Source organism: Cupressus sempervirens, chromosome 5, assembly GCF_028749045.1.
Source record: "Cupressus sempervirens isolate cs-2001-9-10 chromosome 5, ASM2874904v1, whole genome shotgun sequence".
Classification (NCBI taxonomy): Eukaryota; Viridiplantae; Streptophyta; class Pinopsida; order Cupressales; family Cupressaceae; genus Cupressus; species Cupressus sempervirens.
The window spans coordinates 392,607,562-392,751,740 of NC_143122.1; the positions used below are offsets into that span (position 1 = coordinate 392,607,562).

The 144,179-nt window shown below is 35.3% G+C and overlaps 1 protein-coding gene across 1 annotated transcript; it reads right to left on the reverse strand.

The window, feature by feature from the left end:
- Positions 1-22,363: 22,363 nt before the first annotated feature.
- LOC149556453 (coiled-coil protein) lies at positions 22,364-113,086 on the reverse strand. The gene is made up of 5 exons (XM_089830765.1): positions 112,724-113,086; positions 102,690-102,754; positions 47,341-47,585; positions 34,266-34,404; positions 22,364-23,006 (listed from the first exon to the last, which is right to left on the reverse strand). The coding sequence occupies exons 1-5, from the start codon at positions 112,872-112,874 to the stop codon at positions 22,863-22,865; spliced, it is 744 nt and encodes a 247-aa protein (XP_089686891.1). The 5' UTR covers positions 112,875-113,086; the 3' UTR covers positions 22,364-22,862.
- Positions 113,087-144,179: the final 31,093 nt, after the last annotated feature.

The following is a 144,179-nucleotide window of genomic DNA, read 5'->3' on the forward strand; positions in this document are numbered from 1 at the left end:
CTATTAAAATATCAAATTAAAAAAATCATACCAATAAAAATGATTCAAGACTCTTGATCTACCTCATTTAAACTTCCATTTCCTCTCTATAATTTTCACAATTTTTGTTATATTTAGTCTACTTCTATTTTATTTTTCTAACATGTAAATGAACATCAATTTTTTGTTAAAATGGAAAATGTTTACATTGAAGATTGTTGCCACTGTAGAAAGCCTCTCAGCTTAATAAAATGTTTCCTTTTTGCCTTGTAGCTATAGAATGTTTTCGCTAAAGATATTCAACCACATGAGACTTTGCCAATATAATGCATCTTCTATCATTTTATTATTTACTTTTAATTAAATATATTTAATCTTTTTTCATTTTTAATTACTCAATAATCCATATAGATGTGTTTATCACACTTTTATGTTAAAGGAAGACTAATTTTAGTTAGTTATTTTTTATTACATTTAGACATTCATGTGATGCACTAGCTCATCCACATCAACTTCATACATTTTACTAATAGGTTAATTTTTTCTTACTTTTATAGTCCTAGTTAGATTGATTGTGTTTGTAACTTGTAATAAACCTATGTTTTCTCAAGGGTAAAAAAATAAGATTAGTTATGAATTTTCTCATCTATTAAATTAAAGTGGATTAGTTTCTCACCTAAAAGAATGAGTTAATTCTAGTGCAATCTGTGGTGAGATTATTTAACAAAGAATATTAATATTCTCTTTGTTAAATAGAATTTGATACCCTGTACATGTATATATTTTTTCTTTGTCAAATAGAGTTTCTATACACTATACATGTATATGGATAATAGATAATAATTTTTAACATGTATTATAGATTTTATATAACTTGAAGTTATTTTTAGTATCAATTGAAGCTACTTTGTACTTTTAAGTGAAGGCCATTTATTTGAAAGTAGCTAAGAAAAGCACTAATATATTATTTTCAATTTTTAAAAGTTAATGTATAATATATAGATAATTCAATATATTATACAAAAATCATATAATCTCCAATAAAAATATATTCCTTTTCAATGAATCGAAACAATTCCTATTACTAAAATATTTTCTTTTATGCATTTTTATGTTCAAGGTACTAGTATACTATAAATTAATGTACTGCAAATCTATATTTAAAATATCCAACTAAGAGTCCTATTTTATTTTAAAAAAATGTTAATGAAATGGATAATATTTCTACATAAAAATGTACTATTTATAAAGACTAATACAACATTTGAAGTTTACAAAGAAATCAATAAATGTTAATATCGTGTGCCACATTTGTTGAATGACTTCGATGTTTTTCATTTCATTATATTTTTAAAGAAATGATAAGTTCCCTTGTTAATGGTTGCTTCAACTGACTAAAGCAAAGGAGAAACTACAGGGGGGCAACAAACTAATTACATCATCAAGTAAACATGGACCATAATGGTACTATATTACACACTTATTTCAAAATATAATTTTAGTGCTTCTAATGTATATATGATAGCTTTTATCTAGTTCTTATGATCAATTAGTTATATCATGTTTGAAAAAAGAATGGTGAAACACTAGGTGTATGATACAATGAAGATCTAGAGAGGGCATATAGTCCTACTTAAGGTTCTAGTTTGGTACACATAAAAAACCACTTCTCAAAAAAATCTCCTTGGCCATTAAATTGATGTTATTTTTCCACCCCCAACATAAGATATGTAATCATTATTCCCATTGACCTTTTTTGTGACCTATAAAATTAAAGTACTAGCCAAATGACTATTGAAATGCTTAAAATCCTCTAGATGATGCTAGTAAATAATCAATTTTATTAAAGGAAATATATCCAAACCATATGAATCTAAATCTTGTCCTTCAAATAAATCTTATATTCTCTTTGATTTGGAAGGAAACAATATAGGTGTTCTCTTTGATTGTATTCTCATGTAGACTTGTCCTTGCTAAGGTTGCATTTGTGCCAAAACATTCTTGAAAAAACACAATATGTATGGAAAATTAAGAGGAACATAACATCAAGGAGAATATTTTTATATGCAAAAGCAACAAGACTAAGATGAAAGCTTAAGAAGTCACTATTCTATAGATTGAGGTGACACAACCAGACTATGGACATCACTTTCTTGCTCCTATCTTCTTCTTTTTTAAATATCATTTATCTCGCATTTTAGAATTTTCGGAGTGTAAAAGATAAGATAAGATAAGATAAGATAAATTTATTTGATGCAAGAGCATCTAGTAGTGTAAGGGCAATCCTGTATCACCTAAAAATATGCTTAGAGATAGTTTTTGTTTGATGTGTTCTTGTTTCTGGATACCCATTTGGGTCAAATAAAGGTTCCAACTCTCACAGTTCCACTATTAGTTTTCTGGGTTAGAGTTTTTAAGCACCTTGGGATATGTGTAAATGCAAAAAATGAGTTATTTTTTAATTGAGCCAAAATTATGATGATTTAGAGGGTGTAAGTTTGAGGGATGATTATACTTGTAATTTAAAACGCTCTAAAAAATGAATCAAGTCAAAAGGCTTTACAATTAGAAAGTTATTGCAGTTTTAATTTTCTTGGAGACCTCCTAAGAGCATTTCAAAGTCAGATTCAGGGCACTAAACGTCCTTGTACGGGGCTGAAAAATGGGGTACAAGAAAAGCTCTCCATAGGGTTGTAGAGCACTTCAAGAGCTTTCTAGAAATGTAAACAGCTCTTCAATCAGAGTCATGGTTCAAAAGTTATGCCTCCTAGAAGTTGGACTACCGTTTTTGGATTCTTCTAATTTTACACCAACTTCTAATGCGACTTCTAGAACCTTTAGTTTTGTCGGTGGATGCCAACTGGCATATTCTAGAATGTATTCCTAACCCTAAACCATTCGGGGCTTATTTAAGAACACTTCTAGCATTATAAAGGCAGTTCTCAATGGAGTTAGAGAGAAGGTACTATGTAAAAGATTTCTTTATCCAGAATCATACTATTGTAAGCCCATAGGGCATTTTTCATTGATAATAAGATTTTCCCTTTTCTTGTGTGTTCATTCTGGTCTTTGGTTGTGTCTCCATCATTATTAATGCCCAACAGGAGACCAACAAGGGTCTAAGGGACTGGAAACAATACAAAGGGTAAACACTAGTAGGGGGAGCACCAAACGATGTTTGCAAAAAGAATGTGAAAGAAAAACAACAAAAGAACCAAGAAAAGGAATAATACCAACTAAGAACTCCTCATAGGCAAGAAGTAGTCCAAAATGGAAAGGTGGGCATTAGAGAAATCAGGTACTCTAGAAGGTCGCTGCCGAGTGTGATCTCTATGGAATCTCACAGATCTGGTGTGACCTGAGATAGTATAGAGAGGCTACTTCAATCCTCGGGTAGGGGCTATAGGACTGAAGAAAGAGGTGATGAGTTTTGTAGGTGTTGATGTTGAGAAAATTTGGAGCTATATAGTGTGCTCACTAAGATGCATGGTCTCCTAAAGGTAGAGTGCAAGACAGTGTTGGTCAATATATATAAAGAATGAGGGAAGAGATTGACACTCTCTGAACAATCAATAAAATATCCCTCAGATCTCATAGTAAGTGGGAAAATAGAAAAAATAAATTGAGACTTGGTCTCAACCTCCCCGAGGTGACAAAGTTGGCAGATCCTATCCTCCCTGTCATCTAGTGATCAGTCTGAATACATATTCGGTGAGATCCCACTCTAAAAGATCCCAAGGAGATGTGAAGAGCATAAGTCCAATGATGAGTGAGGTACTAGGGGTGTAGGATGATCCTATCCTAGATATCAAGAAAGTCCTTAGCATAGAAGGCCATACATAGGCGAAGCCCACAAGGGGGGTTCCTCCAGGTCATGATAACATATTGCCTATAGATGTAAAGTCTAACATGCTCGTTCAACTCTCGTTGAGGTGAAAGAAGATGGGCTAGCTCATCCAAAGAAAATTGAAAGGGGGGGAGACAATCCAAACTAATACCAATCAAACCCAAGAGTACAAAGACCTAGGTGTACCAGCAATGAGACCTATATCCAGAGTCTAAACTTGCAACCTCCATAGAGAAATAGTAAGCCAAGGAGGAATATCTATGAAAACCATTGGAGGATTCAGCAAAGCTCCAAAGTCAATGAAGAGCCAAACTAAATCAAAGATGGTCCCCAATCTAAAAGGGTGAGCATCAAACTCTGCTAGAATGATGTTGTGTGGTGTGGACTAGTGACACCTAATAATGTGTCGAAGGAACAGAGTTTGGATTCTCTCAACAGAGGCCCAGTAAAACTCCAAGTGGGAGAGGCCCTAAATAGTAGAGCCATAGAGGACAGTCAGCTTGACTAGGGAGTCAAGAAGGGACATCTTAGTTGTGGTGTCCTTGAAGTGGTGTCAAAAACACCATCACTCAAGAATAGCAAGGGAGCTGAGCCCCTTCTTGACTCTGGGCTACATGGCTGGTCTTAGGTAGAACTAAGGTCTAGAAAACTTAACCCCCAAGTAAGTATATGAAGATGCAATCTCAATCTTGGTACCCTGGAAGTAAAAATAGAGGTGTAATGTCCTCAAACAATTGAAGACCATAACCCAAGTCTGCCCAGATTTACAACGAGCTCATGTGAGTCTCAAAAAGAGGTCAAGCCATCAAGGAGCTACTAAAGACCATTGGAGGAAGATGTTAGGAGAATCACATCATCAGCAAATAGGAGAATAGAGATCAACACCTGATGCAAGTAAAAACCATTGCTAGGGAGCGAGAAATCACGAAGAAATGCCTCAAAGAAGAGTCTTTGTATTGTTCTTATTTTAACTCCCATATCTATCTACCTATATTTCATTTAAAACATTACTTTAGTATCAAGATGATTCAACATTGGTTAGAAATTAATTTTATCCATTCTCCTCCCTTATAAAGTGTACAAAAGATAGAAAATGAGGAATAAAATCTCAAACTAGTTATTTAGCATTCTCAAGATCCAATTAGGTTACAATGTTATTTTGATATTTCAAATAAATACAAATGGACCCCCTTCTTCTATGAATGATGGAAGTTCCAACATAGTGTAGAGAAAATGATCCTACTGCTCATCCACTATAATCTCTTGAAACATTTTTTTATCAAAAAATAAATTTGATATTTATAATAGAAACTAATTTAATACTATCTTTTATGTATCATAATTACTTATATGAGAGAGGATGCATAATTGAGCACATTAACTTAGCATTCTCAAAATCCTATGTAGAAATTTCAAATCGCTCACTTTTTTTCAATAGCTTACTTGAAAAGTCCCCTACTTGTAACTAAGGTTTCAAGTCTAGGTCATAAAATATGATATTGTGTTGGCATGTTGTTTTCCAAGGTGCTCAAAAAATACCAACAAAATTGAGAGTGATACTTGTGTTTTAAGTCAATCTTATTGGTGTGTTGATGTAGCACCACATTTTTTTCTTTTAGATTGAATGAAAATATTTCATTCAATTATGAATATAGTCATTATAAACAACATCTTAAAAGTTCAACTATTTATAAAATATCGTCAACATTATTGAATATTAAATCAATAAATGTCATCGCAACTATGAACATGCTCATTACTAGAACATTTCCTCTAACTTAAAAATACAATAATCTTTTCAATGAGGTAAATATAGGGAAATTCTTCATTTAGATTAGACCAAGCTAATAAAGCGTAAACATGCCCGGTGTATAGCTTTTTGTCTACAAGGCTTTGGAAAGGTTCTTATTGTATTGAAGTTGCTTAAGAGCACTTTTTATCAACCAAGTTATCAAAAAAATATTTTTATGCTAGAAGCTGTAGGATTCTTGTATGTTGTGATACAAGTTTTAGTTGAAATAAATCTTTGGTAGGTAGATTCAAGTTCTTAATTATTTAAAACATCCACTAAAAATAATTCTGAGTCTGGAATATTGCTTTATCTTAGAAACAAATACATAATCAATTAAATATGTATATTGTAAGACTATAATTTATTTGATAGTTTATATTGATTACTAATGTTGATATATAATATGTTGAAATATTTATATTATGTTTATCTTCATTAATAAGAAGTTGTATATTACTTCATTTTAAAAATTGTATGCAATTTTGTAATTTTTTTAATTTAAAAAAAAATTAGGAATAGGAATGGGTAGATTGTCAAAAGAAACGTATTAGTAGGCTAAATTTAAACAAAAAAACTATAATGCTACCAATATAAAATTGGGTTGAAAGTGAGTAAGAGGATAACAACCATTTTTTACTAATAGTGAAAATATTTTTAAAAAAAATAGAGAAATGAATATTTCATATTATGACTTTTTAATAATAAATATTGATAATTATAATATTGAAATTTGATAGTTAAATTTGATAATCATTGTTGTATGAGCAAAATAATTCTTTGAGTGCTCTATATATATATATATATATGTAATAATTAGAATAAATTATTATAAAAAAAAAATTAATCAAATCATAATTTGTCTAAACCTAAAGCTCTTGTAAATGTAACATCACATATAGATCAACATTGCTAAGAGTTAATGTACAAATCATGGAGTCAATATTGTGAAGAGTAAATGCACAACTTCATATAGAAGTGTATTTAGGAAAATATTGGTCTTACAATCTTATGAAATTATTTATTTAAATCTATCAAATTCATTTCATTCCATATTTTCCCTTTTTGTACCTCTTATTCATATTTTTTTGTTAATAATTTTGTACAATTATTATTATTTAATACAAGATTTAACACTAATATACTTTATATACTATAAATATAAATAAATAAAATTAATTATCCTCTTTGACATATTATGTATATGATAAGTTTCACCTATTGTTCACTTCATACATATGTGCTAGGGCATTGGCTTGTATGATAAAAAGTTTACTAGAAAAAAAAAATCATTTGCTCCTCTTGCAATTGGGCCCACTCACCAAGTATCAAAAAAAGCCAAAGTAAGCATCCTCAAATTTATTATTTTTACATCAAATGATGGTGTCATGCAACCTATTATGGATGGGATAGGGTAGCTAGAATGCATCCATCCTAGATTGTTGGATCACTATCACCATAACCAACTGCCCCAAACAAAGAGTATACCCATCTTCCAAATGTTACTCCATCTTAGTTTCATTTTCTTAATAACTATTATCAAAATTTTAATACATGAATGCATGTGTACAAATAAAATTAACTTGACACATAAAAATCATGGTATCCCTAATCTAGAACAACTATATATTGGTATAACATAAAAGGTATGGAAATATGTCCTTGCATAAGAAACAAGGTGAGAAAAATTTGCTCATTGTGTTCTTAACACTAATACTTTATATACTATAAATAAAAATAAATAAAATTAATTATCCTCTTTGACATATTATGTATATGACAAGTTCCACCTATTGTTCACTTCATACATATGTGCTAGGGCATTGGCTTGTATGATAAAAAGTTAACTAGAAAAAAAAAATCATTTGCTCCTCTTGCAATTGGGCCCACTCACTAAGTATCAAAAAAAGCCAAAGTAAGCATCCTCAAATTTATTATTTTTACATCAAATGATGGTGACATGCAACCTATTATGGATGGGATAGGGTAGCTAGAATGCATCCATCCTAGATTGTTGGATCGCTATCACCATAACCAACTGTCCCAAACAAAGAGTATACCCATCCTCCAAATGTTACTCCATCTTAGTTTCATTTTCTTAATAACTATTATCAAAATTTTAATACATGAATGGATGTGTACAAATAAAATTAACTTGACACATAAAAATCATGGTATCCCTAATCTAAAACAACTATATATTGGTATAACATAAAAGGTATGGAAATAGGTCCTTGCATAAGAAACAAGGTGAGAAAAAATTGCTCATTGTGTTCTTAACACTAATATACTTTATATACTATAAATATAAATAAATAAAATTAATTATCCTCTTTGACATATTATGTATATGACAAGTTCCACCTATTGTTCACTTCATACATATGTGCTAGGGCATTGGCTTGTATGATAAAAAGTTTACTAGAAAAAAAAAAATCATTTGCTCCTCTTGCAATTGGGCCCACTCACCAAGTATCAAAAAAAGCCAAAGTAAGCATCCTCAAATTTATTATTTTTACATCAAATGATGGTGACATGCAACCTATTATGGAAGGGATAGGGTAGCTAGAATGCATCCATCCTAGATTGTTGGATCGCTATCACCATAACCAACTGTCCCAAACAAAGAGTATACCCATCCTCCAAATGTTACTCCATCTTAGTTTCATTTTCTTAATAACTATTATCAAAATTTTAATACATGAATTCATGTGTACAAATAAAATTAACTTGACACATAAAAATCATGGTATCCCTAATCTAAAACAACTATATATTGGTATAACATAAAAGGTATGGAAATATGTCCTTGCATAAGAAACAAGGTGAGAAAAAATTGCTCATTGTGTTCTTAACACTAATATACTTTATATACTATAAATAAAAATAAATAAAATTAATTATCCTCTTTGACATATTATGTATATGACAAGTTCCACCTATTGTTCACTTCATACATATGTGCTAGGGCATTGGCTTGTATGAAAAAAAGTTTACTAGAAAAAAAAATCATTTGCTCCTCTTGCAATTGGGCCCACTCACCAAGTATCAAAAAAAGCCAAAGTAAGCATCCTCAAATTTATTATTCTTACATCAAATGATGGTGTCATGCAACCTATTATGGATGGGATAGGGTAGCTATAATGCATCCATCCTAGATTGTTGGATCGCTATCACCATAACCAACTGTCCCAAACAAAGAGTATACCCATCTTCCAAATGTTACTCCATCTTAGTTTCATTTTCTTAATAACTATTATCAAAATTTTAATACATGAATTCATGTGTACAAATAAAATTAACTTGACACATAAAAATCATGGTATCCCTAATCTAAAAAAACTATATATTGGTATAACATAAAAGGTATGGAAATATGTCCTTTCATAAGAAACAAGGTGAGAAAAAATTGTTCATTGTGTTCTCTAATGTCTCTTTTTATTGAAGGGGAAAATTATCCCATGTTTTAGGTGTGAAAGAGACTAGGAGTGCTAAATGATAGCTTATATAATAAAAATAATTATTTTTTCATAATAAATGTATTATCATTGATATCTAAATTGATGGATGGGCAGAGGCATAGGAAAATGCAAAACACCAAACACAATGTGTTGCGGCACAATAAAAATATATTATATTTCATTCACCTTGATTTCAAATGAATACATAGTGCCTTTTTATAGGTAAGTGTACAATATTCCAGAGAGATCTAGCATTAGCCAACAACACAAAATATCTACATATTTCTAGAAAATACTACAGCCGACTCAAACTTCTGGAAAATATTTCAGCGGACACACCCTAAACCTAAACCTAACAATCTAGAAACATCTAATGACGGACGATTAATTCTTAGTAGAAATTAATATTTCTAACAATCCCCCCTAATTTCTACTATCAAATTTTGTCACATACAAATTCCAATGTGCCATGTAATCTTCATCTCTGTTAATGCATGAGTAGTGTCTTCCAATGATGCGGCCTTTAATTTCTAGAAACAATTGTCTACCAACAATTTCCTCTTTTCATAGGATCGACTAATAATCTTTCCTTATTTGTCACAAATGTCAATAACCTTTTGCCTCTTTGATACCTTGCTCTAATATGTTTCCCAATGCTGTTGCATTCCTTCTTACACTTGAACATTTGTACCTAAATAAACCTTTGATCATTCCTGCAATTCTTTGCCAATTTGATCCATAGTTCCATCCACAATCCATTTTGATGTAACTTGCTATAAAATCTTTATTGCACTCTCTATTCCAACATGTCTTATCACAATGATTTTTCAAACCACAAATATTACAAGGATGTATATCCCAACATCTATCCTTTGTGTGCCCTTTCCTGTTACAATGTGAACATTACACAATCTTTATGCTTTCAATTGATTCTCTTAAACCTTTATTCATCTTTCCACTGCCTGCATCATATCCAAGACTTGCATATTTTGGACTGACTATGGTCTCAATCGGATTCCTTAATCCTTGCTCATGCTTTCCTAAACCTTTACCTTTGAAACACATTCTTTTTGTAATCTTCAAACCAATACTATTATTATCATAACAAACAAATTCTGCAAACTTCTTGTCATTTACTTTCTTACACTTTTCATCACAAACACTTTTAGCTTTAGAAAAAATCACATTTCTCAATCCCATAATCACTCAAATCATTCATGTCACAAGATACATCACATACAAATGGTTTCACATTCAAACATTGTTTCTCTTATTTCAAAGTAGACAATTCCTTCTTTAACATATTATTTTCTTCTTCCAATTTCTTCACATTTTCTTCTAAAACTTTGTTCTTTTTCTCAGCATCATCAAACAAATTTAACTTTTCTTCTAATTCTTTATTTTTCTCTCTAAGCTTACATGTTTCCTTCACCTGCCAATTATGTACTTCTTCCACAAATTTTAGCCTATCCTCTAGCTCTTCAATTGCCTCTATATGGACACTAATTTCATTTAACAATTTAGATTTTTCTTCTCCCATTTTATTTCTTACCTTTTCCAATTCCTTTTACAAAATATCTTTTTCACACAATAATCTTGCATTTTCTTTCTTCACCATCACTAATTCTTCTTCTAACTTATTTGTCTTCTCTTTTTGAACTCTACCAACTTTCCCATTGAAATCTACAATTTAACACACTTTACTTTGTCTTTTGGAAAATTCTAAATACCTTTTTACTTCCAGAATTAAATCTTCAAATAGCTTGAAACAAACTTTTAGACAGCTAGAGGCCTTACAATATTCTTTTGTTGTTATAATTTCTCAAATGTGATTAAATAATTATAAGAATTCACACCATACCTTTTTGTCGTCTTGCCCTATTTCCTACTCAATTCTTCCTATGCGATCTTCTTCAAAATAATTATCTTTCTCATAACACAAACAATCCTCCACCATTTAAAAGCACCAACACACCACTTGCTCTTTTATCACAATCTAAAATTTTGTCCAACCTTCTATCCAACTAGGCTCTGATACCAATCTAATGGATGGGCAAAGGCATAGGAAAATACAAAATACCAAACACAATGTGTTACGGCATAATAAAAATATATTATATTTCATTCACAATGTGCTACAACACAATAAAAATATATTATATTCCATTCACCTTGATTTCAAATGAATACATAGTGCCTTTTTTATAGGTAAGTGTACAATATTCTAGAGAGATCTAGCATTAGCCAACAAGATAAAATATCTACATATTTCTAGAAAATACTACAACTGACTCAAACTTTTGGAAAATAATTCAGCCGACACACTCTAAATCTAAACCTAATAATCTAGAAACATCTAATGATGGATGATTAATTCTTAGTAGAAATTAATATTTCTAACGTAAATAATAGTAATAAATAGATTCTTTGGTAATTATTGAAATGATAGCTTTGAGAATTTTAAGTATCCTTTCAAAAATAATGGGTAGTTCTTACATTTGAGGTAGACATAAACTATTATAAAAATGCATGTTACAAACAATTGTAACAATAGACAAGTAAACGAAGAAAACTTCCGCTCCTGCGATGAAGAAAACTCCTGCTCCCATTCTTGCAATTTCTCCCACTCCTGCGATGAAGAAAACTCCCTCTCCCGTTCCTACGATTTCTCCCACTCGTCCAATGACTTCTTCCACACTGGTTACTGGGGATTCTGTGATGGCTTCTGCGTCAGCTCTGCCTGCCCATGGAGCTACTAAGACCCTTGTTTTTGCAATAACTCTACTTGCTACTACAGCTAAGGTTCCTCCTTTGACTCTTATTTCTACATTGGCTCTGCCTGTTGCTACATCTAGGGTTCCTCCTATGGTGACTGTTGCGGCTGGGGGTGGTCTTGGTCCCGATGTTCATGTTACTCCTGCTGTGAAGGGTTCTCCTATTCGATCTTCCCTTTCTTAGGCGGATGTGGCCACATATGAGGCAACTATTTCTAACCCTGTAAGGAAGGGGCTCTATTCGTTTGCTCCTTCAATCAGTCGTTCAACTATGCCTATCCCAGTTAGTAATCCCCTTGTGCTTCATTTTGATCAAGATGTAGTTGAGGAGATCAACTCATATGTAGAGGATTACTCCAATATGGCTACTTTTTTTGTTTTAGGGGTTTTTGGCCCTCTCTTTCAAATTTGCATGCTTGGATTTCCAAATTGTGGGAACCAATCATTTCAGACGAAATGCAGATTTACCTTGTGGCAAGGGGTTTTTTTTATTGTGAAATTTGCTAATTCTGATGACAGAAATGCCATCTTGGGTCGTGGTTTCTCTTGGGAGGAAAGGTTCCCCCTAATGGCCAAACCTTGGTTTCTGGCATTTAATCTGACTACTGAAACTTTTAATAAGATTCCTCTTTGGGTGAGGTTAACAAATCTTCCCCTTTATTTCTGGCAGGATTCAATCCTAGAGGCTATAGGGGATGCTCTTGGGGATTTCATATTGGTTGATTCAGTTGCTTCCAATGTATATAGGACAACATATGCTCGCATCTTGGTGGAGATGGATACCTCCAAGGGGCTTCCAGAAATGTTGAAGTTAGCTTCTCCAACTAGTTCTTGAATTCAGTTGCTTGATTATGAGGGTATTCCTTTCAGATGCAAGAAATGCCATAAGACCAGCCATCTTGCTGCGAGTTGCTCCTCTGAGAAGGCTAGATGGAAGAAATCACCTTCTTGGTGGTCGGGGGTTTTGGATGATCACTATATGATTCATAAGGTTTCTACGAAGGTGGATGGTTTGGATAGCTCTTCACATATTGATTTCTCTTTGGCTAAAGATTCTGTTGTTGTTTCTGGGGATTCGAAGGTTGTCTCTATGATGGTTTTGAATCAGAATGTTGTTGCTAAGTCGTCACCTACTGTTGTCTCTATGATGGTTTTGAATCAGAATTTTGTTTCTCACTCGTCGCCTGTTGTTGTCTCTATTGATTCGATTGTTGTCCCTTTGAGGGCTTTGGATCATAATGTTGTTGCAATCCTTTTTCTATCGCTGACTTTGTAGATGAGGGGTTGTTGGGGGTCAGTTGGGACTAGCAGAAGGCTGCTAGGAAGGTAGAGGATGGTTGGACATAAGTCAAAGGAAGAAAAAAAAAAGGAAAATTCTCTATTCCTTCTTTTGATATGTCTTTACGTTCTCAAAAGACTAGACCAAAATGTAAATCTTGATGGTCTATTACTTCTTGGGTCGTTTGCCCTCTTGTTGGGAACTTTGGTGTGTCCCTTTGTTTTGCCAGGTGGTTTCCCATAGTTGTATTTTGATCCTCATTGTTATATCTTTCTTGCCTTTTGTTAAAAGGTTTCGGGTCCTTTCAAAACTTGTTTTTACTTAATCAAAATAATAGACAAGTAAACGTCTATTATTATTATTTTAATGAAATAGATATTGCGAAGCACCAATATATATATATATATCATTACTGTAATCAATTTTTAAGATCATATGGCAATGGATTCAACACCCAATAGGTTAGACAAGGACTTGAAGCAATAGATACAGATGGATAAGGTGGGAAACACATTAGAAGAGGATTGTAGAATAGAGAGATATGAATAGAATTAGGATGGGCTATGGTTGTGTGAAAAGTTATGATTGGGAAGATAGATAGTAAAAAATATGAGGAATAGAATTAGTTGCTAGAATTGTTTGATAGATTACATATTTGACTATATAAAGTTCATAAGGTATGTGATGTAAGTAATGGAACATGGAAGAGAGACATAAGAATATAAAAATGGAGAAATATAAGAATATAGAATATAAAGATATAAGAATAGGAGTAGAAAAATAGACATCGAGAGTTTATGAATAAATATTTAAGAACACTATCAAAAAATACAAGAATATAGCTTAACTCTTACACCATTCAAAATACATGTGAAGTGCAAGTAGTAGTTGTATTTCTTTTTCCACTTAGAATTTCATCTTCCATATCATATAACTTTCCAAATAAATTATAGTGAATATGAACACACATGAATGAAATTTAAGCCACGCTTCCTATCCTTCTAGTCTTCTAGAATGTCATCACGTGTCAAATGAAAAATTAGTTTGGCTTAAGTAAGGTGGCTTATACCGGGGAAATTATCAACTTTAATATATACTAATTAATATTTCATATATTTGTTGCACTTAAGCCTTGATATTTGATGGGACATTTAAAGGTCACATTTTCTACGGTTAGAGGAGCTTTTTTGACTTGTAAGAAAAGTACATCACTCTCTCGTTGTCCTTATCCGGAATATTTTGATTATTTGTAGGCTCTCGAGGAAAACATTATCACTTTTGTGATTTCAAGATTCCTTTTTTGAAATGGGATGTTCCCATGTTTTGGAAGGCTAAATTCAAAGGGGAATAGTTGTTTTGGGTAACGAGAATAGTACAAATTAGACATTTATTTCAATGTTTAAGGGTTGGGTTTTCATTTTGAAGAAAATGTATGTATATGTATATGCTTTTCATGGATGAGAATTTGTAATTAATAATACTATATTAGTCTTTATTCAGGTTTATTTATAGTATTTTAGTTTTATCAAGTGTGATTTAGACACTGTTTAATAAAATATGCATGTAGTAATAAATATAGTTTGAATTAAAGAGCTTGTCATTGGACATATTAATATAATTGTTAAAGATTGTGAGTAGAAAAGAGATGACTTTTGTGAATATTGTGAAGAGTTTTTCATTATGTATGTATTTCAATTATATATAATAAATGTTTATCAATTCATTTTAAGAGGCATTCAAGATAATTAGTAAGAAATCAATGAAGAAGTAGAAAGTGAGAAAGAAAATTGTAGTAGTTAGAAAATAAGGCAAAAAGGAGAACCTATATTGACTCGAATGGATAAATAACTATAACATAACCATGTAGGAGAAGAGGAGACTATCGCTCTAAAAGAAGTTATGATTAAGGAGCATGTTTTTGGTGTGGATGGTTTGATATCATGCTTGACTATTGTCCATGTATCGGGGAAGATTAATTAAGCATCGTTGAGCTTAAACAAAGGGTGTTATTTAAGATAGATTTACAAGGTAGAAAAAACTCTTTCGTTGTGTCTTTCAAATCCTCAGCGTTTGTGGTATATTATTGTACTAGTTATATGTATAAAGGTCATACCTTCACTCATTAAATAAATTTATTTTTACAAATACATTTTTTGGGTCATGAAATGTTACACACAAAAGCTACATCAAGAAGATACATCTTGTTCACTAGTGCTTCTACATCATGCTCCTTTAGACTAATAAAAAAAAGTTGTGACATCCACAAACTGTATGGTGGACATGTCATCATTTTTGGGAAGGGTGGTTCTTTTCATTAGTGGAGATAGCCCTTAGCAGATAGAATAAGGCATCAATAGCTAGAACAAATAGAGCAGGTGCAAGGGGGACAACCTTTCTTGATAGACCTAGACAGATTAAAGGTCCCAAATCTAACCCTATTTACCTCCCCCACACTATTAGCATCTTGCATGAGATTTTCTAACATGTGGAAATATTTCTTTGGAAAAAGAAATCCCTCAACCATCATTTAGATAAAATAGCATTGCATGCTATAATAAGCCTTTTCAAAGTCAATTGATACATTGATTTGAGTAAAACCTCTTTCTTTCTAGTCTCATTTATGATTGTATTAGTTCAATGTTCAATATTACTTGATTGAAATTTATTTATTTTTCTTCTTTTTTTCTAGTACTAATTCTTTTCGTAGCTAATTGTTGAGTATTTTTCCTTTAAATCACTTCTCTAAAATTATTTTGTTCAGATATATTCTTTTGGGTAACCACTCCTTTTTCTTTTATGACAGCAAAGTCTCCTTCAAATAGTGGTTCATTTTAAAATGAAGCCAATAGATTGATCTCCATTATAAAAGACCTATTATCAAGGATATTTATGTTTTCTAGATCCATCTCCATATTATTATCATCTTAGTTCTCAAAATATTTATTTTTGACCATTTTTATCTTTTTTGAAGGCTTTATCATTTAGAAAACAAATTAAGGTAATTTTTCTTCAATGAACCTTTTTTAACATGAGAAACAAACATTTTAACTACCCAAAATCTTAATTTCACATTTAATTATATTATTTATTTGCAAATTAAACAATCAAAAAACTACAAACATTAATATCAAGAATTAAAGAAAATAAACCAAAGCATTTAAGTGAGGTAATACAACTCTACTTTCTTCAGTTTGAGGGACATTACCTATGGGCTTATAACTTTATGGAATAAATTTATATCATTGTGGGGCAACATTCACTTCCAACCACGTTGATGTGGAGTTGGTTACCATCTCATACACTTTGGAAATTGCATACCAAGGATGGCCCTTAAGCCAAGCTATCCAAAATTTTAAATTTATTTTCTAACAACTCCTTGCATGCTATGTGTTTTAATAAAAATTATATACAAACCTTTATAATATTATACGAAAATGGACATAAATCCCAATTTTTTCCTCATTATCAAGCAAGTCATAAAATAGATTCTATAAGGGAAAAAAATATTTATGTTATTAAACAAAAAAAATAGAGCAGCATTCTTATGCATAATAATTTCATTCCTTATTGTTTGAATAATCATATGCTATGAGAAATAGAGAGGCTTCTAGGGAATGAAAGATCCTTACCACTTTCTTGTCCTCCAAAATATTCATCTATAAGGTCACCATCTACTCCTAATCTACCTCCCTTGAATTACAAACTCTCCATATTTTATAATTGGGATTTGTAAGTTCCACATCCTTTGGGACCTCCCTTGTGTATTCCCCAAAATATCCCCATAGGAAGGTTTATCTTCATGTTTTTTTTCACAAACTTACCTTTTTATTCTTTTTGTTCTATAGGTAGACTAAATCCTCTGCTTCAACACTTCTTTTGAGGCCTTCTTAACTCTCATAAAATACTTTTGTTAGTGATACAAGGAAATAAATGCACTAAATTTTTAACATAAAAAATCCCCCCATCATTGGTCTCTTGTCTCCTACAAAAGCAGGCTTGAGATCCTATGGACTTGCAAAACTATACAAAATCCTAATAGGATTCCCAACACTTTGGAATGGGATTAAAAATAAACAAAGCAACCAAAAAATAATGCAAGCATCAAATGCAAGGGTAACCTAAGCCACCCAAACCAACACATACACATACGAACCCCAAAGGAATCTAGAAAAAGAGCACAACAGAGCACCAAATGGACGAAGGTTAATGGACAGATCTAATCAGAGACCCATATGAGAACACCTTCAAAGAGTAGTGATGGAAAATGACCAATTGTCATCCTCCCTACTCAAAGCTCATAGATCACCCCTTTTCACCATTTAGGTCTAATGTGGTGAAACCTTACCAAACTAGACAGGGTAATTCGTTGAATTGGAAGTTCATATCCTCTTTGAAACTTTTGAAATGGGGAGGGATGGGAGATTGCAAGAGAGGAAGGAAGATCTAGTTATGACATCAAATAGGAAAGAATTTATATTAGTCCACAAAAATCTTGCAAAACCACAAGGATAGTACAGAAAGACCAAAATACTCCTAGATTTGTGAACCATCTTAGATTTTTTAAACTCCTACCATTTGATAAGGACACCAAGAATGAAAATTAACCACAGAAAAACATGACAAGGTTTGAGACATTAAAATAGATCTCCAATTAGATATAAGGAGACAATGATTCGTAATACAAAATGAGGCTAATATTCAAGAAAAATAGTATACTTATAGCATTGAGTTCCAACATGGTTGATCCAACATAAAGAGAAGTTAAGCAAATCCATCTTGAAGATCAAGTATGTCAATTTGATGTGAACTACTTATTATTGTTAAACCCATTAAAGTAAACAAAAATAATTATCTAACGAAACATGATATAAAACGGTACAATAATTAATTACAACAACCCCACCTTGAGTACAAATGGGGAAAAAGAAGTGGGTCTAGATAAGGAATGTTGCAAAATAAAGAGAAGTAAACTCGTCTTAAGATCGAGAAATCTCAATTTGATGTGAATTACTCATTATTGCTAAACCCGCTAATGTAAATAAAATGGATTATCTGAGTGCACATAATAGAAAAAGGTGCAATAATTAATTATACCAACTAGCCCTCACTTTAGTATAAATGGGTTAAAAGAGATGAGCACTGATAAGACAAGAAATATTACATAACCATGTACAATCTACAAAAACACCAAGATCAACAAGTGTCAATGTTTTGTGCACCCTAAAGAGCTCAAAGATGGGGATATGTTTTCTCTACTTATAGTTTGGTAAATATATGGATAACATGCTCCAAGGTGGGATAGTAAGATAAGATAAGATAAATCTATTAATGCCCAACCACCAAGGGTCTAAGGGACTAAAAGCATACAAGCAAGGAAGCAGCAGACTACAAGACACCAAACGGTGTTTGGGAAAGAGCAAGCGAGATCAAAATGAACAAAACAACAAATGGGCCAACAAGGAGGCAAGAACTAGGGACCCTTCTTCTGCTGAAAGAACTCCAACACCGAACAAAATGAATCTGGGCATGAAGGACCTTTGGTTTGTCATTGTGACTTGTCAGAGTGGTGTCAGTAAGGAGTGAGAGTAGTAGTACTAAATCTGGTCTGGGGTCTCACAGAACAAGAGTGGCCAATCATAGGGGTATTGCTGGTGTTGGAGGTATGTTTCACCTCCCTCATCAGAGACAAGGAGGAGAAGAAGAAGGTGGTGATGAGGAGTGATAGTACTAAAGATATATACTCTTCTCTTGGATACGATATCAGATGTAGTGCATATCAATCTTTAGGCACCTATCTCACTAGTGGAAAAAAAATGGTTGGAAATCATAATAGCATTGTAACTATAATAGTAGATTATTCATGCTAGGGCAATAGGTGATGCCAAACTTGCTAAGATGTGGTGAAGCCAAATGGCCTCTATAACGGTATTCATGGCTCTCCTAAATTACAACCCCATAGATAAAAGGCTAATAGCATTTTTCTTGTTCCTCGATTAACAAACAAAACTAGATATTGTATTCTTCCTTCATTGTTGAATTTCTTAAAATGCTTATAAATCACAAGCTTGGTTTGTGTATTCTATACACATTGCTTCTAAAATGGTTATATATCATACACTTGGATTGTATATACATGAGGTCTACCCTAATATTGTGACCATGTTTTTTCAACATTTGGTGGATCTTTAATAGATGTACCAACTTCACATAAATTCTAATGGTTGAAAAGTGGAAGAGTGTATATTGATAATATGTTTGTGTTGGACACACTAGACTAGAGGGTGCAAACAAAGGACGTGGTCCCTTTATCTTAGAATCAAAATCACAACACACTAGACTAGAGGGTGCAAACAAAGGACGTGGTCCCTTTATCTTAGAATCAAAATCATTAACTTCCTCAAACCTAGCACATTGAGCAATACCACATAATGAGCATTAGGATCTAGAAGTGAATACTCTGTGACCCCATTAGGATAGTTCACATATGTATGAGGTTTTCTATAGTTTGTCATGGGATTGTCTCTCTTCTGGAAACTGGGCCCAAGTATGAGAATAAAGATCTTCTAGGTACTTAATCGATAATTTGTAATCACTTAAACCTCAAGTGATTCTTTTAAATGTTTTGTGAAGTGCAATTATCTATGTAGTTAGTACGGTCTATTGTCTTGGACGAATATTGAGGCGCTAATGATCATGATTATTAGAATTCATAATAGATATGGATAGGACATTGGACAAGCAAGAATTTTTAGCAATCCACAAAAATAAAGAATTTAGACTTCAAAGAATTTCTAGTAGTCCACAAAAGTCTTCCAAAGCTATTATGATCATGACTATAGCATATAATTTATCACTTAAATCACTTTGATATTACAACGGTCCTCAAACTAACTATTGGCATACAACATTTCATTGTTACAATGAAGTAATTTGATGTCCTTGCCCATCTATTTCTTAACAAAGGCCTTGAAGCATTGAGTTGCACAAACACTTAATTCTTCTTACAAAGAAACAAGTCATTCTGTTTAGTTATATAGAGAAAATTGGTATAATTTTTCATTAAAATAAATAATAATTATATTTTTATTAAAATAATATATGTAACTTTTTTACAATTGTGAATTTATTTATTTTTGTTTGTGTCATTGTATTGTGAAGTATAGATTAACAATTATTGAAGGTTTAAAAAATTTAACATGTTGATAAAAAAAAAAATTTAAAGTTTTTAAAAGCAATTAATTAATTAAGCTATTTTATCACCTCTTTCCAACATATTTTTCAAGTTGATTTTTTATTCAATCTTGTTCCCGTGTCCAATATTTCTCAAGTAACTCTTTATCAATATGTTGTAACTTTAATGGACATCGTTTATTTTTGTTTAAATTAGCATTTGTGACAAATTTTCTTCATTATACAAAACAAATCTTTCCTATCGGCTCATTGTTGCACATACAAAAATGTGCAACTGCTGGTATAAACTTGTATGGGTATTCAAGTATATGGAGAGCATAATTGAGGACAATGTATTAATGAAGACAACTGCAATCACCATCAAGCTAGACAAGATACAAATATCTTTATATTATTGAAGGACATTTCAATGGGATGTGAGGAAAGTGAAGCAACAAACCAAGTAGCTTTGGATAGAGTAAACCTTTGAATTATGATGTTTGTCTATCTTCATGAATCTAGTCATTTAAAAGGGTTAAGGTAAACAAAAGCTTAATTGGTGCAGTATGGGCCATACAAGATTTGCACAAATGTAGTTGAAGTTGTCTACGCAATTCACAACCTAAATTAAGGGTTTGGGCTAGGCAGGGTTGTCCACAAATAACAATTCTTCTCATGGACGATGAAGATGATGAAGGTGAGCTTACATTGGAACTGGAGCTATAATTCAAGAGGGAATAATGCTTTAAAATCTTGTTTTTTTAATATAAAAGATAGATAGGAGAGATCTCCTTGCACCAAATAGAACAAGGCTTTCCTACAAGCAACAAGGATCGTCATTTCTTAGGAAATAAGCTAAAAACCATTTAGTGGTTAAGTAGTAAAAGTGCCCTTGCTCTTTTATGTCATTTTGATGGTTTTATTATTGATAAAAATTATGTTTTTCACTCTCTAAATATTGGCTCAACTCTTGAGAAATATTTATAAAACATGTAAGACCTTTGACTATAACTTTTGAAAGGACAATTCATTTCTTACAATTCAACCGGCCCAATAGGGCTGTTCAAAAATGCTTCAAGCATCTGGGTGATGACATGATGTCCCTTGTGAACTATTAAAAATAAATTATTTAACATCAAAAATTTAAAGAAAAAACGGCATATGGTCCATTGTGTCTTACAACAAAACAATATTCTCAAAATGCAACAGAGGCAGATTACGTTAATAAATGCCCCAAGTACCTATCAGATTGATGCATGAAGTACCACAAACTACCTTTGAATTCATACATCTCGATGTGCTGATGTTCCAAAAGATCAATGTGTGCTTTCCTTTTCTAGACAAATAATTAAGGAGTTTATGTTCTTCAATTATTTAAAGAGGCATTTCTGTTGAGATTCATTTGGAACTGATGATTTCTGAGGGTAGATCAAGCGAATTGAAGGGCCATTTTGTATTTGCTCTGATAGTTTCTGGATTAGATTATGTAGAAATTTTTTCATCAACGTTTCGGATCACACTTTGTGCTCCATTGTCAGTATATGCAAGAGAACATAAGGAGAAAAAATCAGAGTTATTAACATTACAGATCACACTCCATGGGCCATTTTGTAGTTTTAAGATTAAGGCAACTTATGGATGTAAAGAAAGAATCTAAAGTTTTGTTGGGTTGGACAGAAAATCCATTAGAAAATGCATTTGGGGGATATCAACATGGATCTTCAATTTTACATGTGACGACTAAAGGTAAATAATGCAAATGAATACTTAATGCTTGAGCCTAACTTGGTAATGTTTGTCATCTGTCCTGCATCCGTTTACTTCTAGATATTGATGTTTGGTTGTTTGAATGAAGGAAACACCATATGTACAAATTATTAGCATGTGTTGTGTCATCAGATGACTATCAATATGGGACAACATATCTGTCGATATGGCATACAGGAACGAATCATTGACTATAAGAAGAGCAATCAGTTATGCAACTATTAACCTTCTGATGAATATCAGTAAATTACTTTAAGACTGAAACATAAAATAAGCAAACAAATGTAACAACTGGACTTCAAAATCTCAAATGGAACTACACCATTAGTATGTCTGGACTCTGTACAGAGAAATAATTGAATACAACCGTTAACTAGACTGTTGAGAACACAATTTACTATAAGGATTCCTTCTCTCAAGAAACAAGACAGAAGATTTCATGACTGTTATTCTGCGGGAATAGTGGAGCACCTTCTCAGTAATATGAAACAGATTTTTTCTGTCCATAAATATGCTAACAATAAAATATCTGTAAAAGAGAATTCTTAAGAACTTTGGCCTGTTTATAAAGAAGTGATTAAAATACACAGAACACATTAAAAGGAACACATTGCTGGAGAAAAGTATACTAGTCTCAAGTTTTTGTTTTATGCTCGACTACCGAATAATGCACACTTTTCTCATAAAAGCAGCCAGAGCAATCAACAACTCAAAATAAACAGACAAGATTTTATATCTCTAGAAATGGGGTGTTCCCAAATACAATTCTACAAGTAGCACATATATTTGTCTTTCTTTATGCTTCTGATGATAACCCAGTTAACTGTAGAGGTGGAGCATGACTTCCAGGTCTGGAAGTCCATCCTTTGCGCTGCCTATAGTTGTCAATAGCCTGTAACCGAAGCCTCTCTTGTGAGACATCTTGGCGTATTTTGATTTCCTGTTTGAATTGACACACCACCACAAAGGAAACAAGCAAGTAATCAATTTGGTTGAAAACAATGGAAGAAAACAAGATGTAGCTAAGTTATTAACAGAATGTCAGGTTCAACAACCAGGCAAACAGGTAAAACAAATAGAAGAAGACCGAAAACTGGTCAAATTGTATAAAATTTGATAGGTTTTGATGTAACAGTACTGTACAAATACGAAGTAACAAAACTGATTCTTATGCATGGTACAAACTGTTTTCTCAAACATTCTATCTTGAAAAAGATCAGACAATATGCATTCTCTGGCTTTGCATGAATGTAATGTCCCCCATCTTTTAGGCCCTCGTGGAGTTCTTAGCCTTTCATTCTCCAAAGGCTAAGTGGAGAAATAAGGAGAAATAAATTAAATTAAAGTCAGTAAATAAATAAATCTAAAGGTGACTTCATATTGAATTAATTTAATTTTCTAGAAGCACAACTAATTATTGTATTGGAAAGGGGGAAGCTTCTAGAGAGTGCAATTAAATAATATTTTATTTCCTTCTAGAAGGGTGAAGGAAAAGAATAAATAGAGACAAGAGCTTCATTGCTAGGCATCCGTTATTTTCTTATTTGATTTCTTTGAGCTCTAAGCAAGGGTTTCAGCATTTGCCGCTAGAGAACGAAGTTCTTTTGTGTGCCTCCATTTGAGCTGGTGAAATATCCAGTGAATTTGGTATTGGGAGGACATCATACAAGTGTTCTATTCGAGCATATTGGTGAAAGATCTTCTAAAAAGTTGCAGCTATTGGAGAAGACAAACCAGTCTTTCCATTGTGCCAAATTTGTGGCCTAGGGCCAGAATGTGGAGTACAATTGAAGGAATAAGTTGGGTATTGCTATAATCCCGCCACTGCTATAGTGAGTCGCTACAATAAAATCCAAATTTCTTGAGCAATTTCCAAGTTCCTATCCATTTCATTTTGCACTGCATGGAGGATAGATTTGAATATCTTAGGGCATGTTTAAGAATTTTGAAATCATTTGTTACTTGATTTATATCAGAGTTTTATATCAGAATTTGTTGCCCTAATGTCTTATGGTTGTAGATGCATATTTTCTCATTTGTAATCAGTGTTATATCTTTCAAAAAATACAAAAACATTTGCATCTTCATTGTTAGATGTTTTGGAGTTCTTTGCAAGCATATTTATTTAAAGTATGGCATTTAGAAAGAAATCAGAATTTAGATTTGCAATATATCTCTTATGTGCAAAGTGTTTGACAAAATTCTCAGTTTAAGAAATCAGAAAATAAAAATCAGAACTGCAAGGGATATTAAAATGAATAATAATGATTCAGAGATAAAAATGGATTTCATACATAACATATTAATCAAAAAGAATGGATATTTTCATATACGCTTTTAATGTTAAAAGGAAGACAAAAATTAAATTAATGACCACAAGAAATTAATGTATGTCAATGAGACTTATAAATACATCCATTTACATGAGAATTTGAAATAACTAATGATTACGCAAACTCAAAATCATAGTTAATGCACATCTGAGACACCTTGGAGCACATCCTTCCCCATCCTCTCAGTAAAATGCAATGGACTATACTCCAAAAATGATGCAGAGAAAGGACCATTTGGGTTAAAAACACGAATGGCAAAGAGGCTTCTTCAAATTGAACATAGTTTGACTTATGGGTTTTCCTTTAAACCCTTGTCATTAGACAATACTTTGAATATTTGGATATTGCTGTACTTGACTTTTCCCATGTCTTGGATAGACCTCATGATGTTGCAAAAGGATCATAAATAACTTCTTCATAGAGGGTTTCAACAATACACAATACTTCGGGTTAAAGCCACCTTGTTTTAGAGAAACTAAGAGAGAACCTTTGGAAACTAGACCAAACAACAAAGTGAACCCAATTTTCTACCACGACCTTGGAGACTGTTAATCCTCATAAAGAAAGTGATTTCATGGGGCATTTAATGACTGCACAAAACAAAGACTTCAAACATGACTGGTTACCGACCAAGGTATTCATTGCCGTGCACATTCCTTTAGGAAAGTCCTGGTATATGGACAAGTGGTTGCCACTTGCCACTAATGATCACCAACACCTTGAACAGGTCTGTAAGACCTTCACACATAACACCTCCAATCACAAGACCAAACCATGCCTTAATACGTTCAAACTTGTTTTTTAATAAGTTGACAGTTTGATTCTTCAGGAAAATCAGGCCACCAGTCAATTATTTGCATTTGCAAATCACAACATGGTTCCCTGCAACCTTGGGGCATTGAAGAACATGTCAAAACAGAACTCTCCACGAAAATTTAGCAATTTTCACCATACCAAATGGAAGATATGAGATTTTGTGTGTTTTTAAAAACCCTACGCATGGTTTTGGACTGTTTTCGCCAAAAATGCAATCTTCCACTTTAAACTCGACAAAAATTTATGATACCAAGTGCATTTGAAACTAGATCACACGTCTTTCAATCCCAATTGGTCTGTTGATCAAGATATGGAATATACAATCTGTACCACATCCTACAACAGGACTGTTACAGAAAAATTTGGAAGTGGCAATCACTAATTTGATCATGACTTTCATAAAACTCAATGAAAGGCAACCAAACCAGTTGCAAATTGTTAATGTATAGATTAGTTGAAGAGTTACTCATAACTCTTATAATCATATTTAAGTTATTATATATATATATATATATATATATATATACTGTTATTTTAAATATACAAATAAGATATGATTATTAATCTATTCACATTGATAGAGCATTCCATCAAGATTAATAATCTGAAGTCGTTATATGATCGGGTGTCTATATTATAATTAGTATCAGCATGTTAAATCAACGATAGTTGACTTTAACTTCATTCCTGCCGTTAACAATAAGTCACGCCTAATAGATGTGACTCTTGCATGAGTCACGGCTATCAGTCGTGACTCCTAAATAAAAGAACGCCCGCATATAATTATCCCGTGCATCTCTCTTTTGTAGATCAACGAACACAGAATTTAAAATAGTCTTCAAGTATTTACAGAGCAGGGAATATCCTTTATCGACTTGCAGTATATTATTGCAGAAAATTATTCATTCCAGTTTCTGTCCAATATTATATTCTTATCTAGAACAGTTATTCTGTATAATCAAAGCATTAGTCTGATACTTTAACATGGTATCAGAGCAGGTTTAAAAGGAGTATCCTGATATCAGACTAAAAAATTATCTAAGTTATAGAAGCATCAAATATTATTAAAATGGTGAATGGTATGAGGCTCGAAGACAAGCTAGAAGGTGCTTTAGATTTTGCAGGCTAGAAGCTACGTCTGAAACTTATACTTAAAGAACATGGTTTAAATAAGTTTATTGCGAAATCTAACCTATCACCTAAAGGAAATGATGAACTAGAAAAATGGGAGAGTGACAACAATAAAGCTATGAAAATTATTGTGGATGGTGTTAAAACTCATCTACTTCCTGTAATCTCAGAACTAGACACTGCACATGAGATGTACAGTGCTCTTGAGAATATGTTTGAGATAAACAATACTGTTCGGATCATTACATTAAAGGACAGAATGTCAAACATTAAAATGAATAAAGGAGAAAATTTCCTCCTATTTTATGAGAATAACCGATCTTTGAAATCAACTTTCTTCCATAGGACACATCTGTGATGGAAAGGAGTTAACAATAATGGCTCTAAAAGGTCTTCAATTATCATGGGATACCTTCAGACAAGGGGTATGCTCTAAATCAAAATTACCTAAATTTGAAAGACTTAAAGCTGACTGTATACAAGAAGAGTGTATGCAAGTAGCTCGAGGTCAAAATGTTTCCTCCTCAAAGGAAGAGTTGCAAGTTCTCTCCACTCAAGTAAATAAAAAGAAAAGAAAAATCAAAGGAAGGAAAAAGTAGACTGATTTCTCCAAAATGCAATGTTATAGGTGTGATAAATTTGGGCATCCAACATCTAGATGTCCTGATAGAATTAAGTCACAAGTTTCATTTGCAACCACTCAAAACTCTAATGAAAATTCTGAACACAATGCCTTCTATTCAGCACTCTCCAGTGAAGCATCAAACAGATCAAGTACTTGGGTAATTGATAGTGGAGCCTCCCGACATATCACAGGTTTTAAAGGATAGTTAGACTCTCTACAAGAAGACTATGTTGATGAAGTAACCATTGGAGATGATACAAGCTACCTTGTAATGAAAATAGGAACATGTACTATTCATCTAAAATCAGGGAATACAATTGAACTTGCCAAGGTACTATATGTACCTGGCATAAAAAGAAACTTGCTCTCTATCTCTGCTCTTGAAGATGAAGGACTCAGAATTATATTTATGGAAGGAAAGGTCTTAGCTTGGCCTAAGAATTCTAACATAAAAAATGCATACAAAATTGGCTCTAGACATGGATGCCTTTATCAAATTAACTCTCTCTCTCATTCAGCCCTAATTCATGATTCTTTCAAAGAAAATGAAATCTGGGACAGGACACTTGGTCATCTTCATTTTCGAGGATTACCTTCCATAGGAAAAATGGTGACAGGTATACCTAAACTTAATCCTTACCATGAAGGAACATTTAAAGGTTGTACTCTAGGGAAGAATATTAAAACTACATTCCAAAATAGTCAAACCAAATCCAAAAAAATTCTAGATCTTATTCGTTCAGACTTATGTGGTCATATGTTAGTTCCCTCTCTAGGAGGTTCCCTATATCATATTTGTGGATGATTTCTCAAGGAAGACCTGGATCTATTTTCTTAAAAGTAAAGAATCTGAAGAAATTCTGTCCAAATTTCAAGAGTTTAAAGCCCTTGTAGAAAACCTTTCTGGAAAGAAAATAAAAGTACTAAGAATAGACAATGCTAAAGAGTACATTTCTAATATCTTTATAAATTATTGTAAAACTATTGGTATCAAGAGGGAGTGTTTTGTTCCTTATAATCCACAACAAACTGGTGTAGCTGAAAGAAAGAATAGATCCATAGTTCATTCTGCTAAAGTAATGCTTCATGATCAGAATCTTGAAACTTTTCTTTGGGGTGAAGCTGCAAATACTGCTGTTTTTCTTCAAAATAAGTGTCCTCACTCTTATCTTGAATTCAAGACCCCTGAAGAAGTATTTACCGGGAAGAAACCTGATCTTAAATTTCAGAAAAAATTTTGTTGCCCTGTTTATGTACATATTCCCAAAGAGAAGAGAACCAAACTTGAGCCCTCAGGAAAGAAAGGAATCTTTGTAGGTTATAGTGAAACTTCCAAAGCTTATCGTATCTATATCCCTGGACAAAGAGATATTGAACTAAGTCGAGATGTAATATTTGATGAAGATTTAGCCTACAAAAGATCTAAAGAAGAATTTGGATCAAATTCAGAAGAAACCCTAGAAGAACAAAAATCTGATAATGAGAGGGAGTCTCTAATAGAGGAAGATGAATCAATTAAATCCATGGACATTACTCACACCTTCGCGGAAAAGAAAAGACCACTATGGGCCAGAAAGTTAATTGAAGAAAACAATTTCATTCCCCCATACTTCATTAGGGAAAGAAAACATCCTCACATATACTCAAGTTACATTGCATTAATGAGTGAAATCTCCAAATCTGAACCATCTGATGTAAAAGAAGCTATAAAACATCAACATTGGAAAGATGCCATGACAGAGGAATATAACTCCATACTTAAGAATGATGTTTGGGATATTGTTCCTAGACCCAAAAATAAATCAGTTGTCTCCTCAAAATGGTTATTTAAAATTAAACATGTTGCAGATGGAAGTATTGACAAATACAAAGCAAGGTTTGTTGCTAGAGGATTTTCCCAAAAGGAAAGAATAGACTATGAGGAAACTTTTGCTCCAGAGCCACATATACCTCAGTCAGAATTGTTTTAGCCATTGTTGCTTCCAAGGGATGGAAAATTCATCAAATGGATGTAAAGACTGCATTTTTGAATGGTGTTATAGAAGAGGAAGTTTATCTTGAACAACCAGAAGGATTTGAAGTACACAATAAACAAACTCATGTATGCAAATTGAAAAAGGCTTTATATGGATTGAAACAAGCTCCTCGAGCTTGGTATGAAGAGATAGATCAGCATCTAACTAAACTTGACTTCTCTAAAAACATTGCAGATCCAAATTTATATTACAAAGTAATACAGGGGGATATGTTAATCATGGTTTTATATGTTGATGATCTTTTAATTATAGGAGAAGATCATCTAATCGAAAAATGTAAACAAGCTCTCATATCTAAATTTGAAATGAAAGATCTAAGAATACTACACTATTTCTTGGAACTATAAGTATGGCAGCATTCAAAAGGGATCTTCCTAAATCAAGGCAAGTACACTCTGGATATACTAAACAAATTTGGCATGTTGGATAGCAAGGCAATGAAAACTCCTATGGAAACAAACCTCCTAAAACTAAAAGAAGCAACTAAAGATTCTAAAAGTGTTGATCCTACTCTATATTGACAGATAATTGGTTCTTTAATCTATCTAGTGAACACAAGACCTGACATTTGTTATGCAGTAAATGTTCTCAGTCAGTTCATATGCAAACCTAAACAAACTCATTTAGTGGCAGCAAAACACATTCTTAGATATCTCAATAGTACTATTGGATATGGTCTCAAATACACTAAAACTGAATTAAATTTAAAGGGATATACAGATTCTAATTGGGCAGGAAATTCAGAGAATCGTAAGAGCACTTCAAGATGTTGTTTTACATTGGGCTCAGCAATGATATCTTGGTTTAGTCGGAAGCAGTCTTCAGTAGCACAAAGTTCTACAGAAGCCGAGTACATAGCTGCATCTATGGGAGCAAGAGAAGCTGTATGGTTGAGGAAAATTCTATTTGGATTATTTGGGAAGCCACTTCCACCTACTACTATTTATTGTGATAACCAAAGCTGCATCAAGCTATCTCTTAATCCTGTGTTTCATAACAGATCGAAACACATTGAGATACCTTACCACTATGTTCGAGACATGGTTGAGAAGGATGTAATCAAGCTGGAATATATTAGTACAGAGGATCAAATTACAGACATTCTTACCAAACCACTTGCTAAGACAAAAATGGAGCATTTTCGCAAAGAACTTGGTATGATTGTAAAATCTAAGGACATGTCTCAAAAAAATTGATCATTGTACATATTTTTTATTATTATAAATAAAACCTGTGTTAATCATTAAGAAGTAACGACTTCAAGATGATTGCACTTGTATTAGGAGAAGTTCTTGTAAAGTGACATCCTTACAATAACTTGTAACATGATTCATTTTTGTGAAAGTGTTTCATGTAAAAGCTTTATCTTATAAATCAAACAACTAGGCGGTTGATATCATTAATTTGATTATCTACAAGTTGTTTGTATAGATATATTTTTTGGTATTTGGTGTATATCTTGCCTTGATATTCTGATAGGCCATTACCACATTGAGTATTTGGTGATCATCATTAAGTTGATGTTTCTGATAGGCCATTGCTCTAGAGAACTTGGTGAATATCATGTGATTGATATTCTGATAGACCAGCTCTCATATTGATGTCATATATAAGTTGATTATATTAATCAACACTTTATTTGACATTGTATAAAAGAAGTCTTCTGATCAAAGACTTCTTAATACGTGTTTATCTTACTAATCTAAGAGGGAGTGTTAATGTATAGATTAGTTGAAGAGTTATATCTCTTATAATTATATTTATGTTATTTTATATGAGATATTTGATAAACATATATATATATATATATACTGTTATTTTAAATATACAAATAAGATATAAGTTATGATTATAAATCTATTCACATCGATAGAGCATTCCATCAAGATTAATAATCTGAAGTCGTTATATGATTGGGCATCTATATTATAATTAGTATTGGCATGTTAAATCAACGATAGTTGACTTTAACTTCATTCCTGCCATTAACAATAAGTCACACCTGATAGACGTGACTATTGTATGAGTCACGCCTATCAGTCGTGACTCCTAAATAAAAGAACGCCCACGTATAATTATCCCGTGCATCTCTGTTTTGTAGATCAATGAACACAGAATTTAAAATAGTCTTCAAGTATTTACAGAGCAGGGAATATCCTTTATCGACTTGCAGTATAGTATTGCAGAAAATTATTCATTCCAGTTTCTGTCCAATATTATATTCTTATCTAGAACAGTTATTCTGTATAATCAAAGCATTAGTCTGATACTTTAACACAAATTAAAACTAAGATAAGCCTCTACCTTTGACAATTAATTATTGTGTTATACAAACACATACAGATTTAAATCAAAATAACAGTCTGCAATATGGAGAATAACACAGATTTTAATGCACAAAACAACAATTTCTCCTCCTCCATTTCATCTTCCCACCCTAAATTCAAGCTTTGGTGACATTTAAATACATTTTCAACCATCTTCATTTGTCCAACTGACCAACCACTCAGTTTGCTAACAAAATACAACAATTTTGACAACGTTTTGCTTGACAATTATTTTTTGCACTATGACAACTTGGCCAACTCTTTCAATTTTGAGTCAACAGATCTATGACTTGCCAAAATGGATAAACATGATCCCAAATAGTCTCGAAGGACATTATTAGACTCAAAAACCCATTAAGAAACCTAAAACCAAGAAATGACAAAATATGACAACTTTTGATTGCTAGGAGGCTTCCAATGCCCATGTCAAAAAAGGCAAAGGACTTAGTATATGTGCATTTAAACTTGTGGCACCCTGCACAAAGTGGCTACAAAAAAGGGGACATAACAAAGTGGAAAATTGAGCAAGAGAATATTGACTTGGATGCTTCCATTGCCCACTTTTTTGCACTTGATAGTGACAATGACTATGAGCCAACTAGTGAACATGAGGTGCTAGTGCTAGTGCAATGGCATTATTTGCTGTTCTAATTTAACACTACCTACAGCATCTAATATGGATGGTGATGATGATATTTTCGAGGACGCATTATTTTGTATCAATGATGGGTTGACATTATTATTTAAATATATCATGACATTCAAGTTTGGATAATATAATAACATTTGACTATGAAAATGGTGATTTTGTTTATTATATAATATAAGATGCATTGTGGTGTATCTTGAACTTATATATTTATGTTTTTGTATCGACGAACTCAAAATGAGCCCAGCCCTCTAAACATTTTTTACCAAACCCACCACTGAACACTCAAAATCCAAACGAGGACTGGTAACTTAGAAAAAGTACAGAGCAAAGACAAACTGAGATTTTCCAGTTTTATGGTCAGTGTTTATGTATTCTAAATATTCTTTTACTTTGAATAGATTTCTTGTAGAAGTTTTATTTTATTAACTTTTACCAAAATGCAGGTTAAAGTAAAAAGCATACTTCCCTAAAATGGTAGGGCGTGCTTCATTATAGCACAACCTACTATTTTAAGGACAGGTTATTGGTTTGTAAACAAACCTTTTGACATGAACATAAAATAGATTTTTGGAGGTCATTTGAATTCATTTTATATTAACATTTGTTTAATGTATTGCATCTATTTAAATATTTGTTACCAGATGCTCTTGCTGACTTCCTGGGTGCAGATGTGGATGCAGAGTCTGATGTGTGGGGAAGCTCACGGGGACCATTACAGCTCCCTGTGAGATAACTTAGTCTATAAGTATCATTTAATATAAACCAGACCCAGATTACCCTCTGTTATGTCCAAACTGCAGGGCTTTCAAGAGATGTAGGAAAAGATTTTCAGAAAGATTATCTTGACCCTTGAATGAACAAACATAACTAGTATGGTTTATTCAAGCACATCAGCTGTTTGGCAGTGTGGTGGCTACAAAGATAAAACAAATTAGGGTGATGTAGGAATGATAGCCTGGTATTTGATAAAAATCCTGAACAAAAATTGATTTCATGGAACATATGGTTGTAGAGATACGCAACAAATAAGATTTAAAAGTCACAGAATATATTGACCTAGGTCATGACATACAACTTATTCTAATTTTACATATAATTTTTCATAGAAATGAGCAAGTTTTGTAGGAAAGTGTTCAACACTCCACAGATCACAGACTTGACTAGAAATGTCATTAGAAATTTTAACTTCATTGTATATACATATCTATATCAATAATCGCATACGCCATTTTGACCTCGGTCCAATCTAAGGTTTGGAAATTAAAGAAGGTAATAGATGTTAATTCTTAGTGTATTAAAAGCCTCTGAACAAAGTTAAGCTAGCAATTCCTCAAAAATTGCAGTAACTTAAGAAACGGAGGTTTGAAGGTGCAATTTCTTCAACATTTAACATAAGATTTCTTACACCCACATGCAACATGTGGAATTATTGACATTTAATATTTATCTTGATCAAAGACAAAGTATCATACTATCAAATGATTTAATATGTATATTTCTTGCATTTTTTCATACACACACAACCAAAACCAAAAGTATTTATGCATCTACGTACCGGATTCTCATGCCTGTATCTGCATCTGCACCTGAATCAGTAACTTAGATTTAAATCCATATGCTCTCTATTTAACATGAAATAATAAAATTAGTTTATTTCTTTCTTTTTATTAATTGTATACCGTTTTTTAGTTCTCAGTTTTTCTGCAATGTCTCCCATTTATTTCTTTGTTTTTTTTTAATTGTATATTGTTTTAAAAAATTTCAGCAATGTTTCCCATTTATTTCTTTGTTTTTTTTTAATTGTCTATTGTTTTTTAGTTCACAGCTTTTCTGCAATTTTTCCCATTTTTAACCCAAATAATTGAAGCCCACTTGTAAAATGATATGTCAACACCACATAAACAAATGCTACTCTGTGAACAGTAAATATGTATATGTACATGCGTACACAGATACACACATGTATGTCTAACCTATGTCTTGGTACAGATATATAGGTATGGTTTAGCATTTGTAACATATGTATGATAATATGAACACCATGAATATGCCAGCACATCAAATGAATGAATTGTTGTAAATAAGAACAGAAATAACCAATAAGTATAAGATAACTGGGGTCCATAGTTGCCATGAAAGAATGAACAGCCGAAAAGCTAGCATTTCCAAAGAACAACATAAAGAATACAACCAGTATTGAGCAACGCATAGACCTGGTAAGGTCTGGTCATCAAGTTTGCAGAAAATCAGAACATGATATAGAAATGGTTAAGACATACTGCAGTGGCCTTCTTTGGGAACTCCAGTTTTGGTGGAGCACTTACAACCTCTCCAAACTTTATCTTCTCGTGCTGGGGAAAGTCTGTATCATCATCACTCTTTTCTTTCTTATGCTTTTTCTTTTTGGCATCCAAATACCTGCAATCTCAACAGAAAATCAACTGATTACAGCTAAAAATGGAATTATCTATTGTGAAATATAATCTCATAACCTACATTCAGAACAATGATCAACTATCATGTAAAAAGTAAATCACATGTTTTGGGCTTCCTCTGATTCATAGAGTAAACCTTAATTTCAAAGAAACTGACAAACAGTTGCAGGTACTTCACACAAGCCCCCACCATCATACCCAAACTATGCATAAGCAACATTCAAACTATAAACTATTTATTAAAGATAAACGGGATTTGCATCTAATTGTTGAAATTCAAGTATGTGCCTAATATGAAGCCTTCTTAGTTCTTTGAGTGCCACATTAATGAGACTGGTAATCTTGAAGGCGATCTACGACTGCAAAGGAATTTTGAATCAGAATTGTCATTCCTGGTCCATGTTGGTTGGGCCAAGCGAATTTATTTTAAGCAGGACTTTGCAAAAGTTTTGAACCATGTGAACAGAGAAATCAGAAATGTTAATGGAAAGGGATTCGCATTGAACAACACAAAATGTCTAGTGGAATACAACTGTTACAGGAATGAATTGCATGGTGGTATAAATCAATATATGAACTAGATTGCCCTAATAACTAGCCATTATATTAGTCTTTGCAAAGAATGCTTATATATATATATATATATATATATATATATATATATATATATATATATATATATATATATATATATATATATATATATATCAAGTCAAGCCAATATGGCATTATAGGGTTTTGAGTGTGTAAAAGAAAAATACACAAAACAGAACGCAGAAAACAGGTCAACTTTCCATCTTGCTAGATGATAGTTCTCATCCTGGTGAAGAGTGTGACAAGGAAAAAGAAACGCCATTTACGATTTCACACGTCTCCTCCCACTTCATCAGCTTTGAGATGATTGCTGAAATTTGAGCCTTTAAATATTAGATCATTTTCTATTATTTCTAAATCTTCAAATAGCTAATTAAATAAACTTCCTTATTGATATTCTAAGTGTTTGGTTAAAGAATTTGGGTGCTGATATCCCTGATCGTCAGAGGTTGGCTATTCATATCCCAAGCACTGAACTACAGTAATTACAGTTGTAAGAGTATCCTCAAACATATACATTCCAAGAAATATGATCAAATACACATGGAAAAAAACAGTCTTGTCTTAAGGTTCCAAGCTCCATGCTTCCCGATAGCACATTTGAAGCTGTCACATTCTGCATCTTCCCAGATATGTCTAATTTACCATGGAGTCCTTTCCTATTAAGTTAGTCAAGAGGGTAGTCCAGTCCAAGAAATAAGGGATCCTGCATTCTTCATGATAAGTATCCCAACTTGACCGGCAAGGGAGGACGTTACAACCTATGGCTCCATATTAAACAATTAGAGGGTTCAAGTTTAATAATCCCACATAAGTTTGAATTATTTTTGTTGACAAGTAATTTAATTAAAGAATTTAATTATCATCAGCTAATCATGTTCAATATTTTCATAAAATGGTCTCATAGCAATCAATCCCAATTTATATTGGATATGTAAGATGGTGAAGCCAACATGGATGCGACATTTAGTTGATTGGAAGGCAATTGAGAATGTATGGAGTCTGTAGGCACTTTCAGTTCATAATCCAATTTAAATCAATGATGATCATTAGGCTCTATTAATAGCATGGATTGTATCATAATGTGGAGACCATAAATATGAAAATTTGAAATTGAAGGATATACAATAAAACAATGTACCAGTTGCAATTTAATATATAACAGGAGAGGTCAACACTCCAACCTGCTCTGCAAACCTATATGTGGGTTGGTTGAGGAGGCCTTCCCATTGGTGGAAGGCCATCCTCCAACGCTCTTTTAAGTTTCATTAATGACGCCTAACACTCCCGGTGATGGGCAAGTTAATAAATCCTCCCACTTCCCAAAGCAAGCAACCTTTCAGTCTTTGATAGGAAATCAAAACCCTACCAAGGAGATCACAACCAAGAATGGAGAAGCACAACAAAGCCAGTGGAAATCCACTAGGCCTAACATTGTGCAAAACAACCCAATGGCGATGATAATGGAGGTAAGACTCCGGACACTGTTTGTATTATCAAGCCTAATACAAATATTCATCGCAATAGAATCTGAAAAGAATAGACTAAAAGATTCGGCCACTTTTCTAGCCACTCAAGCAATTAACAAACTTCCTTCTAGGGCTTTTTAAAATCAACACTTGCATGATACTTGGGGTGTTAAGTTAGGTTTACCTATCTTCAAATGATCCAAAAAGGGTTTATTCTTATCTACATGGCTAACCCTAAAGCCCAGAAAGAGGCGCGATCAGCAAACAGTTTTGGCAGATTTGGAACTGTAACTTCCAAGCTATTGCATGATCTCTCGAACCCTCGCATAAAGAAAACTTAGCTCTATCGTTGCCAAGATGGATTACCATCAGCAATCTCCCTCCCTTCTTGTCGAATCTCATCCCACAAGCCCTTCAATCGATTGGCAAAGTTAATAAGGTGGACCCCATAGATAGTTTGCTCTACCACACGGATGCTTGGGTTCTCATTTCCATCTATCCTAGAAAAGACTTGCCTAATGTTATCTAGTTCAACCTCCAAGACCAAACTATTTCATGCCCTATCACCTTTCTTAGTGGCATTAATGCATGATTTTTGTGTCAAAGGGAAGGCCATATGAGGTAGCAATGACCACTCTTGCAGAAGAAGTCCACTAATTTCCTTATGGTAATGCTAGAACCAAACCCTCTTCCACCCTTAACTCAATTCTTGTTGCTAATGCTCAAATGAAGACAACCTTAACCCCTACTCTTACCCTAAATATTGAGCCTCCCACAACCTCTAAGGAATTGTTGGCTGAGCTCAAATCCTCCAAGCAACCTTCAACTGTAGTAAGCCACCACCCATGGTGGACTCCTCAACAAGTTGGATTCCCTTCAATTCTTTGTCCATCCTCTCTGGATTTTGGGTTGGAACCCCCTCCCAAAACCCTTACATAGAATCAAGAATGTGCTACAACTTGCCCTTGATAGATTAGGATTTTTTTTGGCTACCTCCTCTCCTATTGTTGACCAATCACCTACTCCCTCCTCTATACAGCCTTTGCATCAAGAGATGGTTGTCACTCCACCTCCTCATGTATGTGATGCAAAGGTCATGAGTGTAGTTGAGGCTAAAGTTGGGGAGCCTATGGAGATGATTGTTCTGCAAATCAACCAGGATGTAGAGAAATCCGATCAAGATGACTCTGAAGATGGGCTCAATACGCTGAGACAAAACTATAGCAAAGAGGATGAACTTAGTAATTATACAGTAGTTTTTATACTTGTTCCTCCTCCTAGGATCCACCATGCATTCCCTCCCATTAGGACCTCACCCTCACCCAACCAAGCCCCCTCACCAAGGAGTAGATCAAGTCACAAAGCTAGTGTTTCCATTTGTGACAACAAATTATAGAAAGGAGAAATTAGAGAGGCTACTAAAGGGGAATCCCAATAATAAGTTGATAACTCTAAGACTATAGCTTTTAAGCTAAGTTACCAGTTAGAGTTTGGATTCAAAGAACCAATTTGCCGATACAACAAAATTTTGAAATGCGGTTTGGGTTCGTTGGTATAGAAACATGTAAAATTATATATACATGCATACATACATATGTATGCAGCCAAAAAAAATGAATTAAGATTAGAATGCCACATAGTATCATAAAAACAAAAGAAAACCTATAAACTTGTATTTATATCATATCTATTATCAACACCGAAATATTAAAATCATATCGAGTCCAAGAATCATTGTTTTGAATTTCAACAATTAGAACTTCATACTAAGTTTTAATCATCTAATGGATTATCTAAATCTTTCTCTTCTTATTCTCATCATCAAAGGCATTACTTTATTCACAAATAGTGCCAATGTCAATGGGACCAGCTGCACTAATGACTTTTTGCTTTCTAAGTTGTCCAATCCTCATTACTTTTTCATTGTTCAAAGAACTTACCAGTTTGTAATTAACATTCTGCTTGAAAAATATTATATAAGTAGCTTGTAACTCCCTTCACCTATTGAAGATGTTGTTGAATATTTAAAATATCATTTATCATGATACAAAGCTTCTAATTAATCGAACAGGGATCATTATTAGCAATTGGATATAAAAATTTCACTAAAAGATATATTAAGTGCTAGTTTAATTTGATGTAATAAATATTTAAACTTAATCAAATTTTGTTTTGTAATGTTAGAGATCTTTATTCAAATTCTGTAATAATCACTTTCTGCACTAAATTATAGAATGTATCTCAGTGAAACTATACCTAGTTCGCACTCGGTTTGCCTGGGTCTTCCCTGGTTCTACCTAGGTTCAACCTGGAGTAACTAGCTTGCCTAGGTTCAAACCCAAGTGGAACCCAAAAGGGAACCAAGACCAAAACCAAGGACCGGTTTAAAATTCACCTGGTTCAAAAGGCTAGGGGGAGAACTAGGTAACGCTTGAAAGAGAACAAAAAACATAAGATCGTGTAAAGAAGGCAAGAATGTAAATTATGAAGCAAGAAAGAAGAGAGAAAGACCCCCATGCCCCTCTTTTAAGGGAAGAGCTAATAAGAAAAGGAAGCAGGATTCCCAATTGTTTCAAGAACTTTAAAGCTCCCATGGATACTGAATGTTGATATTGTTTACGGATTTGAAAATCTCCTCTTGGAATGTCAAGTGACTAGAATCCCCTGACAAGAAATATATCACTAAAAAACTTCTCCTATTTTAGAAAGACGTTGACTTCCTCTTGTAAGAGGTCAAGGCAGTAGTATTCTCCTTGGCCATTAAATCTTAAATGCACATGGAACGATGCAAAAGCATATTATACTAAGCACCCCAAAGGCAGGGGAAGGGATGCCATTATGGTAGGTCCTAAGATGAAAAAGCATATCATTGAATGGGGTTTCTCTCCATGCAATAGAATGACGTGGATCATCACAGTTGACCTCCAGGCCCCTCTTTTAACGGAAGAGCTAATAAAAAAACGAAGTAGGATTCCCAATTATTTCAAGAACTTTAAAGCTTCCACGGATACTAAATGTTGATATTGTTTACGGATTTGAAGGTCTCCTCTTGAAATGTCAGGTGACTAGAATCCCCTAACAAGAAATATATCACTAAAAAAATTATCCTATTTCAGAAAGACGTTGACTTTCTCCTCTTGCAAGAGGTCAAGGCAGTAGGATTCACCTTGGACATTAATCTTAAAATGCACATGGAATGATGCCAAAGCAAATTATACTAAGCACCCCAAAGGCAAGGGAAGGGCTGTCATTATGGTAGGTCCCAAGATGAAAAAGCATATCATTGAATGGGGCTTCTATCCATGCAACAGAATGGCGTGGATCATCACAGTTTACAATGGCGTTGAAATTGGACTAGCTAATTTGTATAAATCCAATGACCATAAAGAGAGAACAGAATTGTGGAAATGGATGAGCAATCTAAAAGAAATACCTTGGATCATTGGTGGTGCCTTCAATATGATTAAAAGAGCGCAAGAGAAAATCAAGGGAGTCCAAATTTGAATGGAGAGGCAATGAAAAGTTTTCTTGGTATTTAATGGTCAATAAACCTAAACTTTTTGATCCAATGGCAAGAGATAAGGCTAATCACAATGGTATTTGGTTCACTTAGTCACATTTCCAACAGGGTACCGAGAGAATTTACTCTAGAATAGACGGGTGTTATGTGTTACGGTAAATCAATGTTATTGTAGTACTATTAAACAAAGGAGATGAAAGTTCCTTGTATAGATTTACATAGACAATGTTTTGCAGAAAAATCGGCAAACCCTACAAATTTTGCAGATCAGCATGATGCCCCAAAACAAACTGTAAAAAGCCACAATGTTTAGGAGAAAAATCAAAAAAACTAGACACAATTTTTGAGGTGAAAATTTGATCAAAACCAAACAATAGAATCTGACACACAAATCAAAGAATACAAAGCTTCATTTTTTTGATAAAACAGTAAAACAACATATTTTTTTAAGAAAAGATTTATAAACTTGCCAAATAATTTTTGAGGAAAAAATTATAAACCCACAAAGGAAACCCATGCAACTTTGTGAATAACAAATCATAAATTTTTTTGAGGGAAGAAATTATAAAAACCCATTAGATAATTTTTTAAGGGAAAACATTTTGAAAACCCATCAAAAAAATCTCCATGCAGCAAAATACAAGACTTCGTGTGGAAAAACATCACATGCAATTAAATGCAACCCTAAAAAAACATTTTGAAAACCCATCAAAAAAATCTTCATGCAGCAAAATACAAGACTTCGCGTGGAAAAACATCACATGTAATTAAATGCAACCCTAAAAAATCAAAGATCTTTGCCCAAACCAAGAAATCACACAATCAAAACCCTCAATCAGACTGGTAATTTCAGCAACAATCTTCAAATAAAAACCACAAATTTCATAAAGTACCTCTAATTGTCTTTTTTCCAAAAAAATAAGAAAACAAAGTTTTGGAAAAAAATCCAGACTAGAAGGCCCAAATTTTTCTTAATAAATTCGCCAAATTTTATGAAATCCCACCAACTGGCTCTGATAGCATGTTATGGTAAATCAATGTTGTTGTAGTTGTAACTTGTATTAAACAAAGGAGATAATAGCTCTTTATACAAATTTGCAAAGATGATGTTTCTAAAAAAAACAAACATGAGCTAAAGATAGAAATAGAAATTTCCTAATAAACTAAAGACTAACTAAGATGACCACTAAAGAAACATTATAATATTCTAATACTATGTAAATTGAGAGTTTTTTGGATTAAAGGTCCATGAGGAAATACCCATTCAAGAGGGTTCCATACACACTTAAAGACCATTATCCTATAATCACCACTTTATTTACACGCAACTGTGCAAAACCCATAGAAAGGGGGAAGAACCACTTTGCTCTTGACAAACAACTTCTGGTTAATGAAGATACCAGATCAGCAACCAAAATCATTAGATGGTATAATTTAACTATTGCTCCTCACAAAAATTCAATCGAAAGATAGAATCAAAATGTATGCATTTGGAAAACTATGTTTCAAGTGGTGGGGAAGAAAGTTGCTAAGGACAATAGGAGGAAAGAAGTGGAACTACGTGATCAACTATGCCAGGCTAAGGACATTATTCAGAGGGATCCCTCTAACTTGGTTGCATTGACCACCCTTCACAATCCACAGACAACCTAAGGAGGCTTCAAAATTATATAATGCAGCGAGCCAAAATTAGGGCTAGAGTTAATTGGCTCTCACAGGGGGGTAGAGGCTCCAGATAGTTCTTTCAACTCCTTAAAAGCAAAGAGAATAGAGTCAAAATCGATTGCATTAATGAAAGGGGCAGTATTCTTGACAAACAAGAAGATATTTCGAAAGCATTTGTTACCTACTATTCCAACCTATTGTCTTCTGAGGAGGTAGGGCATAATATGGAGGCTGTCAAGAACAAAATCAAAAATATTATCCCAAACAAAGTGTCTATAGAAGATGCTGAGATTCTAAATAAAGTTATAACTAGGAACAAAATTGAAAATACCATTATGCATATGCAACATGACAAGGATACCGAACTTGTTCGCCTTCCAATAGAATTCTACAAGAGCAATATAGATTGGATAGCAGAGGATTTGCACCAAGAATATACAAAGGCCATTGATTAGAATTCACTTGGATGTACTATCAATTTGCGCCTCCTTAAGCTCATAACAAAAGAAGGGGATAAAACATTGAAAAAAGTTTGGAGGCCTATAACACTCCTTACTGTGTCATACAAAATCCTTGCCAAGTAGTCCACACTGAGGTTAGAAACAGTCCTTCCTAAGGTTATTGGTCCAACACAAACAAATTTTGTCAAAAGAAGGTTTATCCTAAAGAAACTGATCACCTACTCGAAGGCTCTAGATTTGGCCAAAGATTCTAACCAAAATGCTTGAATGATGCTCCTAGATTATGAGAAGCATATGAGAGAATAGGATAGAAATTTATAATGATGATGTTAGAAAGCTTTCAACACCGTCCATAGGGATATGTTATGGAATAGGATGGAAGAATTAGAGGTCCCAACAGAGTATAGAGTTGTTGTTTCTAAATTTTACGAACAGGTTAAAGCAAAAATCAGAACCAAAGTGGGCATGTCAGAATGCTTTGGCAGTGACATAGGGGTCAAACAGGGATGCCCATTATCACCTACCTTGTTTGGCCTCTATATTGACAAGTTAGAGGAATGGCTAAACAAAGCCAATGAAGAGGGAATTCAGTTGGCTGAAAATGTGATCAGATTGCTTTTATATGCCGATGACCTCATTCTGATTGCTAAAACAGCACAGGGGCTGAGAGAACATTTGAAGAACTTAGAAATCTTTTGCACGAAGGTAGGGATGTAGATCAACACTTCTAAGACCAAGATCATGGTCTTTTCCTTGAGGAAGAGAAAACAACAATGCACTTTCATATTTAATGACAAAGCACTAGAAACTGTAGAAGAATACAAGTATTTGGGGACAAATTTCCATTACCGGCTCAGTTGGGAAACATGCAGATCAAAAAGGATATAGGGGGGTTGGAAGGCATCTTATCTTCTTCGAAACAGGTGCAGGACAGCAGAGTTATGAGATCAGAAGACTAAGAAAACCCTCTTTGGGTTGTTGGTGATACCAGTTATTTTATATGGCAGCGAGGTATGGAGGAGCAGCATATCAAACCATAAATGGCGGCAAATTGAAAGAATTTAGAAACACTTCATCACAACTAATCTCAAAATCAAATCCACAGTCCCATACGAGATTATTTTAGGGGAGGCGAGCATGTTCCTGATGGAGGCTTCAGCAATTGTTAGATTGCTGAGCTACCTAAAGGTGAGTAAAATGGATGCACATCGCTGGCCTCGTAGGATAGTTGATGGAGAACTAGCTCGTTGGAAGAAGACATGGAAGAAACAAAACGATAAATGGTTCAATAAGTGGAACACTGACTACCAAGAATGCCCGGAAAACAATTCTGAAATTAAAAAATGGGTGGCAGGAAAAGTCAGATCTGTCATGTGGGCAAACCAGCTAGGTAGAAAAAAAGCCTATTATGTCAAAGAATTTAATTCCACATGCGAACATGACAACAAAGAATATTTAGGAGTTGAGATCAAAGGAAAAGCAAAAATCTTAATTGCTCAATTGAGATCTGGTTCCCACCGTTTGAGACGTGAAACTAGTAGATGGAAGGCCCCTAAGGAAGAGTGGGAGGACAGAATTTGTAGATTTTGCAACGAGGGTGTGGTGGAAACAAAGTGGCACTATCTGAAGGACTGTACAGCATATGAAGACATTCACAACCAACACAAAGAAACGTTAAAAAGTGAACAACATAAAAGACCTTTTCAAAGTACCAAGACTCCTCAAGGGGGTCATTTTACTTATGCAAATTCACAACAAAAGAGACAAGCTGGAGAAATCACATCAAACTGACTAGGAGTTCTATGTGGGTCCCTTAGGCTTATGGCCTCGTGGACATCATTAAAATTCTTTCATTCATTCATTCAAATCTCTTCTATCAGATGGTTTCTACCCTGATGATGGAGTTACAAAAGGTGTAGAGGTGAATGGCTTCAGATCTGATCAGTTTCTCCTTAACAGATCCGTCGGACAAGGCTGCCCATTGGCCCCTGCCCTCTTTGTTATTGCAGTAGATGCACTCTTCTACATACTTAGGGACCCAGACAATACCATCCCACCCAAGGTTAAAGGTTTCAAATTTGTCATAAAGTCTTATCCTCCTACACCATTTACTATACCTCTGCTTGGTTATTCAACCAAAGCCGGTTTAATTATGTACAGAAAAGAATTAGAGACTTTTTTATGGTCGGAAGAGGAAACAACAAATTCCATGCTATCAAGTGGGAGTGGTGGATGAAGAAGGGTTGGGCCTCAAGGATCTAAGAATCCACGGCATCTCTCTAGAAGTGAAATGGATTGCCAAAACTACACATGGGGATGAACCTTGGAAGGTACTTATCAGAAACAACATTACTAGAGCTACCTCTCATAAGGCTAAGTACTGGAAGGGCTTACATTTAAATGATCTTTTATCAGGAAGGATGGACCTAAAAGTAGCAAGCTCCAATTTCTTTAAATCTGTTTGGAAAAGTTGGAATGCCATCAAGCACCTGACCTTCAACATGGATATCATAAATGATGAAATAAAAATAAGCAGTGAAAGATCATTTTGTGGAACCTCCTTTTAAGAGACAAACCCTTAGGTCCTATTCAAGGATGCTCAGCTGAATCCTGGTACAGAAAAGGCATAATTTTGTTTGCAAATATTATCCAAAACGATGAACTCATTAGTTGACAGCAGTTGCAATACCAATTTGATCTCCCACAAACACAATGGAGCACATATAGCGTGATCAGAGAAGCTTGTGGAGTGCTATACCTGCCAAGGCAGCTACATGAGGAGATGGTGAGGGTGGATTCATGCAATGGGGATGGCACTCTTCTCCATGTTTACTAAGGCTAATATCATCCATAGGCTCCTCACAGATTCCGAGGATATCTTCTCCCACCTCAACATTGTTTGGAACCTTAACCTTGCTCCCACAGCTGGACCACTACCCTAAAGAGACTCTGGCATTCGACTGTTGAACCTAAAGTATCCTGCTTCATATGGTTCTTCCTTCTTCACAGACTACCAATCAAGAAACCATTCAGTGATCACACCATTTGTTCTTACTGTTTCTGCTCTGAATCCTTGCTGCATATTTTCTGAGTGTAAGTTTGACTATGAGGTCTTAGCCACGTTTGGGCTTTTCTTTAACAGTAGTGTCTCTATCTTTCAGGTTATAGCTGGTTATATGCAACAAGAGCTGAACCACAACAATAACATCTTTTGGTCTATTCTTTCTGACTATATTCTTTGGAGCATTTGGAAATTGAGAAATGATAATATATTCAATGGTAAATCTAGGAGTCTTACTGAGTCTCTAAAGAGGCTCGTTATCATAATATTGTTGTGCAAGTTACAGCTATATTCAATCTCAAAGAGGACAAATTTCTAAAACTGATCGATGAAGAGTGGAGCTCCAGAAAGACGAACTGGCATATGGATATACCACAGTAAAACCGGCCCATGATAATGATTTTGACATCAGTATAAAGCAATTGTTGAACCAGATTAAACTTTAAAGCCAACAAGAAAGGTGAAGGACCCAGCTCAGGTACCAAAAGGAACAGGGGCCAGGAAGCAGTATATATATGGCAGGATACCATGGCAGCAGATTCCCAAGCACCTCCCTCAGCAACTAATCCTCCTTCTCCCCCTCCCCTCCCACAGGACGCTTTTATGCCACTTTCATATAATGTAATCACTGAGAATAGGAGAAGGCTCAAATAGGTATATGGGCCTTCAGAATGGACAGCAAGGCTCTGATATGCCTTTTCAGAAGGTCTCCTTTTGAGTTGGTAGCCTGGTTCCACAACTTTATTTTATGGGCCTTTTGTTAATGATCATGTAATATGTTGTAATACTGTGGTACTGGTATCGTCGTTTCAGCTGCTGGTATCTAGTAAACACAGCTGGAGGTAAATTGTGAACTTCATTGTAGCTTGCTTTATACTAAATAGAAAAGAATTAATATAATGTGCCTTCAGTGTCTCAATATTTATGTGTAACCACTAACAATCACTGAATGTTCATTTAGAACTTATTTTATATTTAAGCATACTATTGCAGTTCATGGAAAAACTATATTTAAAAAAATATTCAACATCAAATTTTGGGAGGGAAAATAAGTCGTGGATTTTTAGGGCCAGATAAACTTCCATACATTTCACCTGCACCAAGTCAAGGCTAAATAAGAGTTCTTTGATTTTTCCAGAATTGAGTAAAATGGTTGTTTAGGCACGTCACTAAAAAGGAGCATATCAAAAATTCACACCCTCTTTAACCTGTATTCTAAGCACCCTTGCTTCAACATGATAACAATTAGAAAAAGATAAGAAAGTACAACAAACATAACATTTGAGAAACAAGTACAAGAGTTTGAAAGCATATGGTAACATTCTCTTATCCTTATATTCTAAGAAGTAAGAACCTTTGTGTTAATGTTATAGTTCAGTCAGGCTAAAATGATGGTGAAAATAAATAGAAATAAATGACCTATTATTTTCAATATATAATTATTGCACAATATATTTATTTGTAATATACACACACCCTATTATATTTGTTTTATTAACTGTTCAAACAATAATATAAATCCTGACCGACTAACACATCAGTTTGACTGATTAATACATCAGTTTGGTTGATAGTGACTATAATTGCTTGTATTAAGTTTTGTTAAGGGTGACGTGGAGAGTCACCACCTGATGGGACGTGACCCCATTGGGTGGTGACTCTCCGTCACCTTTATATAAAGAGTCGCTGCCTGCTAATGTCATCAACGAACACAGAGAAAATAACAGTCTTCTACGGTGATAAAGGCACAGCGATCTCTGCTAAGAATCTATAATATTTAACATCTTCTTCAGTGATTTCTAAGTTTATTATTAGCAAAGTCTCTGAAAAAACTGTATAATAACAGTAGAGTTATTATTATACTAGAACCAATGTTTTCAGTATATTCAAAAGGATATAAGAAGCAGTATAGATAAAGTCTGATATATACACTATTTCAACACTTTGCTTTAACCAGAATAACAGTTAGAAAGAGATGAAATAAAAACAATTAACATAAGTATCTAAAAAACACATAAAGGAGAAATGAAAGCAATCATTTACATTCTCTTTTCCTCATATTGTAAGCAGCTTTTCTTTAACCAGGAAACAACAAAAAAAATAAGATCAAAACAATAACACAGAAAAGTTCGAGTCATTCAAGGCTCACTTTTTCTTACGATCACGCTTTCTTTTCCCAGGAGTGGCCAAATTTTGGCACTCCAGAAGAAGACGAAATTCATCTCCTCTCTTCCTTTTTCTCTTTGATCTCTCGCCTTGAACTTCTGAATTTTGCAACACACTATTTTGATTTTCAAGCTTTGCATGTAATTTGTTAATTTCAACGGCAAGTTTATCCTCTGGATCAGGTGCACTAACTGGATTCTTCATTACATTCCCCTTTACTTTTGGTTTCTGTGCTCAATATTACTTAGTAATTAGTCTTCCCCTTGATTATTTTTACATGTAAACAAAAACAAAATATTTCTGAAAAAATACAATATCATTAACTTTGAAATGTCAAAATAAGGATTTTCAGTAAAGATGATACTCCATGTATGAACATTCTCAAAAAAATTGAGTACAAAGTTACAAACCACAGTAACTCAAGAAAAATCTTGTCTTGAAAACATTTTTAGTATCAACCTGTGAAATAAGAAATCTGTAAGACCTCTACTCGTATGTACTGATTTAAATATGAATTTATCTGTTAAATCCTTTATAGGAGATCTAAATGGATATATGAGCATGACAAGGCAATGGTGTGGAAGAATATTGATGTTCTTGTAGGAAACCATGTAGAGGATATTATGATAATTATGGTTATCTTACGTATTATGATTTGATGATTGTTGCAATAATATAACTTAATACTTACCCTCTTATGAATCAGTAGAAATTTGAAGACAAAGATTATCAACTCACTAAAATTGCCCTTAAATAGCTAAATTTTAAACATTAAGAGTACATTATGATTTGTTAAGGTTGTTAGGGTATTGTTTACAAGAGGTTATACTTCTATATTGGGATTAGTTATTCAGTTACTCGAAATTATGGTTTAAATCATAAACATTGCATGTGTTTTCTAGGATACATCTACATAATTAGGTGATAGAAAGTTATGGACTTAGATGATAATCATGATGGATATGAATTAAGGTTTTATGGTTTAGGTGTTCTAATCGAAATTGATATCATTTGACACGTTCATGTTTTGATACCTTGTGATTCAATACGAACTACATTGTTTAACTGTTTAAACATTGATTTGTACTAACGATGCTATGTGGTGTTTCAACTTATGATGATGATGTTATTATGGTACCTTGATAATTAGGCTCTATGCATTTAGATAGTTCAGTATGCTCTATTGATGATGTTTATGATGTTTAGGTATATGCATGCATTATGATGATTAGTCTAGTATTTTAATCTGAATTGATGAATATGTTATGTTATTTTGATTATGCAATCAGTTATGTTTATCATGTGCAGAAATGGAAAAGTTTATTAAAATGAGAATGTAGAATGTCCCATCAATTGATTATGCAATTTGAATTATATATGTGTGTGTGTGTGTGTGTGTGATTTTATTGAGCTACTGATGTTCAAATTGAGTGTGCAGAAAAATTACCGTGGAAATTATCAGAGAATCAGTAACCAGCCATATGTGCAAACTTCAAAGCCAAGGTTGAATCTAATAAAGAGATTTGAACCTTGTTGTTAAGTGATTTAATTTGTGATCGTAAATTGTATGTATGTATTAAGTGATTCCATTGTGTAATTAGTGGCATGTCAATGCTGTATAATGTTACTTTACAGTGTCACTTGACACTTGTCATGTGTCCAGGTAACAACATGTCTACTAAGGTTGGCAATGTAACCCTAAACCTAATTGACCCATTAGGAACCTAATTAAACCCCTTTGATTTGGAGATACTTGTAAGGTCCCACCAATTAGGTTATTTGAATTCAAATCTTTCTAATCACTTCTAGAGGCCAAAAAGTGGTCCTAGGGGCCAATTTTAGCAAAATGCAAGTATCTAAGTGTTAAGGGTATAGGTTACGAACATTTCTAACACTACTAGAACTCCCTAGTGGCGTTGGTGACCCTTTTAATATCCCATTTCCCACATGTTGCGAAAATTGAGTGAATCTTGACCTTTTCCCAAACCCAAACTCTTTTCCAATCTTGCACTTATGATAGGGAACAAGGGAAAGCCAAAGGACTAAAGGGTCAATTCTGAATTTAATGTTGGTGGGTGGGTAGAATTTGGAGGCCTTTTTAGAGGCCCTATGAGGAGTTAGGTGGTGTTCACCCACTCTCTACTTTTAGAGACATTAGGGTTTTGTATTGAAGGAAGCAAAAGGGATTGAGCTCTTCTCAAACACCATTTTATCATAACACTTGTGAAGGTTGGTCACCTCCATGGCCATGAAATTCTTGTTCTTGTTTGCAAATAGATTAGTATGTTATTTCATTCTCTTACATATGTGCTTCATGTATTTTGTGTTGTTGTAATGTAAGGGGATGGGATTCCGGCTTTGATTTCATTCTTGTTTTTGTTCATTTTCTTGGTTTTGTATTGAGGGATTGTGAAGGGTGTAATGACATTACTCACCCTTGGATAGGGAAGAAGTGGCCAAGTATGGGGGAAGGGGTTAGTTGGACTCCATGGAAGTGTAGAGTCTCTTCTCATGGAGAGGAGAGAAGAAATGCAAGGTGTATGGGCCCTTGCATGCCAATGTTATTGATCTTGTTTTGGGGGAGATAAGGAGGAGAAAGTATGGAAAGTTTATGTGAAATCTAGCCTTGGGAAAAAGGCATATTTATTGTATGTTTTAAATTTGGCAATCTCCTAAATGGTAGTCCACCTTCACCCCTTTGTTATGGGTTCAAGGTGAATCCCATTGTGCAAGCCTTGGATGGGTGTTTTTGCTGTGTTTTATGTTGTGCGATTGGAATTGGTTGTCACCTGTTGGTTACCGGTTCTCCTAGCTCGGTGGGTGGTCTCCTTGAGACCTACGATGGGAGGTGAGCTTTCCACGGTTAGTTCTATGTGAAATTGCAGATTTTGGATAGAACCTCATGATGGAGCAATCTTGGAATTGGAGCATTGAAGGTGTTCTTGAGTCATTGTGTTTGGAGACTTCTCCATTGTAGTAATCTCTATTGTATTTTGCATTCATGTTGAAGATGGATTTTTAGCTTGATGAAGATCTATAGATAGATCACATGATGTAAATCTCATAATTTGATAATGGAAATGAAGTTGTATTATGATAAAGATGTATACCATGTGACAATATTCCTTTTTTTCAAATTCAATTCCTATCTTCAAATGCATTAAGATAGCATAGTTAGCAAAGGTAGTATTCCATAAATTATCACTTGAAATCTTGAATTCCAATAATGAAAGTAATCAGGATTCACATTTATAGCATCATAGCATTTCATGAGAAATTTTAATCTAGTTTGTCATTCTCCTTTAAATTCTTGCAAAAGATTCAATATTCAAATGTACAAATTCAACTATAATGCACTTCAATCTTACCTAACAAATTCAATAGTTAAACAATAGACTATAGTCCTAATGAAGACATATGTAAAACTACATTAAAACATACCCCCCAACCTAAAAGAAAATATAAAATACCATGCATTTTAACTCATGAGCAAACACAAATGCAAGGGAGAAAAATACATGTCTACAAAAAAATCCAAAATATGCATCGACAGGATGCTGGAAAATGTATGGGCTTATGATAAACCTTTCCACAAGAAAATGTAGAGAATATTCTCATGGATGCCTTCCAATAAATTTTAAATGCTAAAGTCCTCTGATTGAAAATATTAACATTAAATTATCATAGAAAAAGATTCTATTTAAAACATATATAAAAGCCTCATCGTCACTTTTTAAAAAGTGGAGACAAAAAGCTTCTAAAAGAAAGATTAAATAAAACAAAAAAATATTTTAAAAAAACAACTTAAGAGGGGGGATGGGACACCACATGGTCTCCACCCCACCTCATCACTCCCTCTACCAAACTTAGGTATTGATCTTTCCAAGCATGGGAGGGGAAGTCAACTTTAATTTATGCATCCCTTTCAAAACATAACCACTCTTTTTAATTTTTCCCCTTGTCTTGCACGCCTCCCCCCAAGCATACTCCTTGACTCCAACCTATACTCCTTCCTTGGGCAGCGCCCACCTCTTGGTGAAGCGTGTCAAGGGTGTGGGGAAGTGGGAAAGGAGAGGGGAGGATAGGATAGGAGGGGTAGGATGTACAAGTAGGTAACTTAGGAAATTTGATGTAGTTTTAGTTTAGTTTATTTTTAATTTAGTTAGTATATTTTAATTCAGTTTAGTATATTTTTAATTTAGTTTAGTTTTCTTTAGTAAGTTTAGTAGTAATTAATAGTATATTATGATAGTAATTTAGTGTTGTAATGGCATGTGATGCTAAGTTTGAAAAAAAATGTAGTTGGTATATGTGCTTAGGAAAATGGTGTTTTAAATTAGTAAAGTGATATTATTTCTATTTCAATATTTAATTAATAAGGGAAATGTTGATTTATATTAGGAATTACTTTTTATCTAGTTTTCGAAATTAAAATTATTATGGTTACTGAGTATCTTTTTTTATGGATGTTAATTATGGAAGAGGGTCATAGGTTAGAATGGAATAGTATTAGGAGATGTAAAAGAATTGGTGCCTTCCAAGTTGTTTAATGTTGGATTATTAATTAATGCTTCAATTTATATATTTTAATGATTTTAGGACGACGTTTAACAGTAATAATAATTAATTACATAAGGCTTAAGTTAGTAACTGGATTATAGAAGTGGTTAATGTTTAAAGGGTTATAGATAAAAGTTGACTAGATAAACTTGCTAAGATGAGTCGGATTAAGTTAGATGATCAATTGTATGTAGTAATATGATTTAATATTGAATATTTAATGTTTTTATTAATTCAAATAGGTTATGTTGATAAGTCGGGATCAAGTATTATACTATTGATAGCTTAACCCCCAAGTGCAGATTTATACACCTATGGGATTGAACTAGTATAATGAAATGAATATGAGGTATCATATCAACCTAATGAAACTTATGTTATTGATCAAATATAATATTGTGAAATGCAATGTAATTAAGTAAGGTTGGCTTACCCGTTAATTAGGGTTGGAACCCAAATGCATCAATATGAGGGTTTTTCTGCCCTCATATTAGAAGGTGAATCAAGTGACCTAAACTAAACCTACCTAACTTGAATTCAATTTAGGAACTAGGAAACCCTAAATTCTTCTTGAATTTGATGAACATAGTGAACATGAAACTATGGTTTAATTAATCAACCAAATCAACTCGAACTAAGTGTTCCTGTAGCACTTTGATTTATGGGTTTTGATCAGTGCGGTGTGTTGGATACCGACTCTGCATCCTTTTGGATTGTAATCGAAAACTCAATTATTGCCAAAACCTTGAGACTCAAAAAATAACTTTATCATGTTGTCATCTTTCTGCAACGTATCCGATGTTGGTACATGTCTAACATTGTTGTTATTACTTCTTTTTTAATTGTTGGCGTGTTTTCGCCCTAGTTTTGGGCATGACAAAATCCTTCAACTTCTTATACAAAAAATTTTAGTAAGAAGCACTTATCATTGATTTTAGGAAAGATAGACAAAACTGATACTCCATGATTTGACACAATTGAAATAGCATTTCCCGGAGCATATGTATCTACACTTCATGATCCTCTACAATGGACAAAATACACACAACATAATCAGTTACAAATTTATATATATGCACCTCAACCAGCGAAAGCCAAATAGGCTATTGCTTGAACGGAGCATATTCAAGAGGATAAATAAGAGAGAAATAATATGTATTCTAAGATTTGGGAATACAAATCGAACATCCTCATATACCCATGCTTTAGAAACGGATAGACAAGAGAATGGGATGCGTTCCATCTCTTTGATTGTGAGAATGTTTGCATGGATACACTTCCATAGTCCTCATTATGTGCGACCTTCAAATCATCTTCTTCCACCATCATTGTGATTATTAGAATGTTCTGATGCAAAGCGAACAATTTCTCTGCATCTGGAACACATTCCACTAAAAGACCAGTGCCTTCCTCTTTCATAGCTTGCTCTGCTTCTTTCTTGCTAATTTAGCATTTGAGAAGCCTGCAATACTCAATTCTCTCTCATTCCATTATTTAGTTTTCCCATTGAGTGGTTGTCTTCTACTACAGTTAAAACTTCATTTTCTTCTTGATAAAATCTGTTGCCTTCTAGATATATTTTCTTCAGCTTTCAATGCAAATTAACATGCCTCTTCCATAGTGTGCAATCAGGCCATACTCAACTCATCCTGTGTGTTCATTCTCAGCTCAATTATGTATCTTGCAAACTTTCGTTAGACCATAGTTAGAAAAATCTTTGTACTCACTGTGGACTCAGACAGACTCACACTCAGGAGTCGAATCCAAGCAAGTCTAACCTATTGGACTCGGAAATTTTTACATGGCCTCTTGGCAAGTCCACCATCGAGACTCATAAGTCCTTTTGATGGATTCTTTTCTGCAGCATGTAGACACCCAATCATGTTATAACTTCATTTTGTCGCTTTTTGACTCATTTGTTCTTTGTTCTTGCTCAAAATAGGGTTTTAGGGTTTGGAGAAGTTGAGGAAACAATATCAAAGCAGTTAAAGAGATCCAAGTAAAAGATTTTTCTTCTCTTTTTGTTCATTTCCATTTATGATAAATCAATAAAATCTTGAAAAATAAGGGGAAATGTTGGCCAAAAAAATTATATTTCCTTTCTTAATTTATTTCCTTGAATTTCTATCTTGTTTTTTAATACTATTTTTATCAACTGATTCATTATCAATTATTTGTTGATTTTCCATTGAACCCTATTGAATTTTTATATTTTTTGTGTTATAATAGCAATGTCAACTTCAACTAGAAAGGTGACCCCACAATCCACAAGAATAAAAGATGAAGCATGAAAGTATGGAATAAAGGCAAATAAAATGAGAGAGGTGACGTGCACAGAATGTAGCAAATGGGTGACAGTTGGAGGGAACTGGTTAAAATAACACAGTGCCAAAATACCTAGACAAAATGAGGAAGGTTGCCCAAATACATCTCCGAAGATTATTAGACACATGAAGGCTCTTCTTGCTGAATACAAATTGCAAACAGAAGAAAGTGGAAAACAAAAGAAGCCATGATACCTGCAATGAATACAAAGATGTCCACTCTGACTTCCCTAGGTCGCACTCGTAGAAGTGCAATCATCTATCAACTAAAATTGTCTACTGCTAACAATGAGGTTGAGGTTACTGAGACTCAGAATCCTCTTACATCAGAACCAAAAAAATATGTTCCATGCAATGTTCCAAGAGCACAACATTCACTTCAAGGTATGAAATGGAATAAGGAAAAACATGAGCAAGCAATGATAGCAACAAGAAAACGTGCATTAAAACTCTCAGTGGAAATGGCAAAAGACTGTTTGAAGGACTATTCTGGGGCCATAATGTTTCCGCAGTCAGAATCTCATGTTCTTCAAAGGCAGGATGAATGGCAGTTGTCTCTCAAAGATACAATTGACTCTTCCTTTATTAAGGGAGGTGGTCAGATTTCAGACAATGTAAGCAACGAACTGACAAGGAATATTGACCAAGGGGAGAGTCATAAAATGGAATTGCAGAACCTCAGACTAATGCAACAATTTTGCCAAGCGGTGTTCTGGGTTCTCACCAGGGTTGGAAGAATGCAGATTGGCTTCAAATGGGCGGGCCAGTAGCAGATGACTGCCAGTTGGGTGCTTTGGACAAATTTGTTATCCCAACGAATGATTTTGAAATGGCCACACGGTACCTTCAGGTGGAGGAGATAGAACCTAGTCCCACCTGTAAGAAGAAAGAGAGATTTCTCAGATTGTACCGGTGGAACCTCAGAGCCCCTTCAATCAAGTTTTCAAAGATATTCCAATTTCTCCAATTCAAAACCCGGAATCTTCCTTTCAAGGGTTCATGCACAGAAGTGGGGAACCGAAAGCAGTTGTAGAGGGATCTTGGAAGAACGATGTAGGGGATCAGGATATTTTGGGTTGGTCAGATATCCCAGACATTATGGAAGAAAGAACCATTCAGAAAACAGCAGCCACTATTTCTAAACCAAATGAAGGGGAAAAAACAAAGAGGGGATCCTAAATCAGCTCAGGAAAAACTGGGAGTGGCAGGAAGTGCACCCAATCAAGCACACCTTTTGAGGTCGGGAAAGGGACATGCCCTTTACCGGAAGATGCGAAGCTCCTTTCATGGAATGTATGCTGCAATGCCTGACAAGATCCACTTGATCAAGAGATGTCTTGACCAAGCTAAGGCGGATGTTATTTTTATTCAAGAAAACAAACTCAAAAAGGTGGATTTTGATAGTTTTCTAGTTATATTTCCTAGACGGAAATGTCATTTTCATGACGTTGAAGGGGCTTCTGGAGGACATTGTACTATGTGGAATGAGGGATCAATGAAGATCAGCATTCTTGGGCAAGATGTCTAGTGGATATGAGTTCGTATCTCCTCTCTGCAATTGCTTTCACATTTTCATGCATTCAATGTCTATGGGCCTACAGGCACCCTTCAAAGGCGACAGGTTTGGGGAGTTCTTTCCAATATTATTGATGGGTTGCAGGATGAATTAACTATTTTAGGAGGGTATTTTAATGCCTTTCTTAGTCCAGAAGAAAAAAGGGATGGAAAAGGCTGGAATAGTCAAAGTCAGATGGATTTTGCTAATTGTTGTGCTAGAACTGGCCTTGTGGAACCCGCACTTCGAATGGTCAATTCACATGGACCAATCGAAGGAAGGGTTTTTCAAACATTGCTGAGAAGCTGGATAGGTTTCTACTCACTGGTAACTGGGGGGCCACGGATTTGAGCTACAACGCAGAGATTTTAGGCATCACAGGTTTGGACCATTACTCCATTGGGCTACACATTCAAGACGACTCGACTCCAGAAAGAGCTCCATTCAGGTTTGAATCTATGTGGCTAAGACATAAAGATTTTGATGATCTAGTGTGTGGGTGGTGGAGGAATGCTCAGGTGGACCCAGGTAATAAAGCCTTCATGTTTTTCAGAGAATTGCAACTGATTAAGGAACAACTCAAGATCTGTAATAGATCTTCCTTTCAGAAGATCTTTAGTGAGAAGTTTAGATTAGAAAGTGAGCTGGCAGCTTTGCATTCTCAGATTATAGCCTTAGGGATGGGTGAGTTTGAATTTCAAAAGGAAGCTGACTTGAAAAAACAATATTCTGAAATTCTGGCAAGAGAAGAAACTTATTGGCATCAAAAATCTAGTGAGTTGTGGCCTGCTGCAGGGGATAAGAATAAGAAATTCTTCCATAATTCAGCAAAGATGTGTAGAACTTACAATAAGATCTTCTCGATTGAGACTTAAGAGTGGTGATAGGTTACATAAACCTGAAGACATTAACAGGGAAGTGGTCAATCATTTTTATCAGTTGTTTAATAACAGAGCTATGTCATCCAATGGCGATGGGAATGTGCTTCAAGTCATCCCTAAGGTTATCTCAGAGGATCATAATAGATTGCTGATTAGGCCAATCTCAGCTGAGGAAATTAAAAAGACATTGTTTGGTATGGGTGGTGAGAAGGCCCCGGGCCCAAATGGCTTCCCTACTGTTTTCTTTCAGCACTTTTGGCATCTGTTAGGTCAAGAAATAGTGGATATTGTGGAGGAGTTTAGAGTGGGGGCCTTTGAGCTTCATGATTTTAATAAAACTTTTATCTCTTTAGCCCCAAAGAATGATAAGAGGCTTACTATGGATGATTTTCGCCCAATTTCTCTTTGCAATACTATATATAAAATTATTTCTAAAGTGATTGCTAACAGACTTTCTCATGTGATGGATGTTGTGATATCCCCTTAACAGAGTGGCTTCTCCCTGAACTGCTCCATTTATGAAGGGGTCATTGTGGCCCATGAGGCTATCCACATGGCCAAGGCATCGAAGATAAGGAAGATGATGAGCAAGCTTGATATTAGAAAAGTTTATGATGCAGTTGACAGAAGTTTTCTTTTGAAGGTTATGGATTCTTTTGGTTTTTCAAAAGAATGGCTAAAATGGGTTAGGAGCTGTATTTCCACTCCATGTTTTTCTATTTTGGTTAATGGCTCTCCACAAGGTTTTTTTGAATCTTCTAATGGGCTGAGGCAGGGAGACCTGTTATCCTGCTTTCTTTTCACTATTATGGCTGAAGTCTTAGGAAGGTTGATTTATAAAGCCCAGTTGGATGGGCAGTGGAAAGGGATTCAAATTGTAAACACTGTGGATCCTCTTTCCCACTTACAATTTGCTGATGTGACTTATCTGGCTGGGGAGGCTACTTTGCAAGAGGCTCAGAACATCAAAGCTCTCCTTGATCAATATAGCCTTGTGTCTGGACCATGCATCAATTGGAGTAAGTCTGAAGTTAATTTTTTTTAACAATAATCAGCATATTCAACAAAGCATCAGTCATGTTTTAGGTATGAATGTTGGGAATCTCCCAAGTAAATATTTAGTTATCCCGCTGTTTGAAGGGGCTTCTAAGTCACATTTGTAGAAGGAATTAGTTGACAAATGTTTCAGAAAAATGGAAAGGTGGAAGAGCAGATGGCTTACTTCAGCAGGGAGGATTTTGCTTTTGAAATCTGTCATTTCGGCTATCCCTGTGTTCTCCATGATGTGTATGAAGATCCCTAAGAAGATTTTGAAGAACAAGGAACAAAGGATGTGAAGCTTCTTTTGAATGGTGAACAAAGCGCTAGGTGCGAAATTGGTATGGCAGCTTTACTCTCGATCATATCTTTTATGGGTTCAGGTTCTAAGGGCTAAGTACTTAGATAGCCAGGAGGACAATAGGAATCTTACCATTCATAATCCACCGAGGGGATCTGCAATATGGAACTTCATTCTAGAATGCAGAGAGGTGGTCACCAAGCACCTCACTTGGCAGATTGGAAATGGACAGCAGGCTAATTTTTGGGAGGACTCTTGGAATGGGCATAAAGTGCTATTGGAAGATGGAGAGAATGAGGAATTTTGCAGAGCTATGAAGAATCTATGGGATGGTAAGGTTAGTGAGTATATGGAGGCCTGTTCAACACCCTTTGGGGTGGATTGGAGATGGAAGCACATGGTCCAGATATTTCTGAAACTCTGAAGGAGAAGTTTACTAGGATTCTGCATGCACGTCCGATTTTCAGATCAAACAGAGAGGACAAACTTATTTAGTGTGCAGCAAAAAGTGGCGAATATTCGGTGAAAATTGGTTATCAAATGTAGTCTCAGCTTGAGTTAGAGGATAATTGGCCTATCAAGCTTTTTTGAGGGAAGGATTGCTTGCCTAAGGCTGGGGCTTTTGCCTGGTTGGCAGTTAAAGGGAGGATCTTGACAGATAATAGGAGGAAATTTGGAGTGGTGGACCCCTCTAGATGCAGCCTCTGTGAGGAGGAGGAAGAGACTATTCATCATTTGCTTTTAAATTATAAGTTTCCCATGGATGTTTGGAGGTTGGTTCAGAGTAATCTTGGGTGGCAGGGCCCTCTCCCTAACACTCTTAAAGTTCTCTTCTACTGCTGGCCTACTAGAATGCCTCAATTAGCTTTCTCTTGCCTATATGGATTCTTCGTCCTTTCAATTGTAATATGGGAAGTATGGAAAGAGAGAAATAGACGGATTTTTAAAGACAAGAAAGAACCCCTAAATAGATTTCTCAGCAGAGTTGATCTGGCAATTGAGGAAGTCGCCAATTCTTCCTCATGCAAGTTATATATGGAGGTGCCTTTCTCTAAGTGGGATCAGTGGTGTCAATCACAATGGAAGGGTTTGAAATTTAGAAGGTGTGGCAGACCAACTCATGGGTTAAAAAAGATGGATCGAGCTAATGTCAGGTGGAAGGAACCTATGGAAGGTTGGATCAAGGCAAATTTGACAGGGCTGCTCTTAGCAATGGTGGTACTTTGGGTATTGGGGTTACTCTTAGGGATCATGGGGACAATTTGTTAGTTATGGGTGCTATGAGACTCCCAGGCAGATCAAATAATGTTGTAGAGGTGAAGGCAGCTTTGATGGCCATTCAACTGGCTGTCCACCTTGGCTACAAACAAGTGTATTTCAAGGAGGACTCCCTAATTATTGTTAGAGCCATTCAAAATCAGGGGGTTAAAGCCTGGCATTTACAACCCATCATCAAGGCTGCAACTGATGAGCTATTACATCTTGATGACTTTAAAGTCTGTCATATATGTAGGGAAGGAAATATGGAAGCGGATAAGCTTTCAAAGTGGGCTTTATCTTTACCAAAATAAGGGGAGTTTATTCTTGAAGATTTAAGGTTTCCCCACTCTCCCTAGATGTTTTAATTTGGTCTGCTTGTCTGACATATTAGTGATTGGTTCGTGTTGATGGTGGATGGCGTAATTAAAGAGGTGTAGTAGTTACGAAGAGTAGTTTTAAAGGACGGATCAATGGCTTTATTTGATTATCCCCCACACATGCGGATCTCTGAATTACCCGTCCTTTTGTAGCAGGATGATGTCAGGTAATTATTAATGGATGAGGCGGAGGTGTGCACATTCGGTCTTGTCTCTGCAGATCACTCATTATTTATTTGGGCATGTTTGGAGTTAGGAATCAAAATTTGTGTTTGTGGTTGGCTTTCGTGAGTTTGAAGGAATGGAAGTTAAATTTTGTGCGTCTCCTCGCCAACAACAGAAAGGATTGACTGGTCCGGTTAAGGAGCGGATGGCAGTGCTAATTAAATTTAAGTCCCCGTGGATGGTTGATATCCTCCTGGATCTCCTAGGTGAAAATTTCCAAAACCATTGACATTGGAGGCTACAAACTGACATTGTGTCAATGATTATTACTTAGGGGTTGGAATTGGGAGACAACACAGTGATGGTGAAATGGATTGTTGAATCGTTGTTTGATAAGGAGTTATTATTAGGCTTGGATTCTATTCTCGAGTGGGCTGAGCCTAGTTTGGTCACCAACATAATTGAGTGCTTTGCTAACAACAAGGATGCAAGAAACTATGGCATCATTCCTTTTAGTAGGTGGATTGGCAAGAACGATGACTGGGAAGAATATTAGACAAGAGATGGAATGCCTAGTGGCAACTAAAGATTGAGCTTCAAAAGAGTGAAGAAAATTGTGGAAGAATTACTTGTTTCAGTGCCGAGGAAGGCTAGGACTGTGCAGAGGTGGCAGGCTTGTTGTGCCACGTTTCTAAAAGGGCAAAGTGGAGAAGTGCAATTTTTTGGCGGTTTCTTTTTTGCTTGTCAATGCCCTTTATCGTAATGATTATCAAGGCAACGAATGGGGGGTTTGCAATGGTCAACAAGGGATCTTTAATGGCAAATGACGTGAGTTTTTGGATGTGGGTTTTTGGGTGGTTTCCTTTTTGCTTGTTGATGCCCTTTATGGTAACAATTATCAAGGCCATGAATGGGGGGTTTTGCAATGGTCAACAAGGGATCTTTAATGGCAAACGATGTGGGTTTTTGCCTGTGGACTAGAAATGAACTATCATTGGCAGAATTTTGGTGATGGTGTCGTGTCAATTTCTAGAGAAGAAATGGTGATTCATAGCAAGTAGTGACAGTGACTATTTGGATGTCGATGATTGTGTCAAAGCAATGGACGGTTGGAGCAGACCAATGGTTTTGTACTAGTGGTTTCAGCTAGCAGTTTTGCAGCCTAATCGAGGAGTATTATGATATTTGTAATATGTAAGGGTGGGATTAGGTGTCTCTTTTGGATGTTGCTTGATGATTGTAACATTTTCCATACTCAAATGGTAGCATTATGTGGGGGGGGGTTTGGTAGATATGTGATAAATTTGTGTCCAATGGAGCTGTTGAATGGTTTTAACTTTTGGCACTCTATAGGCCTTATATGTATTTCCTTTACTTTATTAATAAGATATAACTTGTTACCGACCAAAAAATGATCGCAACAAGAATTTATCTTTCAATGCCGTGAACAACCCATATTGGGAAGGTTTGGTTACCGCATTTATAGTTGCAAGCAAGGGGTTTAAGGCCCTAATAGCTTAAGACTCCAATGGGGCATTTCTAGAGAAAGTCGTGAAAATATACAGGTTGTGGTTGATGATTAAAAAAAACTAGAGGATAAAAGGATGCAGCATATTATCCGATGAATAGACAAATGGACGGAATAAGACTCTCCTCAAATTCTTGGTGATTTCTAATGGTGCAATGGTATTGCTCAAGTCTATAGATGCCTCAAATGAAATAAAAAAGGCTAAAGACTTTGTGCAATTTGTTAGATGGGGTGATCCAGGAAGTTGGAGATGAGAATAGTGCCCAAATTATATCATGAACAACGCAGTTCCACATGTAGCTGCAATTAAGAATGCTCATGGAGAGGCATCCCACAATGCACAGAGTCCTTGTGTTGCACACAACTTGGAATTATTATTAGAGGACATTGGTAAGACTGTGAAAAGAGTGGTTGAAGATGTTAAAAGTGTTACCAAATTCATCTACAACCATATTTGAGTCCTCTTTTTTATGAGAAAACACACAAATGGCAAGGAGTTTGTGCAACCAAGAGTGACACAATTTGCTAGCAAATTCCTCATAGTGCAGAACATTCTTGGTGCCATTCCTCATCTCAAGCAAATGTTTGTGTCTAATGATTGATTGTAGTCTACATACACCAAAAAACATGATGCAGAGAAGATAGTAAGTGTTGTTTTTATGATGGTTCAGCAAAAGTGGCGATGAGTTGATCCAGGTAAGTAACAAACACAAATATAAACTTTATACAAAACACTCTACTTGCTGTTTTTTTTACAGGGGTTAATTTTGTAATAATTTGTTCTCATTTGTTTAGGTGACAGAACCTTTGGTAAGGATTCTTTGTATGGTGGATGGAAAGGACATGCCAATAGGTTTCATTTATGAGGCCTTGGATAGGGTCGAAGAGGCTATTTCACATTACTATGGTGGAAATTAAAAAAATATGACATTTTCACACATCATTGACTGTTGGTGAAGAAACCAACTCCATCAACCAATACATACCTTAGCATACTTCTTGAGCCCGAAAATCTACTTCTCTGATTCACTCAGGGTTGATGAGGCGATAATGGCAAGTGTTGTTACACGCATTGATAAGATGGCTCCTGACCATGACTTGATGAGTTAAAGTTGAGATTTGACACTTGCTATATTTTATTTATGAATTTGGAAATGTTCATTGTTGAGTTTGAAAACTCTTATTTATGAATTTGGAAATGTTCATTGTTCAAGATCTACAAGGGGGTAGGGAGGAGACTCTTCTAATCACAATAAGCAACTGCCAGGAGAAAAAAACAACTGGGTAGTTGTTACAAACTTTCATTTTTACTCAATTAATATTTCTAATATTTATAAATGCTTTTTGTAGATATATGGTGTTGTCACACCTAATCTTCAAAAGATAGCCATCTGTATTTTGTCCTAGTCAAATAGTGCTTCCAGATGTGAATAGAATTGGAGTTTATCTAAGAACATTCATACAAAGAAGAGAAATAGAGTGACCCAAAAGTGACAATGATCGTGTCTTCATTCAGCACAGCCTTTACCTTTGCACTAGAAAGTTGGAGGGTGTTTCACGTGAGTCTATTAACTTAGACGAAATTGATCCAGATGGTAATTGGACCATCAGAGAACAAGATGATGGTGATGATGTCATTACTAAAGAAGATCTTGTAGAATTAGAGAGGGGAGGAGATGATGTCCTTACGAAAGAAGATCTTGTAGAATTGGAGAGGGGAGGAGAAGCAGCAGCATTGGATGATTTTGATGAAATGTGGGATGATAAAGACAAGGACTAATGTTGAAGAAGAAGAATTAACTCCTCATTTAGACACCTCAACACCTACTAGTTCAACGCTTGAAAATTTGAGTTGGGGGGGGCGGGGGGAGGGGAAGAGGAAGATGTAGCCTTTAGTTTTCTGTTTTTCACATTTGGACATATTATATGCAACTGTGTAAATATTTATAAACACATGCTGCTGATATACAATTTAAAGTTTGAAAATATGACAAAATTTCATATACTGAGTGTTTGGGATTCTTATGTCGTGTAGTGTTTCAATTATGGCTCTTATGTTCTCTAAATGCACTAAATTCTTTTTTTTATCAAACTACGATTTGTTTTCGTTTTGCCAACTCCTTGCAAAGTCCTTTCTCGAGTCTTTTCTGAGCCCGAGCCTGAGTGCGAGTCTGAGTCCAGTTTTTTGGTATGCCAAGTACGAGGGGAGTTCAAGTTTTCCAACTATGCCTTGGACTACCTCAGCATGTCCTGAATGTATAATTATCTTATAGAACTCCTCTATGCAATCTTTCACATGAAGCTCTCTTTGCATCAAGTTCTTAAGCTTCTTCAACAAGTCCAGTTGATAATATGCAGGCTGAAATTTTCCATCCATAATCTTTTTTTTTACCCCTTCTATTTCTCAATTTATACATCTTTTCACAGTAAGGATGCATGTCCTATTTTGGTCTATGCCACTTTCACTCTCCTTAAGTAAGTCACCTCATCAAACTCAAAATACTCTTCCTATTATTGAGCCAATAAATCAACTCCTTTGAGTCCAAAATGCCTAAGAATCTCAGATAATTCAACTTGGTTCCCTTGCTTCTTATTCAAAACATCACTCACATTGTTTCTTGGTGCAAAACACATTCCTTAAAGCAAACAACCTCACTTGTGCAACTTGTGCTATGCCTGCAACTTGATCTACTCTTCCTGCCACTTGGCAGCTTCTTCTCTCTCTGTTCTAGTTACTAATCTAAGAAGTATGTCAGTCAAAACACACTGATGTAGTCCCTCAGATTGAAATCCTTTTTAAGTTGAGTACACACCCACAAACTGGATTCAAACAAATTTTGATAATATATGATTCAAGATTGATCAAGTCGTTAGATCTATCGAGGTCATGTCCCAAGTGTGCAGTTAATGTCAAAGTACATAACTGCTGCCAAAGACGACAGATTATGGTCACGGTGCTCCTGAAAATAGTGGCTCCTAAAAACGGTGGTTGATATCAAACTGGCTTCCTGCTGTCAAAGTCATGAGGGAGTTGCCAAAGTTGTGGGAATCGGTTATTGAAGCAAGCATGTGGCTACTAAAAGAGCACGATGCTACCAAAGTAAGAAGCTACTTAAGCATGGAGTTGGTGTGCATGTTTTGTACTTTGGCAGTTGCTGTTTCTGTTAGAGGTCATTGCAGTGGTCTATCTGTGCGGTCAATCATATGGTGGCAAAACACCAGATATGTAGGCAATTGTTTAGTTAGATATTTCCATTGGTTCCCAAAATGGGTTGTAGATGTATGATTGGATAGCAAACAGATAATGGTTGTTTTCCTTCATTAAAGGCATTGGGCTCGAAGATAAAGAGTTAAAGATACTGTAAAGATAACCAGATGGTAAAATAGTTGCATGCCTGTTTCTTGCTATTCCAAGGTTGTGTCATCTTCCATGTTTCAAAGAAGGCAGTTTAGTGGCAGTTGCATGAAAAGTCATTGCCTGGGAAGGGAATCCTCCATATTCCCAAGACTGTGGACCTTTTTTTGCAGTTGCAGAGATGCAAAAAGAGAGATCAAATACTTTTGTGTGGAGTTCTATTCCAGATTGTGCAGGCTGGCTGTACAGCTAACTCATAACAGAGAAACCATGCCGCTGTGGGTCCAAGGTTGGTTTGTTAAATTCTTGTGTTAAATGCAAAGAGATGTCCTTGATATTGTGCAAATTCGGTTAATCCAAAAAGGTCTTTATATTTACAAATGATGACAGAAAAATTGTCTTAAATAAAATCCCTAGCAGAATTCCTATACCTTTAACTAAATATAATTAGAATTGTAAAACTTGAATCACCCTATTCTCAATCATTGATTGAGGACAAACAATATTGAGGGGGGAGAAGTGTCATGTCCTCCTTATGATGAACCCTTGAAACAATCAGAAAATTGTCTTATTTATAAGACCTCATGATTTTCTGAAAATCCTGAACCATAAAATAACATGCAAAGACTAAAGTTCTGCAAGCAATACAAGCCTTTATGCTGTGATGATAAGCAGAAGCACATTATTGAAGAGGCCAGAAACATATGTAGATTTACATATAATGAATGTTTCCCAAGTATGATGATCAATTCCTTAGAAAAGCATATAATCAGCAACCCCTGTTAAAATAACAGTGAATAATATCATTACAGACAAAGACTAGCAGTTAAGCTAATAGCATGTTAATAAGGCAGCAATGTAATTACCTTCCAGAAGGTGTGAATTAGCAGGAGGAAGGGATGCATCAATTCAATGAAGGGTTATAAAATTCCAAGAGACATGACCCTTCCATCTCAAGGAAGAGGTATATACGTGTCAAGAATAGAATTCAAGAAGACTGTCAAAAAAGGCAGCAGAAGCAATCAAATATAAAGCAGAGCAATCTATGTAATAATCTTTTTATTTATTGTCATATGAAGAAGTAGTTATACTCATGTATTTATGTTGAATGTGTGTGTGTGTGTGTGTGTGTGTGAAATTATATGCAATCACAGAATTTGAGTCTAATATCTATGAATTTCTGCAATAATCGATCATTTGGAGGGAAGGGAGTGCAAGGAGAGGGGATGGTGGAAGATCCCTCACCAGGTATACTGCCTCATAAAGATGGTTGAGGACCATGAGGCCAAAGAGGACAAGTTCCTCTTCTTGGGCCTCGGGTCAAGGGTCATTTTAAGGGCACCTTACTGCAGCCTCCCCTGCAACCCCATATTTATCAATTGTTGAAGTGACTAGAAGGAACCCTCAATCATAATAAGTAAGAGGTTGACATGATGGAGAAAAACGACATTCAGACTCACTAGGTACAGCGCACCTCATAAAGATGGTTAAGGACCATGAGGTCAAAGAGGACAAGCAGCTGCTTTTGGGCTGAGAGTACAGGATATTTAGGGCACCTCATCATGTCTTCCATCATAACCCTCGTTATGGTTGAACTCTCACATAATCATTTAGATTTTCTATGTAAATTTATATATTTCTTAACCATATTATTGGATGTATCTCATGAGTGTTGAAATAATGGGTGTTGCACACATTGCATTATATTGTTATATTGTATTATTTTATTTTATTTTATTATGTAATGTACATGTAAAGATTCCCATGGGATATACTTGATGAGTCGTATTGTAACATTGTGATAATATTTCATGTAATAATTTAATATTGGGAAGAAAAAAGAAGAGAGAAGACAAAAGGGAAAGAGTCGAGCGGGACAAAGCTTGACAAGTTAGCCAAGGGAGCATTTGTGAAGGTTGGAAGCATGGCATGGGATGTGTGGATTCATGCTTGTTCACATGGAATGCTCGGTTGTGGCTGTGGCTTTAAAGGCTTCCATGGTTGTATTGTAATGGTATTCTTGCTGAATAATACATGATGATGGATGCTTTTGGAGGCTGGGTTTTTCCCTCAATTAGGGTTTCCTAGGGTATATCTTCTGTCACATTTTTGTGGGTATGTTGTCTATTCTCTTGCATGTGGATTTCACTTGCATATTTATTTCAAATCTATTATAAGTTATGTGGTAACGGTTATATTCTTTGTTGCAAGTTTCCTTACAATGAGTTATAACTACATTATTTAATATTATCTAACTCAATTGCAGGGTTCCTAAACAAACTTACCTCATCTTATTCTCAAGCAAGGATTATATATCTAACTATATTATGCTCCTTATCTTGTTTGGGTCTGTGAACTAATGTGGTTGCAGAGTTCCTAAACAGACTTACCCCATCTTATTCTTAAGGAAGAATTATATATACAATTATATTATGCTCCTTATCTTGTTTGCGTCTGAGTATTTAGGCCAAAGTATACAGTGATCCAAGAAAGCGATATGCATCCATGCTAGCTGTGAGAGAGTCAGTTGCATTTGGTTAAGAGAGCTGAGTTGTTGCATGCTAGTTGGTATAAAAAATCTAGAGTTAGAAGATGCAAAGTGGCTGAGAAAGTGATGGATGACCTAATTGATCAAAGAAATAAGACCAGTAGCCACGAGTTGAGGGTGTTCATCAAAGGTAGAGCTTATTGTTGTGTGGAGGATCAGAGCTGCAAGACAACCATTCCCTTTGAGAATTCCATATTCAACAGAGGGTATTGTGTTGGGTCGGTGGGGTTGATGCAACAAGATATTTTGAACTGTTCAAAATGTGGGTAGGAGATCTTGTATGAGGGGATTGTTTTCCATTCTGTTTGGTTGTAAGCTATGTCACAAGACTTGAATTCAAATTCAAATTCAGAAACAGTGAAATTAGTATGAAATTCGACAAGGAAACAAATTTTGATAGTAATAAAATGCTTCATAGATTAAAGAATATTATAAAAAAATATTAATACATTTTAAATTTTATATTTTATATTATAAATACTGTTGATATGTGTTTTATGACTCACCAAACAGTAGAACAAAATACCGAAATATCTTATCCTCTCTTGAATAAAGTCTTGTGTATGCTAAGATTGCTAGAAGATCATATAATGACTTCAAGGTTCCTTTAATGCCAGGTCTTGACTGTGGATAAGATCGGTGGTTGATGTGATTTGCTAATGATCACAAGGGGCCTTACGTGTTTATTTAGATTCATTTCAAGCCATACTAGATGTGGGAGCTATCTTAAGGTTTTGTAATGAAGTGCTTTTTTTTTTGGAGTTTTCACAAAATATGCAGAAATTCAATAAGATAGGGTTCAAAAATTCTATTCTAATCCTAAGGGTAGTGATAACAACAAATAGTATTCTAGTGGACAAATTCCTCAATTTACCGAATTCCGCTTCGCCAAGGTATACTACAACTACGCGTGAACTGGTGCAATCTTCAAGGGTTATGGTAAAGATTTTCATATCACCGCATACGCCATCATAAAGAACAATGTATACGAATGATAGAAGTTAAGCATATGCATGAAAGGGGTTCAAGCTAACTTTGCATGACGAGTTAGAATCACTAAAACATCAAAAGTATGAACCAAAGGAATTCATCAATACACCATCATATTCTTCATTGTAATCACCACACATTGACTATGCTAAACTTAATCTAATTGAAGAAATTTAGGAGAACACGCAAGCACTAAGACACATCAAGTATTCACCAAACTCCAATGAAAACTTTATTATCTCAGTAGCTCATAGCAACAATCTCATAAAAATCTCCCTTTACAAATGAAAAATGAGGCCTTTATATAAGTCCTCGATTACAATAGGTGGCTCGGATGATCACAATAACCGATGGCCAAGATTGTGCCACATCAACCCTAATTAGAGTTAGGGCAAAGGAAAGGAATCTACATTAATGCTACAAGGAATCCACTATCGTAGTGGGTAATAAATGCCCAATATGCATGCTTGTTTAAGGAGTGGAGTGTAATAAATGATCCCTATGCACACCAACTATGCATTTAATGCATCTCTCCTTGATTTTTTTCGCCTGAAAGATCAAAATCGATCTAACACTGTTTCCAACTCCTCTGTATTGATGCTTGGTGCAGATTCTTGCTTGAATTCTAGAACAGCAATTGCTCTTTCTGCTTTTCCCAAGCTTTCATCCCAATCTGGTAGTAAGTACTTAGTAGTGTGCATTGTATTTGAGAAGATGGAGAAGTTCTCAAAATCATCTCTTCCGTATACATTCAGTTGAAAGAATTCCTCTAACTTGACTTTCAGATTATCAGTTGTCATTTCTTCTTCCACCAATCTCTGTGATAACAAGGATGCAACTGCATTTGATATTCCTTGCTTGATGTTATCAACAATCTTCTTCCATCGACTGGATTCCCTGGTAAAGCTCTCAAACATTTCCTTAGCCATGATCACTGCACTGTACCATCGAATAAAATCATAGACATCCCCCTCACTGATAACTCGACCATCAATCAATTCTTGCTTTGGGGTCTCCATCAAATTCTGAATGTCGGCAATCACCTCTTCTTGGTAAATATGCTCATCCACCCATGATTCCTCCATGCACTGGATCCTAGAGATTGCAGCCAATGCCCTATTGTGCACTTGTACTAATTCTTCTGCATGTTTGAAGGCTACCTCTTGAATTCCTTCGATCCAAATCTTTGCACCTTGAGCAATCCGCTTGATTCTGTCAATATCACCTACCACTTCACTAGAAACACCTGTTGGAGGGACAAATGATGGACCTTTCTCTCTTACTGGATGAGACAAGTTATTGATGTACTGACATAAGGCTCGAATTTCTCTTTTCTGGTTTTCATACCCTTCTTCTACTTTCTTCAGCCTATCCTTCAAAGCCTATGTAGAGTCATCAAATTCTTCCAATATTTGCTCTTGGGAGGCCCGACCAAGATTTACTTCCGTAACATGATATTCATCTAGAGCAATCTGATTTTTTCCTTTGTCAACTGTGGGAGTCGCAATCTGCAAGATTTTGGATCCTGATTCTCCTCTGATGAATTTAGTATATCTTTTTGCTTTCCCTTGTTCTTCTAATCGGTTTGATCGGTCCAAAATTTCCTGTAATTCAATTGCTGGATCAACCTCCCTTTGTTGACACAATTGAATTCGTTGCCTCAACCATTCTGGAATGGGTATACTTTGGTCCCTTGGAATTACCAATTGTTCTTTCCTTTGGACCGCTCGAATGTCAATCTCCTCTTCACCTCCTGGACTATCCATTGTAACCTCGGGAACTATGGCTTCGGCACTTGGAAGATGTATTGCTACTCCTGGAGTTTCTTCCTCTAGTAGACCATCTCCATCATTAATCATTTCTCGCTCTGAGATCGTAGCGAGACTTTCCTCTGTAGCAATATCTTGATCTCTCCCTCTTTCTTGCATGGACTTTTCATAGGCATTTATACTCAACCTATCATGAATTGGCCTATCCAAATTCTCTTCTTGCTCAAATCTCCTTATACTTGTCCCTACATCCTGCCTTTCAAATGTTTCTATCTCTTGGACGCTTGGAGTTCGACTCGGAGAAGAGGGAGCATCTCCATGTTTCTGCTTCTTATTTTGAGGTTCCTGGATGACTTCTTCAATCCTCGAATGCTTTTCTTGAGGTACCTCCTTCCCTTTCTTGGTTCCTACATCTTCAAATGGAGTTCCTCTTTCCTCAACAGTCCCTTCAAATATTTGTCCTGATCTTTCATCCCTAAGTGGTTTATGGCCAAGCAACCTATATGTGAATCCATTAGCTGGTGCAACTAATTTTTCAAGCTTACGCTTGATCCACCACTTTGTAAAATCTAAGACTAGTTTTGAAAGAGCTTCGAGATCTGTAATTTCTTTCTTCTTCTAATCATATGGTTGAGCTGTCATTTATGGGTTGAATCCCTTTCGCATCACGTTTGAGTCCTCCTCCATTTGATCAGGAACCTTGAATATGTTGCATGTTCTAATAATGTTCAATGGTAGTCTTGAATGCAACCTTTTTCTAATCTCGTTCTCGTCTGCTACATTTGCCCAAAAGTTTTCAAGGTGAAACTTGTGTTGGTACTTTGATCCTCCTACTAATGAAATCTTGTTGTAAGGATCAAAATCATTCCTTTTTGGATAAAGTGCAAGGCGGAAGAAGTGGAGCTCATCTAATGATTTCTCTGCAGCTTTTAGACATGGGCATACCTCAGTTTTCCCTTCTCCTATGGAAATTGGAAATTGCAACCCCAACTTCTTTTTCCCTTTCTGAATCTTGTCATAGGCTGTAAGTTGTCGAGTAAGCTCTAACAAGACCATCTTATCCGTTGGATACCTGGGAAGTTTGTATGGCTCCGTGGAGAATCCTTGAACTTGGATGTATGAAAAGGTAGGAAACTGAATGAACCAAGCACCATATTCCTTGACCAACTTCATCACACCCATTGACATTCTTATATGTGGCCTCTTTTGTAATGTTTTTACTATGCGCATGGCAAATATATCATTAACCTTCATGTAATCGTCCTTTGAGTACAAATGCAACTATGGGTAACATTCATGGACTTTGAGGTGTTGGGTTCCACTTCCAATCGGTCCTTTGCATCATAGTCCATCATAATTTGTCCTCTGTGCTAGCATGTAGATGACATAGGAACTCATGTAAAATTTCCTTGTATGCTCTAGATTCATCAACTGTTCATTTAGATTATCACTTATGAGCCCAGCCCAATCTATTCTGTCGCCTTCCTCCATCACCTGCTCAACAAAATACCACATCCAAGATTCAAACCTATAAGAACAAGGCATGCCAAATATGCGACTCAACATCATGACCATGTCACTATATTCCCTCTGCAAGTCAAGCCATACTATTTCCTTAGGAATCTTGGAATGATGTGATCTATTCTTTTTCAACCATCTTTTGTTGATTATTTCTTCACAGAAATTGATTCCAGACGTGTAGATTCTTAGTGCTTGCTCCTGTGTCTTTGTGACCATCCTTGGGTGAGAAGGAATTCCAAACGCTTCAGAAATGGATGCTGGAGAAAAATCTGCGAGAACATTTCGTTCAGAATCCCTGATGGTTCTATCTCTAGGACTGTAGTGTTTGGTACATTCCACAATCAACTCTGAATGTTGAAAAGGAGGGAAACTAGCTGCAGTGAAAATTCCACTTCTCACAATTCTGGTGGCTAGGTGTGTCGGGTGATAGTCACTATATCCGAGCATTCTCCAGTTAAAATCTTTCAAATCAAGGCCGCCAAGACTTGTATCTCCGATTTCTGGCCACTGTGATACAATTTTGGATTCAAGATAGAATCCTCTCCTTTCATTCTTTATTGGTTGTACTCGCATTTCTCCTGTTCCCCTGGGCTCTTCCATTCTCCTTTCCTACAAAATAGAAAATATACACACATAAGACTATGCAAGGAAAGTATTAAAAACAATAGATACAACTTGTCCATAAGACAAAGATTTTGGATTTTTGCCAAAATTTCCATACTCCTTTCAAGATTCACTTTTCAATACTTCCGCGAGAAATATGCAATTTTAACAACTCACTGCAAAAAGAATTCCTTTCTGATTGGATTCAAAACCCTCTATCGTGAATTCCCAGAAAACTCCTCAACAATTTCAGAAAATTTCCCAAAAATCCGTTTTCTTGAACTCCTTGAATCTCACTCCTATTCTCAATTTGCTTTTCAAATTTTTGTGTGAGCCTGAATGAATGAGAGGGTTTCTTATATAAATCATTTTTCACAAAAAAAGATGCCTTTAAAGCTGTAAACTAAAATTAGGCAGTTGCTTTACTTAGCCATCAAGGTTTCCATCTTTTGTGCCACTTGTCGCTTTTTGCTATTTGTTTCAAAAGGTTGCTATTTTTGATGCTCTTAGCTTCAAGATGAAGCTAAGTATTTCTTATCCCCTTTTGATTTTTTTATTTATTAATTAAATATCAATTAAAAAATCAATATTTATTTAATTTCCATATTTAAATGAAAAAAAATCAAATTTATTTGCAACTTTTCTCCATTTTTTATTTTTTTGGATTATTATTCAAAAAAATCAAATTAAATATTAGTTTTACTAATATTTAATTTTTAATGTAAATACAAACAACTTTTTGAAGAAAAAAAAAAATTTCGCTTTTCTCTGAATTTGGCCATCAAGCTTTGTTTCTCCTATTACATTAGGCTCCTCATTAGTTTGTCCACCAAATCCTAACTTCAATGAAATGACATCCTTAGCAGAATGGATTTTACTTACATAACTTTGGCTATCTTTTCCTTCTCCTATCTGCTGCTTTTGGGTTTAAAATTTTCATACAGGATGAGTTCACTTTGACAACATTTTCTGCTATCCATGCTTGTGGAACCATTTTGGAGACTTGTGTAATCGCTTCTTTGCACATGGTGCATGATATCTCAGAATGAAAAGCATTATGTATAATAAACCAATTAGGTAACAACAAATTTTGAATGGATGCATCTTTTCCTAATTCAACTTCTTGCTTAATGCTTTTTAGGACAAAATTCCTCAAATTCTCAAACATTCCTTCATTTAGTGATGGTTCTGAATCATCCATAATTGGTACCTTAGTGAAAGTTGGAGTCACATCAGAACATCCCCCTTGATTGTAACCTTGCAACATTAAAACCTCTCCAGTTTTGGGAATATATGATCCCAAAGTGGTTTCCATAAATAGGATCTCATTATGTTCGCCATACTCAGTGATCAACAATCGGAGCCTCGGAGTGCTCTCTATCCTTATCTGATTGGGAATTCCCTTCCATGGGAGCCACATGTGTGAAAAGTCTGTTGCAATATAACCATTCAATTTCCTTGCCCAATCTCTACTAAGAAGCATGCCATACCCTTCAGGAATATCCACAACAGATATGTCAATACAACTTTGAACGCGTGGCTCAGAGGCTAATTGCATGTGAATATTATTCAACTCTCCCACGACTAAGACTTCAGTTTTATCCAATTGTGTAACCTTCTTGTCAGTCTGAAGTGGAATCAATCCCAGCTTTCTACATATGTCCAATGGCATTACATTACTTGATGCGCCAGAGTCAATTAAACAATTATGTAACATTTTCCCAAAAATTCTAACAGATACTAGGAAAGGTGCAAGTTCCTCCTTCCCTTGATAAAAAACTACTGGCTTCTGCCCTTTCGAATCAAATTCCTCATCGTTATGTATAGAATTTCTTCCATTTTGTGTTGTCACAGAACTTTCCACTATAGGAGAATTATCTCTCATCAGTTCTGGTGGTGGATTATTTGAGAATATTTGTCCATTGGATGTAACCTTCTGATCATCCTGAGAGTTTTGCACCATTCCAATGAAACTTGAAGCATTTTGAGCAAGCTTAGATGCATATGGTGGTACATCATCTGCAACATTGGTGTTTTGTGCAAAATTGTATTGTTGGACATTGGATACCCCTCTTGGAGGATGTGATACATTTTGAGAAACAATCTTCGTGGGGGTGTCATTGAAGCTTTCCAATAATGTATCTCTAATTTCTGAAATTTTCATCAATTCATATAGTGGAAGACTCACTTTAATTTTCTTGAATTCCTCTAATACATAAGAACTGAATCTTTTCAATTCCTCTCTAGGAGGACTTCCTTTATGTTTTTGTCCTGGATTTTCACATTGCCTTTGTTCTCCTTGCGAGCTCGTCAGTTGTCGATATTCACGGGAGTCTCTGAGAGGCTCAAGATTATTGTTCGCATTGGGATGCAAAGTAGTTGAAAAGTTATTTGGAGGAACTGATGATGTTAATGGCTCATGGTTCCTATAATTCCTTTGATATGTCTTTATCGGAGTATTACCAGATGTTTGTTGAAAGGCTTGCACTTCACTTGTCCCTTCCACCAAGACACTATTATATAGAGGAGGGAATAAAAATCCATCCTTATGTAGTGATTCATTCGGGGATACTAGTGGAGGTTGATTTTCTGGTGGAACTTGATAATGTGGCATCTCTACAAGACCATTTGCTGAAGCTGGCGGGAATTTCTGATTAGCTTGTATTGGCATGTAGTCCTGAGAATCAGGAGGAGGAAACTTAAAATCATCAAAAACCAATGCTTGGTCATATCTTGGTGCGGGTACCATCTCATATCCCATAGGAGGAGAATTCTCAGATGTGGCAGTGTTCCTCACTTCTCCCTTGAAAATATCTGTTGTTCTTGGAAATTCGTGACACTATAATTCGGAATGTTGACTAGTCTCATGTAATCTACACCATCCAGATAGTGAGGCTTCTGCTAAGAAGACTTTATCAGCTGGGCGATTCTCAGATGGGGGGTTGTCCAATGGTGACGGTACGCCCCCATTATTTGGATTAGTGTTCCATGATCTTCTTTGATGACCTTGGTTATTATTACGATATCCTTGATTACCTTCATTGAATCCTTGAGTGTGTCCTTGATTACTGTCGTGATGTGGAGGGGGATTCCCTTGATAACCTCAGTTGCTACCTTGATATGACTGATAATTCCTCTGTGCATTTTGCAACTGATTATTTTGATTTCTAAGGTAAGTGACCTCAGTGGACAACTTTTTCACTTGTTCAATCAAATCTCTCATCTCATCCTTTTCCTCTTGGGTCCTTGTAGAATTTGTCGTGTTCCGGAGATAAATTGGTTGTGTGGGCATTGCCTATGACATAGGTGTTCCAGGGTGCAACACCAACTGGCTCGGAGGGGCAAGAACTGGATTGATAGTCGGAGCATAATTCAAAGCTCCTTGATTCAATGCATTTGCATTTCCAAAATAGCTAGGTGCTCCATTCGTAGTTGCCGGTGATTGTAAACTAACTTTCTCTGCCTCAGCATATGCTTGGATCAAACTTGTAGGAGCCGGATGAGTTTTTTGAACAAACATAGATGTGAAACAGTCTAGGGCTGCATAGTAGATAGGTCGTGCTGCATCATCTCCTATGTGAGATGGATCACGCAATCTTGAATAAGCCCTTTGAAATCGGTTATTAAAAGCACCAATTGATTCACGTTCTTGTCTCCTTATCTCGATAAACTACCTATACAATTCTGCGGGGATGATAGGCAATCTGAACTTCCCAAGGAATGCATCCTTCAATTGTTGCAAGTCTGTATTGAATTTGAAGGTAGGTTGATATACCAGTAAAATGCTTCCTCACCCAATGAATAAGGGAATAGTCTACATGCAACATCCTCATCTTGCACGTTTCTATTTTGGAGGACATCCTCAAAAAATTTAATGTGTTCATCAGCAGTGCGGTTCACATCATTCACAAAGAATTTAGAACAAAAGTGTTTAGGATTCTTTGGCATATTGTTGTATGCGGCAAACGTTGCAAGGGGTGATGCATTCTGCGGATGCCATTGCTAGGCCATTGCTGGAACTTGTTGTTGGATAGTTGCAGGTGAAACAACTTGTATAGGTATTTGCACAAATAACTGTTGAATTTGTGTAGCTCCTGGTGGAACTCCTCCTTGGATTGATCCTTGTGCTTGATGTTGAGGTGGTGGAGTTTGGAATATCCTTGTGAGATCAGCTACACTTGGTGAATTCTGGCTCGTAGATGCTTCTTTATTTCATCGCCTAGGCTTTGGATCAAAACTCAACTCTTGTAATTTGTGTGCTCCTGGGGTGAATCTCAAGGATCTTCGATGTACCTCGGGCGAGGATGAATTAATGTTCTCTAGTATGTGAAACTGCTATAAAATCTTTTAGTCAAGGCTCTCCTTCTAGCACCAGTTTCTGTTGGTGAGTCATAAAACACACATCAACAAATACTAAACATGTTTAATTAGATATGTTAAAAATTAATAATACAAATTTAAATATTTAAAAATATCAAATATTAATATATTAAAAATGAAAATAGTTAATATGTTGAATTTATAAACCAATAAATAAAGGAAAAAAAGAACAAACCATAATACTGAATTAAATGTCCAGTCAGCGAATAAGTAAATCAAAATGTGACTCATTTTTCGTGCTTTATTCAACAACTCGTAGGGTGCATACAAAGCTTTTATCGTTGCCATTGTTCAATCATGGGAAACATGTGTCTTTCAGAGTCCAGCATACTATTGATGTGAGTTTTGTTCCATTACAACATACAGAATCAAATACTCAATGTTTCAAGATGAAACACTAAACATTTAATCCTCTCTTGATATAAGGTCATCTCTCATGCAAAGCTTGCAAAGTAAAACCATGAAATAACATCAAGGTTCCTTCTTAAAAGTGGACTTCACTCAACTTTATGAAGTGATATGCTGATTATCACAAAGTGAAAGGGACTTACGCTATTCATTCAATAGATATCAACTCTTGCACTTCAAAGGATTTGGCTTTACAGTATGCAATGAAAATATAGTTTTTGATCATCTAACCTTTCCACTTCAAATTAAACTTAACTTCTACTACTACTTCTATCTCTAACTAGAAATGCAAAGAATGATAAATGACCTGGACTCTACTAGGTGGAATCTCACTAGCAGTTCCACCCACCTGCTGCAAGCTTCTAAGGAATACACAAATGATTTTCACATCAATATCCTCTCTCCAATCTCATCATCTAGATGCAAACTGAAGATTGAACATCAATTGAAGATAAGGGTTTTCATCGGCTTACCACACAAGGCACCCTTACCATTGGCAAGAAGTTGGTGGCCTCGATTTGTTCGAGTCAAACAAGTAAACATACACAACAACTTCCATTCCACTGAACTAATTCAACATGAAAAGAAATATACTCCAAGTGAAAGAATGAGGAAACCATACAATACTACAAAGCAATATTAAGTAAATCCACCATGAAGAACCAACAATGAATTATCCATTATTTTGAAAGCATCATAGCAACAATTTGATCAAGTCTCTCCCTTAGCTATCCTACTCTACTCTAGCTCTCTAATCTTTCCTCCTAGCTCTACTCTAATCTCTTCTAATCTCTAATCTTTTACAAATGAGAAGGCCTTGGCCTTTTATAGTAGTTCAATTACAACGAAGGGCCAAGATCGATTCAAGATCAAGGGTTGAGATTTCTTCCCGTAAACCCTCATTAGGGTTGGCAAATTTACAACCAATTACAAGAAGGCACCGATTCATGAGTCAATAAGAAAATTACAATGATTTTGATAGACAAAGAGAAAATAGGACACTTGGCACGATGTGAGTAATTGTGCTTGAAAACTAAATTTTTCTAATTGGAGGCGGTAAACAATTGTCATGTCATCATCCTTTGGAACTTCCTCATGGAATTGACTTGAATCACTTGCATCTTTGTGAGCCTGTGAACTTGATCTCTCTTGATTTTCCTTATATATTTCCTCATGTAGATGGATCCTTTGTGTTTTCCTTAATTTCCTCTTTACTTCAATCTGACTTTGTGGGTTGATAGCTTGACAATGAATCCTCCCTTCTCACTTGAGTCCTCTAGATGGAGCCATCTCCTTGTAGTATCCACTTGAAGTTTTGAGGCCTTGATCATCACCTTGCCCTCTAGCTTCTCCTTCTCGAATTCACCTTGCAAAACAGAGGAAAAAAGCATTAAGCTTGTGGAGAAAAATCCAAACATAAATTCACATTGATCATGAACAAAATTCATCCCAATTTAAAACCACCCATTTTGCGAAGTTGAGGCAAATTTTCATCTCGTCTCAATCCAAAACCATTTATTTTTATTTTTTCAAATGTTCATCACTTTCTCTCTCCTCAACTTTTTTTATTTTTTAACTTTTTTTATTTTTTCTTTGAGGAAGTAGGATGGTTTTGGTGATTAACAAAGGATGATAGTTGGCTAGGGAAAATCCTAAGAGGAGGAAAATTTTTGAATATGAGAAATTTTCCTCAGGAGAGAGATTTTGAAAGATGCAAAATTTCCCCTAAGATGTTATCCTTAAAATTTCCCCATTTGAATGTTCCTTGCCCATGATGTTGACCTCATGCCATAAATTGATCTTCTAATGCCTTAGAGAATGGCAAAACTTGGGAAACTCAACATGGGGAAGTTTCGAAATATGCAAAATGTCCCGAAGAGGGGATTTTGGAAGATGAGAAATTTCCCCAAGAGGGAAAATCGTTTGGAAAAATATCAATTCCCACCATCATTGCATAAGTTGTCACCAAATAAAGGCCTAAGGATTGAGATTTTTGGGAGAAATGAGGATGTAGAGAAATTTTCGAAGATGCAAAATTTCCCCAAGAGGGAAATTTCCGTAGTTGCAAAATTTCCATAGGACGGAAAATTCCTAAGCTATGAAATTTCCTCAAGAGGGAAATTCCAAAGATGCAAAATTTCCCTCTTGGAGAAATTTCCAAATTAGTGAAATTTCCACCGAATATGGCTTCCTCACAAACTTCGCCCTAATTCTCAAGCATGCAAAACCCTCTCCTGGACTAAAATTTCACTCTCCACTTGGACTTAAGCTACAAAAATTCCTCTAAATTGGCACCAAACTGCCTGCACAAACCCAAGAGAAAAATTGCTTCCCATCGAGCCAAAATCTCAAACTTGCCCCAAACTTGGAGACTTGAAAAAATGTTGCCAACCAAAACTGCCTAAGACACTGACTCCTACTTGCTAAAACAAAAAGAGGGGGTCCCCATTTGCAATGGGGTGATGGTATGAAAACCACACAACACATACTTTAATACCTAGAGTTATGGCCAACACCTCGTGCTATGAGCTGATTACACTACAGCAATGACCACTGCATAAAGAAGTTGCAGAAGTCATTTTGCAGGGCACAACAATACCCACAAAGAAGCTTGTGATACCTTGAAAACATGTTTTAAAACATATTTTGATTTTAAATTCCCAACCAACTTTTCCATACAAATTTTAAGATGGATGAAAATGAGTTTTTAGGGCTTTTTCTCAATGAATTTCAAATTTCATGAATGAAATTTGTTGAACTCTATGACTAAGGTTGTATAGGTCATGATCACTGCCAAGTCAATCTACAAATGAAGTGAAGCTAATTGTGAGATGTTGTAAGACCCTGAAAATTTGAAAAACAGAATAAATTGAATTAATAAATCACTGAAATAAATAGAGTTTACAAATGCCACAAAGAGCATTAACCAAAAGAAAAGTTGTCTAAATTTAAAAATAGAACTAATTGAGAAAACTAAAAATAAAGCCTAAATAGCCATTAACTAAGGTTCTAGAATAATGAGCTAAATATAGCAAGAACCTAGGATATTTAAAAAATTCTAATAGCCTCTTGTAATGGTCATTTTATCAACTACCCTACAAAAGACTATACATGTCTTATGGTTATAAATTTTTCAGAACATTTTGCTACTTCTAAGACCCTCCCTCAATTTGCAGAATGTCAATGACCAAGAGTAGCCAAAAAATAGAGAAGGCTATCCCCTTCTCCAGAATCATGTACCACAAGAGACAAGAGTTAGCAACTGACTCTTCTACTAAGATGAGTTTGCCTCTAACTCTCCTAGAATTTGGAAAACCTCTTACCAAAATCATCACAAAACGTCCAACCTCATGTTGGATAACAGAACTGTCCTTCCTTGTAGTCAAAGATAGGCACTAAGAACAGCTGCCACAACTTTGAGGCAAAATCAGCAAATCCTCCAAACTTCTACAGATGAGTAGGATGTCCCAAAACAAACTGCAAGATACCACAATTTGAAGCTCACAAGCATCATTTTTTTGGTTGGGGGGGTGGGGATCTAGTAAAAAGTCAAAAATAAGAATCCCTGACGAAAAATCCCACATTAACTTTGTGAATTACAGAAGTTAGAAACAATTTTTAAGCAGAAAATTTGAGAAAAACCAAATAGATAGTTGACACAAAATCCAAGCCACGGATTTCAAACAAAACATTGCATTTAAGAAAAAATGGTAAAGCCTTTCTAGAACCAGCCCTCTTGAATTGTTGGAACCCTAACCAGGGCATACAAGAGAAAATTCTTAAATTTTGAGGAAAAAATTATAAACCCTCCAGATAATTTTATTGTTTAGGGATAAAAAGTTATAAAAACCCACTAGATAATTTTTGAGGATATTACAACCCTTACATAATTATTTTTAGAGGGAAAAATTAGAAATCTTTCCGATAATTTTCTTGTATTTACTCAAAATTTTCAGATTTCTTTTTTTGAAAAAAAATAATAAAAAACTTTTGGAACCCTCAATTCTGCTGAAAGGCGTCTTGAAGAAAATTCATGATCTTGGGCCCTCCCATGAGAGAGTATACTAGACACTTTGATACCATGAAACTTTAAAAAACAGAATAAACTGTACTAGTAAGTCACTAAAAACAACAGAGAATCGAGATTACAAACACTATAAAAAGCATCAGCCAAAAAGTAAAGTTGTCTAAAAATATAAATGATTAGGACAACTAAAAATAAAGCCTAAATGACCATTGACTAAGGTTCTAGAATAATGAGCTAAATAAGGCAAGAACCTAAGATATTAAAAATATTCTAATAGACCCATTACCATGAAAACACACAAATCTGAGAATTGGTAACATGACAAGCATTGCTCACTTTTCTAGGAGTTTTCTATTGAATTGAGGGTTTCTCGGAAGTATATTTGAGCTACACGTGTTTTTTGTGTGATGCAAAGTCTTTTCCACATTTAAGATGTTTCTATTTTATCCTTTAATGAATATGTTATTGACAGCCATTAGATATGATTGAAAGAACGTAGAGAACCCTAGTAACCAGATTCGTGCCCTAGATATATTTTATCCTCAAGGATTGACAGTTAGGCCAATGTTATAAGTGAGTCTAACTTATTTAACATGACTTAATATTTTTTTTGCTTTCTAACCCAAAATGACACTTTTATTTCACATCCAAAAGCAGTTCACCTCAAGTTTGCTCTCTATTTCATTGTCATTGAATATTTCTCTTATATGTATATATATATATATATCCATGAAATCCTAATTGAGAAAAAAAATCGTGAATCCACAGATCCTTAGTTACTAGGTTCGGACCCTATTGCTTGGCTTCAAGTTTGGGTTTGCGATGGGAACCTGGACCTGTGTGAACCTGGACCTGGATCCAAGCAACAAGATCTGAACCCAATAACTAAGGATCCGTGGATTCGCGATTTTTTTTTCCTCAACCTTCCCAAACCCGTAGCAAACCCAAACGGACCCAGAGTGAATCCGGGAGGACCCATGGCGAATCCAAGAGGACCCACAGCGAACCCAGGAGGACCCACAATGAACCCAAGAGGACCCGTGGGTTTCTCTTTTTTTTTTTGTATATGTAATGCATATACATACATATATATATTTACTCGCGAACCCATCCACACCCAAATGAGAAAAAAAGAAATTGCCCAAACCAACAAACTCTGAACCTCAATCCGTCCCCAACTTGAATCGGCAACTAAGCCATGGATCTGATTCACATGCCCGAATCGGATTCATATACCGAATCGATAACTAAGTAGAGAACATTAAATGCATCTCATTTTAAATCCATATTTTGCATACCAAAGCACAATATAGCTGCCCCAAGTTTATGGATCGCTAATGATTTAGACAAAAATGGGAGGTTGTGTTAATGACAATCCATCCTTGCAGCCATGTCCTTGGTTCCCCAAATGGTCCCAAAAACAATCATTAAATAAATACAAACACAAACACACACACACACACATATATATATCAATGCCAAAATAGTAGTGATAAAGATATTTATTAAATGCCAATTGTTAGCTAAATATTTAATATCTACATTTATCAAATGTCAACTAATAGATGAATTTATTATTTATCTTTATCAATTGACATTTAATAGAGATAATTCTAGCTGTCTAAGTACTTGACTCTGATAGAGATAAATCTAGCTGTCTAAGTACTTGACTCTGTTCTCCACTTCCAAACCCCTCGTTGTAATCAAGTTTCTTATTTTTTATATAAAAGAGGTCCCAATAACAAGTTGGGGTTTGGGAGTGGAGAACCTAATGTGTTTGAGGGGCAACAATGATAAGCTACACAAGGTGCTAGAAGTGAGAAATGCTCGATGATAGAGGGGGTGTGGAGGAATGTTTTGTCGCTTTGCAGACTATGCACCTAGAAAAAAATAAGAGAACATGAGAAAAGAGAGAGTGAAGAGAGCAAAATGATCATTCTATTGGGTGAAATGATTCTTTTGGGGGTGTTTTAGGTTTCAATGCAATCAAAAGGTTTAAAGAGAAATTATTATATTTTGCTTTTGACACTTTTAGGCCTTGGTCTAGTCTAGTAGGTTTGCCCAAAGTGGACACTAAAATGCCCCAAGTTCCCTATGGGTATGTGCTCTGCATACCCAAAGGGGTGCATCTAGGGCATAACCAAGCAAACCAAGTATAGGTGTGGGTGCAAGAGTTAATACTCGCGTACCCTACAACAATGCAGTTCTTAGCAATATGAGCATGTCCCATAAGTTCAGCGCACTCTACGAAATAGCTGAATGGCCCGCATCCTAGGGACATCTCCTATGTTTTTAGGCTCATTTTGTATAGTGAATGTTTCAAGGATTTGAAGAAGGCTTGGGTACACCCCTTGCCATCCCTAACTGTTAAAATGATTGAAGAATTTAACATTAATAAAGGAGCAAAAGACTCCTTAAATAAGAGATCACAAAAGATCGCTTCCATCAGAAATGTTCAACTAAGAAAAGCGAAGGATATGAGCTAAACTAAAGAGTAAAAGAAAGTTACTAAAAACGCTATCCTAATATCCTAATTGACCATTTCAAACCAAATATAACAATAATATTTTAATACCCTCCCTTAATGGTCAATCTACAAACTGTTACAAAAATTATGTAATATTTCTATAATGGTAACTCAAGATCTTTCCTTTTAGTAGTTAGTCCTTATTTAGAATGTTTATTTTTGGTCTTGTGTGTCTATTTTAGAGAGACTGCTTAAAATCTCTATTTAAGAAGCTTTCATCTCCTTAGTAATTAAGGAATATCAACCAATGACATTACTCATTCAATCAATCATCATTTCAAGGTATTAAAGTCCATAAGTTTTTTAGCACAATTTTAAATTTATAGTTTTGTAAATGGAATTAAATTGCAGAAGTTTTTCACATTTTTTATGAAAAATCATGTAGAATCCTAGAAATTTTAGCAATTTTTTTGAGAATTTAAAAAATGAGGATTTTTGAAGTTACAATCTCTACAGATTTCAAAAGTTTTCTTTGCAAATTTTGAAGGATTTTCTACCAAGCGCAAGAGTTTTCTGTCTCAAAACTACATTTTTTGAGGTTTTTTTAGTCTTGTTCAAGTATTTCCATGCTTGCTCATGGAGGGTTTTCTGATTTTATTTCAAAAAAAATCATGGATGGAGGGTTTGCTAATTCTTTTTTCTACAAAAAATCATGACAGATTTTTTTATTTCTTTTCCATAAAAAAATTATGATGGGTTTTCTAATTACTTTCCACAAAAAGTCATGACTTGTTTTCTAATATTTGGGATTTTTTCCATTTTATCTGAGAAAAATAAAGATAGTGGAGACTTTCTATTTCTTTTCTAGGCTTTGCTTGATTTTTTCGACAAAAAGCATGATGCTTTGTAAAAGAGTTTTGCTTTATTTTTCCCCAAAAATCTTGGTTTTCTTTGTCATAGTTTGCTTGGTTTTATGATGATATTACAACGAAAAAAAACTATGGATTTTTTTTCCATTTTTTAGCTCAGTATATAGGTTTTTTATATTTTTCAAAATTCTGTGGCATCTTTGACAAATTGTTTTGATGATTTTTATAAAATTGTGGGTTTCTTGTAGAGTGGTTTGGGTCATACCTCAGGTTTCAAGGGCAAACAGGGTTCCTGCAAATGTATTGGAATTTACTGGTTTTTGTAAATATTATTGGCTAAATTGTTGCTTATCAGCATTGTGAATTTTTTTAAGCCAATCTCGGTTTCTTTAGATAAAGGGAGGGATAGATTTGTTACCTGACATCATGTTGGAAGGATTATATAAAACTTAGTCATATCCAAAAGTTCTGCAACCCCGAGGACAATCAAAGCCAAAAGCCTCATGTCGCAAAGGATCTAAAGAGAAGGGGGCAGGCTTTTGTGCATTTATGGCCATATGACCTACAAATTGTCTTTTGCAGGGTAGTTGGTAGAACGACCATAAGGAGGGGTTGTTAATATTATTATGTAATGTTTCTATAGTGGACATGTTCTTATTTATAATGTTTATTTTCGGTCATTTTCTTTTTGTTTTGGAACTTTGCTTGTAATCTCTATTTAAGGAGCTTTTGACTCCTTTGTAATGATTGAATATCAGCCAATGTAATTACTCATTCAATCAATCAATTATCATTTCACTAACTAAACAAAGTTTGTCTCAAAATATTACAAATTTGTCTGGACTCGAAAAGTTGGTGAGAATGTTTGCAATCTGATCCTCAATTAAAACATACTGCAACATGCCTGATCCATCTTCTACAAGTTGGTGAATAAAATGACAATGAAGCTCAACTTGCTTTGTTCACTCAAGGAAGGTAGGATTTTTGGCAAGCTTTAGCACCCTTGGTTGTCACAAAACAAGGGTGAAGGCACTGTTTGAGTCATATATGTGTTAAAAAGCATCCTCCAAAGCTAGATTACCTCACATGTTGCTTTTACAGTTCCTTGATACTTTTCTTTTGATGAGTAGAGAGCTACTGCCTCCTGCTTCACAATGGTCCATGTGATGCACCCATACCAAGACTAAAAACATACCCAAAAGTAGACTTCTATCATCAATCGATCCCACCCAATTTGAATTTGAGAGCCTAACCAGCCTAGGATATCTGCTTCTACTATATTGAATGCCAAAGTCAAATATCCCTTTCACGTGTCACAATAACTGCTTCATTGCAACCTAATATCCCAATGTTTTTCCTTCAGGGCTATCATGAAAGGAGAAATATAACTCGCATCTCAGATTAGGTCTAGTGGTTGCAGCATAGATAAGGCTGCCCGTAGTTGCCTAAAAGTGGCTGAAAATTTCAGCCCTTTCTCTATTGGTGTAGACAAAATTTTACAATCTGACAATCCAAACTTGTGTAGCAAACTCATGGCATATTTAGACTAAGAAATAAAAATACCACCGTCTTCCAAGCTTCTACACCGAGACAATCATGCTAAAGACCTAATCTATCATATCAAAAACCTGATACAGATTGAGTTTGACTTGCTCAAGCAAATGGGCCCTGCTACTTGCAATGATAATATCATCCGCATAGATGACAAGAAGAATGATATCTTACATATGCATTTGACATATAAATTGTGTTCAACCAAATACACGAATCAATCTTTATTACCATGTCCCAGGTGTCTCTGTTAAACCATAAACTGGTTTCATCAGTCAGCATATCTGATGCTCTTTTCCTAAAATGCATAAGCCTTGAGGTTGGGACATGAAGACTTCTTCCTCCACATCTCCACTGAGGAAGGTATTCTTGACATCCATTTGATGGACTGTCCTGCCAAACTATTCTCCACTGCTAGAACTAGAAGGACAGTGATCATCTTTTCTATAGAAGCAAAGGTCTCATCATAGTCTATTACTTCTCCCTAGAGAAATCTTTAGCCACCAATCATAATTTGCATTTGTCAAGTGTTCCATCATATTTGTACTTGACTTTGTACACCCACTTGCAGCCAATGCGTTTCTTCCCTAGTGGAAGATCTGAAAGAAAACAAAATGCTTTTCAAAAGGATTTGTTGTTTGGATTCCATTGTTGTTTCCCATTCAAGTTTACCTTTTTCCCTTTAATCGTACGGCTCATAAACAATTTGACTGTTATCCATATGAGTAAAGTCAACTTATTTAGCTTACTCTTACATCTGGATGAGAAAACCTCAACCAGTTCATCATCTCAAACATCACCAATGAGTTCCTCCCACCACTTAGGGTGTAGTGTAAAAACACTTTCATCCAAATCAGCATGGTCACCATGAGTTGGGCTGCCTTAAACTATACTATTTGGATGTTGATCTAGGCTATCCAGAGAAAAATCTTCTATTACTGGTGCTCACCTAGGAGATTCCACAAGTTCGGAATCATCTCCAAAATCCACTCTTCAAGTGAGGCAAATGGAAGCTGAACACCCAAATGTGTAGCCTTTAGAGGTTGATCTTTAAAACCATAGATGGGAGAAAGAAGTTGAAAAGGCTCACCTTCTTCGTCAATGACTACATCCCTATTGAATGTTAGATGGTCAGTGGCCACATTAATCAGCCTGTAAGCTTTATGATTGTCATTGTACCCTATAAGCATTAACTTCTGACTTTTGGATCAAGTTTAGTTCTCTTGGCATCTAGAATCCAACCAAACACTACTTAAGGTGGTTGATTAATGGTTTTCTACCAGACTGTGCTTTCTCCAAGGTCTTCTTCTTGATAATTTGTGTTAGAGACCTGTTAAGAAGGTAAATGGCAAGGTAAACTTCCTCAACCCAAAACGTCTTAAGAACAATCATATTCTTCAACGTGCAATAGGCCAATTACATAATAGATCAGTTCCTCTTCTCAACTATACCACTTTGTTGAATGAGTATAAGGTGCAGTGCATTGTCATTTAATACTTAAGTGAATTTGTTGGAACAAAACTTGCCCTCATTATCAAACTAAAGAGAGATGTTTGGACACCTTCACTCCTTTTCTACTAATGATTTAAAATTTTAAAATTCATCAAACAAATCTAATTTTATCTTGAGGAAAAACAGCCACAGTTTCCTATTGAAATCATCAACAAATGACAGAAAATAATTGGCACCATTTTGCATGAATCAATTGAAGGACCTTTGAAGCTCTCCACGCTTGTCCTCTAAAAATGGAGTTCTATTGTGCTTCCCTGGTTGGCAAGCTCTGCAAACACATTGTATCTATTGTTGGATCACAAGTAAACCTTCGACCATATGCTCTCGAGCCAACTGAGTGAGCTAAGATAGGTTGACATGCTCATAATGCTAATGCCAAAGAGTATTGATATAAGATGAACTCTTTGCATCAGATCCATGTTACTGAACCTCTCCAATGTCAATAAGTTGATACAAACAATGATCTTCAATGCACTTTGTAATGGATCTCTTGGACTCCTTGTCAAGAATACGACACTCATGTGCACTGAAGATGACATCAAACTTGGGCCAGTGGCACATAATCTGACTCGCTGAGAGTAAATTGAGTCCCACACCCGAAAGAATGTATACATTGAGAAAAACGAGTTTTCCCCCTCCAAAGGTTGTTTGATCATTACATTGGCCTGCGACTATATACTCTTCACAACCACCAAAGATGACTGAATCAGAGCATGCATTATACTCTGTGAACCAATCTTTCCTGATTCTAAATGGCAACATGCACCAGAATCAATATACCACATAGAACACTTTGCATGATATGCTACTCATTTGACCATGAAGGCATAGAAGGTTGACTCCTCTGAATGCTCTTCAACATGAGCCTTCCATTGAGACCCACCCGGGTTGGATTTTTTTTCACCAAGTGCTTTTTGCAATTCTTCTTCATTTAACCAGTTTTACCGCAAAACTGTGTGATAGATTTTTTAATCTTTGAAGAATCATCAGGTTTGACTTGTCCTTTCTGCTCAGTGGGCATGTGCCTTTGCCCTTGATGATAAAAGCTTGTTCCCCACTTACTGAATTGCTGTCACTACTAAAATGCTTCTTCCATTTGTCTTGGTACAAGATTTTGTTGAACATATCATCTTAATTCAAGTCAATATTGGTATTTATGGTGTTCAAAGTCTCTATGGAATACTCATAAGACCATGGTAAGCTTTTCAGTGTTATAACGATGTCTTCATCTATCTTGTGATCAATGCCCTCCAATTGAATGTAAATGTCACTGATTTTCATAAAAAAATATTGCAAAGATATTTTGTCGTCCACCATTTTTAAGATCTGCATATTTTTAAGAAAGAAGGCCCGGCCTTTATCTGACGGTTCATGCAGAGATTTCAAATGAGTCCAGCTGTATACAGAAGTCTGGCCAAACTGAACTTCTAGAAGCATTTCATCTGTAGGCTGTGACAGATAACTTGATGAGCATAATGGCTTCACGATTACACTCATTAAGTTTGTCTTGATCTTTGCCCTTAATTGTTGGACAAGTGGATTTACAAAGTACCATCTGATGAAGACACTTGTGCTTGAAGATTGCAAGCATCCAATGTTTCTAGGTGTTATACCTTTTTCCATTCAACTTTTGAATACCTTCCAACATGATTTTGGCTAATGAAGCCATCCCTCCGACGATCTTAAGTCACAGAAAATGAAGAAATTGCAGCTGTGACTGAAAAATATTTTGAAAAACCAAAACATCCCCAATTTCTATTGATAAAATTATTAGCACAAAGTCATATAAGTTGAAACCCCCAATTTTATTCAAAAAAATCTTCTGCAGAGCTTTAAAATACAGGGTGAGGAAACCGTGCACCTAGAAACCCTAGGGAGCCAGCCAACAAATTGCGAGCAGAACCCCCCTTCAAAAAAATAGCACAAAAACCTTGGGCGTGCAGAAAGAAGGCTAAAACACCCTCATTTTTGCAGAAAACAGTCGCAGCACTGAAGAAAAACACAGAAGCCGCAATATATGAAAAAAATCATTCAAAAAATGCAAACTCTTCATGTGGCCTTAGCAAATGTTGCATGGGTAGAGACAGAAACCCTGGGCACAATTGCAGCAGAAAACTACCAAGATTAAGTTGTAGTTCTCAGTTGCTGAAAAAAGCAGGTCATTTTGCGGAAGAAACCTCTCCATATGCCGTGATTTTGAACAAAAGTCACAAAAAAAAAGAAAACATGACTGCATGATATTTAAGAAGCCCGAGTTTTCAGAAGAAAAAAACCACACGACCTTTAGCAGACAAAACTGTACAATTTCAGGAAAAATCCTTTGACAACTGAAGCAAGAAATCACAGCCTTTTTAAGCAGGAAAAAAAACACAATTTTTATGTGAGAAATGGTTCAAAAACTTATTTTAGAATTTCACCAAATTTTCACGCAGAGAACTAATTTCATTTTTTTAAAATCCGTCAAAACTCTTGGAAACAATATCTCTGCTCTGACGCCATAAAATGATTGAAATATTTGATAGTAAGCAAAGAAGCAGAGCACTACTTAAATAAGAGATTAAAATCTTTCCATAAACAAAATGATCGACAACTAAAAAAATGTGGAGTAAGAGCTAAACTAGAGAATAAAAGTAAGTTACCAAAAAATTATTAACTAATTAAAGTTAAAAACACTATCCTAATATCCTAATTGACCATTACAAAACAAATATAACAATATTAATTTCATAATTGTCAAAAAATTGGATTTCCACAAACAAGAAGAGCAGCCTAGACATGCCCTAGCCATTCCTGATCATACAAAAAATTTGGAAACTCATCTAAAACACCTATTTTTTCCCAATGTAAGGGGCAGCCCAAGCATCCGCTTGCCAGCCCAGGGACAGTTAGTTGTCCTCTATAGCCTGGTCAAAATAAAATGCATATTTTAATAAAAAAACAAATTTTAAAAAAGGTAATGCGGTGCCCACAAGGAGCCCCACATACCTTTACACCAACTGTAAACCTGAAAAAAAAAAGACTAAAACCAAAACACAAACTCATTTTGGCATTTTCCATATTATGAATACAAAGAAAAACAATTGTGAGAGAAGAATAGCAAGACCAACATCATTAACTTAAAAGTGTTACAGCTGTGAAAAATGGCATACACCTTGAAGGTTTTTGTCTCAAAACTAGAAACTCTGCTTGGGCTTGGAGGTGATGGCTCCACCCCTTGACCCAACCCTACATTGCAACAGAGAGTGCCTCAAGAACATTGTCTCAAAACCCTAGAAGGGGTGTTGTCCCTTGACCCTCTAGGAGCATACCATTATAAAACAAATATAACAATATTAATTTCATAATTGTCAAAAAATTGGTTTTCCGCAAACAACAAGAGCAGTCTAGACATGCCCTAGCCATTCCTGATCATACAACAAATTTGGAAACTCGTCTAAAACACCTGTTTTTTTCCTCATGTAAGGGGCAGCCCAAGCGTCCCCTAGCCAGCCCAGGGACAGTTAGTTGTCCTCTATAGCCTGGTCAAAATAAAATGCATATTTTATAAAAAAACAAATTTTTAAAAAGGTAATGCAGTGCCCACAAGGAGCCCCACATAACTTTACACCAACTGTAAACCTGAAAAAAAAAAAAAGACTAAAACCAAAACACAAACTCATTTTGGCATTTTCCATATTATGAATACAAAGAAAAACAATTGTGAGAGAAGAACAGAAAGACCTACATCATTAACTTAAAAGTGTTACAGCTGTGAAAAATGGCATACACCTTGAAGGTTTTTGTCTCGAAACTAGAAACTCTGCTTGGGCTTGAAGGCGATGGCTCCACCCCTTGACCCAACCCTACATTGCAACAAAGAGTGCCTCAAGAACATTGTCTCAAAACCCTAAAAGGGGCATTATCCCCTGACCCTCTAGGAGCATACCCTCAACCCCAGTTGCAAGTTTATACAACCAACTGAGAGAAATAGGCTTACCTCTCAACATTAAAAGAAATTGGCGGTCATGTATACTACCTTGAGACGTGAGGATTGATAAACTCCTGAGTATCCTTAAATTCCAACTGCACATTGGGATGCTGATCTTGAAGATGCCACACATGTTGATAAGGAGGAGACAAAGAAGAAATTGATTGGGGTTCCATTGAAGGAGGCAGTCCCTCGTAGTGGCAGAGAACAAACTTTGATTTTGATGCAGTGTTAGCAAATGCTGATTAGGAACAGCAACATATTTTCTATGTTTTATCATTTTGTACTTAAAACTTGCAACCTTTGGGTTTTTCCTTATAAATTTTAGACAGCATATATACACATTGACAATGAAAATAATTAAATTTTATTACTTCGTTTATCAACCCTCATGTGAAATCTCAATTCATCTCTAAAGTTATGTATTAGGTTTCTATAATGTAAATGAATTCTATATCAATGTTATCTTATGAATATTTAAAATCTCTTATATTTTTTGGATTTTCAAAATTTTTAATAGCCATTACCTAAAAATGGCCTCCCAAAAAATCCAACCTAGAAATGTTTACATCAGACCCTAATCTCCATTTTGCTCTTCGCAGATGATGTGGTTCTCTTAGCATCCTCCTCAGAAGGTTTTCAGCAGCTACTTGATGGCCTGGCTTGCTTTTGTGACTCGCAGCAGCTTGTGGTTAACCTGGGCAAGACCTGGGTGATGGTCTTCAATTGCTTGAAGACCTCTCATCTCCATTTCTTCCTCCAAGGCATGGAGGTTGAGATGTCTTCTTCCTACCCATATATGGGGGTCAAGTTTTTTGGACCCCATTTCAACATGAGACCCGCCATGCAACCCTACATCAACAAGGGGTATGGCTACATCAATCTACTCCATTGACAGTGTTTCGGCATCATTTCCAAGACACCATGTCCAAGATGGCTCTATTCCATACTTTGATAAGGCCGATTGTGCTTTACAGTTTTGTGTACTAGAGATTTTCTCCCTTGGAGTCAAATTGAGCTTCAGTGCAAAGGGTCTAGACACTTCTTCTCAGGTGTATCATTAGATATCACTAATCTACTCATAGTATTTCCAAGGTGGCTCTATTGCATACTTTAATCAGGCTGATTGTGCTTTACAATTCTGTGTTCTAGGGAATTTTTCAATTGGAGTCAGAATGAACTTCAGTGCAGAGGGTCCAGACACTTCTTCTCAAGTGTATCATTAGATATCTCTAATCTACTCCTCACAATATTATTTTGGCCAAGTTTGGACCACACCCTCTTAGACTTAGTGCCATCCTCGACCTGGTTAGGTTTCTTTATCGACTCTAGTGCTTTGCAGATTCGACCAAGGGGAGCCAATTACAGGTGCTGACTCGACTAGTTAGGCCTGATGTTGGATTGCCCGGGTTTTCGCTTTACTGAAGCCAAAGGGGATCAAGATGGACCACCTACTCCTTGGATGCATCTGCTCATATCCTCCCCTCTTATCAGGAGTTGAACGAGCATGTCAAGATGGACATTTAAACATAGTATATCTACATGACTTGGGTTGACCCCCTAGGGGTTACAGTCGAGAATGACCTTCTACAAAAAGCATTTTTTAGACTTACAAGAATGGGTCATTGAACGGCCCTCATGCCTCTCCTAGTGTTGGACGCATGCACTTCACATCTCCTTAGGGTCTTTCAGGGTGAGCTCTCGTTGGTTTTGTATCCAGACAGGCCACTAGATTGATAGGCAAGATCAGATTTGTCGACTTTGTGACATGGGGAAGCCAGAGAAAAAGACGCTTTTTATCATTTGTTGCCCCATTTACTATGAGATCAAAGGGAGGTTCTACTGTCTTTTCAGGGGGTGTCGATCTCTCTCCTCCTTCAAGTATACCGATTAGCAATGCCTAGCTCTTTACCTTCAGGAGACCACAAGGCTTTGGGACCACACCCTTCATACTCAATCTCCTTCAAGACAAACTTGCTTCCTCTTGCCTTGGACCATATCCTTCAATTCTAGATTTCTTTTCCGTAGCGGAGCATGATTAGCTTGGGGCTAGAGTCTACCTCAGATTCTTGTTTCTTATTGGTTATGCTTTTCCCTTGGCACCATTTTGTGTTCCCATTGTTGGCTGGCTTCTCTTGTTGTTTTTTGGCAATCCCTTCAACCTTCTTTGTGGTATCTTGTTGGACATTAATAAACTTATCTTATCTACTTCTCAAAATTTAGTTCAAGTTCATTGATTATAATGAAGAAATGTGAAGTTATGTGATGAATTCCTTGGTTCATACCATTTGTAGTTTGTCGATTGCAAATTGCAGTATATTTTAGTCCAAACCCACTTAAGCACTAGTTTGATTATGGATGTTCATTTGGATTGTGCCAGCACTAGGTATTTGGATGAAAAGTTGCAATATGAAAATCATTTGTTACCTTTGTAGATTGTATCAATTAATGTGTTGTTTCCGCATGGCAAAGCAGAACTTGGTTTAAGGTAATCTAATATCCGAGTACTATTCATTGTTATCATTGTCCTTAGGTGTTAGAAGTAGCATGGACTCTAAATCGTTACCCCTTTTGTCTTCTATTGAAGTTCAAGTCAAGTTAGTGTTCCAAGTTCTAGCAATTTTGGAGGAAAGGAATTGATAAGTTCAAGAAGAATAGTGTTAGTCCCTTTGTGATTACCAGAAATGTCACATCAAATTCAACTGAGTTATATCCAACAAAAAGTCGCTAATTCATGGTGTAAACCTTGAGACTGCCTTAGTTGATCACACATTACCATATTGTTTAGCATCTGAATTGCCCTTGTTCAAAAGAGGATAAAATAATTGGTATTATATTTTGTATTGAGAAGTGTTGCAAAACACCATCAACACAAGCTAAACAAAAATCTTGTCTTTCAAGTCAAGTGGGTACAACACAACGGCAAATTGTGAGCCTCTCATCTGGAAAGTCTTGGGTTCGAGTCTACTTGAGCTTAACTAATAATAATAATTAATCACAACAAATAATAATAATTAATCTTGGCATCGGCCTCCTATTGATAAAAAAAATCTTGTCTTTCAAAAGGGTGGACAAAAAAATGTAGAGAGCAACGCAAAGATAATGAGAATCCTATGAGAGTGAGATTGCTTGGGTTTGGATAGACTAAATGGTTTCCCATCTATATCAATCAAATTCATGAGATGATGAATTTGGCTATGGATAAAAGTGAAAAAATGCATAGACAATTCCAATCCAAAAATAACAATTGGCCTTAGGGAGGATGCAATGTGGGATGGAGGTGAGGACCATGAAGTGTGAACAAGGGAATGTAGCATGGAGATGACCTAATGAGGGCTTAAATTATCTTGGAAGAGACTTAGATACTGCCAAGTAATTTTCTACATTGCCAGGCTGATTGATGCAGGAAATGACATGTCAAGGGGAATTAGTAACAACATTCTCACTTATATATATATATATATATATATATATCAGTTTTATAAGTCTTTCCCATCATTTGATTTTTAGAGCTATTGGCACCTCTACAGGCAAGGATGTTAAATCACCCTCAAAAGATGAGGTTATATTTATGTTTTGGAATCAGTCGATCTTCCCAAGCTGTGCCATATTTTGTAAAAGCTTTATCGAAGGGTATCCTCTATATCTTTGGCCATTCTGTGGAAGATAAGGACTGCACTATGCTGAAAACAATTCTTTTAAGCAATAACAGTACTTCTGAACCCTGAAGTTTCAACCTCAAAATATTTGTTGAAACCATCAAGTTCAATACTGTGAAAACTTATTTTGGGTCCTTAAATATTATGAATTTTGCCCATAACCATGGAGGTGCTGAGAGTTAAATAATATTTTTCACTCTTTCTTTCAACTCTTCTACAGAAAAATAATTAGAAATTTCAATAAACCAATTTTTAATCTAACATGTCTAGGATTTTACTAACAGTGGGAAGTAAAAGTGCAAGTGGCCATGCAACAATTGGAATTGTTAAGGGCCATAAATCCAAGGAGTCGAGCTTAATTGATTAAAGCATTGGGTTCTCACTGTGAATATCAAAGGTCAAATCCCCATGGGCACACTGAATGTGAAATTTTACATTATGACTCTCAGTCTTCCATTGTTCGCTTCTAATGCGGATCTGGAATCTAAATAAGTAGACTTCTAAATAGTGAATCTTGATCTTTCATGAGTGACCTCTAGTTCATTTTCTCCCAAGGAATTTGTATTTGTCTCTAATGAGTGCTCACTGGAGCTTGTATTGCTCTCATGTTGAAGCTTGTATGAGCAGAATACTTATAAGCAATATGCAATATTCAAAAAATAAAACTGATGCGTCCTGAAAGCCTATTTGACCCCATATCCTAAGGTTTATTAACTGATTTCGTTTCAACACATTTACACTTATAAGTATACCATAGTTGGATAAAGCAACTGTGGAGACCTGGCCTTTCCAATGCAGGTTCAGAATAGTGTGATCCATTAGCTCCAATACATAAATGAGGTTGTCACTAGATAAATGAATCTCCTCCAATTTTCCTCCACCAATGTTTTTTGTTTCACCTTATCCCACTTTATTGCAATTTATATCTTTAACCTGGATATATTCTTACATTAGATTCAGAAGAGTATAAATCACACTTAGGTACCAAAATATCAAAGTAGAAGGGCAGGATCCAGGAGAGAACATCAGACTGAAGCTCGTTATATGAGCCTGACAAATCAAGCAAGTTATCATTTGACTGCAGTAATTTTGTCAATGCCAATAGGTTCAATCATATTCAGGACAAACTACAGATAAAACAAATTTTCCAGGACAAAAACATTGCATTCATTAGATGAATCATAATTGGAAGAAAATATGCAATCTACAGAAGCTACACTGTCCTCCCACAGAATTTGGATAGTATGGTTTCATTCTTTACACTTCTACACAGATTTTGGTACAAAACCAAATGTATGACAAAAAATGACATCTAATGACACAAATACGATCTTCTTGCCTCTAATGGAGATGCCCCATTAGCTTGCTTCTTGTCACCTACATTTGTTAAATTAAACTGATGCTTTAGCAGTAAGAGTAAGTTTAACAAAGATTATACTATTACAGGATGGAAAACGTGAGCGGAATTCTGGTTTTCGCTAGGGCTTCCGTGCCCTAGCCTGTTCAGCGCTGCAGACCAGCGTTTTGGAGGCATCTGTTCGCTGTTTTTTTGAACGCTGCTGCTTCTCGACTGGCCTGGCATGGGGTTTGGGTGACTGCAGTGCGGCCCGGCCCGTGGGTGGCTTCTCTGTGGCCCCTGTTGCATTGTTCTGTATCCTCGGTGGAAGCCGTGGATAGTGGATGCTGTGAGGCTTCTGCCCCGACCTCTCTTTAATTTTTTTGTAGCTTAGCTCGGGGGTGAATGGGGGATCGGGATATTCCTTCCTCCCAGCTTCCCGTTGGAGATGCCGAGATGGGGACCCATCTTCCTCATTGCAAGCCAAAAATAAGGATTTGAATGGTAAACCGCAATCGGGGGAGGGCAATTCCTCTCCAAAGGGGGGGCCTAGAGTAAAGAAAATTAATGGATGTCTGCAAAGAGCTGAGGATCGGCCAATTTTGATTATCCAACCTGAACAAGTCTCAGAAGATGTGGAATATTGGTGCAAACATGCCCTCATCTGCAAGTTTTTGGGTCTTCGCCTTTCTTTGCCAGTACTGGAATCTTGGGCCCGCCGGATGTGGAACCCAAAAGGGGATATGGAGATTCTATTAGCTGCTAATAACTACTTTATGGTTATCTTTTCAAGCATGACAGACAAAAATAAGGAATTTGAGGGAGGCCCTTATTTCTTTAATCAGGTGGGGCTTTTCATCAAGCCCTGGCACATGGGTTTCAACTCTGCTGAAGAAATCCCCTCTCAAGTTCCGGTGTGGGTCTGATTACCGAGGCTGCCTTTGGAATTCTGGAGAGAAGATATTCTGCACTCAATCTCGCTACTTCTTGGAAAACCTATGGGTTCAGCTACATAGACGTAGGATCGTAAGGTAATTTCTTATGCTCGTATTTGTGTTGAAGTTGATTTAAATAATCCATTGCCAGATTCTATGGAAATTTGCATGGGATCATCTTCTTGGATCCAACAGCTGGATTACGAGACCCTACCATTCAGATGCAGAATTTGCCATGAATATGGGCATTTACAACGTAAATGTCCCAGGAACAAGTCTCCTTCCTTGGCTACTCCCGGACCCCCTACGGAAGACAAGGGGAAAGCTACTTCATCTATTGGACCTGTTGATAGTGAGGGATTTACTCAGGTCAAGTCTCGTAACAAAGGCAAAGGAAAGAAGAGAACCTGGATGGAGAGGCCGACCGATGACACCTTTAACAAGTTTGATGCTCTTGGAGATTTGGTCCAAGAGGAAGGTACCCCAGTTGAGCTTCTTTCTGAAGCCAAAGGACTGCAGGAGATTCAAGTTGAGGCTACACAAAGAGAGGATCAGATTCTAATTGCAGAGGAACAAGAAGCTAGACAGTTGGATATTGATGAGCCTCCTATTGTTCAGGATATTGGAGATACTGGTGAGTCACAGGGTTTGATGGGTCCGGTCTTGGTGGCTTCTACCCCCAATAGGCCCAAGGGGACTCCAAATTCTACAAAGGACAATAAGGCTCCTCTTGTCTTAGGCATACAGCAAAAGTCTTTCAAAAAGGGGTCTGTTGACAAACCATCAAAGAGTGGTAGGAAGACTGATCAGGAGAAGGTGAAGATAATGGGTGAAAATTTGGTTGAGTCTGGCTCTGTGAAACCCATTGATTCTCATTTCTCTCACCCTCATAAATGATTGTGTTGTCATGGAATGTAAGGGGGTTGAACAGCATCCCCAGACAAAAGGTTGTCCGCAGATTAATTGAGTCTCAGTCTCCGGATGTGATTTTTATACAGGAAACTAAGGTTACAATGGAGGGATTGGCGAACTGTGCTTCGCGTATCTGGCCCCAGGGCTCTTGGCAGGGAGTAGGTGCCTTGAATAGTTCGGGGAGGGGTGGCTTGCTTCTGCGATCCTAGAAATGTTTCCCCATTGTCGTGGATCTCTAGTCGGTTCTCCATCTCTATGGTTGCTTCTAGTTTTGAGACTGGAGAGAGGTGTCTTTTATCAAATATATATGCTCCTACTGATTTTTCAGGTAAATCACATTTATGGGCTCATATCAGATTCATCTGGTCCCTAGACCCTTTTCTCCCATGGATTATGGCTGGGGACTTTAATGCTATAACGAGTCTGGAGGAAAAACAAGGTGGGCTAGCTAGGCTAGATCCGTCTTCAAATTTACTCAGGGATATGATTGGCTCCTTGAATCTCATTGATGTGAAGTCAACCAATGGTGTCTTTACATGGAATAATCAAAGATGTGGGGGTGAGGCTATTTTAGAAAGGCTTGATAGATTTTTGGTTCCCTGCTATTGGATGAACAACAGATGGATCACCAATTCTGAAATTCTTGACTGGAGGGGCTCTGACCACTGGCCCATCAAGCTATCCATCACCTCATATAGTGTCACCAAACGCCCCTCCTTCAAATTTCAGTAGATGTGGCTCAGAGACTTGTCTTTACCTGACCTTATGGTGGACTGGTGGTATGAAGGGAAGCCTGCCCATGGAATGGCTATGTACACTTTCAGTAAGAGTCTCCAACATGTGAAGTATAGGCTAAAGAGATGGAATAAACATCATTTTGGGAACCTCCATGCTCAGAAGGTTGCTGCTCAGACCAAGCTGGATGATATTACCCGTCAGATTAGAGATCAAGGGTTGACATCTGATTTGAGTAAAGCGGAGTCGTAGGCTCTGAAGGGATTGGAGGAATGGGAGCTCCGAGAGGAGATTTTCTGGAAGCAGAAATCCCGTGTTGATTGGCTTTAGGAAGGGGATAGGAACACTGCTTTCTTCCACAACTCAGTGAAGGCTCGGAGACAGGGTAATTCTATCTCATCTCTTGTCTCTTCTGATGGGGACCGGATCTCATCCTATGGAGAAATTTCTGGGGAAGCTGTTAATTATTTTTCCAATCTTTTTACTTCGGAAGTTCTTCCTGTTGAGATTGAGGAGCGTGCCATTTTGGACTGTATATCCCTCTTGGTCACTGCAGAGATGAATGAGGCCCTCTTGAGCCCTATCCAATTATCAGAATTGGAGAAAGTTTTTTTTAATATGAAAAAAGGCAAGGCCCCTGGTCCAGATGGCTTTCCGATTAAATTTTTCCAAGAATTCTGGGAAATAATAAAGTTTGATCTCCTTGAAGTGGTACAGGAATCTCATAGAAATAAACAAATGTTGAAGTCTTTGAATTCTACTTTCTTGGCTCTTATACCTAAGAAGGAAGAGGCTAATAGGTTGGACCATTTCAGGCCTATAGCGTTATGTAATGTTGCCTATAAGATTATTACCAAGTTGATCACCGAGAGGCTCAAACCACTCCTAGGTTCTTTGATCTCTGCTGAGCAAGGTGGTTTTGTTGAAGGTAGACAGATTTTGGATGGGGTTGTGATAGCAATGGAGGCGATTCACTCTATAGCGACATCCAAGGAGAAAGCTATGTTTATTAAACTCGACATGGCTAAAGCTTATGATCAGGTGAGTTGGGAGTTCTTACAGAAAATTCTTTTGGCCTTTGGTTTTGAGGAGTGGGTGGAATGGGTTCTAAGTTGTGTGACCTCTTCCTCTTTCTCAGTTCTCATTAATGGGGAACCGTCTGAATTATTTGGGGCTTCTCGAGGACTTCGGCAAGGAGATCCTTTATCTCCCTATTTATTCATCATCATGGCAGAGGGTCTTGGCAGATTTTTAAAATCACAAGTGAGGCAGGGTCTTATCCAAGGTTGGAGCTGGAATAATAATCTTCCCTCCTACTCTCATCTTCAATTTGTGGATGACACTAGGCTTATGGGCATGGCAAGAACCAGTGAGGCAGAGAATTTCAAGCAAGCTTTGGATATCTATTTGAAAGCCTCAGGGCAGTGTATTAATGATGATAAGTCTTCTATTTATTTCTTTAACACTCCTCAACTTATTCATAATGGGATTGCAAGGATTCTTAGATTTCAAATTGGATCTCTTCCTCTGATGTACCTTGGGGTTCCTTTGGTCTTGGGTTTTCAGCGAAGAGATTATTGGCAGCAGATTTTGGATAAGTTTCGGAGTAAGGTTAGTCACTGGACTTACAGATGGTTATCTTCAGCTGGACGAGTGGTTCTGCTTAAGTCTGTGGTGCAGTCTCTCCCAATTTACAGATGTTGTGTTCAAGTTCCCCCTTCCAACTTTGTGAGGGATTTTGATGCTTTATCTAGGCAATTTCTTTGGTCTGGCAGCCTTCTTTCCTCGAAATGGAGCCTTGTTAAGTGGGACTCTATTTGTAGACCGAAGCATGTCGGGGGCCTTGGTTTTAGGTCGATGGCTCTTGTTGTCATTGCTTTGGCTGCCAAGCTGTATTGGAGATGGTGTAAATGTCAGCATCATGATTGGGCCAAAATTCTTGCCCATAAATATTTGCCGGGTGTCAATTGCCCTGATGTACCAAGGCTTACTTTGGTGGGTAAAGGTTCCTGCATTTGGGACACTCTTAAGAAGGGGGCGCAACTTATTAAGGTTGGCCTCTTCTGGATTTGTAACAGTGGCTCTAATGCCTTGTTTTGGCAAGATTCTTGGGACGGCCATCCTCCCATTCTTTCTAGCTTCCCCCAGCTTCAGACTCTTTGCCACATTTTTACTAATGCTGGATGGTTTAAGGTGGAGCACTTTAAGACGGTCAAGCGTCTAGGTCAGGTGGAGGTGACTTGTTGGAAGGACCCTCAGGAGTGGCCTGTGGGTGGCTCTGATGAGGACCGTGCCATTTTTTCTAAAGCTTTGGAAAGTAGGTTTTGCAACTCTCTTCATGAGCAAGATATCTTGGCCTGGAGTCCTAGCCCAAAAGGCAAGTTTACTGTGGCTCAAGGTTATGCTATGCTTGACAGGAACCATCATGGTTCAAATGAGGTGAGTTGGTGGAAGAAGGCTTGGTTTAACCTTTCTTGGCCGAAATGTAATTTCTTCTTATGGTTGTTGGCTCAGAACAAGTGCCTCACTTGGGAGAATCTTCGCAAACGCGGTTTTCAGGGTCCTTCTATCTGCTTCCTATGTTTGGACAATGAGGAATGTACTTCTCACTTATTTTTTCTTTGCCCTTATTCGGCAGAAATATGGCACAGATGGTGGGAGGCTTAGCGGCATAGTTGTATTCATACGTCCTCTTTAATTGACTTTTGGGAGAGTTTGGGCAGACCTTCAGCGAAGACTTCTTTCTTGTGGGTTGCTTGGATGGTCGGGCCATCTCTCATTCTCTGGAACCTCTGGTTAGAGCGGAATCGCAGAATTTTCTGTGACTCCAAGTTAGAAAGTTTGCATCTTTGGAGGATTATTCTTAGTAGGCTCCAGGAGACCATCTTTGCTAAGTGTGATATGTCCGAAGATATTGATCCTGGTGATTATGCTATTGTGCAAAATTTGAATCTGGGAGATAGCAGACGGGGTGTCAACCTTGGAAAAAGACTACACCATGACAAGCAGTGGGTTTGTCGGGATGGGAAGTGGGCTCCCCCCCCAGCTGGGACTTTGAAGATTGATACGGATGGCTCTTCTCGTGGGAACCCTGGTCAAGCTGGTATTGGGGGCATAGGTAGAGACAAGGATGGAGGTATGGTTTTTCTCTTTTCTATCTACAAGGGTCAATACTCTAATAATCTGATGGAGGCTCTTGCTATTAAGACTGCGGTTGAGAAAGGTTGTTCTTTAGGTTGGAAGAGGATCATTTGTGAGTCTAATTCTCAGATTATCGTAGACATGTTGAATAGTCAAAGCTTAGAGAATGTTAGTTGGCAATTACCTGCTTTGGTCAAACAGACTTTAAGTCTTTGTAAGTCCTTGGACTCTGTTTCCTTTCGTTATATCCCTAGAGAATGGAACAAAGTGGCTGATTGTTTGGCGAAGTGGGCTTCAGAGAACGTGGATGGATGGAATATTAGTGGAAGAGATGAGTTAACTGCTGAGTTTAGTGGGATTGTTGAGCAGTTGTTATTGGATGACATGAAGATGTAGTGCTGTTGTGGGCCATGTGCCTTTGCTTTGTACTTTGATTTTGGTTGAATAAATTTTTACCCCCTCTTTTACAAAAAAGAGTAAGTTTAACAAATGAAAATATTAAACACATTACACAGGACATCTTATTGTAGGATATCAGATTTCGACAAAGCTAAATGCTTTTAATTGGTAACACATTATTTAATTATCTAAATATACAATCACTCTATATTCTTGTACATGTGAAATATGTACAATCATAAGTCATCAAAAAACTTACCTTGTCTTCAGGCTTCCTGTTTTTATTTTGACTGTGCTGCCCATTACCCTGACTTTGTAATAGTTCTGAAAAGAATATATACAAATATTAAAGGCAGAATTGACAGCTGAGATTAGCTGAAAAATGTATCTTTATGATATTTTTGCAAATGCAAACAGAACCAATGAATGCTGACAGAATAAAATATAATCCCACCAAACATGATGCATTACTAAACTTCTTGACCCTTCTTAATTGTTACCATCACTGATCAATTGCTATCAATTGGTACCAACTAACATAATGTATGGAATTTGATACGTAGAATACATTCCCACCTTAAAGTTTGCAAGTATTAGTATTTCAGATAAATGGGAAAAGAACATAACAATGAGCCAGATTAGTCCTACTCCAATCTGTCAAAAGTCAAGGATTGGAACAATCCAACAACATAAGGACGATGGAGGATCTTTTGGCCTGTGTACAAGATCAACATTTAGTTCAAAATGGTATGAATATGTCAAAATTGAATGCAAATGGCATACTACATGCTCAATCAATCAGAAAGCAAGCAATCCAAAAGTACAATAAGAAATACAGGTATACCAAAATAGTTGAATTTTAAGTCAAGAGACGAGGATATGGATGTGATGAACAAAGCATATGAATGCTACAGATATTAGTATTATTATGAACTAGAGTAATAATTTCCAAAGAGCATTTGTTACTGTAAGATGCTAGAAATCAACAAGACAACAAAAAACAGTATGCTCATGTAAGGTCCCCAATTTTGGCAGAATAATTAATTTAATTAATTATTTTAAAGTTGACAATAATTTAAATATTAAAACAGATTAATTATTTTACCACAAGTTGCTGGATCAGGAACAGGAACATGGGTACGAAACGTCAGTACGAGAGAAAAAAGTGGAGGTTGGGTACGTTTTTGGTCTGTTCATACAAATAAATAAATATATGGATATGTATATATGTGTGTGTGTATATATGTAGATGTATGTGGATATGTATATGTTTATGTATATACAAATACATATGGGGTAGGGATGATTCTATACGTAACATGCCCACCCAATAATTGTTAAGGGGATACATATGTATAACTATATATATACACATATAACTATATCTATATATATAAACATATAACTATATCTATATATACACACATACATATTCAAATACATACATACATATATATATATATAGAGAGAGAGAGAGAGAGCTATAAAAAAGAATTAAATTTAGAATGTCATATACCAATACATATGCTAAACAAAACCGTTGCAAATTTGAAATTTTGAAACATATCATTCTAATCTGAATTCTGGTTTCTGTATTAAATCAATCAAGCCACAATCTCATGATAGATAAGTTCAGAGTTCACTAATCAGCAGTCTAGGTCTTAAAACTAAAAGTTCAAATTAGAATCACTAAACATTTCAGCATTTAAAAACACAAATCCCAGATGTGTACCCACAGGAGATTCGTTCCAGAATCCGATTCTAGTACATTTCCTACCCGGAGTCTCCTGGAAAAGTCCCACAATTCAGCAACTTAGATTTTAATTGATGTAATTAATAAATGACTTAATAAAATAATGTTAGACTATAAAGTCACTTTTTTCTCCAGCTTGTTCGAGAAGCAACTTCATAAAGAAAATCTAGAAGCTTCTCCCGATTGTTATAAATGGAGAGGTTTGCAATGCATTAATTATATCCAGATGTTATATTGGATTGATGAATTTGACTGGTGATATGCATAGGAGAATTGCTGGAGATGAAACCCTTAAGTAATCAGGAGAGCTGGACAAAAAACTGGTTCTTAATAGGAGTGGATTCAAAATCTATGAGGTTGAATTGTTTCAGAAATACCTTGCATACTATTGTTCTACAATATTTCAATATTCTTAAATAAAGCAAGACTTTGATTGGAAGGCCAAATATTTGAGGTAATGGTTTGTGTTATAAGGTGAATTTGGCCCAATATATAATTATTATAATCTCACTCTCAGTGGTGGCGCTTATTATTGTACGTATTGTGATCTAATTATTTGTGAATACAAAGAGCAATCAAATATTTTAATAACATTTGTTATTAGGCCCATTTTTAATTTAAGCAGACTATACTAAGGATAGTGTGGTGTTAATTAGGTCTGCTGCGAGAAGTATTTTGAGAAGGATATCACAAAACACTGTTGGAAAATTTTCACTCGACAAAAACTCGCCAAGCCCCAAAAAAACTCGGGAAAAATTCAGCCAGTTTTTCAAAAAAACTCTGGGAAAAACTCGAGAACCTAACAAACAGCTTATTTTTTATTTAAATTACCTTTTTTTGCAAAATTCAATGAGAAGATGCATGTAATGAGTTAATTTAAGAGAACGCAAAAGAAACAAGCAGAGTTTGGATATATATAAAATTTAAATACATAGTGGGTACAAAATTGCATTCTCAAACGGAATGTTGATGGCGGGAAGCAGAATAGTAAATAGTTTTTGTCAAACTAGAAGTAAATACATCATTACAATTACATCTTCCTCTTCCCAGCTCTACTAGCATAGGAGTGAGAGGCTCTAGTCCTAGAAGAGGAACCCTACACTGGGCGTGACTATTAAGTCTATGGTTGTGCCTCCTCGCTCGGTATCCCTACTGACTCACTCTACGTCCTGGATGTTACTCCTCATCATCGTCCTCCTCCTCAATGTCATCCAATTAGAAACACAATCCAGCCCCCTCCTCCTCCATGGCCTGCCTCTCCATTTCAGCCATGTCATCCTCAAGAAACAATGGACCCAATTCCTGCGCCATCCAATCAGAATAAGGATCTATAACATACAAACCAAGTGATCCAGTTGAAATCCACTTGAATCTGCCTTCAACAGCTTGCGATCAGCTAACAAGGGCTTGGAAGCCATTTTCTCCTCTACTCAAACCTCAAATCACTGCAAAACAAACTCGTAAAATAAAAAAGACTTGTCATGAGTTTTTCCAGGAAAACTCACCGAGTCTGCCAACTATGTCACGTATATAATATTGCCAGCTCAAGATGAATATTTGACGCCATTAATATAGCTTGGAGTAAATTGCGCAAACTATATTCGGGGAAGAAAATATTTGAAATGAGCCCTGTCATTGGCAGAGCATCTGTGCAGAGTCTTCATCTAGTTGCACAGCACATGCGTCTTGGTTGTAACTGGAACTTGGCATGATTATATTTTACAAGCCAGGTGTCTGAGAATTAATCGATGATTACTGCTGTCTATATCTGTTAGGAGAACTCATATATTATTGGACATGATGTCAGAGTTCCCAGATATAATATGTTGAGTATACCCGTCAGCCATGGGGTTTTTTCCAATCAAAGTTCTTTGTTTGGAAGGAGCTGAATCTTGACATCTGCATCTGTGCATTTGCCATCACTTAGGTGTATTTTTGGGCTTGATAGCATCCTTTCTTCCTAGCACAAATTGGTGTCATAGCATTGCGCAGCTTGGTGCTATAGCCTATACAAGGATTTTTAACAGAAACCACTTACAGTGTGGTTATTTGTGCTGCTGGGTATAAGGACTGGTAATTTCTTGAATAACAGGTCAGAGATAATTCTTCCTAACTTCTGCAGTAAATTGTTATGGTAAAATCAGTAAATTGTTATGGTAAAATAGCAAATTGGTTTTAAAAATGAAACAAACTGTTCAATAAAATGCTCACCGTTTATGTCTATTTATTTGTCAAAATATATGTTCAAACTGTTTGACTAAAAGACTATCAATTGTCTATTACCTCTGTTGATATTAAATGTTATACAATACCTCTGCAAGCTCAAGGCAACCAAACAGCGAACAGTATAACAAGACTTATGTTCTGAAGCAAACAATTAGAGAATAGATCTTTGTCATGTCAGATGGTCATCAATTTTGTGAATCAGAATTCAGTGCATGATGCAATGAAAAAGCTCAAGTCTGGTTTATATCTCAAAGGTTCATGTTCTTCAACATTCAATGATTGTCATTAATTTGCAAGAAAAACTTCAGAAAACGCTATGCTCAGGAAGTATGTTGTATGTTTGACAAAAGTTTGTTTGCCCCATAGGGTAGTGTTCAGAACATAACAGAATGCAAGTAAATTGTAACAGTACGCATATGCACAATGTATTCTATAGCAGATATATATTCATTGATCACAAAATAACAATGTATCTCCAGAACAGCCACAACAATAGTACCATACCAACATAGCCACATCTCTCAAAGATAAATACAATGCTATATATAAGGGTGTTGACCAGCTATGAGTGCCAACCCTCAGCCAACTACCAACCCCTTGACACCAACAACTACTTATTATTCCGACAATATCATCCCCCCAAAAAAAGAAAGTCATCTCTGAATGACACACAACAAAATAGGGAACACAACCATACACAAAAGAAATCAGGGAGTTGGGGGGCTATAGAGCATCCCTAATGAGGAACTACTTATTATTCCGACAATATCATCCCCCCAAAAAAGAAAGTCATCTCTGAATGACACACAACAAAATAGGGAACACAACCATACACAAAAGAAATCAGGGAGTTGGGGGGCTATAGAGCATCCCTAATGAGGAAGATGCAAGTGGTGTAGATGCTGCCAGCTGCTCCCTCAACTATTGGATGTGCTTAGTTTGTCACTGCACATCCCTCTCGACTAATACACATCTCTCCCGAGCAGGTCTTCACCATAAACATTGCCTCCGTAACCTCTTTACGTTTCTTATCGCTCTCCTCCAGGGCTGCAATAAAGCGAGTCTACACTGCTGCCCGATCAGCTTTCTCATAGTATAAATGCTCCTCCAAGGCTATCATCTGAGCCCTCTACCGAACTAGCTGTTAGGATCAAGCAACACTGACTGAGGGGGGCAGTGAATCAGTGTTGTAACACTTTCAAATCAATTTAATATTTTACAACTTAACCATAAACATCCACAAAGCACAATGCATAAAAGTAAACCATAAATCAAAAGAGAACTCATAAAACCATGATTTTGTTCTCAAGGAAACCTTGGCCAAGGGAAAACCCCAGTGGGGATGGTACCCACAAGATGATGCACTCCTTCGAAAATTCCCTGTTAAGAGGTCCTCTAATAGGATTTGTTACATAGCATTTAGTACATATGTCCCTGTTAAAGGACTAGACCTTGTTAAAGGCCTACAACCCTGTTACGAGTTGAGAACAAAAGGGGAGCACACTTGCTCGAGAATGGGAGCTAAATCCACCTTTTGGACTCACTGTCCAAATACAAAGAAAGTATTAAAAAATTACAGTACTACACATGACATACAATGTCTGATTAGTCCCCAATTAAGCTCGCATTTGTTATGATGCAGCATCAAGGCTCACACATCATATATCATATAACCCATGCTCGCATACAAAAACAAGTCCTTCCTTTACACCCTTGCAAATGATTTATCCTGTCAGCTTACAAGACTCTTTACAAAACATGTCCACACAAACTCCAATAAGCAAAATAAAACCGTGCTATCCAAGGATTAATATCTTGGATGTCGTCCCACCATTGCCAAGCAATTGAATTGTCCAAACAATTCAATTTGCTTAGCCATAATGCTCGATTATTACCTGGAGACCCGTCTCCCCCCTAAAAGACACATCTCGGAGATAAAGACATGTCTCAGAGACTTTTCGCATCTCCGGAGACCTCAAAAAAGGTTGGAGACTTCATGACGAAGTCTCCCAGTCTCCTAATCCAAAAAGTGAAGTCTCCTGATAATAAATAAATGTAAAATATATTATTAAATTATTTTTTGTATTTGAGCCCTCATTTTAATGTTTTTTAATGCAAAAATTAAGACCAATCACAATTTAAATAATTTTGAGAGCATGATAGCTGAAGACCTTGAGATGGATGATCACAACCTTGAGGAGTAGATGATAGTACCATCAACATACTAGTCCTAGATAGATTTATGGTTTGTTTACTGTACTAAGTTTGTTCATTTTTGTTTGCATATTGGCAATTTTGCATCAAACTATACTTTTTTTTTAATTTAAAATTTGAATATGTAATGGTAATCTCAGCAATTATCAATCTGATATGATGATGATCATATGCAATATTCGGGAAACAAGTATCTGTAAAAGCACAAACCTGAGTGACCCTTTTGTAAAGGAAAAGGCAAACAAAAGTATAACTGTTCACCTTCAATGACATAAAATTGGTACTATTATTTCGAATTCGAAAATGAAGTAAACTGATGAAATATGTAGAAATGGATGAAATTTAGGTTTATAATTTTTAATAATTATTTGGAATAAGAATTGATATATTTTCTCAACTTTTACAGATAACTTTTTTACTGCTGAAAATCGCTAAAAATCAAGGGTCTAGTTCCCACCACAAAACTATATGGAAATAATAGGCAAAAGTCTACTATGCAACGGTAACTTGTGAGCCTCTCATGTGGGAAGTTTGGGTTCAAATTTACCTTTGCCTAACATTTAATAATAATTAATTCCAACAAATAATAATTAATCTAGGCTTTGGTCGTTTACCAATAAAAAAATAATAATAATATATGCAAATAAACTTATTTCCCTTTGATCTAAGACTATGTTATAGATAACATATATAGCTAGAACAATCAAAAATAAAAATCAGCTTTAGACCTATATTTTCTCTTTTATAATGATTCAAATTTCAACGATAGTTTTCATCTCCCACCACATTTTTCAAAACAAATCTATTTTAACCAAGAGACAAATTATACATTCTAGAAGTGGACTCTATCCTCTAGAACATCATATAATTTTTATAATTTTTTTGATATTATTTAATATTTTTTCTTTCTCAAAACCAACATTTTTTCAAGTGTTAAAATATGTGCTTGTAGAATTTTTTAATTACAATATACTATATTTAATTAAAACGCTATAAACTCTATATGACAATATTCTTGACTTTGAGCACTATAAAATGGTGTTCATATGTTATTTTAAAAAAATCATAAAAATAGTAAGAGTTATTGAAACGCCACTTTTCTTAAAAAAAAATTATTTCTTTAGTAATTGGATAAAAAGTAGTATAAAACATGCATTTGATAGACATTTCAAATTGGAAAAGTGTGAGACCATATATAACTTAGCTAGAATGAATTTATCTATAGATCATATGTTTGAACAAAAGATTAAAATACTCAAATTTAGTCATTCTAATAAATCAGCCTGAAAGGTAACACAACTTTGTACTTTTACCCTATCACTATGAGATATAGTAATGTGATTATGTGAGCTTTGAAATATTTGACTCTATATTAATGTGACATTACTATTATTATTTACTTTAGTCTTTTGGTTTTATAGTATTACTATTTTGTATTTAGTATTAGACTCTTTAAACTATTAGAAAAAGTTTGTCATCTTCGAGTACCCCCGTCTCCTATTTTTCAAACATCGTCATACCGGTACCAGTATAAGTACTGGAGACCTCCAAGTCTCCCCATTTCCCTATGACCTTGATAAACTATCTTGTAACATTGTTATACTGCACCAATTATACTTTGCACTACCAAAACTCATGCTAATCATTAACATAAGTGACCATCCTAGAAGCATATATACATTGTATATACCATATTCCCAAAGTTGTAGCCATATTTAACAGTTTTGTTGTTGTCACTAATCAAAATTGTCTGACTATATCCTAAATTCATGTTCTGGACTTGGGCATTTTTCATGTTCAATCCTTAACAAAACTAATTGTCTTTCCGAGCAACCATGCCATGAGATATGCTGCCATCAATGACAACACCTGAACTCTCATTCAACACTCACTTGCCAACACTAGCTCCTCCTCTGCCATCCAAGGCCACATGGCTAACTCCTCCTGAGCTACAATAGCTATCACTCACTTGGCCTTAGCCCATGCTGCTGAATGTTGGGCCATCCTAAGCTCATAATACCCATCTTAGAATGCCTACTCAACCCTCCTGAGCAAGAAGTGGGTCCTACTCTCCCCTATTGGCTCTTGAAGCCTCCAATCCTCTAACATAGTAGGCATCTCCACAGCACCCATCTTGGGTTTCAAAACATCACACAAAATCTTCAACACAACCCCCTATAACAAATATGTGCAAGCGCTCCATTACCTGATTTGCCCTCTCGTGGACCAAATCCTATACCGGGGCCAACATCCTCCACGAAACTACCTCCATATCCACCAAAAAATGTTCGATGGCGCCCAACTCATTATTAGTCTCAAACACCATGTATTGATTGCACGCAAGAGCCCTGCCCTCAAACTCCTTTGCACAACAATGCCATGCAAGGGGTCCAACTCTAACTCCATTAGATGGGTCAACAATATCAACAATGTCATGTGGCAAATGCGCTAGCCGTTATGGTGAAAGAAGTGCAGGTCCAATGGGTGCCACTCGATAGCAGTTCAGTCTAGCATCAATGGTTGTGCTAGATGTCTCTAACTGCTTCTCTAGAACATTCATCAAGGTCTCTAACTCAACTATCGCATCTCTAGTCATCTCCTGAGTAGCTAATGGCTGCTCCACAACCTCAATCATTGGCTCCATGAGCTCAACTACTCTGCTTACACTAGGACTGTCAGGGTGGATGGCATTTGTAGCTACCCAAACCCTGGCATAGGTATAGTTCCAACAGTCACACTTAAGGTAGTAGATGGGACCAACTAACTGTCAATGTGGAGTATGGTTGGAGAAAAGATAACTCGCATAACTATTGGTGCAAGTCTACCTGAAGGTATAATAACACCTAGTGGTATAGTACCTGACAGCATAGCACAACCTGATGGTGTAGTACCACCTGAAGGTGTAATACCACCTAATGGAGTACGAGTACCTGACGGCATGGAAGAACCTGATTGATGGTGCAACACCTAATGGTGCGAATCCTGCAATACCCTCAACTCCCTCCTCTTTGTCCAAAGCAATCTCCCTTAGTACAGCCCATCGCCTCCACTCAACTCATCATATAGATTGTACCACTTCCTCCTCTATCCCATGAAGAGGTATCCCCAAACTCCTCTCTGCTGGTGTTGCCCTCCTCAGCTGTCTTTGTCTTAGTCTTTGATGCAACTACTTGGTGCCTAAACTTCTTACGGGGTTGAGCATCACCGTTGATTGTGAAAGTGTCCAAGAGTGTCAAATAAAATACGGACAGTCAGTGAGGTTTCCCGTGATTGTGATGATTTTTTACAATAAATTTATTGATATTATTTAAATAACTCATATTGGTGCCATATTTCCTATTTCTAAAGTTGCTTTTGTTATTGTTTTTTGGTAGGGCTTTAGGATTTTTGAGCATTTACCTTCTATAATTAACCTAAACAATGTGACAAAGTGAGTGCACGTTTTCTCCATATTTTTATTAAAATGGTTCAAACAGTTCACGCAGGTTCTCCATTTGTTAATTTGTTAATTTTTAGAGTTCTTTGTGATCATATAGGGTTTTATGAGTTTGACCATTGGCCCTATGTAATTCATTTAACCATTAATGATCAAGAGGGTGAAGGATTCCCGCATGCATTTGAGTGACATAATTTGAATAGCTCGCATGGGCATTCTTTTCCTAATTTATAAGTATTTGTAATCTTATTATCTTTTGGTGGAACTACAGTATTTCAGTCTATGTCCCTTTGTAAAAATCTAACAAATACGATCAACACTTTCTTCACGGGTGATATTGCAGTACCATACACAGGTATTATATCTCCAAATTCATGATCATTTAGGAAAAACTGACTTCGTGGTGAGGTAATAGGATTGTGGGCTTCGGCCTTGCCCAAAACGGTAATGGTTCGAGATGCATAAATAGATATTCATTTCCAACTATTAAATGCGTTACCTATGCACTAACCATTCAATACAATGCCAATCAAGTGGTTTGAAACATCCACAACCAATAAAATTAAACATGGTTATTCAGAGGAAGTTAAAAAGAAATATGTGTATATAAAACGAAGAAAATCTATATGTGTACTCAGAGATGGAAAAGTTAAAAACAACTGACTTGGAGTAGAATTCTTGATTTGGAGGAGGCGACGGAGCTTGGTGGGGATAGCCTCCATTTCCCTTGCGGTTGGAGGGGGGGCGAGAGGAGCATGTCCTCCGTGTGCTTTCATGTAATTCTTCTCTCTTCTTCGCTTGCCCTTGCAACCCATTGTAGTTTTTCCTGTTATCCGCTTCTCTCGCAAAGAAACTACCAAAATATGTTTAAAGCAGAAGAAGCTCGAGCACTTTTCAACTGAAGGTACGTTCTCTGATAGTTAGGCTTCAATGGCAATACAGAGTTATTGTGAGAACTCGGAAAAAAAACTATGGGTTTACTATGACAATGCAATTACGCTCACCAATGTTAAAAAATGTGATTATTAGTTCTGATCGCAAGATATTATTGTTTTCATTCAATTCAATTTTTCACTAAATTGACCAATCAACTCATAAGATTTAAAATTCGAAGAAATTTATCTTTTCTTAATTTTTCATTATTTTATAAATCATAAATTAGAATAAATTTATCTTTTCTTAATTTTTCATTATTTTATAAATCATATTTTTCATTCATTCGAACAATTATATTGCTATTTTTCAATTAAATTGACCAATCAACTCATAGGATATAAAAGATTAAAAGAAACTTCAAATATTTATATCTTTTCCTAATTTATCATTTTTTTTATAAATCATATTTTTCATTCATTCTATTGAGCCATTGTATTTTTGGTAGGGAGAAAATTTAATTTTCTCCAATAAAAATACAATATTTTCTACCAACTCTATCATGCATTAATGATTGCATTAATTACAACTTTATCTTTTCCACATTTGTGAAAAGTTCATTAGATTTTCAAAAAAGTAATAATTTTATCTTCCACCACACCACTTTAAATATTTTATATTTTTTAGTTTAAATATATTTATTAGTTTTACATTGATGCTTATTTTTTTCAATTGTAAAATGTTATTTCTTTAAGTTTACACTATATTTTACTAGCTACTATTTTACAATTTTGTTCTAATTTTTAATACTATTTTACAAATTGTCAAACTAATACTACCCCTCAAAACTTACTAGATATTTTGGTAGTTTGAATAAAGTAGTCAACAATTTATTTTTTTAAATTAAATATTTCAACTTATAATTGAATTGGTAGAAATCAGTAATTCATTCATAAAATATAATTTCTATTGTTATTTATATATTTCTTAAAATAATATAAGTATTAATATTTTTTAAATTCCCTTCAACTCTATCTATCATTCTATCTTTTCTTATTCTTACAATAACATACAATTCTCTCTTTTAGCTCTCTTTCTATCCTTCCTTTCTATCTATAAATATCTATTTTCCTTCCTTTCCAATTATTGGTGGGAACTGATGCATTGTGTCTCTTGTTCATATATTTTGTTATCGATACTATAGACTATGTAGTGATCTTTGAAGAGCATATTTAGTAATGTTTGTATTATTGCAAAGTTTTAATTAAAAATATATATATTATATTTTTATAATTAATTAGATAAAATCTAAATGTATTAAATTAACAAATTATAGGCAATTTTTTTATATAAATACTATAAAATGAATGTTTTAAGGTATCTTATAATATTAAATTAGAATATAATTTAATAATGTAAAATGAATGTCATTAAGCTTGTAACATTGAATTGGAGTACAATAACAAGTGTCACATAATACTACTTGCCTTTAATTAGTTTAGATTTTGTATATAAATTTAATGATAATTTTATTATTAGTTCTTGTTGAAGGCTCTAGAACTATAGGCATTGAACTGTTTTTAACTAGAGATTAAACTACTCAATTTCAACCAATCAAATTTCTTTTTTTTTGCTTTAACATATCATATTTAAATATTTCATGATATAAAATGCACATTATTTAACTTTTTAAATTTATGAAATTATTTATCTTTCATTCTATGGTGAAACAAAATAAGCGATAATAGCAGATTTTGCGGACATAAAACTTTCATATTATAGTTTAATTATGTTAATTTAATTTACTTTCATATTATAGTTTAATTAATTATATTGATTTCAATTTATTTGCCAATAATTTTACAAATTTTATTAATATTTAACATGCAAATCAAGGATTAAAGAAAACATGAAATGTTAATTATGTTGAAACCCATTGGAGGGTCATTGAAGACGAGTAAAGAGGACATTGGAGGGCCATTTGAGAAGAGTAAAGAAGACATTATAGAAAGATCTAGGTACCTAGCAACAAAATATGAGGTGTTGCACCTATCGAAAAGATTGAACCGTATCTGATATGATCTGCAATTATGGCAGAAACATACTCAGAATTGCATTTGAATATCTTCAAATCTCCTATGATCTTTTTCAAAAAGTTCACTTCTGAATAATATAAAACCTTAGTTATTACAATTACCAGTTATGTGTTGTCAATGTGTGATTAGTCAATTTCTTTTTGTTCTAGTTTTGATATTCCACAGTTGGATATGATTTTTGTAGATAGACAAGTAAATAACAGTAACAAGCAACTAAAATAAGAAACTTTTATTTACTCTAAAATTATATTTTCAAACTCAACATGTCGGGTCTTATATAGATTACTCTATTTTAAAATTCTTTTATTAAGCAAACCATTTCAGACCTGCCAAATATACAACATGGAGCAATTTCTTCTCAATGGCTTTGTTAAATGTGAGCATCTCCTTGATACTAATTGTCAAAATTGATACCTTCAATCATGCCCAAGCCATCTTCTCTAATTCCAAAACAAGCCCAAACAGAAGGCCACAAGTTATGTGGATACCAAGGAATGTTTTATATCAATTAAAGTTAAAAATAGTACATGTTTTCAATTCCCCAATTGTCTTCCTAAGTTTTCATTATTGGGAGCTTTCAATGAATTTGTTTTAAGCTTTACCTAAAACAAAACAAAAAAATGGTTATTTCATCCAGGCCCTTGGGATGCTCCACTTTTGGATTGATGAATAAAGTGCTTTGTATGGGTAGCTAGAAGCATGTAGAAACCATTTTATTTACATTGACTTGTGGTTGCGTGACCTACCTTATATCAGGATGCCAAAGATATAACCACCATGAAAAAAATTCTACAACCTATCTATGGGAAAATGACATTTGGTAGGTCATCTCTGCAATTAAATACATTCAAAAACAACAAAAGGACACTAGAAAATAAGGAAATAAAAAATTATTTATATTCATCATGAACCATTTCTACAAAGTTCTTTGGTAATTTTGTCTTTAGATTTGCAATGTGGAACTCTCCCAGTGTACATCCATTTCAAATATTTTTTTCCATTCATTATGAACTATATATATCTTTACAAACTATTCCAGTACATTTATTCCACAAATTTATTTAACAAAACCTGAAAAATCTTAATGATGTTAAGTGAAGTACAATAACAATCTTGCATTTTAAGTTTAGATAAATCATTGTTTACAACCAAAAAAAATCTTCATAAGTACATATTTAAGCACAAAAAATAAACTTTGTTTGTAATTAATTAAGAATTACAAGATCCAATGCAAAAAAAATAGTACAAATCAAATACCACTTCTCATATTCATTTCAATTTACACATTCATAAACAAGCTTTATTTTCTGTAATTATTGACAGGAACTCCACTGCTTTGCAGCCTTGTTATATATTATAATAGGTATTAAATATATTAATTTTTATAATTAAATATTAATAATCTTAATCTAATTATAATCCTAAATATCAATTATTATTTAAATCCTAATTTTAAACAAAAATATTTTAATTAATAATAAATCTATTTAAATATTTTAATAATATTTTTAAATAATAATAATTGTAATAATATTAGATATTTCTTATAAGTTATAAATAATGTAAATATAATAAAATTAAAATTTTGTTCATAATTAATAAAAACATTTTAATTGAAATAGTTAGTGTTGAATTTTCATGGATCTCTAGAAACGTACTAAGTCATAATGTTCATATGTGTTCCAAAGGAAGCTCTCTTCGTATTAATAAGCATAAGTCATGAATAGAGATGTCCCTTTATGGACATGTCTATTTGTTAACTAATTAATTATATTATAAATTTTCATGGATCTCTAGAAACGTACTAAGTCATAATGTTCATATGTGTTCCAAAGGAAGCTCTCTTCGTATTAATAAGCATAAGTCATGAATAGAGATGTCCCTTTATGGACATGTCCATTTGTTAACTAATTAATTATATTATAATAAATATAATCATAGTTATTGTTGGAATTACAAGGGGAAAGAGTAAACTTCTGAGGGGGGGTGAATCAGTAGTTTATACTAGGACCCATAAAACTTTCACCCTTCATTCATCACATGCATTCAATAAGTAAACTGAAATAATCATGTAAACCATGTGCATCTAAATCACATAACCATGTAAGCATTCACAAACATAACACCAAATATGACTGACCAAAAACCCTCCAAGTGAGAAGGTAAAATTGGGGTGGGGATGACACCCACAAATCTTCACTACTGTAGTAATAAAGTGTATCCAATGAAGGTTACAGTAATTTGACCATGAAACATGATCTACCCTATGAAAGGTCTGCCATGTTAATGGCTTACAAAGACTATTAGGTCTCACCTTGTTAGAGGATTTTAACACCTTGCTAGAAGTGTGTTTGGTTAGAGGAATTCAACTTACAACTAAGCAAGCACCTTGTTAAAGGATTTCATACAGCCTGTTAGGACTACTATGTTAAGAGATTTAACTAAAATCACTTGTTAAAATGTATCTATCCTCTGTTCTGCTCTAACTGATTTTGCAATTCGCTCTTTCCTCTAAGTCACCTTGAATGCTCTGCATGCAAACTATCTTGTTTGCTCTTTCAATTTCTTCATCCAACATTCACCCATCATCATCCATTAAGAGTTTAGGGCTTTATCCTCCTTCAGAAGACATAGGTGGCTTAGGGTTAGGTATGAATCTACATTTGAGATTCATCCATTTTGTCGCTTAAACCTTCTCATTTTATGATTGGTTGCATGTAATTGCATAGGGAATCCAAATATAGATTTGTCCTTATCTTCACAATATCAAAATATAATCTTAAGTCGGCTCAAAAATGGTTTACATAGTTGTTTGTGCCATTACAAACAAGTATGTCAAAACTGTGTCACTCGGCATATGAAGTCTTTGATGCTCGGCATGCACTGTTCTGTATGTTGTGACTCAACATCTACATTACTCGACATCCACTGTTTACTCAGCTCTTGAATCACTTGGCATAGTCTATCTACTCAGCACTTGAGTGACTCAGCACATGAGTGACTCGACACTCATTGCAACTTGGCATGTATTACTAGTTCTGCATGAACTAAGTAAATGGCTTAAGTGTCTTGACACTCACTTGTCAAAACCAATATGAGATCAACAATCTCTCCCTTTGACATGAGTGTCAAAAACACTTGAATATACAATATTATCCTTAATCTTCTCAAGCATAACATATCCATGACTTGGCTTAAATACAAAATTTCAAAATTTTGCAGTAACTTGTATACCTCAACATTTTGTAACTCCCCCTAAGTTAATGTGTCTTATTTGTATTCAAAATCTATGCTCCCTTTGACTTCAATACAATGTATCTGATACTCTCTTGTCTGATACTCTTTTATCTGATATGCTCTCCCCTAGCTGATAGTTGTCCATGTTTACTGCTTTTTCTCCAAAAATGTATATCTCCCCCTTTGATATATCTCTACTCTGTTGTGTTTTCCTTGTTGGCATGCTCCCCCTTTCTTGTTTCTCCCTTTGTGTTCATACTCCTCCATATGATATTTCTCCCCCAAATATATCTCCCCCTATAGTACATTTCCCCCCCTTTTTTTGACACTTATGTCAAATGGGCTATACACTTATGGTGTGTTTGTCCAAAAACAATTTATGGACCTCCATGATTATCCTTAGAGCTACATCTCAGTTTTCAGATGCAACATCCAATTACTTAATTTGGATTGCAAGCTCAGCAGCAAGGTGTACTAGGCCATCTAAGGTAGAAAGATTGGGGTCTTTCTTCAATAGAGTTTGAGCATAGCCTAGCTCCTTGTGCATTATCTCCATATTTGGAGTGAGGGTAGCCTAAATACTTGTCAGTTTGGCTCTAATATTAGCCTCATCTGTTGTTAAGACAGCTAACTGACTTTGAGTCTGAAGCACTGTTCTAAAGTGCTTCTCACTCTGAGTTAGATTTGTAGGTAGGCTTGCACCTAATGCAAATATTTTATTTTCCAAGCTCAGAATGTGACTCCTGGTCTCTTGGGTGAAGAGTGTAGGATTATATAGTTTGGTGTACAATGAGAATATATTCTCAAGTACCTTCTTCACATCCTCAACCTTTGTTGCCAAAGAAACTTGTTGTAGTGTTATTTCACTAGATATTTTCTCATTTACCTTACCTTGAAACTTCTCTTCAGACCATTCTAAAAGTTTTGCATTTGTATCAAGGTCCTCATTAGTGACCTTTTCCACTATATCAGTCAGTTGTCAATGAGTGTCTTGGTCTCTTCAGGAGTTGGCAAGTTGAATGCATCTAAAAAGATGTCCTTGATATCTTAAAGTGCTTGCTTTTGCCTGTGTTCTCTCCTAAGCATTTCTTGATGCTTTTTCCTTTCTAAAGCTTGTTGCAAAATGCCTATTTGCTACAATGTCATAGTATCATATCCATACTTTGGAATAACAACTTCTTCATCAAGGCTTATGTCTCCATAATGAATTACCTTTTCTACCTTTGATAAGTTGGGGCTTGGCACTGAGATTTATAATGGAATGGCTTCTATGCTCAGCATTTGAAGAGTTTGAGTAGAATGAGTGGCAGATGCTGGTAAGGCTATCAATGCTTGGATGGCCACTTGTTCCTTCACCTTTGGTTTTGCTCACTCTCTTGAGGCTTGCCCCAGTCTATCACTGTGACTTGGCTAGCACCTTGTTCCTGTGTTGTAGGTATAGATGAATTTATCTGTCCTACTTCCTACTGTTGACCTATAGTAGTGTCTTCCTCTTCTGCCTTCTTCTTAATTGTATCAATTTTAACACTTTTATCAACCTTGGTGGATGTGTCTACTATTGTTTGAATTAAAGTTTATACATTGGTAACTAAAGAGATGATTGAAGGTGGTTCTTGTGGATTCACCTTCTCCCTTGTGACTTCAATCACTACCTTCTGCAATTCTTCTACACTAACCAAAACTAGATTTTCACAAAGTTTAGCTTGAAGTGTAGACTGATCCAATATCTTCTTTAGATATTCTATAGTAAGTGGTTTGATGTTCTGAGCTAATGCATCAGAAACATCCTTAATAGTTATAGTTTATGTGGTTTTGGTAGTGTCACAGGGAGGGCTAACACTTAGCACTCGTGTGTCCTGCACACTCTGTTCATCTTGTTGTTGCTCAGCTCTTGCCTTATCATCCTTTTGGTTCTTTATCTCTTCCCCAACTATATTATCTTTATCATCATCTTCCTTATCAACATCTTCCTTGTCATCATCATTATCATCATCCTTATTATCATGTTTACCCTCTGAAGGGTTAGCTTCTCCTTGCTTCACAGTGGTCAACCCATAGATAAGTTTCCATATTCGAGTTGATTTCTTGACCACATCTTCAATGTTATTTTGAAGAATGTTGAAGGCTCTATATTTAGGTGTGAAACTAACTGCATATTATTTCACTGCCTTAGCAATCTGTTCCTTTGTCAACTCTAGCATTACTTGGGCTAAAGTTGTCTCCCTAATTTTTCCTTCCATATTCAGACAATAATGCCATTTTTGCTCAACTAAGTCATATAGACTTTTAGGTATAGAGTTGGCAAATTCTAGTGGTGTGATCTTGAACTTTGACATCATGGCATATAATGCCTCTTCCACTTGGTGTTTCTCTTCCTTACCCAACTTATCAAAATCAATATGTCTAGAACCTAATAAATCAACATTATTCTTGACATTTTCACACAAATTCTCAAGATCAGAGAGAGGCTTGTGACTTACCATCTTGAATTGGCTGATATCATCTGATTCTATCTTTTCTTCATCTAAATCTGGTTGTGCCACATATTTCCTTCTCTGTCTTTTCTACTCCTATCCACCTTGCTCTATTTTTTTTGCTTTTCCTTGGTCTTTTGAGTAGTCACTTGTGTAGTGGCCCTTGTAGTAGGTATAGCAGATTTTGGTTGGCTCGGTTTCACAATCTTCTTTTCCTTTGCCACTGGTTGTGCCTTTGCCTTCCTTTTCTTTGACTCAATAGTAGTAGGTGCTTCCTTGGCTTCTTCTCCCTTGGCACCTATAGTCTCCTCTTCTTCCTTATCTTCTCCTATGCCTTGAGTTGGAGCTAGAGGTTCTTGTGCTTGTGTTTGTTCTTCCTCTTCATCCTCCTCTTCTTGTTTACCGTACTGGTAAAATAAATGAACGCATACAGACGATGGAACAGAATAGCAAAATTATATTCACATATGCCAGACATACATTATGCTTCATAAGATGAATAATGGAAAATGATTTACAATGATCCCAGACGGGATATAAATACTATCCGCCAAACCTTCCTAAAGGAATCCGCTGGCCACAAACATTATGTCCCATCGGCTACAAAATACAAAACACCGGTGGCAATCATTCCATCGACTACAGAAACACCGATGGGACCATCCAGTTGGCTAACACTTCTTCTTCATCTTCCTCTTCTACACCTTCTCCAAGTTTTGCTATTAACTTCTTAACCAGCTTATCCTTTTTCTTGATTATGGAGGCAGTTTTCAGTTCCATGGCAATGTTTGATTTCACCATCTCATAAGTTCCAAAAACTTGTGTAGCCTTGTCTACTTCTTCTACAAGTAGGGTTATAATGGTTGCTAAGGCTCCATCTACATTTACCTCATAACCTAAGGGTCTCAACCATCTTACCCTTGGTGTAGCAGCTTGCACAAATGTGTAGTCAGCATCAACAAGAAAGCATACATCATTATAATGTGTCTTGACTAAGTAAACTGGAATCTTGAGCCTCTACTTCATTGACTTCATGAAATCTTCAAAGTAACTAGTCATTATAGTTTCAAAGTTTTCTGTCTGCACTACATTTGATCTATTTGTCTTCCATCGTACAATACCAAATGAGGGAAAAGTGTTATGTACATAAAAGAATATACAAACTAACATAGAACCAAACTTTCATTGTGCACTCTTGGTTCTCCTTATTGCTCCAAGATTCTCCATAAGTTTTTGTAGTTGAAGTTCTACTAAATCATATGTATGATCTTTCTTAAACAATCTTGTAACCAACATCCACAACTATGCAGGGTACATTATTCAATCTACTAGATTGATAGAATTTATGTGAGATTACCCTTACAACAAAGTTTTGTAGTGGATGAATGATGGTATCTATAGTCATACCTCTCTTATTCCAGATTGGTTCAGTATTCTTCTTAATCACTTCCTTGGAATCACTCCTGTGTGTCTTTGGCCGATCTAGGGTTCGATAGCCAGTAACCCTATGAATTATTCTCTTGGTATTTTTGATTGGTCCTCCTTCTAGCCACAAGGAACCATCATGAATTTGGCTTAGCACAATACATATCCACTCAATCTTAAATACATTCAAAAAATCTAGGGCTCATAACAAACCCTTTTTCTCTATGATTTTATATTCTTCCTTCAAAACACCATTTTCACACAATCTGTTATACACACCTCTTATCTTCATGTCTCCAATGCTTCCTATCTTACAATTATAACATTTCCTCACATCTTGCACCATTATCACATTTGGCAGGATCACTGACAATGTGCCAGAAGGGTCTTGTTTATAGGCGATGTCAGGAATGACTTTAAATACATGTTGTTTAACCTCATTACTGACTAGCTGAACATTTAAAACTTCTTTCCCTTCAACATTGTTTGAACTTGATGCAATTGTGACAACCTAGGGTTTATCGAAATTGAAACTATGTAGCTCAACTTTCGATAAATACCTTATGAAACCTTATGAACTGTCGTAAAATTGTTGTTAAAGTCTTTGCAAATACTTTGAATGGGTTTCTGAATCGCCTTCTGCTCTACTTGCTCTTTCTCAAATTTGAAATGATGAACAAATGGGCTCAAATCGATCATATACCCTTTGAAAACCTTGCATTAAATGCTAAGTGCTTACACAGCTGTAAGCTTCACAATAACCATTTTTGGGTTCACTAGGCATCTATGGATGTTTCTATCACTCGATAGCTACTACGAGCTCGGCATCGACTAATGACAACTCGGCATCAACTAGCTTTTCACTTGGCACTTATAAGAGACTTTTCATACTCTGTAACAACATGAAAAATTTAAAGATTTGTCTTGGATTTCTAACAACATCTTGCATCTTCATTCATGCTAATTTAGTCTTTTCAGTACTATCTTCTTTTTGGAACTGATGTATGATATAACCTTTAAATATTAGTCCCACATACCTCTAGTTTTCCTAGTTTGATGAGGTGTGATCACCTAACCCATTGGGTGAAGTGATCCCTTCCCCATTTGATGTGCTACAAACATCCTTCTTTTTCCATGTCTTGTTCATCTCATCTCTGATGTATTCAACATCTGCCTTGCCTTTACCTTTATCAAATTCACAACTTAGTGCCTTTAACCTAGTTGGACAATATTTATTGATGTGACCAATCTTCAAACAACTAAAACATATAGTTTGACTCAACCATCTTTTGTAATTGCCACTGAAGTGTGTTCTATTACAATTCTCAGGGATATGTCCATATTCTTGACAATAATGATAGTTAGATCTTGTATTATAATCCCAATTGTAAGAGTTCCCATTGTTTCTCACCTTTGCTGGCTTGTTTGATGACCACATGGATTTGGATCTGTATTCAAAATCTCTATGTCCATACTTCTGACAATTGTAGCCATATCCTTCAAATCTTTGTGTATGCATGATCCTGGTTCTGCATTCATGTGCCTGATTATGACAATGAGTCATGTTCTTAGGCTTGACATTCTAATTTGTAGTTTTTCTCCTATACACAATAGTAGTATGTCCTTTCTTACCACAATTATGACAAGTAGGTTTGGAGTTCATACCTTTGATGTTCCTTTCTTCTACAACTTTGGATGATTCTCCTTCTTTAGTGCTTGTGTAGCCCAGTCCTAATGTATCATTGTTGGATCTAGGGGATCTCAATAATTGCTCAAAGTATTTGATAGCTTCATTTGGCTTGTTCAAAATTTCAGCAAATTTCGTTTCTCTCTTTAGGTCACTCTGCAATTGTTCATTCTGCAACTTCAATGTAGTTATCTCAATGTCCTTGACATTTAGTTCATAGTTGGTATTCATCATTTGACTTAGGGTATCCAATTGCATGTTGGAAATCTTGGTTAGCTCTGCTAACTTATCTTCTAATATGTTGGCCAGAATTCTTTTGTCTTCTTCAATCATAGCTTTCTTCTTTTGTTTAGTCACTTCACATTGCAGTATAGTTTGTGATTCTTGTTCTAACTTGAGATTTCTAATTTCCTCAGCTTGGACTCTATTCTTTTCCATCAGACCTACAATTGTTGCATCAAATTCATTGGAATCACCATTTGAAAATAGCTTGGTAGTGTCTATCTCTTTGTATAATGTATCATTCTCCGCAATAGCAATCTCTTTCATTCTCTTAAAGGATTTCTTTAGTTCCTCTCTTGCCTCATTCAGTTGATGTACTATGAGATGTATTTCAATCTCCTGGTTCTCAATAGTTTTTCCCAACTTGTAAACTTCCATTTCAAGATCTTTTCTCAAAGCTGCAAAGTTTTCTTTTCAAAGAACAAAGCTCTGATACCAATTGTTGAAATTACAAGGGGAATGAGTAAACTTCAGAGGGGGGGGGAGGGGGCGTGTGGGGTGAATCAGTAGTTTATACTATTTATACTAGGACCCATAAAAATTTCACCATTCATTCATCACATGCATTCAATAAGTAAACTGAAATAATCATGTCAAGCATATGCATCTAAATCACACAACCATGTAAGAATTCACACACATAACACCAGAGATGATTACCCAGAAACCCTCCAAGTGAGAAGGTAGAACTGGGGTGGGGAGGACACCCAAAAATCTTCACTATTGCAGTAATAAAGTGTATGCAATGATTTGACCATGAAACATGATCTACCATGTGAAAGATCTACCCTGTTAAAGGCTTACAATGATTGTTAGGTCTCACCTTGTTAGAGGATTTCAACACCCTATTAGAAGTGTGCATGTTTAGATGACTTCAACTTACAACTAAGTAAGCACCTTGTTAAAGGATTTCATATAGCCTATTAGGAGTACTCTGTTAAGAGATTTAACAGAAATCACCCATTAAAATGTCTCTACATAGATCCTATGATTGGCACTTGCTTTCCTAATAATAGATCACCTCTACACAATGTCTTCTTGATCCTTACTGATTAGAAAACAAGTAGGCATATCTCACCACTCTAATAGATTGATATATATTCACTGCAGTAATGAGTATGTGAAAAAATATTTCCTCTTTGTTTCTGATTGCTATTATAAAGGTTATGCTATCAAATTCATTGAATGGATGTTAGATTGTGAGGAAGAATAATTAAACCTTTCCATGCCAACCTAGATGACCATTCAATCATTACCTCCTTAACTAATGCATCTAGAGATTCTTAGGAAAATTGGACGTTCTATTGGTAATTTGATAGGAATAGATGCTTCTTATAAATATTGCAATACTGTTAATTTTTTTATTAATGATAAGAATAAAAATCTGAAACACAATACGACTAAGTTAATCTCAAACAACTCTATATATAAACTAAAATATCTTAAATTTGAAGGAAAAATATCAGAAATAATCATATTAGACAATGAGAGAAAGATATCATTTAAAAATTTTCAACTAACGTTGAATCTTAAGGACTTCCCCATGATTAATATTAGAAATTAAAAAGAAAAATGGGGGAAGATCATAAATGAGATAGATTGTTTGGAACCTAGTAAGGTTACATCAAAGAAAGTAGAAACATAATTGGAGGATGGGGAAAGTAGATTTCGTAAAATAACAACTACAACTGCTACTACAAAAATGGTTAACAATTTCAAATCGACTCCCAAAAAAGATCAGAAGAAAAAAATGGAAATACTACAAGAATCAAAAGGAAAAGAGGCTCAAAACATAAAAAAGGAAAATATTTGAATTCCATAAATCAATAAAGAAACTATTCAATTGCTAAATATGGAAGAGGGTAAGGGCTCTACCCCATAGATGACTCTAGAGCTTACATATGCATATCAAAATGATAAAGAAATCAATAGGAGAAAAGAAGAAATAATAGAAGTTAAGATTTCTAAAATAAAGAAGTTAATGATAGTCAACAACAACAAAAGATTAAGCAAAAGAAAGAGGAAACATAGAAAACTAAGAGTAGCAAGGATATAAATGGGAAATGGAAAATGTCAAGAAAGGAATTGAGATTCTAGGAGGAAAAGATATTGGAGAATAAAAATCAGAATCTTGAAGAGGTAGAAAACAAACTTCTTTTCACTGAGGATTTTCCAGAATGAAGAAATGCTAAATGCTTAAAAGGAATAATGGAAACACCGCAACAAAAGATAGAAGAATTGGTGACAGAGAACATGGACACTTAAAAAGAGGCAATAAAATGATGCACCAAATTTTGGTAAACCCCAACCACAACTCAAGAATCTCCTTTCTATAAGATGAGTGAGCACAATACAAAGGGAAAAGATCAAAGTAAGACAAAAGGAATTATTATTCAAGATTTTCATGACTTCCTAAATAATGATGCACCAAAGAATGAAGATATGGAAATGATAATTTCAAATAAGACAGAGAAAGAGAACCTGGAACTATTAACTAATGAATTGATCCAAGTTTTTAACTTTGACAATATTGATAATAGCAGTGACTTACGCAAATAGGAGTTAATATGGTGAGTACTAAAAAAAGGTGGAGATAATTACACATTTGAAGATTTGAGAAGAGACATGCTAATCATTGAGGATGAAGATAAGAGAAATAAAGTTTTACAAACAACCAGAACTGGAACAATAGTAGATCAAGGAGAGGGTGTGGAGTTAGGTAGAACATGGTGTAGTCCAGCCTTAGCAGATGATACTCATATAGGGAATCAAATAAGACTAGCAGAACAAATAATGAAAGAATTAGAAAATGAAGAAAAATGTGAGAAAGAGGGAAAGCAATCTAAAAGTGCTTTAAATGCACAAGAGAACATAGAGCAACTAGGTATTTTGATGAATCAAGAAGGGATAAATTCCCCTATATATGGAAAAGTGAAAGCTAAAAGAGGAAGGAAGTTGTTGAAAGAACTTAGGGAAGTAGATGGTCAGGCCAGAGAACAACAAAAGATTAGTCAATTACTTAACACAGGGAAGGGGAAGATCCTTCCCAAGGTAGCATGAAGATCACTATCTGGAATGCTAGGGGCTTAAATGTGCCTATCAAGAAATGATTACTAAAACATAATTTTAAACAATTTGATTATGAAATTATAATGATACAAGAAACAAAACTGAATAAGGAAGAAGGAATTAAGCTAGAAAAGATATTAGCTAATTGGAACATCAATTTACTTGAATCTAGAGGAGCCTTAGGGGGATTAGCAATGATTTGGAATCCTAGGAAAGTAAGTCTAAATGTAATACACTTGAATAATTCTTGGATGAGTAGCAGAATTAAAAGCATAAAAATGAACTTACAACTATTTTTAATAAACATATATGGACCGACCCAAAACATAGATAAAAAATTGCTATGGGAAGAAATAGTTACAGTTATAAAAACCCATAGGAATGAGCACATTCTTATAGGTGGAGATTTTAATACAATCATTAATTTAGATGAAAAATTTGGAGTGTCTAGTAAAGTTCTCAAGCATCAATGGAATTTTAAAAATGGATAGACATTAATAATCTTATTGATATTCCTATTAACAACGATAAATACACATGGAATAATAGAAGGAAAGACTTTGCATTTATTGCTGAGAAAATGGATAGATTCTTGTTCAAAGGTGAATTAAGTGAATTAGAGTTAGACTTGCAAGCATCAATACTACCTATAGCAGGATCTAATCACTATCTTGTTAGAGTTGAATTTAGAGAGCCTACTAAACCTGTCAGAAATCCTTTTAAATGCGAAAAAATGTGGTTTTTAGATAAAAAAATTATGGAACTCATAAGAAAATGGTGGAATCAAGGCAATTTTAAAGGCTCCAAAATGTACATATTTGTATCTAAGATGAAAATGATTAATGACAATATACTTAAGTGGAATAAAGAACAATTCAACAATATATTTAAAGAAAATAGACATCGAGGAAAGCCTAAAAAATAAAACACAAAATTAATTAGAAAAGGTATGAATAACGAGACCTTTGTCTTAGAAAAAGCTCTACTAGCAAAACAGGAAAACATTATTGCAAAGGAAGAAGTCTTTTGGAGGCAAAAATCAAGAGAAAGATGGTTAGAAGAAGGGGACCATAATACAAAATATTTTCATAACAACACTATATACAACAAAATGAAAAGCAAAACTATAAAAATTAAAGATGCGTTAGGTTCGATTACTGAAAATCTAGAGAATATAGCAAAGACATTTGTAGAGAATTTCAATAAGCTATTAAATAATCTTGATAGTTCAAACATGATAGCTCAAGTTAAAATGCTTGGAAACATACCAAAAGTGGTTTCTATAGAAGAAAATAAATCGTTAAATGCACCCATATCCTTGGAAGAAGTCATAACTGTTCTATTCAACATGAATCTTGATAGTTCACCATGTCCAGATATATTCCAAGCTTTCTTCTACCATAAATGTTGGGATATTATCAAAATTGATCTCTGAAAAGCCATTGAAGCTTTGAGAAATGGTATATCATTACTTTTAGAAATTAATAATACATATCTCACCTTAATACCAAAAAAAGATGATCTTGAAACCCTAAGGGATTTCAAACCTATAGCTCTCTGCAACACCATTTATAAAATCATATCCAAAATTTTAGCAAATTGAATGAAACCAATTTTATATAAGATTATATTAGAAGAACAAACGATTTTTGTACTAGGAAGATCAATTCTAGATGGGATAATTATTATAAAAGAAACATTACACACAGCCAATAAGAATAAAATGACAAGCATGTTAATAAAATTGGATATTCATAAAGCATATGATATGGTTGATTGGAGGTTCTTATGCAAGATTCTCAAATCAATGGATTAATTTTATATGCCAATGCATTTCAACAAGAAAAATTTCAGTTCTTATCAATGGAGCTCCTGAAGGATTCTTTGATACATCAAGAGGAATAAGACAAGGAGACCCCCTATCTTTGTTCCTATACATCATCATGGCAGAAGCCTTTGGTAGAGCAAATACAAAGCCTACTTGGATGGTAAAATTAGTGGAATTTTAGTTACTGAGAATGTTCCTAATATAACACATCAACAATATGCAGATGACACCATTCTATTAGGAGAAAGTACAATAAAAGAGGCCCTAAACTTCAAATCAATCATTCAATGGTATATGGAAGCTTCAAGGCAAAGAGTGAATGTTGAAAAATCAAAGAAAAAAATCATTAATACTAAACTTGAAAGAGAAAACCAGATTTGTAATATTTTGGGTTATAAAAGAGGAACATTTCCGTGTAAATACCTAGGAATAGAACTAGAAAAAGGTAGTAAAACTAATAAGGGATGACATAATATTCTTGAAAAAATGGATAAGAAGATAGGAGGTTGGAAAGATAAATGGCTAACAAAAATTGGTAAAGCTTTAAAGATCAAAGTAGTCTCATTAGCCTTTCCAACATACCCTCTTTCCTGCTTACCTCTTTCTAAAAGTCTGAATAAGAAGATTGAGGCAAAAATCAAAAATTTCTTCTGGAATGACACAAAAGAACATTAAAAACTAGCTCTGATAAAATGGGAGAAATTATGTAAACCTAAGGAACTAGGAGGTCTGGATATCAAAAATTTAAGCTTGCAAAATGAAGCGTTAGGGGCCAAACTAACATGGAGATTATTCATAGAAAGATACCAAATATGGAAAAAAAATTGTTTAACAAATACCTAAATACAACCGACCCTTACTCCTTGTTTAGAATGAGGATCCTTCCTAAAGGATCTGAGAGCTGGAATTTTATAGTTAAAAGCAAACCCCTGATTAGCAAATATCTCACGTGGGATGTTGGTAATGGTAAGGAAGCTCTCTTCTGGGAGGACTCTTGGGATAGGTGTCCCCCAATAGAAAAAATGAGTACCCCAACTGGTCTTAAAGACCATCTAGTCAAACTCTGGGAGTGCAAGGTCAGCAATTATAAAACCAAAAAAGATATTAATGGCAGTATAAGCTGAGAATGGAAAACTTTAATAATATTGACTTAGAACCAATAGTTAAAAAGGTATATGAAAATATCATTAATAAGAGGAAAATAAAACAATTAGTGAGAAATATAAACTTATATGGGCAACATCAAAAGATGGAAGATATAACGTGAAAAATAGATATAAAACAATCACCCAATCTCAAAGATGGGAAGAATTTTTTACTTCCCTTAGACTTTGCTGGGACTCTTCATGTCTACCAAAGGCAGGCTTCTTTCTATGGATTGCCTCTTAGAATAGGATTCTAACTGCTGATAGACTTAAAAAGATGGGCATTGAGGGGCCTTCTAGATGTGTGCTATGTAAAAAAGATAATGAAGACATAGATCATCTATTATATAAGTGCCCATATACACAACAATGTTGGGAATGGCTTAGACATATGTTGGGTTGGACTGCACCCTTACCTGAAACTCTGAACAATCTACTTAAAGGTTAGCCCACTAATAGTAGTAGTTGTATCTATGGTAACCTTTGGAATGTTTGTCCTTCTATCCTTGTTTGGGAAGTATGGAAAGAAAAGAATAGGAGAATATTTCACGATCGAGATATAATGGTTTGTGAGATTACTAATAAAATTGAAGCCTGTATAGTTGAAACATTAAACTCTCACCTTAGAAAAATTCTAAAAGAGGAAGGATCATTTTCAGAATGGGATGGTTTTATGAAAAAAAGCTAGGAAAACCTAATTAACCTTCCGCTTATTTATAAAAACAAGAATAAAGAGGCAAGGAACAAATGTAGGTGGATCCCTCCCCTTACAAGATAGACCAAATTTAATTTTTGATGGAGCCTCAAGAGGCAACCTTGGTATTGCTGGAATAGAATGCATGATTAATAATTACTTTGGCAATTGGATTGCTAAAAGGGCTAAATTTATAGGATCAACTACTAACAACATCGTTGAATTAGAAGCACTTCAAGAAGGTATCCAAATTGCAAAGTGCTAATATGTAAATGCAAAGTGCAAAGTCAATTAAGCTCATGAGGGAAACCATGTGTGTCTCCAAGAAATAAAATCTTCATACATATTTTCCTCTAATTGCTCTACCTTACCAATTTCATTAACCACACGACTTATTTAAAAAATCTTTAAATGTATACTTAAATATTGTATAAATCTACTTAGACTTTTCATGTTCATTATGATCTAATGTTGGACAAAAAAGACATTTTATAGATTTAATTTCATAGTTTGCAAAGAGATTTTCAAAATGTTTAACTCTACAAACCCACAAAAACTTTCATTTCAGAAAAAATCAAAATAATGTTATTTATTCTAATTTAAGAAACATAAAGAAAATAGAAACAATATATCATACAAGATATTTAAAATATATAAAGGTAACCGTCCAAATAAAAATAATATAACTTAAGGAAATGGTGACATTGAATGCATGGCATCCTCCTCGGTGCAGTCCAGGGTTTGCAGGTGCCACTACGGTGCCATTGATGTGCGTGAATGGGTGACGTGGCAGTTTTAGAGATTTCAGATGTTTTGAGCCAAGTTCGGGGCAATTTTTAGATAGTAATAGGGGGAGGCAGAGGTTTGACCATGTTTCACAATAGAACTTCAAATGGGGTTGGAATAGAGGCTCGCAGAAGGAGCATAGGCCTAGGTGGAAAGGAAACGACGCTCCTTAGCATTTTAATGGAAACGTAGCGATGCAACATCGATTTGATTTCAAGCAAATTGAAAGGAAGTTTTGGTGACCAAAACAAACCCATTAGGAGCCAAAGGAGGTGGCAGGTATGTCCCCTATTACTCACAATAATGTTCTTAGGATCTTTACTTTGCCAGTTCAGAACCCTACTTGGGATGATTAGGTGAAACGCCTTCAGGGCAGTGCTTTTTTTCTTAAATGGCTTGGGCCTTGGTCCTCTGTTAAGAGAATCCAAAATTGGTTACTTGGAAACTGGGGTGCTCATTTGGCGCTAAAACCTTTGGCAAATGAGTTTTACATGGTGATGTGCCCAACTCCATAAGATAAGAAGGCTATTTTAAATGGAGGTCCTTATATGATGGATGGCATAGGTTTTTATTTATGTGATTGGGGATCAAATTTTAATCCAAAAACTAAAAAGGTAAAGGACATCCTGATATGGGTAAGTCTAAAAAATTTGCCATGGGAATATAAAGATGATGAAACACTAAGGATGATAGGAAATAGTTTGGGTGTTTTTATCAATTCTGAGGAGGTGTTGGAAAAAAATCACTTGTTTCAATTTTCCAAGATTTTGGTAAAGATGCAAGAATGCTACTCGGTGCCTGATCGCATTGCTCTTCACACTCCCATAGGGGAGTTTCTGGTGACTATTGATGCTGACTATGTTGATCATTTCCACCCTCAGGATCAAATGGGGAAAGGGAAAGGGAGTATGGAGAACTCCTGCTTAGATTTGTTGAAACATATTGAACAACAACAAGTAATCATCCCCTAATGGTCAATCTCTTATGAAGAAGAAATGATATGTAGACATGTTACGACTTAGATTAGCAATGAGGTTTCTGAGGGAAATCACAATGATGTTGGTGGCAGACTAGGATGAAGTGAGAAGATGATGAATGTTGGTCAATCAGCATAAGTGGTGGTAGAGACCCCTTACTCCCAGCAGTTTGTCTAGAGTACCCTGAGGAAATTTCCTTCACATCGGGACTTTGGCTCGGTTGTTTCAGATACTCTTGATAAGAGTGGTGGTGTTCTGGAGGATGTGGGGTTTTTGTCTTAGAAGGATATGATTGGCAGGGTAGCAAAGGAGGCCCAACCTACTCCAGAAGGTAAGTAGTGGGTAGATGAGGATATCTTCAAGGATATTCAAATTTCTCCTATTAGAACATTGGAATCTTTCCTGGACAGTGAGAAGGAACGAAGGAAGGATGCATCGGTATCAGAGTCAAAATTTTCATATGATGAGGATCTTGGTGTTGATGAGTGTAGGGTCTTGGATTCATTGATTTTGGAGGAAGAATGTTCCATTCACATAACTCCATTTGGTATTCATAAATCAAAAGTTGTTGAGAAGAAGAAAAGAGGCCCAAAATCGGTAAGTGTGAAACTTGCCTTGGTTGGTTATGCATCGGATCAGGCAAAACTATTGAGATTGGGAAGAGGATATACCTCTTCCCAGAAGTCATGAGGCTGCTCTAATGGAATGTCAGGGGCTACAACACCCTTGAAAAACTTTACCTAGTTAAGCATGTTCTTGATCAGGCCAATCTAGATGTTGTCTTCCTTCAAGAGACTAAGCTTAGTGGAGAAGGTTTAGGGGTCTTTTCAAGGAAATTTTCTTTGTGGAAGTGTTTTTTAGTCGATGCTGACGGTGCTTCAAGAGGTTTGGGCATCCTTTGGAAGGAAAACTATGTTAGCATCTCATTGGTGGCATTAGGCCCTCATTGGTAGCAGGTTCTCATTTCTTCTTTCCAGTTACAGATGAGGTTTGTGGCTTTCAATGTTTATGGGCTGTGTTTGCAAACCCAAAAATGTCAAGTATGGGCTTCTTTGTTGGATAAATTGTGTTTGGGGGATGATGAGTTGGTTATATTGGGTGGGGATTTTAATGCTATCCTCTCCCTGAGTGAAAAATTAGGAGGGATTCCAAATCTTTCTTGGAGTCACCTGGAGTTTGCTAATTTTGTTCACATGAATAATCTTCAGGATTTACCCTTCTTGAATGGTGAATTCACCTGGACTAATTGTAGGAAGGGCTTTACCAATATTACAGAGAAGATTGATGAATTTCTCTTGGGTGGAGATTGGTTGGGTATGGAGTGGCTATGTCAGGCAGAGATCCTACCTCTCACAAGGCCTGACCACTTCCCCATTTGTCTGAATATCATGGATGATTCGGCTTCAGAGCATGCCCCTTTTATTTCGAAAAGATGTGGCTAAGGGAGCATGGATTTTTAGACCTTGTTAAGAATTGGTGGAGCTTAGCTCCTAAATGGAAAGGCTCTTGTGCTTTTAAGTTTTTTAAGAAATTGCAGTTCCTGAAGGAACAATTGAAAGTCTAGAACATGGAAGCCTTCCAAAATATTTTTGATGCGAAGTTTCAGGTGAAGAAGTAGTTAGTAGAGGTGAATGAGGTGGTTATGATTGGGGGTATCGATGAGACTTTCTATTTGTGGGAGAAAAAATTGAAAGCTAATTATGTTGCAGTCCTACAGAAGGAAGAGACCTATTGGAGGCAAAAGTCACGTGAATTATGGCTCAAAGAAGGTGACTGGAATAACAATTTTTTTCATAATTCTGTAAAGGAAAGGAGATCCCTCAATAAGATTTTTTCTATCAGAAATACAAAGGGTGATGTTATCTCAGACCTATCTTTGATTAATGAGGAGGCTGTTAAGTTTTTTACTGATTTGTTAGGTGTTCAACATGCGGAGATCTCTGAGGAGGATTGTCGGGGTCTGTTGGATGGGATCCCAAAATTGATTAATGATGCACAAAATAAATTGTTGAATAGCTTGGTGTCTAAGGAGGAAGTCAGATGTGCCCTTTCTAGGATGGGTAAGGAGAAGGCGTTGGGGCCAAATGGGTTCCTAACCCTTTTCTTTCAAGTGGTTTGGGATTGTTTGGGAGAGGAGCTTTGGGAAGTTATAAAGGAGTCTAGAAGGAAATCCTTTATCTTTAAAGATCTGAACGATATCTTTTTATCCCTTATACCCAAAAAGGGTGAGAGTGAGACTTTTAATAACTTTAGACCAATTTTTCTTTGTAATATAGTTTATAAAGTGATCTCTAAGGTGATGGCTAATAGGCTAAAGTTGGTTTTGTCTTCTATTATCTCTTCTAAATAGAGTGGTTTTGCTCCTAGTAGATCTTTTTTTGAAGGCATTATAGTAGCTCACGAAGCCATTCATTCAGTGAGCTTAAACAAAGTAGTTGGGATGATGATCAAATTAGACATCCACAAAGTGTATGAAAATGTGAATAGGCCTTTCCTTTTGAAATTCTTGGATAAGTTTGGCTTTAGCTCCTGTTGGTGTAATTGGGTTTCTTCTTGCATTAATTCCCTTCGTATTTTTGTTATGGTGAATGGAAGCCCCCAAGGTTTCTTTGAGATGAAAAGAGGGATACGTCAAGGGGACCCCCTATCCCCCTTTCTTTTTATTATTATGGCTGAAGTGTTGAGGAGATTGATTTCAAAAGCCAAGTTGGGGAAAAAATGGAGAGGGTTGTAGGTGGTAAGAGGTGTGGATCCGATAACTCACCTACAATTTGTTGATGATAATTTTTTAATGGGGGAAGCTACTGTTATGGAGGCTCGTAACATTAAAAAAGTGCTGACAATATATGGGGATGTTTCTGGATAGCTCATCAATTGGCTCAAATCAAAAATATTATTTTTCAATACTACTAGCATGATACAAGCAAGGATCTGCAAAATTTTAGCTATTCAGCATGGGTGTTTACCTAATAAGTATTTAGGTATCCCACTATTTCAGGGAAGGAACAATTCAAACTTTTGGAAGGATCTTATTGGTAGTTGTGTTAAATTCTTAGATGGATGGAAAGGGTGATGGCTGTCATTCGTAGGGTAGATTTTGATGCTTCAGACTATTATATCCACTATTCCCATGTATTCAATGAGCTATTTGAAGATTTTGATGGAGGTTCTTAAGTTTATAGAGCAAAGAATGAGGAAGTTCTTGTGGAACGAAACTCTCAATGAAGATAAAATTCCCTTGTTAGCATGGGAAGAACTGTGTAAGCCAAAGAAATAGGCTGGTGCAGGTTTGTGAAGGTGGCAGGATGTAAATAGAGCTCTGAGAGCAAAGTTAGTATGGGATATGTATGCCAATCCTAACCAGCTATGGGTTAAGATTATGCAGGCAAAATATCTTGACTCTAGTAACCCATTAAGAATCCTTACTGTTATTAATCCTTCTAAAGGCTCTACGGTGTGGAATTTCTTGCTAGATTGTAGATTTATTATTATGAAACATATTTCATGGCAAATTGGTAATGGAGAATCTGCATCTTTTTGGCACGATTCTTGGAATGGTTTATGCAGGTTGGCAGATCTTGAAGGGGTGGGAGATCTTATTCCAATTATGGAGGCTAAATGGGGAGAGACTATAGATTGTTATGTGGAAGAAAAATAGTTCGATTTGGGTGTGTATTGGGATTGGAAAGACACTTTTCAATTGCAACTTTTAGAGGCACAATCCTTAAGGCTGAAAGGTATTTTTCTTGATAGGCAGATTAGTCTCAACAGCAAAGAAGATAAAATTATTTGGTGCACTTCAAAAAGTGGAAGCTATTCTGCGAGATTGGGTTATCAGCTTAGTTGCCCAGCTCTGGTCTCAGTTAGTTGGCCTTATACTTTGTGCTGGAACAAAATGTGCCTCCCTAAAGCTGGTGCCTTTGCATGGCTAGCTTTAAGAGGCAGAATTATCACTAATGAAAGGAGAATACAAGTTTGGTTTTGTGGGCCCTTCTCGGTGTTGTCTTTGTCTTTGTGCTATAGAAATGACTAATCATTTGTTGGTACATTGTCCTTATGCTCAACATTGCTGGATGAATCTTAGGAAGCAGCTAGCTTGGTCGACCCCCCACTTGATACTCTATTAGGTGTCTTCCAAAGTTGGCCATTGAACTTTAAAAATTCAGTCCTTTCTAATCTTTGGACTGTTAGCCTAGCTTTGTTGGTGTGGGAGATTTGGAAGGAGCATAATAGGAGGATTTTCCAAAATAGATCGAAAAATATGGTGATGGTGTGGGATAGAATTCAACGTGCTATTGAGGAATGTGTTAATGCAAATGGTGTGGTGCAACATCCAAACTGACCTTTTAATCAATGGGATAGTTTAGTGCAGAAATTTTGGCTGGGTGTTAAAATCAAATGGGCAAATGATGGTGGAAGGGAAGATAAGGTGCAAATAGACAGGAAAGCTATTAGATGGTGCTCGCCAATTAGTGAATGGATTAAAATTAATTTTGATGGTGCCTCTAAAGGAAATAAAGGTTTGTTAGGAGTAGGAGCCATAGCAAGAAATGCATCAGGGGAAATCATTGGATTGGCAGCGAAGAGGTTGAGGGATGGAACCAATATGGCTACGAAGGTGTAGGTTGCAATGTTGGCAGTATTACTAGGCAAGAAATTGGATGTTCGGTATTTACATATGGAGGGGGACTCTAAAGTTACAATAGATAGTTTTGTCAGAGGGACAATGCAAGCCTAGAATTATCAACACCCAATTCAGAGGATTCAAGAGGAATTGGGAGGTTTTTAAAATTTCAAAGTATACCATACATACCAAGAAGGGAATAAAGAGGTGGATAAGTTAGCTAATTGGGCTACAACTTTCCCCATGGTTAATCTAACTATAGTGGAGGATTTTCAAGGGGTTTTTGGTGAAAAGGATTTTGAATTTGGTAATGGTTTGAGGGTGGATGAAGCTCATTAATGAAATAAAAGGAAGGTGGCAATGGGATAGGGTCACACATGTGGTGAAAAGATTTGAGGCACTGAGATATCCATTTTTTGAAAGTCTAAGATTGTGTCAGAATCGCGCATCACTTAGGTGGAAGTTTTTTACGGATGCAAAGATGGAAAGGCAGGTTAAGTGTGTGAGTGATTAATGCCTCTATACAAATGACAGGAACTCTTCTTTTTAATCAAGGAGAGGGTCATTATGTTTTCAATATTATCCAGTAAGCGTGATAGAGAAGGCAGTGATGGAGGCTTCATTTTCCCTGGATTCTGACAAGCAGTTGAATGCCTTTAAGGGGCCAGTGATTAGGGAGAGACTAAAGGGCCTACTAAAGGTTAAAAATAAAGGCATGATTGATGTTGTTTTGGAAGTGATTGGCTCACAATTCCAGGAACGGGTGGTGAAATGGTGTTACAACTTAGATGTGATAGCCATGGTGGTTGGATGGGGCTTAGAGCTGAATGTTTCAATAGAGGAAGTGGGTTTTGTGGTGTGGTCTCTGTTTGATGATAATTTTCTAGGTGAGCTTGACTCCATCTTGGAATGGTCGGTCCCTAGAGTTGGCTCTGACTTATCAGAATGCTTCAAAGATGAGGATGAGGGGCAACAGTATAGGTATATCCCCTTTCTGAGGTGGGAAGCCAAGGTGGATAAGCTTTCTCTCTACCACGAAGCATAGCAGGCATGGGAAAAATTGTGAGTTGAGTTCAACAAGGTTGACTGAATGGGCAAATTTTCCTCGCCATTAGCGTAGCCCGCAGGGTGGCAGAATGATAGCGGAAGGATGAGGAAAGGCTTCGGTAGAAGGATAGGGTGCCATGTTAGTCTCGGCAGATGTCGTCTGAAGTTTTTTGTTTATATGACTAATAGTGTATAGCGTGTAGTTGCATATTGATGTATAGATAAGCACTAGGAGTAGGGTTGTAATGTTTAGTTAAGGTAGTTTGCGGCTATGTGTTTTTAGCCGATATTATTATATGGATTCTCTGGGAGTAGTGGAAGGGAAGTTTTTTGGACATCTATATGTATGACTGATAGCTCCTGTGGAGCCTTTTGTAATTTTTGTAATATTTTCAATTATTAATATATACAAATCATTACCAACCAAAAAATAATAATATAACTTAAAATTTTTAAGAAAGATTAATAGAAATAATCTAACTTAAGATTTTGTTTTAATATAAATTTGAGCAAGCAAAAAATTAAAGTGAATTAGAGAGGACAATTTTTGAAAAAACATAGGTTCCACACATAAATCTTACACCTACTATTTAAAAATAAATAAAAATCTACACTTTTATTTTTAATCTAATATTTTTAATTAAAAACTATATTAAACTTATATATATGTATGTATGTATGTATGTATGTATATGTATGTGTATATGTATATGTATATACATATATATGTATGTATATACATCATATACATATACGTATATACATATATACATATGTATGTATATACATATACATATATACATACATATGTATATACATGTATATACATATATATGTATATATATATATAAATCTATATATATATATATATATATATATATATATATATACATATATATATATATATGTATATACATACATACATACATATACATACATATACATACACACACACACACACACACACACACACACACACACACACACACACACACACATATACATACATATATATGTATATGTATATGTATATGTATGTACACACACACACACACACACACACACACACACACACACACACACACACACACACACATGTTTAGTGAAAGTCAAATAAAGATGACAACAAAAGTATTGAAAGTTGATAACTAATGTATTGATGAAATTGACATCTATTTACATCACAAGGTTCTCTACTTACTCTATCTCTAAACTCTAATTGACCTATTTCAAACTTTCTAGGGATATAAATTGGACATTTTATAGGCTATTTTTACACTAATCTTCCTAACAAATCCTTTTGAGTATCAAATGTTTGATAGCATGTAGAATGCAAAGGGAAGGAGGAAATTAACAAGAATATATTGCATAAAGCATCATCAATATCAAATACAACCTAGACTAATCACTATATGAGTGAACTATAAGAAAGCAAATGAAAAGAAGGGAAGGCTTATATAGCCTCAACCAGAGACAAAGATGACTACTTAGAGCCAATTGGAAATTATGTAGATATTAATAAGAAAATTTTGAATATGAATAATTGGGGTATGCCCCTTGTAATTGTGTAATATATATTTATAGGACAAAGTGTCATGTACTAGACTAGAGGTTTTCTTCTCCATTCTTTCTACCGGTGCTCGTTTGAATGGAGAGATTATTTTTCAAATTAATATAATATACATGGCTTAGGCATTTTACCGATAAAAAAAATTCTAGATATATCTTAAACCTATTTTCTTTGCATGCAAATTATTTTATATTCTAAATGTTTCTATATATTTATTTTACTAAAGTATAATTAGAACTATTTTAAAATATAATTTATTTAATTTTAATTAACTTAATTATAAATTTTCAAGCAAGAGACTACAACACATCGATAAATTGTGAGCCTCTCATTAGAGAGGTCTTTGGTTCGAATTTACTTGAAATTAACACATAATAATAAAAAATCTAATAATAATAACAAAATGAATAATAAATAATTTAGGCTTTACCTATCAAAAATAATAATTATAAATTTGCATAGTGTATAATTCTCATTTTTCTAACTCTATTTGAATCATAACCTTGAATCTAAGGTGAATCCTCATTAAACTAAATTCAATCTTTTTTAATTTATAAAATATTTATTATGTAATGTTAATTAATTAGTTTAATTATAATAATTATTGTTGAAGTTGATGAAATCTCAACCTCACAACTCCCAAGAATCATTTGCATGCAAACACCTATCACAGAAAGAGAAGCAAAAGCTATGGAGGTTGGAAATCTCAAATCCATAGATGAGATGTTCTTGATGAGGAAAAAAGATAAATTGTTATTATCAAAAGCGAATGAATGTATACAAAGAGATATCGTCCTTATAAAGGATATCAAAACCCTAAAAGGTAACTAACCTAGGTTGCATGATAATAATTAATTATTATATGCTAAAAATTTGGCTTAAGTAAAATAGAAATAATAAGTGATTTAATAATTAAATCAATATGATTTAATTAATAATAAAATACTTTATTATTCTAACACCCCCCTTAAGATAAACTTTGGGAGTAGCTAAAAACCTAGAAACTACTATTGAAAGTAAATTTGGGTTCTGGCAACAAAGCTTGATGAGGTACCCAAGTACAACCAAATCTTTAAAAAGAGGAGAAATAGAAAAAACCACATGGAAAAAACCCTATTCTAAAAAGAGATGGAAATAATGCTAAAAAACTAGTGAAGGACTGAAGAAACCTCCAAACTAGGGAATGTCCCAGAAGATAGGAACAAAAGATGATCACAAAGAACACCACTGAAGCATATAGAAGCTGCAAAGCTTTATCAAAAGTAATTGTTGATATGAAGAACCTCCACTGAAATAGAAAATGACTAGGTAGAGAAGACTATAATCTACATGAGTGCTCTTAGAAGACACTACTTGAATCAAGAGGCACACAAAGGCAAACAACAAAAGTCAAAGATACAAATGGCATAAAACACCAAAGCCTAAAGAGTTGATCAATCAATAATGGAAGGATGCAACCAAAGTAGGAACAAATAGAAGAATGTATATATGGTAGATGATTCATCTCACTGAAATGCATAGTTACCTAGCCACTACATTTTCCTAGTACATGGGAACAAATATTGAATACATAGCTCACTCCATTGAACCAAGCAAGCATGAGAAACAACAGAAGAACCCCCCCAATGCAGACAAGGGTGAGGTGACAGGAAACTAGAAAAAGTGGGCCAAAAGAACAACATTTCAAGGAATCACGATCAAGATGCACCAAAGAATACATATATGTGTACTAAGGTGATCAATCTCGAACATGTCATGAGACTAATGTCATAGAAGGGACACTCATTGGACAAATGAGGATAACAAACAAAGGCAAAACATCAATCCTCCATGACACTTTAATCAAATTAGTGCATGTACAATAAGACACAAGATATGATGAATTCCAAAAATACAATAAGTTGTATGAGTGTCCTCAGATGACATTGCTCAAATCAGAAGGCAAAACAACTAAAACACAAATACATATGGAATATGACACTTTATCTCAGTGCATTTGCAATAATGCATACAAATGGTCTCTACAAAGACCAGAAGAGACATAAGGTTGATACAACAAATAATACAACCCATAATGAATCATTTGAAGCAAAAAAATTGATCCTCAGACCTGAAACAATCAAGATATCCACCAGATTGCAAAAATACAATTTTTTTTTTTTGAATAGAATGTGATTGTAGCATAATTTGGAAGCATAACTAGCATCTATGAAAAGAGTACAGAAAGACCTTTCCAACGATATAAAAAATTCCCAAATCAAAGATTGGATACTCAAGATATGTCTCCCGGAATGAAATTAGAACTCCTAACTTTGACAAGAAAAACAACCATAAAAACTAAAAATCACCTACACCAATGGAACTATCTTTTTGGTGACATCTCGTTTGTGAACAATGGAGTTTGGATGAGCAAGTTATGACCAAAAAACCACAAGTAGGTCAAAATGCCCCAAAAGGGCAAGCATAGGTGAAGCGCCTTAGTTTTTGTGCTAACATGCCTCAAGTTTTGTACCAAAATTCCTCAGTTTTCATGCCAAACTAAATTGATTTTCATATAAATGTGTCCTATTTTTCATGCCAACATGCATAGGTTGCCTTGATTTGTGTGCCAAAAATCTTAATTTTCATACAAAAAAAATCGATTTGCATGACAAAAATTCTCAATTTAAGAGCAAAAAAATCTTGATTTTTGTGCTAAAAAATCATAATAGCACCGCCTTGGGAAATGTGTTGAATCTGGGAGTAATTTTTTTTGCCTCAGATCCAACTATGTCCAAATTAGACATATTTTATATGAAAATAGGGGGTTTGAGGCACTCTAAGCTTAATAGTGAGATCCGTTTGGGCTCAAAGTGCACTAAAAAAAGGTGACCCCCAAATCCAAAAAAAAAAAACTTTGAAAAATAAAACCCTTTGAAATAAAAAACACAGATTTGAAAGCCAAGCTAAACCTCTCATAAAGAAAAGAGGGGAATGACGATCTAGAGCTCCAATACCATGTTGAAGTTGAAGAAAGCTCAACCCCACAGCTCCCAAGAATCACTTACATGAAAATACCTGTCACAGAAAAAGAGAAGCAAAAGCTATAGAGGTTGGAAATCCCAAATCCATAGATGAGACATTCTTGATGAGCAAAAAGATAATTTGCAATTATCAAACATGAATGAATGTATACAAAAGAGATCACCCTTACAAAGGAGATCAAAACCCTAAAAGGTAACTAACCTAGGTTGCATGGTAATAATTAATAAAATAATTATTTATTATATGTCAAAAGTTTAGCTTAAGTAAACTAGAGATAATAAGTGACTTAATAATTAAATCAATATGATTTAATTAATAAGAAAATACTTATTTTCTTACTCTAACAATTATCTAATTAAAATAAGTTAATAATTAGTAGTTATAATTTAAAAACAAATAATAAACTAATATCTACATATATGGAAAATATCAACAATCCTTCTATTTTATTTATCTTCCTTACTTTAAATCTCTTGTCTAAGTTAAATTGTTTCTAAAATGTGAATATAAACCTCTTTATGCAAATCATTTTATATTCTAAATTAAATTAAAATTTAATTTCAAAAAATATAAGTAAAATATAGAGGCACAAATAGTTTCTATGTTTTTTCTATTTTGATCCAAATCATTCTATATTAAAAAAAATTGTATATTTTTCTCATTTTCTATATTAATCATTTTATTTTTCAACTCTTCTCTCTTCTCAAGATACATAGCTAATTTTAGTTGTTATTATTTTAATTAGAACTTTCTCTTTAAGATGCATGAATGTTTTTTTCTATTCAAGGTCATTAATATCAAATCTATCAATGTTAGTTATTATTATATATGTAATCACAAATAATCAATAAAAGTAGATTCTCAGTATAATTGAATCAAATGATGGTATCCAAATAGGATAAAGTTTGGAAACATAATTACTTTGATTTAAACAATTAACATAAAAAAATTTCTTGCCTAATTCAAAATGAATAATTTATATGGTCCTCAGACTTTCTTTTACATTCTTTCTAGCATCAACGATTCACTAATTTTTCTATCCTATAGATTTATTTTTTCAATGTTGTAAAGAAAATGATTCATTGATCCATAGGACTTCTCACACCAAAACACTAAAATATATTAAAAAATAAAGAAAAATTGCACACTTAAATTCATAAATGAGACTATGAGGATTTGTGAACATTATTGCACCTATAAATCCAAGCGTTTGAGGATATGCAGGGAAAATGGTCAGAGTATGTAGGGACGATTATGAAACCCTCCTTAGAGCATAGAAAAT

Coding starts and splice junctions, on each gene's coding strand:
- LOC149556453 (XM_089830765.1), bottom strand. CDS start 112,874: ATGGGTTGCAAGGGCAAGCGAAGAAGAGAGAAGAATTACATGAAAGCA. Junction 102,755..112,723: donor AATCAAGAATTCTACTCCAA/GTCAGTTGTTTT, acceptor TATTCTTTTCAG/AACTATTACAAAGTCAGGGT. Junction 34,405..47,340: donor AAGCGTGATCGTAAGAAAAA/GTGAGCCTTGAA, acceptor TTGAGATTGCAG/GTATTTGGATGCCAAAAAGA.